Consider the following 144179-nt stretch of genomic DNA (forward strand, 5'->3'; position numbering starts at 1 on the left):
TTTAATCCTCACAATAACCTGCGAGATAGGTGCTATTATTATCCCCATTTGCAGTTGAGGAAACTGAGGCATACTGAGGTTAAGTGACTTGCCCAGGGTCACAAAGCTAGTGTCTGAGGGAGGTTTTGCACTCAGGTTTCCCTGACTCCAAGTCCAGGCTCTATTCAGTGTACTGCCTCACTTTGCTTTTATGTATTTATTTTTAATTTAGTATTTAAATTTTTTCCCAGTTACATGCAAAACCAATTTTCAACATTGGTTGAAAATTCTTCTCATCCTCCCTTCTCATCTCCCTCACTAGGAAGGCAAGCTATTTGATATAGGTTATACACGTGTAGTCATTACTGCTTATCTTTGGGAGAGTCTCAATAAGATATGGTCTCAGACAGTGACTTACCTATAATGCAATTTCCATCCTCAATCACCTACCTGGGCTAATTAGGTCCACTGGAGACAACATAGTAGGTGATATACCAATCTTGGTAGCAGGGACAGATGAGCTGGTTCCCTTGGGCATGAGTCCACAAGGGATACACATGAGACAGCTCTAGCTGGGACCCATAGCTAAATTTCCAAACTCCTTACCTTCTCCACCCCATTTTCCCTCCAATAAAAGCACATGAATGCACCCACATGGAAGAGGTGAGTCGGAACATCAGATGGTCACAAAGAGGAAGTCAATCTTATTCAGGGGTTCCATGAAAAGTCACTCTGTCATGATGGTCCAGTGTTCAGTGAACACAGGCGGCTGGATACTGAAGGAATGATAGGTGATACTTCTATCTCATCGGATCTTAGGGTCATAGATTCAGAGCTAGACAGGACCTTAGAGGGCATCTAGTCCAACCCACTTTACAGAGAAAACAGGGTTTTCTGTAAAAAAAGAAAACAGGGCTAGAGAGATGGAATGACTTGTAAATGGCTGTCAGAATTTGCACACAAGTCCTGTGACTTTAAATCTAGCACTCCTTCCATGGTACCACAATATGTGGGTTGGGGGGGGATGGAGGAAGCAAGGTGGCTCTATGAATAGACACAGTAGGCAGCTCCCTGAAGAACTCAGAAAGCCTCTCCTGCCTGGAAATTCACCTCTTTCCTCCCCTCTGAAATCTTGTTATTATTTATCCCTTTGAGCTTAAGACATTAGACTCCTATAGAGATCTAAGAATATTAATTAGAAGGAAAAATATACATTAATTTCTCATCATCCTCATATAACTTCCTAGTTTAAATACTTTTATCAGACTAGATTAAGAGTGGGAAAGGTACTTAGATAGCATCCAGCCTGTAGTCTTTAAGTAGGAATCCCTTCTGCAGAACCACTGAGAGATGGCCATCCAGTCCGATTTAAACATTTTCCAGTGACAGGGAACTCATTGCCCCAAAAAGTAGTAGATTTCATTGTTGAACATGTTAGGACTGAGTCAAAAGCTGTCTCAGTTTAATTTTCAACGACTTGTCCAATTCTGTCCCCTGGAGTTATGTGGAATAGATCAGTGAACTGACTGATGAAAATGAATGAATGAATAAAAGTGTTTATCATGTTCTGAGTACTCTGCTAAGCCCTATGGATATAAATACCAAAGTATTTATCCTCTCAAAGTACTTAACATTCACACTGAGATATTGTTGTCAATAGATGGAAATGGTAGCCAGGGAAGAGTGCTTTGGCACAGGGAGTCTTTTGCCAGAAGCAATGATAATGTTGTTAGGGAGTAGGGTGGGGAGTTTGTAACATTGGGAACATGGTAAAAAGATGGCCAGGATGAAACATAGTTTGGGCTGGCTTAATATAGTAGTAGGCTCACACCAATTAAGTGATATGGACCCAGGTGGGAGTTCCATAGCTGAATGGTTTAGCTTCCCCAGGGCATGGTCTTCAGGAGATCTGGTAGTTCAGACCTACAACAGAGAAGATGGCAAGAAGATAGAATAGGTGGCTAGGTGGATGGATAAAGCATCCTTCCTATACTGCAATCTTTCAAATCCTTGAACGCTGCTATCATGGTCCCTTCCTAAATTTTTTCTGTTTTACACTAACACATTGGTTCCTTCCATTGCTCCTCATAAAACATGGTTTTAGACTCTTCACCATTCTAGTTATTCCCCTGTGTTCATGCTCTTGAAATATGGTACCCAGAATTGGAAACAATGTCTCCTAGACTAACATAGACTTTAGTGGGACTATCAATCACTTCCTTTGATCTGAAAAACATGCTTCTATTAATGAAGCTTAAAAGTACCTTCATATTTGGGGGGCGGCAGGGATCTCAAACTATTGACTTACCAAAATTGACTTTTTTTTTTTTTTTTAGTGAGGCAATTGGGGTTAAGTGACTTGCCCAGGGTCACACAGCTAGTAAATGTTAAGTGTCTGAGGCCGGATTTGAACTCAGGTACTCCTGACTCCAGGGCCGGTGCTCTATCCACTGCGCCACCTAGCTGCCCCACCAAAATTGACTATTGAGGGATATGTCATCCAACTCAAGCCAATCCTAGGCAAAGTTAGTACTGAGGGCTCTCCCACCTTTCCTTGCAGAGTCCTTCTCTTTGCTCCTTGTACCCTTCCTCCCAGGTGTCTTCCCATTCTCTATGATTTCCTAGAAGCCTCCCACAGTGATGTCCTACCCCAACCTGCTCTTTCTGGTGGTGCCTCATGATCTGGACCATCCCTCTAGTTTCTTCTCTTAGGAAAATTTTTACCTTGTGACTGCAACCTTAGCTAGCTGTCCAATGTATCAATTAATTGGTCAACAAACTTTTGACAAGTAGGTGGCACAATGGATGGAATGTTGGAGTTGAAGTCAGAAAAACCCGAGTTCAAATTCTGTCTCAGACATTATCTGCGTGACCCTGGGGTAGTGACAATTTCTGTCTTCTCCAATTTCTTTATTTGTACAATGTTGTGATAATAATAATACCTACCTCACAAGATTGTTATGGAGATCAAATGAGATAACATGTGTAAAGCACTTTGTAAACTTTAAAGGGCATATAAATATTAGGTGGTGATACTTATATTTTATATAATTATATGTGAGATAATAATTTTATATAATAACAATAAGAATCAACTATGAAGAACAGTGCCTGGATCCATCTATCCCATGCTAGGCGCTATGCTTGGTACTAGGGACATAATTACAAAGAATGAAACAAGCCCTACTTGCAATGAGCTTACATGCTTTTTTTAAATTTTTAAGTGAGGAAGTTGGGGTTAAGTGACTTGCCCAGGGTCACACAGCTAGTAAGTGTTAAGTGTCTGAGGCCGGATTTGAACTCAGGTACTCCTGACTCCAGGGCCAGTGCTCTATCCACTGTGCCACCTAGCTGCCCCCAATGAGCTTACATTCTTTTTTTGTTTGTTTGTTTGTTTGTTTTTTGGTTTTGGTTTTAATTTTTTTGGTGAGGCAATTGGGGTTAAGTGACTTGCCCAGGGTCACACAGCTTACATTCTAATGGGAAAACAAATACATATAAAAAAGTTAGCATTAATATAATACTAATAAATCTATACATTGCAGACAAAGTAGTCAAATAAAAGATAATTTGGGTGGGAGGACCCTAGCAGTTGAGGACAATTAGGAAAGACTTCATGCAGAAGATGGTGCTGAATCGTGTTTTAAAGGAAGAGGGGGAATCTATGTGGTAAGGAAGGAGTGCATTCCAGGCATGGAGATGAAAGGTGGAATGTCACATGAGATGATCAGAGAGGAGGCTGCTTTGGTTGGATCACAGAATGAGGGAGGGAAAATAATGCCCAACAAAGCTGAAAAGATTGGGCCAGATTGTGAAGGGCTTTAAAAGCCAGGTGGCGCAGGGGATAGAACACAGACCCTAGAATCAGGAAGACCTGAGTTCAAATGTGACCTCAGACATTTGCTAGCTGTGTGACCTTGAGCAAGTCATTTAACTTCGAATGCCACCCCCCAAAAAAACCCATTAAGAGTTTGTTTTTCATCCTAACAGCAGTAGGGAATCACTGGAGTTGGTTGAGTAGGGTCAAAACATTGTTAGATCTGTGATTAAAGAAAATTGCTTTGATTACCTGTATAGAGTGGGTGGGAAGCAATGTGGTTTGAAAAATCCATTGGACAATAATAGAACTGAATACTAGTTAGTCCAGCTCTGCCACTAATTCAAGGTATAAACTTGGTCAGGTTACCTTGCCACTTTATCTCAGTTTCCTCCTTTGGAAAATGAAAGAGATTGAATTTGGAACAGTACCCCAAAATTAACTACGCCTCTTGACCTAATGATACCACTAAAAAGAAAAAGGAAAAGGATGCCCATGTACACATATGTTTATAGCAATGAACTAGCAACTAAGGGGATGCCCATCAAATGGAGAGTGACTAAACAAATTGTGAAATATGAATGTAACAAAATGTTATTGTGTAAGATCTGATACACGGTAAAGTGAGCAGGATCAAGAGAATGAATTACACAATAACAACATGATAAAGACAACCTCACCAGACCTAAGAACTTCAATCAATGCAATGACCAACTACAATTTCAGAGAACCAATGAAGAAGTCATGCTACTACCAACACCTGCACAGAGAATTGATCTACTCAAGATGCAGAATGAGATATATAGTTTTGGACACAGTCAACGTGGAAATTTATTTTTCTTGGCTATGCATATTTGTTACAGGTTTTGTGTTTTTTTTCTTTTCCAATGTGTGTGTATTGAAGGGGAATATGAAAAGGAAAGAAAAATGCTTGTTAATTGAAGATTTATAGGCAGATAGATGGTTCAGTAGATAGAGTTCTACCAGAACCAGAAAGACTCATCATCATCTGACATCAGACACTTATCAGCTGTGTGAGTCACTTAACCCTGTTTTCCTCAGTTTCCTCATCTCTAAAAAGAGCTGGAGAAGGAAATGGCAAACCGCTCCGGTGTCTTTGCCAAGAAAACCCCAAGTGGGATCGTGAAGAGTCAGACATTACTGCACAACAACAATTGAAAAAAATCAGTGTTGAAATAAGGTCCCCTTTAACTCAAAATTCTATGACTTTATAAAATTGGTAGTAGGAAATAGGACAGGTGAGAGTTTTTTTACGTGGTAGAGGGGAGGCAGGGAAAGGCTCAGAGAATGGGACATTGCTCAGTTGAGAACAGGAACTCCAGGTGGAATAAAATGGGGAGTAATAACGACAGAAAGGAAGGAGGCTGAAAGGGAGATGAAAGTTGGCTTAAGATAAACTCTGTCTGCTTCAAAAATTTGCCTAAAGTTCAACTTTTTAAGCAAGGGGAGGTGGGGTGGGAAGGTAGGGAAAGGGTTAACACAGTCCCTAGGTTTAGGTTTGGGAAGCGGGGAGGGAGAGGAAGACACTAGTGTTGTTCTCTATCCAAAGAAAAGGACTGGTTTGAAAGAAACATTGGTGTCCCTCCTTCAGTCCCCTTCCTCATACTTAAGGCAATAGGACCTAGTGTCATAGCTGAAGCTATGACTAGAGGAAGAGACAGAGCAGACACTTGATAACTGTAACTAGTTCTATAGACACTGACTCTCCGAGTCATTCCCAGTCCCTACCCAGCTATACACTCAGCACCTAGTCAACCTGTTCTATGTTCTGTGGCTTCACCCTCTTTCCAGGGAAAATTTGAGTCATACTCAGAAAGGTTCCTTTCCTGATAGTCAAGGAGTCCCTATGATCAAGTTTTGTTTTGTTTGCAGGGCAATGAGGGTTAAGTGACTTGCCCAGGGTCACACAGCTAGTGTCAAGTGTCTGAGGTTGGATTTGAATTCAGGTCCTCTTGAATCCAGGGCTGGTGCTTTATCCACTGCGCCACCTAGCTGCCCCCAAGGAGTCCCTATTATATGGGTCTGGTGGAAGAGGTCAGGAGAATTTGAATTTTAGTCTTACCACTAGTGAGATATATGATCTGGGGAAAGTCATCTAACTCCCTTGTGCCTTTGGCTCCCAATCTGTAAAATGTAGCTAATAATACTTTCCCTGGATAGAGTACCATCCCTGGATTCAGGAGGACTTGAGTTCAAATCTGGCCTCAGAAATTTGACACTTACTAGCTGTGTGATCTTGGGCAAGTCACTTAACCCTTATTGCCCCACCCCCCCCAACCAAAAACCTTTCCCATCTTACCTCAAAGTGATGTGTTGCTAAAATGATATGAGGTAGAATGGCTTATTTAATTAATAAACTACTTATTATAATTTAAGATGTATTTATTTATGTCTCCCTCCCTATAGTCCTTTGATGCCTCATTCTGTCCTGGAGGTGACCCTTTGTTTTTGAAGGTAATATCAGGGGAGCATAGCTCTGACAGGTGCTTTGTTTGTTGTTCATTTGTTTCATTTGTGTCCCACTCTTCATCACCCCATTTGGTGTTTTCTTGGCAAAGATACTGGAGTGGTTTGCCATTTCCTTCTCCAGCTCATTTTACCGATGAGGAAACCGAGGCAAACAGGGTTAAGTGACTTGCCTGGAATCACACAGTTAGTGAGTGTCTGAGGCCAGATTTGAACTCATGAAGATGAGTCTTTCTGATTCCAAGCCCAGTGTTCTATCTACTACACCACACAGCTACAGTCCTCTAGATGGACTGGATTTTTTGACTGGGGACCAGCTTATGGAAAGCCAGAGAAGTACTTCATTGGGTTTCTCATGAGATGATGACTTTTTTCAGCCATAGTAAGTTTCAGTGATTTTCCACTAAATTGGAGAGGTGTCATGATCTGCTTTTGTGGAGGAAATTCACACTTTGACAAGATCTTGGTTCTTGGAGGCATTGAAGTTAGTGGTAAAGGCTTCAAAGCATTCTAAATATTATTATCGCTATTTTTATTTTATAGGAATGAGTAAAAAAGGATTTATTAAGCACTTACTATTATTTATATTTGATGAAGTTCACATAGAAACTGTTCTGGAGCAGGTGGAGATCCTACAATTGTTCTTTAGTATTTAATGTTCAATAGGCTGTTGAGTAGGTGGGTTAAATGACTGCTTTTTAAAAATTCACTAAAATATTGCCCTTATAATTCCTATTATTTATGGTCCTGGAATTTTGCTTATCATTTATCCGGATATTATAGATTCCACTTTCCTAAAGTCTTGGAGGGGATGTGCTATGTACTTTATAGACAAAGATGACACTGGTGACCCATCATTAATGGGATACCCTAAATTAGTTTTTCCAATAGTAGTGGTGAATTTGTCCCTGTCCCAGGTAAATCAGTTTATCTAGCAAAAAAAGGAGTAACCCCTGATAGTTCCTGTGACCAGTGATAAATTGTTTACGAAGGGATATGGCTTATCCCCAAAGTCATCAGAATTAGTCAGATCTTAGAAAACTGGGTTCTAAAAACCAGTCTGCTGACTCACAGCTTTCTGAGTTTGCCTCTGGGGCATGGAAGATCAATGATTTCATAACCATCCTCTCCAAAAGAGACTTGGAAGGCTATGAGTTGGAGGGGAAATCGATGGGATGAACAATGAGTGACCTAGTTCACTGAAGCTAACTAATACTGACAAATCTGTTGACATAAGGGGTGTGGCTACATTAAATATAAATAAACTCAGGGTGTGGGGGGATAGGACTATAACCCCCAATTCTGCAATTTTATTATGGACATAATTCAACCTACCCTAAGTCAGGTTTAGGTGTACAACTCTTAACTCCCCCTCAAACACAGCACTTCTTAGTTATGATTTTGTTGTCCTGTCTTGGTTTATAGGACCTTCCTACAGCTTTTCAGAGAGTATAGCTTCCTCCTTCCCTCAAGGGGTCCCCAAAGAACATCCTAGGCCAGTGGTTCTCAAAATGTTTGGTCTTGGGATACTTTCACTCTTAAAAACCGTTGAGGATCTTCCCAAAGATTTTTTGGTTTTATGGGTTATATAGGTCTGTCAATATATATCACTCTATCAATATATATCATATTAGAAATTAAAATGTCTTACTCTTACTATGAAAATAGTTTTGACCTTGCAGATTCCCTGAAAGGGTTCCATGGACCACATTTCTTAGAATTGTTGTCCTAGCTCTTTAAATGGAGAGAGAGAGAGAGAGAGAGAGAGAGAGAGAGAGAGAGAGAGAGAGAGAGAGAGAGAGATCATTTGTTCCTTCCCCGCTGGAGACCCCTATCCCAGGGTGTGGAGATAATGGTTCAAAGCTCAAGACTCTTATTAATTTGGGTTTAGGAAGAGAGTAGAGGAAGCAGTGTGGTCTGATAGGGGAGACTAACGGAAATTGTGCCAGGAGTCCCCCTCCTGCCTCCCAGAAGGACTTTGGATAAGCTCTTTCCCTTTTGACTTCTAAGTCTTCTATTGATGAATTACTTGATGTTCATTCATTCAACAAACATTTATCAGATGCTTACTATGTGCAAAGCACCACATTAGAGGATAAGAATACAAAACCAAAGGGAGCTTAAATTCTAAGTATGTAACCCGTAGCCCAGGGTACCCTTTCCATCTCCATTTACATGGACAGGGTCTGATGTCAGGAGCTAACACAAACAAGATAATTTTCTCTTTGATTTGCTATATTTCCACACAGTTTAATTTGAGAAATCTCCAAATAGGCTCACGATTGCTTAACTTTCCAAAAATGTGGGTAACCATCTTCCTAGTTTCCACAGAAACATAAAGATAACTCATTTATGTTAGATAGAAGAAAGCCTTCGTTTCACTCCACAGAGAAAACATTTTTCTGTGCATTAATCAGGGTAAAATGAGTATTAAGAGCTACACTAAAGAGGAAAACAAGGGGAAGAAATATCACAAAAGAACAAAATACAGCTTTGTCACTAACTTCTGTGACAACTTGGACAAATTATTTTACCTTTGGGACTCAGTTTCCTTATCTATAAAATAAGGCAGCTGACCAAAGTGATCTCTAAAGTTTCTTCCTGAACATTGTACACAGTAACAGCAGCACAACTGTGGATGCCTTAGCTATTCTGAGTAATACAATGATTCAAGACAATTCTGAAGGATTTAGGATGAAAAATGCTATCCACCCTCAGAGAAAGGACTGATGGAGTCTGAATATAGATTGAAGCATACTTTTTTTTAACTTTATTTTTCTTAGGTTTTTATTTTAGTCTATATTTTCTTTTACAACATGATTAATGTGGAAATATGCTTCAAATTGTTTGTTTTTCTCAATGAGGGGGGTGGGGAGGGAGAGAATTTAGAATTCAAATTTAAAAACCAATGTTGAAAATTGTTTTTACATGTAATTGGGGGAAAATAAAATACTTTAAAAAATTCTCCCTGCTCTTGAATCTCAGGATCTGTGTGTTTGCTGGCCCCATGATTGTATCTTGTATCTTGGTGTAGTAGATAGAACACTGGGCTTGGAATATATATATGTTTTGTTTTTGGCAGGGCAGTGAGGGTTAAGTGACTTGCCCAGGGTCACACAGCTAGTATGTGTCAAGTGTCTGAGGTCGAATTTGAACTCAGGTCCTCCTAAATCCAGGGCCAGTGCTTTATCCACTGCGCCACCTAGCTGCCCCCACCTGGCATATATTTTTTAATAAACATTTATTGACTGACTGGTTAACTGATTCAGAAGAGGAAAGGGGCCAGGCAGACAACAAACAACACAATCCAAGGTAATTCTGTAGATTTAGGATTTAGGTCTTTTTTTTTTATTAAGCAGGAAGACAGACATGATGCATTTATTAAGGGGTTACTATGTGCCAGGTATTGTATTAAGCCTGGGGATAAAATTATAAGCAAAAAGAAAGAGATTTCTTGCCTCCAAGGACTTTATATTATAATGGGGGAAGACAATACATAACAGAGAGCTGAAAAACAGGGTTGGGTTGGGGAGATACTGGAACATGATGGTGAAAGTACAGAGAGTTTGAAGCAGAGTAGGGAAGGCAGTGCAAGATAGCAATCCTGGGCCCCTGCTCCCAGAGTGGAGGCCTTGGGAAGACTTTATTAATCGAGGGTTAGAGGGAACAGCAAGGTGGATAGAGTGCTGGGCTTCAGACTAGATGTGTGATCTTGGGCAAGTCCCTTAACCCTGTCTGTCTCAGTTTCCTCATCTATAAAATGAACTGGAGAAGGAAATGGCAACAACAGCAAAAATAGGGTTAGAGTGTATTCCAGGGTGAGAAGACCCCAACTGATAAAGGAAGCTCCTGGGTGAGTTGCTGTGAAACTTAGGAGCTATAAAGCAGAAGATTCTTTTTTTGTCAGGATGAAAACTATGCCCTGGGCCCCAGGCCTTGCTGATCCTCTTGGGGCATGAGCTCCTTCTCAATTAACTCAGGAGAATTCTGACTTTCCCCCCATTCTTGGCCCTAGAACTTTATGTTCACTGATTTCTTTCTTTCTTTTTTTTTAGTGAGGCAATTGGGGTTAAGTGACTTGCTCAGGGTCACACAGCTAGTAAGTGTTAGGTGTCTGAGGCCAGATTTGAACTCAGGTACTCCTGAATCCAGGGATGGTGCTTTATCCACTGCACCACCTAGCTGCCCCTGTTCACTGATTTCTAAACCTTATTCATCTCTTAAAATGTTTTTTAAAATTAAAATTTGCTTGTTAATTAATAAGCATTTATTTTCTTCTTCTTCTTCTTCTTCTTCTTCTTCTTCTTCTTCTTCTTCTTCTTCTTCTTCTTCTTCTTCTTCTGTGAGGCAATTGGGGTTAAGTGACTTGCCCAGGGTCACACAGCTAGTAAGTGTCAAGGGTCTGAGGCCAAATTTGAACTCAGGTCCTCCTGAATTCAGGGATGGTGCTTTATCTACTGTACCACCTAGCTACCCCGAGTCTTAGTGCTTTTGGTAGGGGCTTCTGTTCTCCCATCTCTCCACAAGGCTTTGGGGTGCTTAGACTCATAGAAACTGAGGATCCCAGACCTGGCTCTTTAACTAACTTTGACTTTTCAATCTTAAGGAAATAACTTACTTCTTAATAATAAAATAACAATAAGTTCCTCTCTTTGGGCTTCTGTTTCCCAAACTATAAAATTAAATAGTTTCACTAGAGGACTTTTGAGGTCCCTTTCAACTCTGATATTGTTGTGTTAAGAATAAAGAGCATAAGCCCAGTTAGAAGTAATGAACACTTACTGTGACCTAAAAGGAGGAATCAGTCAATCAACAAGTATTTATATAGGGTCTTCTACCTGAATAATACTTAGGCATTTGGGGACAATATTCAACAAGGGAATTACTCTGCAGAAGTTTATAATTTAGCTGGGGACACAAACCTAATTAGGATGTGTCAAGCACGGAACAAACCAGTACCAAGCTATCTGGTCCTAACTACGAATACAAGAGAATGGAGAGAACAATGAGGTCTGTATTAGTCCTGGAAGGCTTCTCCGGCAGACCGTGTAAAAGGAACAAATAAGAATGAAGCTAAATAGCTTTGTGAACCAGAAAAGATCTATGAATGCCAGTAACAATAACAACAACAACAACAAAATAAGCTCCTTGAGTGTGTGTGGACGGGGAGGGGATAGGAGTTGTGTGATGTTTTATTTTGGTTATTTCCTCCCCAACTCTTTAGAGCTTCCTTAGACAGTTGGAGGTCAACAAACATTTCTGAAATGGAATTGACTAACGGTCTCAATTCTCTGCTCTCCTTGGTTAGAGGAGTTCCAATTCTGCCTCCTAATCCTTTCCGCTCCCTCTTCACCCTCTTTCCCAAGAGCGTGAAGACCTGGTTCTCCTTGGGAGACTAGGAGATGGGGAAAGGGGGTGGAGGATGAAAGGGGACCACACGGAACTCCCCTCTCTGGGCTTCGGTTTCCTCCTCTCCAAAATGGGGAGGTTGGAATAGATGGGCTAAGTAAGGAAAGCCAGCATCAGCCCCAAGGTGAAAAGAACCAGCCCCTTATCCACACCCCCGCTCCAGCCCCCCAAAACCTCCTCCCCTTTTCGAGTTGGCATCTAAAGTAGGAAGGAGGGAGTCTGAGGCTTACTCCTCCCCCCGCCCGCGTGCGGTCCCACCCCCTCCATCCGTCTCCACCCTACTGGATGCCGGCGGTGGGGTGGGGTGGGGGATGGGGGGTTAGTGGGGCGGGAAAAAGACTGCAGGGCGTCCTGCGCTTTGCACCCAAAGGTAGGGGATCGCGAAGCAGAGCCCGGGTAGGAGAGAAGAGAATGGGACCGTGGGCGCTCGGCTTGGCTCTGCTGGCGCTGGGGGCGCTGGCGGGCGGAGTCCAGGGTAAGTGACACCAGATGGGCCAAGGATTCCGAGGCTATTCGGGGTTTGGACGACTCCAACTCCCTGCCCTTAAAGTTTGCACAGTCCGCGGGAGCGCAAAGAGTCCGGGCGGGACTTGTGCCCGTCCAGGTTCCAGAACTGAGTTATTCGCAGCGGTCCAGTCTTATCCCTTGTGTGTAGTTCCTGTCTCGCATCCCTGCCCTACATCGGGTCCGTTGGGTGCCCGTCCTCGGTGCAGGGATATTTGACTGCAGTTCACTGGGAATGCGTGGATCTTTGCGTGTTGTCTTCTTGTTTCGCGTTGCAGTGGGAGCAGTTCGTCTCTTGTGTGGTCCCCCTTTTCCCCCCTCCCGTATGTGCGGATGTCTGTTACTATGGTAATGAGTGTTGGTAAGGTTTTGGCTTGTTTGTTTACTCGGTGCAACCCCCTTCTTGCTGGAGTGATGCTCAGGCAGAAGGCTAGTTAGAGCTACAGAACAGGACTGAGGTTCTATTTTCTTTAATCGAAGTCTGGGTGGGAAGCAGTTATCCTAATACAGATACGAGACCAGGAAAGGTGGCGCAATCGGGAATGGGACTTTGGGACTCTTCTGTCCCGAAATCTTGCTGCTGTAGATCTCAGGCCACCCGTCCTTTGGGCGACAAGCAGACAGCTCCATTTATGTCCCCATCTGGAAGGCGGGCAGGGGCTACTCTTAGGACCTCTTACTTTCCTCCTCCTGATCCACCTGGATGAGACAGAGTCTGGCTGGTGAATCCACAGGGATAGACACATTTGAGCTCCTGAGAGGTCATGGGCATCTTGTGAGGGGAGTGGGAAGTGGGAGTGTTGCAGAGGGCTCCGGTTACTACTTTCTGGGATTTTCCTTGTTAGGAAGACTGGTGTGGGTCAAAATCCAGAGCTATCTGAATATTGTTCTCTGGGGATTTAATTTTTATTTAGTATAGGATTTACATGCTCAGGGGACTGCAAAGCTGAATAATTCCATCGTTCAACAAGAATCTACTGCGTGCAAAGTGTAGCAAATCACAAGACACTGTGGGGAGGGGTAAGATAAGGGATCTGACAGTCTAGTAGGGGGATAAGACAAAGGCAGATAACTGGAACACACAATATTAGAGCATGTATTTATTAGAGAGTTAATACACAAAGTGCTTGTGAGGACAGAGAGAGGATATTATTACCCAAGAAGGCGTTATTGCCCAAGAGGGAAGTTCTCCGGAAGGCTGTTTGGATGAGGCATTTGAGTTCTATTGCTGAGGCTATTAGTAATAATAGCTGACATTTACATAGATGTTTTAAGGTTTTCTAATCACTTTTTATTATTGTCAATTATAAATGTAAAATATAATATATAATTATTATGTAAATTTATTGATAAAATTAGAAGTTATTTATAATAATTTATAGATGCCATTCACTTTCCCAACTCTACTGCCCACCATAGCGTTGTCCTATAAAAATCAGGTAAGCAAAAGGTCTAAATGGAGAATCTCAAAATATAATTCATCTTCTTTCTCTTTAAGCTCAAACCCTCTTCCAAACTTTTCTGTTTTTATTGAAGATACCATCAATCTTCTGGTCATTCAGGTTTTCAAAATGTCTGGGCAATGGGGGTTAAGTGACTTGCCCAGGGTCACACAGCTAGTAAGTGTCAAGTGTCTGAGATCGGATTTGAACTCAGGTCCTCCTGAATCCAGGGCGGGTGCTTTATCCATCTAGCTGCCCCCTTGCAAAATGTCTTGAATAGGTCTCCTCTCCCTTTATACTGCCAGCAGCCTAGTTCATTATCTCTCCCCTGGACTATTGCAATAGTCATCTAATTGATCAGCCTGTCAATGAACTCCAGTTCATTGTCACTACAGCTGCTAAGGTGATCTTCCTAAGGTTTGGGCATGACCATGTCATTCCAGTGCTGAGTTAACTCCCCTGGCTTCCTATTACCTCTAGGATCAAATATAAAGTCCTTTGGCATTTTAAAATCCTTCCCAATCTGACACCCCCCACCCCTTCCATTCTTCTTACTCTCTACTCTGTTCTACACACTGTAAGATTAATCCAGTTATACTGTCCTATTTATTCTTTCTTACATTTAATATTTCATCTCCAGTCTCTGTATCTTGGCACTGACTGGTCCCCAAGCCTTGAACACTCTCCCTCCCTGGATCAGCTTCTCAGAATGCCCAGCTTCTTTCTCTTCTGGTCCCCTTGGAGGCTGGTGCCTCTGCTGCTAAGATTCTTTTTTTCTATTTACTCCGTGTGTATCTTGCACATACTTATTTATATATCTGTTGTCTCTCCCATTAGAATGTAAGTTCCTCAGGGGCAGAAACTGTTTTTGTCTTTCTTTGTTTTCTGTATTGCTTAGTTCAGTGTCTACCCCTGTTAAGTGCTTAATAAATTCTTGACTAGCTGACTTGAGTGCCTTGTCATTATGTTGCCACCTCGTTTTCCCTCACTCTACACTTCTAATCAGTCACCAAATCTTGTCATCTCTACTTTCACAATCTCTCAGTTCTGTTCATTTTTCTCTACTCCCATGGCCATTATCTTAGTTCATGATCCTGGGCCACTTGCTTGAGCTATTGCAATAGCCTCCTAGTTATTGCTCCTGTCTCCTCTCTTCCTCCTTTATTCTATCCTCTACACAACTGCCACAGTGATATTCCCAAAATATAAGACTGACCATATATCATTACCCTACTGAATAAATTCCAATGGTTTCCTATTGCCTCTAAGATCCAATATAAACTCCTTTGTTTAGTTTGGAAGCCCGTAACAATCTGTCCCTAATTTAACTTTTCAACCTTAGTATTCAATCCCACACACTACAGTCCAGTCAAATTTTCTGTTTCACACACTTGACACTTTATTTCCCATCTCCTGACCTCATTCCTGGAACATATTCCCACATCACCTCTACTTCTTAGAATCTCTTGATTCCTTCCGAAGTCTGTTTAAATGATATTACCACTTAAAGTCTTTCCTGATCTCCTCTTTGTTCCTAGTGCCTTTAGCCTGCGAAATTTACCTTGTATTTATTATACACATATCTTTCATATATACACACACATTTATATATATATATACACATACATGCATATATATACATGCACACATACATATGTATATGTATGTGTGTGTATATCTATATATATCTATATATCTATATAGACTGTCTTCCTTTCTCACTCAGACTAGAAGTGCAGGGGTTCCTCATGCACCTGGTCCTATTCCAATCAACATGAGAATTCTGATTCATTCTATTTCAGATCTGGGTCAGTGTGCCCTTCCTTAGTCAATCTGATGCCTCATTCCCCTCCCAGGAGCTCCCCATATTAATGCAGAGAACAGTGCAGACACTCAATTGGCTCAGTCTATTACAGCTCAGAAATGCCAGTCTCAAGAGATCCATCAGCTTTAGTCTCCCTAGTAATACAGCTTATAGGAGTGTGCTAGCACATACTTATGGACATCTTCTCCCTCAAGAGAGTATAAGCTCCTTGAGGGCAGGGACTATTTCATTTTTGTCTTCATACATCCATCACCTAGCGCGGTGCCTGGAACCTAGTCAGAACTTTTTTTTGTTTTTTTTTTTTTTTGCGGGGTAATAGGGGTTAAGTGACTTGCCCACAGTCACACAGCTAGTAAGTGTCAAGTGTCTGAGGTCAGATTTGAACTCAGGTCCTCCTGAATCCAGGGCTGATGCTTTATCCACTGCGCCACCTAGCTGCCCCGTCAGCACTTCTTAATGATTTTTAATTGTTTGATTTCCAGGTAAACCTAAATCTTGGGCATGTGGAGCTGTTAAGAGGTCTATTTGAGGTACAACTAGCTGTTGAAGGGTTCCTTTCCCATGAGCAGTGAGTTGAAAATTTCAAGGAGGCTTCTTTGGTGATCCCTTTTTATTTTTTATTTTTATTTATTTATTTTTGGTGAGGCAGTTGGGGTTAAGTGACTTGCTCAGGGTCACACAGCTAGTACGTGTCAAGTGTCTGAGGCCAGATTTGAACTCAGGTCCTCCTGAATTCAGGGATGGGGCTCTATCCACTGTGCTACCTAGCTGCCCCAGTGACCGCTTTTTATGAACTTTTGGAGGATCCCAGTAGAATACACACAGGCCTTGTGGAAGAAGTAGCAAAGAGTGTACTAAACAATTTGCATCCTGTTCCTGGATCCTTAGCCTGTCAGAAGCTTAGCTAAGTCAGGTACTGCCATACCACTGATTGGAAGGCACTGGATTGAAGTGTCTCCAGTTACAGAAAAGATTCTCTGTGCCCAATGTTGGGACCTGGTAATCTAATGTCGAATTGATTTTAGAATGAGGAGTAGCCATTTCCTCGCCTCCAGGGTAGATCTGGGCTGGGGAGAGCCAGAGGCTCCTTAGAATTATCTCCTGGCGGGGTAAGCTTAGGTCCAATGGTGTGCTAGTAAAGGTTTTAACAACCAACTCGGAAAAACAATGTACAATGAACTTTTAAATTATTTATTTATTTAGAGGCAATTGGGGTTAAGTGACTTGCCCAGAGTCACACAGCTAATAAGTGTTAAGTGTCTGAGGCTGGATTTGAACTCAGGTTCTCCTGAATCCAGGGCTGGTGCTCTATCCACTGCACCACCTAGCTGCCCCTACAATGAACTTTTAAGTATAATCTGTATTATTAACATTTTGTCCATTACTTTTTCATATTTCTTTTTTATTATCTCTATTTTTCCTAGACCTTTGTTTTTTCCAATTACATGTAAAGATAGTTTTCACCATCACTTTTGTAAAATTTTGAGTTTCAAATGTTTCTCCCACCCTTCCTTCCCTTCCCTCTCCTGAAGCCTTCAAGCAATTTGATATTAGTTATACATTACAGTCATGTTAAACATATTTCCACATTAGTCATACTGTGAGAAAAGAATCAGAACAAAAGGAGCTAAGTATCACAGTTGATCATCACACAATGTTGTTGATACTGTGTACAATGTTCTCTTGGTTCTACTCATTTTGCTCAGCATCAGTTCATGTAAGTCTTTCCAGGTTTTCCTGAAATCTGCCTGCTTATCATTTCTTACAGCACAATAGTATTCCATTACATTCACATACCGCAACTTATTTAGCTATTCCTCAATTAGTCCATCACTTTATTAGGTCTAAGACAATCGACAAAACAATAAATCAAGTCCTGATTTATAGCATTTGCTAATTTCCAAGGTATAAATAAATGTTCATCCTGAAAATATAACAATGACTCTTGCACACCACTACTTAGGTAGGCCCTGGTAGGCCACCCTAGGCCAGAGATCATTGGACTTGGAATTTGCTATGGTCCCTACTCAGGTCAACCTAAAAATAACTCAAACTGTACTAGTAAAACCTAGAACTGTCCTGATCTCTTTGGAATCCTGGGGACCAGAGGGGATTTAGATCTGGCTTTGGCCTTTAAGAGATTCTGTCACCATGTAGATCAAACAGATCTGATCATAGCTGGGAGTGGCGGAGGGGGGAGAGGGGAGAGAGGGAAAAGAGTAATAATCAGGGGGCAGGGGACAGCTAGATGGTGTAGTAGATAGAGCACCTGCCCTGGAGTCAGGAGGACCTGAGTTCAAATCCAGCCTCAGACACTTGATACTTACTAGCTGTGTGACCCTGGGCAAGTCACTTAACCCCAGTTGCCTCACCAAATTAATAATAATAATAATAATAATAGTAATAGTAATAACAATAATAATCAGGGGGCAGTTAGGTGGTTCAGTGGATAGAGTGATGAGCCTGATCTTAGGAAGACTCATCTTCCTGAGTTCAAATGTGCCTCTGACACTTCCTAGCTGTATGACCCTGGGCAAGTCACTTAACTCTGTTGGACTTGGTTTCCTCATCTACAAAATGAGCTGGAGAAGGAAATGGCAAACCACTCCAATATCTCTGCCAAGAAAACCCCAAATGGGGTCACAAAGGGTCAAACACGACTGAAATGACTGAATAACAACAGCAATAACCAGGGCTCACATTTCCATAGTGAGTTTTAAGTCTCTTGGAAATCATACATCCACTGAGAAATGGAAGAGAACATAGAAGCTGAGCTCAAGAGTAATTTATCCAACATCATAAAGCAGTAAATGGCAGGACTCATACCCCATTCCTCTGGCTTCACAACCATCATTATTTTTTTTTTTTTTTTTTTTTTTTTTAGTAAGGCAATTGGGGTTAAGTGACTTGCCCAGGGTCACACAGCTAGTAAGTGTTAAGTGTCTGAGGCCAGATTTGAACTCAGGTACTCCTGAATCCAGGGCTGGTGCTTTATCCACTGCGCCATCTAGCTGCCCCCACCATCATTCTTTAACATTTCTTTCTTTCTTTCTTTCTTTCTTTCTTTCTTTCTTTCTTTCTTTCTTTCTTTCTTTCTTTCTTTCTTTCTTTCTTTCTTTCTTTCTTTCTTTTTTTTTTGTGGGGCAATTGGGGTTAAGTGACTTGCCCAGGGTCACACAGCTAGTAAGTGTTCCTCCTGAATCCAGGGTCAGTGCTCTATCCACTGTACACAACCATCATTCTTTCCTCTATGCCACATGGATTCAGTGTTTGAAAATCCAGGTTCAAATCCTACCTCTGTCATTACTGTTCATGTGACCTTGGAGAAGTTATTTAACTTCTCTGGGTGTTGAATGCCTCATCTGTATAACAAGGGAGATGGACTGGATGGCCTCTAAGTTCCTTACCCAATGAAAGAGGTAGGGCAAGTGTTATACTTTTATTCTTGATTGTTGTTCAGTCATTTCAGTTATGTTTGTTCTTTCTTTTTTTTCTTTCTTTTTTTTTTTTTTTGGCAGGGCGATGAGGGCTAAGTGACTTGCTCAGGGTCACACAGCTAGTAAGTGTCAAGTGTCTGAGGCTGGATTTGAACTCAGGTCCTCCTGAATCCAGGGCCGGTGCTTTATCTGCTGCACCACCTAGCTGTCCCTTGTTATTTCTTATAGCACAGTAATATGACATTACATGTATGTGCCACAGTTTGTTTAGCCAATTTGGATGAAGCACATCTGCTTTGCTTCCAGTCTTTTGGGTACTACAAAAGGTGCTAATAGAAATATTTTGGTGTACATGAAGGCTCCCCCCCCCCTTTTTGAGGCTTTCTTTCTTTTTTTTTTTTTTTGGCAGGGCAATGAGGGTTAAGTGACTTGCCCGGGGTCACACAGCTAGTAAGTGTCAAGTGTCTGAGGCCAGATTTGAACTCAGGTCCTCCTGAAACCAGGGCCAGTGCTTTATCCACTGCGCCACCTAGATGCCCCCGAGGCTTTCTTTTTGTCAGTAACTTCCTTGGGGCATATGCCAGCAATGGAATCTCTGAGTCAAAAGGTGTGGACATTTTAGTTACTTTCATAATTCTAAATTGCTTTCCAGAACAGTTGTATTAATTCACAGCTCTACCAATGATGCTAATAATGCATTGTGCCTGTCTTTCCATTCACATCTTTAGTCATCTTTGCCAGTTGGCTGGATGGGAGTTAAAACCTCAGAGTTAGATAACATACTTCTTCAAGGATCTTGCAAAGCAATAAGAAAATAAGTTTGTTTTCACTATTACCTGATTTATGTGGAATTTTTTCATGAACGTTGCTTATTATGAAACTGAGGAGTGTCTCTGTTTGATTATTCAACTCGAGACATCCTAGGGAGAGACAACGAATCCTAAATATGTCAGAGAGTATTTCCCCAATGAAGATGCTGTCCAGACTAGAACCAAGCATTGGTATAATTCCTGAGGTCACTCATAGGTTACCACCTTTCCCTCCTGGGGATGTGACAAGCAGGGGTGGTAGTCTTTCTCTTCTCCAACCTGTGAGAAGGGAGGGTCCCTGGGGACAGATGTCAAAGAAAAGTATAAGGGAACAAGTAGAAGAAGAAGTCTGACCGTGCCTTTGGACTTTTCCAATTGAAATCCCCTCCTCACCCCACCGGGGGCCTCCAGTTATCACCCACTCTCAGCTGTACTTATCCTCCTGCACTCGTTTTCAGGAAAAGCCAGGAAGAGCACCCGCAAGAACCACAGCTCATGAATCAGCAGACAGATAATTATCCAGGGGAAAGAGAGTGGACAGTTTCAGATTAAGCCATTCAAACCTCCCTTTTGCCCACAGAGCTCATGTGGTTTTTCATCCTGTCTTCCTTCTTTTGAAACTTGGCCAGCTCCCTCACTGAGCAGATGGCTGCAGCCGAGGCTAAGACACCAGGGAACAGGGAGATACATTGGGGAATGACACAGTTGGACTCTCCTAGACTTACCATGCCAGCTAAATTTATGTTTCAGGTTCCCAAGTGAAATTTTGTAAAAAACTACCTCTTGGGGCAGCTAGATGGCACAGTGGTTAAAGCACTGGCCCTGGATTCAGGAGGACCTGAGTTCAATCCGGCCTCAGACACTTGACACTTACTAGCTGTGTGACCCTGGGCAAGTCACTTAACCCCCATTGCCTGCAAAAAACCCCAAAAATAAATAAACAAAAAACTACCTCTTCCCTCCATGTCCATAGAACTTCTAGAAATGTCCTCATCATTACCCCCCAGATCATGTGTGTTGTTTTTTTCTTTTGAGGGGAGGCAATTAGGGTTATGTGACTTGCCCAGGGTCACACAGCTAGTATCTGAGGTCTAAATTTGAACTCAGGAACTCCTGACTCCAGGGCCAGTACTCTATCCACTTTGCCATTTAGCTTCCTCCTTTAATGTGTCTTGGAGCATGTGGTCCTTGAGAAACAGTATGATATAGTGGGAAGAACACTGAAAGTCCTGGGTTTGAACTTGAATTTAGCTGCTTTAACACTTGTGTGCATTTGGCTAAAACACTTAACCCCTCTCAGTTTTCCCAACTGTAAAATGAAAGGGTTGAACTAAATAATCTTAAAAGTCTCTTCATTCTCTAAACCCTGTGATCTACTATTAGATATTAAATGTCATGAAGTCAGGAACCATGTCGGATGTAAAATTTGTCTCTCCTCAGCACCTGTCACAGCATCTGCACACAGTAGGCCCTTAACAAATATTGGTAGGTGAAATGTGACATCATGTAGAACAGAGGGGTCAAACCTGAGGAGGGCACTCCTAAGGCCAAACCATGTTAAAATATAATTGAGAAATGTTTCACAAAATAAATACAAATATAACATAACATATATAATGTTAATTTGTAGTTTATAAAGTAAATTATATATCCCTGAAGGATCCATTTCTATTTGATACATTTAGTAGAAATTGGTGGGGCAGCCAGGTAGTGCAGTGAATAGACTGCCAGCCCTGAAATCAGGAGGACCTCAGTTCATACTCAGCCTCAGATACTTACTGGCTGTGTGACCCTGAGCAAGTCACTTCACCCTATTTGTCTTGGTTTTCTCATCTGTAAAATGAGCTGGAGAAGGAAATGGCACACCACTGCAGTATCTTTGCCAAGGAAACATCTGTAACAACAAGAAGTAGAACATGATATAGAAGTTTCTATATAGCACTTTGGTTCTAATCCTTACTCTACCATTGTGTATCTGTGTGACTTTGGGTATTTAATCTTTTGACCTCTGTGGGCTTCAGTTACGTCATCTACAAAATGAGGAGGTTGGATCATGTCCTTTCCAACTTTAAATCTATGATCCATCCAATGCCATCCTGGTCACTCAAAATGAGGGATTTGCAACTCTACTACCCATGATTCAATGCATTTACCTTATTTTAAGATCAATTTTGTGTGTAGTAAGGAATATCTTGATCATCAAGGTGACCAATCCATTGGAATGTTCTGCCTGAAACCATCTGGCCTAGGTAGTTTGGACTTTTACTTGACTAAAGGCAAGTGACTGTCCTGTTAAGGTCCACCTTTGGGATCCTAAGATTTCCAAGTGGGCTTGATGTGTTTGATCTATTAACAAGCTGTTTAATAGGTTTTCAAGTGCTAAAAAACTAGAGATTTTTGTATATTGAAGATATACTCACATGCTCTTCTCTCCCTTTGGAACAATTAGGAGTTAACGGTGAAAGGCAGTGAGTCACACTCTTCTGGGCCAGATGCTTCTGAGAAAAAAATATGATATTTTGAGACTCTAAGTTTTCTAAAAAAAATAAATAAATTTGACTCTGAGAGCCTCATTTCTAGTGAATGCCTGGCAAAAGTGGAGGCAGAATGGCTTTGCTTTCTGACAACATTGCCGTCCACAACATGGATATGAAATGAGGTCAGGAGGTTAAATAACTACAGAAATGAAAAGCTGGGTTTGAAGGGAGGTCATCAGGAGGACAAAGCTAGGTTAGAGGAAACCCCTGGAAGAATGCCCATGGACTTGGTGCTGACATAGATGTTGTTTTATAGCAATATTAGTGGCATCTCCTTCACTGAAGACTTTCTCCTATGGATATCAAAATGGATCCAATCAAGGTGGAAAAGCTCTCTCAGTCTGTTCTTTGAGGATGTGTCTTATTAAATCTCTCAAAGGATGTCATCCATGCTAACTCACAATATATCCTTGGCAAAGGTGGGAGGGGATGTGATGTGCATAGTCAGAATGGAGGAAATGGTGGGTCTTTAGAAAAAGTTAAAGTATTTATTGGAACCTAACATGGCACAGTGGATAGAATGCCAGGCCTGGAGTCAGGGGAGACTGATCTTCCTGGGTTCAAATCTGGCCTCAGGACACTTCTAGCTGTGTGACCCTGGACAGGTCACTTAACACTGTTTGCCTTGGTTTCCTCATCTATAAAATGAGCTGGAGAAGGAAATGGCAAACCACTCCAGTGTCTCTGCCAAGAAAACCCCATATAGGGTCATGAAGAATAAAACACGATTAAACAACATCTGGATGGTCAGAATTCCTGAAAAACCAGTCACATTGAGCTATGCTGAAGCATGTAAATAACTCAGTTAGTAGGGTGGGACAAGTATTGATGACATTTCCCAGCACTTTAGGAAGATTCTAATTTACAGTATTCTAAGCCATTTAAGGAGAAGTAGCCATGATGCAACAGAACCATAATTAGGCCAGGTCAACACAGACTTTGCAACAAGAAGGTAAAATTTAGAGGGCAGGGACAGCACCGTCCCAGGGCTTGCTTGGACCCCCTCAAAACTGGACAAAGTTGTTCTCATTGTTAACTTTTCACAGTAACTTTCACCAGAGTGCATCTGGAAGAGATCTTAAAAACCATCTAATCCAAACCCCTCATTTTACAGAGGGAGAAACTGAAGCCCAGACAAGACTTGCTCAAACTCATATAGGTAGTAAGTGGAAGAGTCAGGATGCAAACCCGCTCCACCCACAACCCCATTGAACTTCTATAGCACTACATGACCTGTTTTTGTTATTTTTTTACATTTAATTTTTTATATTATTTTTTCTCAATTAACATGTAAACAAACATTTTTAACATTCTTTTTTTTTTCAATTTCCTTATTCTCTCCCTTCTTCCCCCTTCCCTTCCTTGAGAGGGAAAACAATTTAATATAGATTATACATGTGCAATCATGCAAAGCATTTCCCTATTAGCCATGTTTTTTGCCTTGTTTCTTTGTTGTTGTTGTTGTTTTTTTTTGTTTTGTTTTGTGGGGCAATGGGGGTTAAGTTACTTGTCCAGGGTCACACAGCTAGTAAGTGTCAAGTGTCTGAGGTCATATTTGAACTCAGGTCCTCCTGAATTCAGGGCCAGTGCTCTATCCACTGGGCCACCTAGCTGCCCTCTTTGCCTTGTTTCTTAAAAAAAAAGAATAGAAAGGAAAATGAAAGAAATTAAAGGTGATAAGGACCATGACAATTTCTGGCTGTACTGACCATAGTAGTGACTATATAGATACCCTTCCCCCAAAACTTTTTGAACTAAAGTGCCCTTCCCCTGGTTACAATACCTGTGCGTACTTGTTTTCTCCAATTAGAAAGTAAGCTCCCAGTGGGCAGGAATAGTCTTTGAGGTTTTTATTTGTAACCCTAGCACTTAGTATGTGCTTGTCTCATAGTAAGTGCTTAATGAATACTCATTCATTTATTTCCAATAAACCATCCCTTGGAACGATTTATTTAAAAGAAAAAAAATAGTTCAGTAAACCAACTAGCCCATCCACACTTTCTGACAATATATGCTCTATATTCCATGCCCCCCTTCTCCAAAGGGTGGAATTGGTTGCTTTTCTGTCAGGGTTAAGTATAGTTATTATCATTACTCAGCATTCAGTTTTATTTGTTATTCTTTCCATTTATGTTTTTATTTTTATTAATTTTTTTGTGAGGCAATTGGGGTTAAGTGACTTGCCCAGGGTCACACAGCTAGTAAGTGTCAAGTGTCTGAGGCCGGATTTGAACTCAGGTCCTCCTGAATCCAGGGCCGGTGCTTTATCCATTGCGCCACTTAGCTGCCCCAATCCATTTGTGTTTTTAAACATAATTGGTTACTCATGGTATTTGATGACATCCTGTTGTTCTCCACAAATTTAATTTATGCAAGGATATAGAGAGTTTTCTTGTTTCTACTTACTTTACTCTGTCAGTTCATAGAAATCTTCCCATGCTTCTTTGGATTCTTCACGTTCATCATTTCTTTTTGTTGTTGTTGTTTTTTGTTTTTTTGTTCGTTTTTTGGTGAGGCAATTGGGGTTAAGTGACTTGCCCAGGGTTACACAGCTAGTAAGTATCAAGTGTCTGAGGCTGGATTTGAACTCAGGTCCTCCTGACTCCAGGGCCAGTGCTCTATCCACTGCACCACCTAGCTGCCCCCGTCATTTCTTAAGAGAGTCATTTTTCATTACATTCATGTACCATGATATGTTTAGCCATTCTCCAGTCTTATTGGTATGTGTTTTGTTTCCAGTTCTTTGCTCAAAAGTGCTGATATGAATATTTTGGTGTTTATGGGGCAACTAGATAGCACAGTGGAGAGAGTTCCAGGCCTGGAGTCATGAAGACCTGAGTTCCAGTCCACCAGCTCAGTACTTACTAGCTGTGTGACCCTGGACAAGTCATTTAACCTGTTTGCCTCTAGTTTCCTCATCTGTAAAATGAGATGGAGAAGGAAATAGCAAACCAACTCCAGTATCTTTGCCAAGGAAAACCCCAAATGGGGTCATGAAGAGTCAGACACAACTGAACAACAGCAACAAGGTGTGTGAATGTGATAGAGTCTTGGGTCTGGAGTTAGAAAAGACCCTGAGTTCAAAATCCAGCCTCAAACACTAGCTGTTGGACCTTGGGAGATCATTTAACCTCTTCTTTGCCTGAGCTTCCTCAATTATAAAATGGAATAAAAGTAGCCACTACTTTTCAGGATTGTTTGTGAGGATCAAAAGAGGTGATATTTATAAAGTACTAGCACAGTATCTGGCATATATTAGGAACCGTATAGGCTAGCTATCATTTTTATTATTTATTTTTATTCTCGGACTCCCTAGGGGACATGCCTAGAGGTGGGAAGTCTGAATTAGAGTTTGAGCCTGCCTTTAATATCAGCTGTTCTCCTTTGAGGTGGGAAGGGGAGAAGTGTAATCAAGCTACCAATAGGTATCTAACCATTGTTATTGCTGTTGAGTTGTTTCAGTCATGTCTGACCAAATCTCTCAAAGGGGTCAAATTATTCCAATTCACACCACATATTTCCACTGGGCTGGAACCAATGATTGTATTTCACATAATTGTAACTCTGAATAGTATGTATTTGAACCCGTGTGACCATTTCAGGAGATGAACTCTCTTCCTTCAATATCAAGATTCTAAGTGACATATCCTTCCTGGAGGAATTAGGGTTTAAGCTTGAAGCCTTGCCATTTGCACTGCTGTGACATGATCTGAATCTCCAGACCTTATCGTTTACCCTCCTGCTGGGCCCCAAGGACTCTCCAAAGGGCCTTATCTATTCCTTGCATCTGTATCTGCATCCTAAGGATACCCAGGTCTTGCTATTCACCCTGCTGCACAATATTCCTATATGTGTTTTTCTTCCCCCGTAGAATGTGATATCAGTGAGAGCAGAAATTTCTTACTTTTCTATTTATAACCCCATTGCTTAGTCCAATGCTTAGCACATACATAGTGTGTGCTTCATTAATGCTTATTCATTCAACAAAGATTTACACCAGATGAGAAGGCACAGATGGGTTGATTAAAGAAGCACTCCCATCAAGAATCATGAGTTTTAGCCAAGTGCTACAATGAATAGAGTGTTGGTCCTAGAGTCAGGAAGACTGAGTTCAAATTCACCCTCAGATCCTTACTAGCTCTGTGACTTTAAGCAAATCACTTAACCTCTGTTTGCCTTGCTTTCCTCAATGTAAAATGGGTATAATAATAGCACCTACCTTCTAAGCTTATTATATTGTGTTTTTGTTTTTTTTTTGCAGGGCAATGAGGTTAAGTGACTTGCCTAGGGTCACACAGCTAGTAAATGTCAAGTGTCTGAGGCTGGATTTGAACTCAGGTCCTCCTGAATCCAGGGCCAGTGCTTTATCTATTGTGCCACCAACTGCCCCCCCCTCCAAGTTTATTATGAAAATCAAATGCCTGGCACATAGTAAGTGCTATATAAATGTTATTATCAGTTGGAAGTAAGTGCTATATAAATGTTATTATCAATTGGAAGTGACCTCAGAGACCAACCTTTATCTGACTTAGAATCTCCTCTGCCATACTCAGCTAGAGTTCATCCAGCTTTCCATGGAAATCTTTTTACAAGGGAAACCAACTACCTCCCAAGGTAACCTATTTCCCTTTTGAACATTCCTAATGATTATGAAGATTTTCTTTACTATAAGGTGGAACCTGCTTCTCTTCAATTACTCTCCTCTGTCCCTAATTCTACCCTTTGGGGACAAACATGGGAAACAAGAACAAGAATGATTCTGGTCATGTGGACAATCCCCAGTGGAAGTAGCATCATGTAGTTCAAATAACCCTGGACCAGGAGTCAGAAGACTGATGCTTTGGGTCTCTTCTTTACTACTTTGTAGTTTGTATGGTCATGGAAAGTTACCTAATCTCTCTGAGCCTCAGACTTCTCATCTATAAAATGGGGATAACCATATCTTTTCTATTGAGGAAAATGAGACCCCAAAGTCAGTTAATATCTGTTAGTCTGTGCTTAATCAGTTAGCCTGAGATAGCTCATTATCAGCACTGGCTCATTGGGCCGAGTGATCATAATGGAAAATCATTCATATCCTGTCCTATCACTCATCTCCACAGGAAGTGACCTGTCCAGGGTCAGTGGCTGAGCTGGGATCCAATCCAAGACTTCGGTCAGCTGCTTCCCTGGTCCCCTCTCTGGCAAATGACAACAAAGATTACTGTTGTATTGCAGTGTAATCACTCAAAAAAAAACCCCTTGCATCACTTCTCCTTAAATGACTTCCAGTCCCAAGTTGGCTCAACTATAGGGAGTACCCTGGAGATGATGGTGAGCATGCTCTGTTGCAGGAAGGCAGGCTTCTTACCTCCTGTTATGTTGGGATCTTCCAAAATGTCCTTCATTTTTGTCTCATGCTGGATCCCTTCCTCCTCCTCTCTTTCCTCTTTGTCTTATGTCTTTCTCACTCTGGCTGTTATTTTCCTCCCTTGGTAAGTCACTTATGTTTGATCAGCCACAGCCGTTATATGTGGAAATACTTTTCAGAAATCTTTTTTTTTTTTTGGATCACCAAGTCTGTCTCTGTCTCTGTCTCTCTGTTTTGTCTGGGGCAATGAGGGTAAATGACTTGCCCAATCCTGGAACTCAGGTCCTCCTGACTCTAGGACTACTGCTTTATCCACTGCGCCACCTACCTGCCCCCTATTCCCTCTCTTCTTATTGGTCCTCTCTTCCTTGCTAAAATCTATTTCCTCTCTGGCTTCACCCACTTTCCTAGGCTAGACTTTTTCATCCTATAATTTGTGATCCAGATGAGAAATCTGATCCCTCTACCTGGCAGCCAGTTAATAAACATTTATTAAATGCCCGCTATGTACCAGGTATTATGCTAAGCTCTGAGGACATAAGATAAAGACAATCACTGTATTCTAGGATGGGGGGACATAACACATAAACTATGTGTCAAAAAGCTATATACAGGATGAATCGGAAATAAACAGAGGGAAGGCACCAGAATTAAGGGGGTTTGGGAACAGCTTCCTATGGAAGTGGGATTTTAAGGAGGTGGGGATTTCCTCACTCTTTCTAGGGCCTATCTTGAAAACCTCCTCTATAGCCTCGTGGCAACGAAAAGGAAAACTTCTCTCCCAGCCTGTAGACTCAGAACAGCTCCTGGGATTTGGGACTCACCAGTAGAGAGTTTTATAGAAACACTCCATCTTGCTTCTTTTCCTGGGGCTGAGTTGTTCATTGGAGAGGGGACTATCAGAAAGAAAAAGGCTTTCAAGTTGTTCATTCAAATGAGGTCCCGGGGAAGAGTCACCAGGCTTTGCCAGGGGTGAGGCCAGGCCCTGGAGTGCAAGGAGGGATGTGAATGGGTGGAACTGGGAAACAAAGCCGTCCACACATTTTAGAGAAGGAAATCACAGAAGAGACGGCTTATTGAATCAGCATGGGCTCCAGCCCAGAGATTCTTCATGAATTAACAGTTCTCAGCTGAAAGAGAGAGCAAATCCTAGGCTTTAAAAAAAAATTCTCACTTCTGCCCCCTTGGAATCAGAGTAGTGTTTGGAGAGGCCTAGTTTAGACACTTAATAAAAATAATATATGACATTATTATAGTGATTTAAGATTTTCAAAGTGCTTTATGTAGATTTTCTTTCTTGATCCTCATAACAACTCAGTGAAATAAAAGCTATTGGTTTTATTTCCATGGGTAAACAGAAGCTGAGAGGTTAAATAATGAGCTAGTGAGTGTCAGAGATAGAATTTGAACTCAGGGCTCCTTAATTCACAGCTTCAAAGCGTGATACCCAACACCTTTCTCTCCTTTGTGTCAGAACTTGAAAGGTAAAACGAAGGGGAACATTTAGTTTTCTTTTAGTGACATAAAATAAATGGATTGATTTTAAGAGAATGGAGTGTCCTGAGAAACTGCTGGCATAACTCTGCAAAGACAGAATTCTATCAGACTAAGCCAGTCTCAAGAAATCTACCTGAAATCAATAAGCCTCAAAGATCATGGAAAACGGTTGCTCCTATTTTTTCCTTTTTTTTTTTTTTTTAAATCAGGGTGGTTTTTTTGTTTGTTTGGTTTTTTTTTTGTTTTGGTTTTTGCACAGGGCAATGAGGGTTAAGTCACTTGTCCAAGGTCACACAGCTAGTAAGTGTCAAGTGTCTGAGGTCGGATTTGAACTCAGGTCCTCCTGAATCCAGGGCTGATGCTTTATCCACTGTGCCACCTAGCTGCCCCGCTCCTGTTTTTCTTGAAATCAGTCAGTCCAAAAACAGAATAAGAACTTGGCAATAAAATAGAAATCTTGCCCCTACCCTCTATGCCTCTGTCCCCTCCTAACTATTGCCACATCCTCCTAATGTCTTCCTAGATACAGGTTCCCATGAAAACTTTCATCAGGGGAATACAAAAGGAGATAGGGGCCTCAACTACATTTAGCCCAACCCCGTCTTTCTTTTCCCTGTGCCTGGGGACAAGGGGTGGGTGGAGGTGTTTATTTTCACAGCTGGTTAAAGGTAGAGTAGGAGGAGAGTGGAGAAAGTGACCACATGAGTCAAAGTCAGTTGACCAGACACTGTTGGCTGGACAAGCCTGGTTTCAGACTCCTTGTCCTGTATGGACGTGCACCCTTATGTTTTTGGTTTCTGACTCTATTATGTATAATTATGTATTTGAGGGGAAGTGTAATTTCTGGGCTCGGTAGCTATGGTAGGTCTGGATCTGTGTGTAAGAATGTTTAGTTCTGGATTTCTTAAGAACTGTGCCACAGGCAGCTAAGTGATACAGTAGATAGAGCACTAGTCTTGGAGTCAGGAAGATGAGTTCAAAACCAGTTGTTTTTTTTTTTTTTACGTTGATCAAGATCTCTTAAATTTAATCTTCATTAGTAATAGTTCATCTATCACTTCTTAAGTCTGGACACCTAATAAAACAATAAATCAGTGATTCGAAGTTTGCTCATTTCCAGGTTATAAATGCTCACACTAAAATTTTAAGAATTGGCCCCAACCACACCTTGTATCCCTTTACGGAGAGTGAAAAATTGTTTGCTTGCTTTCTTCAATCAGAAGGGACAATGCTATTGACCAGATCAAAATTTGCCACGCCATTCCCCGATGTCCCTTAAAAAGAATCAAACCGTTTGAGAGAGTTTGATGGAGCAGAAGTCCATGTTCTCCCATCAGGCATGGATACAGTGAATCAGTGAGTAGTGACTAGATATAGGAAACAGCTTTTATTCATATGACCTCTGGCAACAGAGAACTGACTGTGGATTTAAGAGAGAATTAGCCCTAGAAGTTGAGAGGTAAACTTCAGAGAGGATCAGACCCTGGGCACGAGTAGCCTGCCTAGCAGAAGGGCTGTTGTTCATCCTTCATTACCAATGAGTGCGAACAAATAATGTCATAATGTCATGTTTATCTTGAAACTGACCAGTCCAAGCTACAGAATAGAACTTGGCAATAAATGCTTTTAGTAGAAATCTTGGTCCCCAAAGAGATCCAGTGATATCATGAGGGATGTCTTGACTCGTACATGGATTGGATTTGAGTGAGACAGAGCTGCACAAAATTGTTAGCCTTAGTTTCTCCTTTAGAGTAGGGAAAAGGCAAAGGTCAAGACAACTGGCGATGGTCCAGGATGGAGAGGGTGACCTTGGCCTTTCTAAATTAAGGTCTTTCCCAGGTCCCAGTTTATCTCAGATTATCCCCCATTCAGTGACTAAGGGCTAGGTAAGAATTGAAACAAAAGATAGGCCAACTCTGCTCCAGAGTCATCAGAGTCCAGTGGCAAAATCAGAAGGGTTGTACCCAAGGGGGAGCTGCATGAGGACTGCACAGTGGGAGAAAGGACATGGAGGCCCTGTGGTACTAGAGACCTGAGTTATCTTGACTCTCTGTTTTAATTACAAACAGGTCTCGTTATCATTATACTCTGTAGCCACTTTTCTCATGAGTATTTGTGGGACAGTATGCCCCAGGTTTATTGGGGAGGGATGTTTTGTAGATATTGTCTTACTATGCCATCTTTTTTTTTTTGGTGAGGCAGTTGGGGTTAAATGACCTACCCAGGGTCACACAGCTAGTAAGTATCAAGTGTCTGAGGCCGGATTTGAACTCAGGTCTTCCTGACTCCAAGGCTGGTACTCTATCCACTGTACCACCTAACTGTCCCTTACTATGCCATCTTAATAAATGTCTTTGCTTTGATCGAGTTGCATCTCCTGGATGACTGTTTAGGGGGATGATTGACAGTGAGGGATAATGAGCTATAGTAGACACACTGTAGCCCTTAGAACCTGAGTTAGCAGCTGCCTATTAGGGGACTCCACATGCCACACTGAGTGTCTTGTTGGGGTGGTGGTCTACAGGGAGTGTTACCCACAGAACTATTAATTTGACATACCATATGCTTTTCTCTGAGAAGTTTGACGCTAACTTATATGGTGCAATTTCCTGTATGGATAAGAAAATCATAGACTTTGATGCTGGGGGTCAGAGATAGGGACCTGGGCTCCAAAGATTAGAGTCTATAATTAATAGAGTTATAGAATATTACATCTGGGAGATTGTATGGTCATAATATGATCTAGCCCAAACTCTTCATCTTACTGATGAAGAAAGTAAGGCCCGGAGAACAGAAGGGACTTATTCTCTGTCTCTCTCTTTTTTTTTTTTGCGGGGCAATGAGGGTTAAGTGACTCTCCCAGGGTCACACAGCTAGTAAGTGTCAAGTGTCTGAGGCCAGATTTGAACTCAGGCCCTCCTGAATCCAGAGCTGGTGTTTTATCCACTGCGCCACCTAACTGCCTCTGACTTAGTCTAGGCCATTTAGCTAGTTAGTGGCACTTAATTCTCCTCCGTAAGTTTTGTATTCCGCCTTGCTGCTAATGTCCTGAAATGTACTCATGTGTGAGGAGAGGAATTTCATACTTTTCTAGTAAAATGGACAGAGAGACTGTATCTTTTCAGCCTAAGAATTATAGGAGACACTGGGAAAACAACATTGACATCTGGGAAAATTCTTCCAAAGTGGGAGGCTGCTTAAATAACCTGTCACAGAAACTTGGCCCTGAAAAGTGGTTGGCTCTGATAATTTTTCTCTCCATTGCTCAGAAGGGCTCTTCATTGGAACATAGGGAGAAGGGGTTAAATCTCCCTTAAAAAAGAAAAAGGAGGTTTGTTTGGAAGAAACCAGTCTGATTCAGTAAACCAATTAAACATCACCAAATGTAAGACACAGTGCTAGTCACTCTATATACTAATCTGGATACAACCCAGATCCTGCTTCTAAGGAACTTCCAATCTATATTGGAGATGGCAAGGGAAGATCGAGTACACAAATAACTTTGGTATGAGGGAGACTGAGATAAGTGTAGGGGAGAGATCCAGGCAAAGCACTAAGAATTTGAAGGTGGGAGGGAACAGCTGGGGAAGCTGATCTAAGTCGAGGGATTTTCCTGAATAAGCCAAGTGTCGGTCCTTTGCCTTCAGTTTAGTATTTCCAGGCCTAATTTGGCTGTCCCACTCCTTTCTCCTGCCATCAGTGTTTATCTGCTTTATGGAGAGCATTCCTGGGGCACCTAACCTTGGAACAGTATTGAGCCAAATCCTAGAATTTATTCCTTATTCCTTTGCCCTTAGGGAAAGGAAAAGGGAGGATGCTTGAGAGGGTTCCAGGAGGTCCTACTTCTTCCCAGCACAGCTTGGCCTCCTGCTATCCTCAGCCATAGGCTTTAGGGCCTGTTGGCAAGAGCAGGTTTTAGGCAGTGGTGTAACTAGGCAGGTGCAAAGAGTACAGCTGTATTGGGTGTGTCACCAACAGGAATGTAGAGGAGGTTAACAGTAAAAATAATAATTCTGACTTTTGATTTTTCATTTAAAAAGTGCTTTGTGACATGATATTATTTGATTCCCATAACAGTCCTGTATGGTAGGGAGGACAGGTTTGTTTGTTTGCCTATTTATTTATTCACTCACTTATTTACTCCATTCATTCATTCATCTATTTGTTTATTCATTCATTCATTTATATATTTATCCATTTACCTATTTGTTTATTCATTCATTCAATATTTATTCATTCATTCATTTATATATTTATCCATTTACCTATTTGTTTATTCATTCATTCATTATTTATTCATTCATTCATTCATTTGTTCATTTATTTATTTATTTTTGTTTCTGATTTTGTCTCCTTTGGGAATTCTGATCTGGAGGCCCCCTCCACCAACTGCTTGTCCGCAACTTAGAGCCAGCCTGGAATGGAGACATTAAGTCTCTTTTTTGGTCACAAAGCCAGTGAGGCAGGTCTTGAACTCAGATCCTCTTGACTTTAAAGGCAACCTTCTCTATACACTGTGCTCTGCTGACCCTTTGAGGTAGGTATTATCCCCATTTTTATGATAGAAGCTGAGACCCAATGAGGTAACAGGGTCTTGATCAAGATCATATAACTAGTAAATGATATATTAAGCCAAGACTTCCACCTAGGTATTCTGACTCCAAATCAGTTCACCTCTCTAGGCCTCAGTTTCTTCATTTGTAAAATGAGGGGGTTAGGCCAAATGGGCTTATAGGATTTAGCTCTAAGTCCTATGATCCTTGAAGGAGGCTTATTTCCTCTCTTTTTGTATTTCTGTTCCTTCATCACCCCACCCCCCCAACTCTTCTGCTTATTATAGGGCTTTGTTGTATGCAGTGTGTTGTTTTGTCATTTTTCAGTGTGTTCAGTCATGTCTGACTCTTTGTGGCCCGATTTGGGGTTTCCTTGGCAAAGATACTTTAGTATTTTGCCATTTCCTTCTCTAGCTCATTTTACAGATGAGGAAAGAAATGGAGACAAACAGGATTAAGTGACTTGTCCAGGGTCACACAGCGAGTGTCTGAGGCTGGTTTTGAACTCAGGAAGAGGAGTCTTCCTGACTCCAGACCTGGCACTCTATCCACTGAGTTACCTAACTGCCATTGTATACAGTGCTTAATAAACGACCGACTGACTGAAAGTCTAATCATGTTTATTTAATTAATTTTGGGTTAGGTGGGGAAGTACTTATGTAGAGGAAGACAGGGCAAAGGGTGTGCATGTGTGCATGCCTGTGTGCGTGTAGGGAAGGAGAGAATGGCCTACATGTCTGGGAAATCAAACAGAATGATGCAGGTCCTAATTATGTGTGTGGCCCCAACTAGTCTCTAATGCCTTTTTATCTTTTTTTCCAGGGGCCAATGTCTGTACCACCCGGGGGGTGAGTTCCTGCCAACAGTGCCTTGCTGTGAGCCCTTCTTGTGCCTGGTGTTCAGCTGAGGTAAGGAATACCCCACCACATCACTGTTCTACAGCAGATTAGGGAGAATCCTGCTCATTGCTGATCTGGAAGAAAATGGAGACTCTAATTAAGAAACCGACCTCAGTCCAACACAGCTACCTTTGGGGCAGAACCATAAACAGAACCTAGTAGTCAGATTCTAGACTCCCTACTTCTCCCCACCTGGATACTCTGGCATTGACTGCAAATGGGAAGTGGTCTCTTCCTCTCTTTGGTGACTTTTTTGGGGGAGTGGAAATCTGGAGAAAAATTAAGGAATGGCATGAGATCCCATAAGGAGGAGAAAGAGATAAGAGTCACATTTTGGAGGTGGATCTGTCTATAGAAATCTCAAGAATGAACAATGTAAACACAAGAAGAAATTTTCCACCAGTGTAGGGAAGATGTTTAGTACAAGAGAAACTCTGGGTCACAGCCTCCGACTATGATGTCTATGTCTGGGCATGGATCTGTAGTGTTCAGGGGCCCAGAATATGAATATGTTTGAGGGTTTGAATGTTTCTTTATGGCTAGGGCACAAAGACTTGTGGCAGCAAGAAGAGACTAACAATTCCCGATCACCCAGCAATACACAAGGTCTATGATGTAGAGTTGATAGGATTCTGACATATTTTCTTTGATGGTGAAATGCATCTAGCAGAAAACAAACTGGGTTTGGCATCAGAAGACCCAGGATCAAATCCTGATTCCAACACTTAGTACAATGCCTATCACATAGTAGGTGCTTAATGAATGCTTATTGATTGAAAAGTTTACTGATTGAATTTGGTACTCACTCTTTTGTGACCTTGGGTAAATCTTTTCCTGTCATCATCCTCATCTCGAAAACAAGGGCCAGGACTAACTGATCCTCCTCCGTCCAGCTTGTAATCTTTTGAACCTACCCCCAGAAGTACCCTGAGTTTTCTGCCTTCTCTCCAAGAACTGGAACTGTGCCTGTTCTAGTTACATCCTCAGGACAAGCCTTTCTAACCACTCAAACCAGACTTTTCACCCCCTTTTCTCTTCTTCACCCCTAAGCTACTTCCTGATGCCCAAGCGGTGACTGATCTCTTCTGAGAGTTTCCAAAAAAGGAAATCTTATTAGGTCTGACCAGGGAAACAGCAGAAGGGAGGTTGTATTTATCCCTGAGTGAGAAGACAGCTGGGTCAGTAGTACTTGGCTTTGCCTGTTGGATTGGCCTCAGTGTTTCTTTGCTCGAGTCCGGCTCTGAGATATAGTTCATCTGGGCCACATTGTCTTAGATGTTTCAACAAAACTCCCTGCTGGGAGCAGAGCTGTTCTCCCCATCCCTGCCCTGCCCTGCCCTGCCCAGCCCACTACTCCCCACCATTCCCTTCTGTTCCCCTGCATCTCTTTTCCATTTCCCATTTCAATCTCCCTCCTCCTCTCTGGCCTTCAACCTTTCTTGGGGTGTCTTGAGAATTTTACACTCTGTTTTGCAAGTGCCTCCCACGATGGGAAGGGAAGGAAGAGATAGGGAAGGGGAAGAGGAGGAGATTTCAACCTGGACAGTAATTTGAGAGGGCATGAGGTTCCTGTGGTACAAGCAACAATAATAGAAACCTAAGGTCACTCCTTCACAGCTGAAAGGTACAGGCAAAGTCTTGTTTCCTTCCCCCAAATTAGGAGAAAATAGAAACAGTTAAGTACCCAAAGGAGAGAGATATAGTGGAATTGGTCTCAAAGCCAGGAAGTTCTGAGACTGAGACCCACTCTGACAATATACTGGCTCTGTGACACTGGACAAATTCCTTAACCTCTCTGTGCTCTATGTAGTTTTCTAAAATAATAAGGTGCAGAGAAAGCAGGACCTTCATTAGTAGGGGGATATGGTCCTTAGGTATAGAAACTATTTTTCAGAGATACAAAGGTAGGACACCAGGGAGAGCCTGTTGAATTTTGTACTTGTGCCTAAGGAGTGTTGAGTATTCCGTGAGTGAAGGATGAGAAGATGAGTATGTTTGTGTGGAGGAGATAATCAGGAGGCCAGCCAAGAAATTCCCTTGAAAAGTGGAAATGGGAGAACTAGGAATTCTGTGGTTTAGCAAAAAACTCTATGATCATCGCTGAACAAGGAGAGGAGATGGATAAAGGGATAGAAGGAAATGGGGGAAAGAGAGGGGAAGGACAGATGGAGCTGGGTTTAGAGGGGGATAAAATGTATCAATGGGGAATATTGGTGGAGGATGGGGGTAAGCAGGGAGGAATACATTGTCTAGAGAGACAGGAAGTAGAAATCCAAAATTGTGTCCTGGTAATTTCCTAAGTAGGAGGGCATTCCTTAAGCATGGGCAAGAGTTCCACAGAAAACGTAGGTATGGATGGGTTGTGATTTGAAAAATCAAAGGTACTTTATTTTTTTTTAATTAGTTTATTTTTCATTTATGGAATAAAACAAGCATTTCTATAACATGGTATAATTTTTAAAAAGATTGCACATGAAATTGCAAGTCTGTAATGTACGACCTGCTATTCCTTTTAAATATATAATAAAGTTATCATGTAACTTTTTTTTCCTTTTTTTCTTCCCTCCCCACTCCCTAGAGATGAGTACCATTAGACACAAATAGACACACACACACACACACATATATATATGTAAAATTATTCTATACACACTTTTATTTATCAGGTTTTTTTCTGGATATAGATAGCATCTTTCTTCATGTGTCCTTTAGAGTTAATCTGGGTATTTATAATAGTCAAAATGACTTCATATGTCATACATGCCTATGTCCAGTCTAGAAGGCTTGTTCAATTTTAAGCATGGGGTTTTTCCACCCATTTATCTCATTGAGTGACCCCCTCCCCTTCCCTTAGGCACAAATTGCTTTTGATTGAGGAAAGTGTATAAACCGGAGGATAAGGGGTGAGTGGTCCTTAGTGTTTGTGCGTTGCTGGTGGAATGTTTGAATGTACACCAGATGATCTTTCAGCCTGCTCCTTTCCTTCCAATGCCATCCTATGGACTGGGTGAAGCCTAGAAAAAGGAACCTAAAATTGCCACATGCCTAGGAGGGGAGCACATGCTAGATTGCCTTTGGGAAATTGAAAAGTTTATTTAATGACTCCATGGAAACAAAGACCCATCTTTTTTTTTTTTTTTAAAGCGACAAACATTTATTTTATTTTTTCCAGTTACATGTAAGGGTAGTTTTCAGCATTCATTTTCATAGGATTTAGAGCTCCAGAGTTTCCTCCCTCCCTCCTTTTCCTCCCCCCTCCATAAGACAGCAATCAGGTTATATATGTACAATCCACAAGTGTTCTTTTTATCAGTTCTTTCTATGGGGGTGAATAGTAAGCTTCGTCATTAGTCCCTTGGGATTGTCTTGGATCATTGCACTGCTGAGAGTTGTTAAGTCATTCACAATTGCTCATTGAACAATACTGCTGTCACTATGCACAATGTCTTCCCGGCTCTGCTCACTTCACTATACATCAGTTCATGAGTCTTTCCAGGTTTTTCTGGGATCATCCTGTTTGTCATTTCCTATAGCACAAGACCATTCCACCACAAAAAGACCCATATTTTTAATACCGCCATTCTACTGGTATTGCTGTATGGCAGTAAGACATACAATAGCATCCAAAGAGGGGAAAGACCACACAGATGATAATATTTATAGGGACAACTAGGTGGCACAGTAGATAAAGCATTAGCCCTGGATTCAGGAGGACCTGAGTTCAAATTTGGCCTCAGACACTTGACATTTAGTAGCTGTGTGACCCTGGGCAAGTCACTTAACCCTCATTGCCCCACCAAAAAAAAATAGTCTCCAAAGAAAAGTAAGGAAGGGGTGCATGGTGGGCAGGAGCAGGCCATAGCATACAACCAAAGGAAACTTCAAAGAAAAGGAATAAAATATGCATGTTGGGAAAAGAAACAGGCTAGTCACAAGGCAATGATAAGGGATGATTCTGACTGTTTCCTATTCCAAAGAAAGCTATTGGCTGGGAGTCAGAAGACCTTATTGCAAGCTCAAGTTCTGCCACTTGGTTATTATATGAACTTAAATCAATCATTTGGGACAGCTAGGTATTTAGTGTATAGAGAGCTGAGCCTGGAGTCAAGAAGACCTGAGTTCAAATCCAACCTTAGACATGTACTGGCTGTGTGACCTAGCAAGTCACTTAATCCTGTTTGCCTCATTTTCCTCATCTGTAAAATGGGCTGGAGAAGGAAATTGGAAACCATTCTTTGCCACAAAAACCTCAAATAGGTTCACAAAGAGTCAGACATAACTGAGAAACAACTGAACAACAACAAAACTGGAGATAATGTTAGCTTTCCTCACTGGGTTGTCATGAGGATTTTGGGGTAACATATTGTTTTCTCTAATAGAATGTGAGTTCTTTTGAGTATAAAGGCTGCATTTTGCCTGACTTTGTATCCCTGTTACTTAGCAGAATGCTGGGCACATAGTAAATAAGCATTTAATAACCACTTGTTGACTGACTGAGTGACTACTGAAGTCGCTCGCTGCTTATCCTGTTTGGTCTAGGGGCTGATTGGCTGTTAATGGGAGCTGAGTTGAGGAACAGTCCGGTGTATTCCTGACTCCTGACGTCAGTGAACATGAAAAGAGCCACTCAGGAGTGGGAAAGAGTTTTTATTTTTCTATGTTTAGATCTCTGAAAAAATTTATAACAAACCACAAGGACTGGGAGCATGAGCCAAACACGGCTTCACTTCCTTGAAAGGCTATCACTTTTGGAAAGAGGGACTGCCCAATTCCTGGACAACTGGATCCTACCCTGTCCCCTCTAGCTTTCCAGCTCACAGGTTTATTGTGACTTGGTTGTTCCTCAGGGATTGCCCCAGTTTCTCCCTTCTCTTCCTCTAGTAGGCAGCTCTTGAGGGTCCTTCCCTTCTCTCCCCTGGTTGGCCTATTATTTTTGCCTTTTTTGGGATAAAGTTCTCCCTCTGGGGCTTTGTGGGCAGCTGGAGTCTGTGATAAGGTGAACATTTTCTTTAATAGAAACAGGGCTGGAAAGAGGTGGGGTGAACAGGGGAAATTAGCAAGCAGTTAGTCAGCAGGCATTTATTAAGTGCTTACTGTCTGGTAGGCACTGTGCTAAAGTTCTGAAGATACAAAGAAAGCGGAAAAAAAAACCCCAAACCAATCCTTACCCTGAAGGAGGTCACATTCTAATGGGGATGACTACATGTAAACACTTATATACATATAAGATAAATGAGAAGTAATATCAAAAGGGCTAAAAAAAAAAAAAGGGCAAGCAGTGAGGAGAACTGGGAAATGCCTCCTGAAGAAGGGAAGATTTGAGCTGAGTCTTAAAGAAATACAGGGAATTCAAGTAGGCAGAGGTGATGAGGGAGAACATTCCAGCCGTGAAAAGCAGGGTCATTGAAGGAAGAATGTGCACCCAGAGCTGAAATACCCTGTGAAGTTTTTCCTCATGAATGGGCCAGGGGTCAGAGGGAATGGAATTTAGCACAGGTTTTTCTTGCCTCATATATTAGACATTTTTGCTAATAGTCAGTGCTATTTGGATTTTTTAAAAACTCAATTATATTTTCAGTTCCAAATTCTTTCTCTCCTACCTCCCCCAAACCCCTCCCATTAAAAAAAAGCAAGAAAAAGACAAAACCCATTACAAAATGTATAGTTAAAAGGAAACAAATTCCTTCATTAGCTGCATGGGAAAGGTATTTGAATTGGGGCTATTTTTGTTGTTGTTCTCATACCTCAGTACTAACCATGATGCCCAGTTCTGTAGAGCTGATAGGGAGAGAGAAATGGAAATGGATTCTAGCTTCTGGGAATGCCTTTCATTTCCTATACAAGCTCAGTTCATTCATTCATTTAACTAAAAGTTTTAAAAAGAGATTATATCTATTGCATTTAAAGTCTTCCAGGACAGCTAGGTGGCACAGTGGATAGAGCACCGGCCCTGGATTCAGGAGGACCTGAGTTCAAATCCGGTCTCAGACACTTAACACTTATTGGCTGTGTGACCCCGGGCAAGTCACTTAACCCCAATTGCCTCAACAACAACAACAAAAATAAAATAAAATAGTCTTCCAAAGAACTTTCCTCACAGCATTCCTATGAAGCAGGTAGTTCAAATATGATCATCCCCATTTTGTATATGAGAAAGCTGAGGTTAAAAGATGCTAAGGGGGGGCAGCTAGATGGCGTAGTGGATAAAGCACTGGCCTTGGATTCAGGAGGACCTGAGTTCAAATCCAGCCTCAGACACTTGACACTTAACTAGCTGTGTGACCCTGGGCAAGTCACTTAACCCTCATTGCCCTGCAAAACAAAAAAAACAAAACAAACAAACAAAAAAAAGATGCTAAGTGACTTGCTACTGTGCTGGAAATGTTAGCTATAGTGATAAAAGAAGAGAAGGAAATTGAAAGAATGAGCATCAGCAAAGAATGATCTCTTAGTTGCCCAATCCAATGGCCAATCCTCATTCTTCTTGACCTCTCTGCAGCCTTTGACATAGTTGATCACTCTCTTGCTTCCTGGATACTCTCTTCTCTCTAGGTTTTTGGGACACTAGGCTTTCCTGGTTCTCCTCCTACCTCTCTGACTGCTCTTTCTCTGTCTCCTTTGCTGGAAGCTCATCCAGATCATGCCCTCCAACCAGAGGTGCCCCTCAGGGTTCTTTCCTGGGCCCTCTTCTGTTCTCCCTCTGTACTACTTTACTTGATGATCTCATCATCTCCCATGGATCTAATTATCATCTCTCTATTCTCAAATCTACCTATCATCCCCCAGTCACTCCTCTGACTTCCAGTTTTGCATCCCCATATGCCTTTCTGACACTTCGAAAGTAGTAGACATCTTTCATTCAATATGTTCAAAGCAGAACTCATCATTTCCCTAAGACCCTCCCTCCCCACCCCACCTTTACTGTTAACATCATCATCCCAGTCCCTCAGGCTCTCAATCTGGGAGTCATCCCGGATGCTTCACTATCTCTCACTTTCCATATCTAGTCTGTTGCTGAAGCCTTTTGAAACATCTCTCAAATGCATCCCCTTCTTTCCTCTGACAATGCCACCAGCCCAGTGAAGACTTTCATCATCTCACATCTGGATTACTGCCATAGGCTGCAGGTTGGTCTGCCAGCCTCAAGTCTCTCCTTATTCTAGTACATTCAATGCAGCCATCAAAATGATTTTCCTAAAGCACAGGCCCAATCATGTCACCCCTTACTCAGTAAACTCTAGTGGCTCCCTATTGTCTCCAGAATCAAATACAAATCCTTTGTTTGGCATTCAAAGTTCTTCATAATCCAACTCACTCCTACCATCACAGTCTTCTTCTTTTTTTTTTTTTTGGTGAGGCAACTGGGGTTAAGTGACTTGCCCAGGGTCACACAGCTAGTAAGTGTCAAGTGTCTGAGGTCAGATATGAACTCAGGTCCTCCTGAATCCAGGGCCAGTGCTCTATCTACTGTGCCACCTAGCTGCCCCCCCATCAGAGTCTTCTTATACCTTACTCCCCAAGACATACTCTTTGATCCAATGACACTGGCCTCCTGGCTGTTCCCCCAAAACAAAATACTACATCTCTCAATTCCAGGCATTTTTCTGGCTGCCCCTCATGCCTAGAATGCAAATGGTGGGGATGTATGTGTGTCAGGGACCATGAGCCATACCGTAAGGGCACAGGAAAGATTGCTATATTAGTGATTTGGAGCATTTTTCATTTTGTTGTGAATACTTTACAGTTATGAAGAGGTAAAATGATCTATTTGTAGATGATAAAATGATTTAGCGCACCCCCAGAGAATCACCAGAAAGGTTAAGCAATTTGCCTGTGGTAACACAGCCAGTAAATAGCATTTTTACAATTATATTATCCTTCTCCATTCTTGGAGCACTTACCATGTGCAAGACGTGCAAAGTCCACACGGTAGGTACAGAAAGCTGAATAAGACAATCTTTACTCTCAATGACTCAGAAGTCTAGAGATACTGACTTAGGTCAGAAGTACAATAATCAAAAATTTTGATTCTTCTACATTTTGGCTTTCAAGGTTCCATGGAGACAAAGCATACTCCCAGTGTTCTGCCATTGTTAACTAGAAGGATGGGCAAGAGAATGTGAATGGGGGTTCATTGGGATCCTACCCTTCATGGTGTAGGAATGAAACTGATTCTGGATTATGAGCACCTGAGGTGGAATCCTAGTAAATCTTGAATGATCTTGGGCAAGTCATTGAACCTGTCCACACTATAGTTTCCTCATCTGACAAATGTGGGTGAGTTGAACTGTATTAAGGGTTCTTAACCTGGGTATCCATGGACTTGGATTTTTAAAATATTTTGATAACTATTTCAATATAGGAATCTGTCCTATGCTCCTACAGTATGGCTGATGGTCCCTGACACCACCCCCCCAAACACCCTAACCCTTGGGGAAAGGCAGCCAAAGGAGAGGAGTAACATAGCAATTGAACCCTGGGGGGTTGGCCAGAGGGGTATGAGGTAGATCTCTGTGTAAAGAAAGCCCCCTGACTTATGTTTGTGCCCTGGGCCAAAGCCCTAGTTGTTCTGCTCTACTTATTTATAACTTTGGTCTTTTCGTCAAATATAATTAGTTTCCTTTGTAATTTTATGGCTTTTTTTTTCAATTACAAATATTATCGAGAGAAGGAATAGACTTCACTAGACTGCCAGAAGGTTAAGATGGACTAGACAGTCTTCAAGGCCTATGCCAACCTTGAACACTATGATCCTATGAATAACTATCAATGACTAATGAATGAATGGCCTTTGGTGAATCACCAGATATTTGTGGGTCTCAGTTCCCTTATCTGTAAAATGAGCAGGAGGAAGCTAGGTAGGTGATCTTTAAGGTTGTTTCTTGTTCTAACAATTTATGAATTTGTGTTGGGAGGCGACCTTTGCCCACTCCTCCCTAACAGATATCTTATAGCCTTGACCTTGCCTCTTGTTCTGGGCTGGCTTTCCTCAATGTAGCTTCTCCCAGTCATGTCTCTTCTTCACCTTCCTACTCTTTTCTTTCTTTCTTTCTTTTTTTTTTTGTGTAAATGTCTTTATTTTAAAAAAATACAAGAAAGAGTATATAGGGGTGGGGGTATCCACACAGTGCATAAGGAGTATTTAAAGAATAGGCACCCTCATTTGAACCATCCTGAAAATGCCCAGAGGGAATGAGAATACCCAGGAGCAAGGAACAAAGGGCATTGGTCTGGGAAGGAAGGCCCCCAACCCCACCTGTAACATCTGCCAAAATGAAATATACACCTATACTTAGCACCCACCCCCTCAGCTCATGGTTCAGGCTGGGAACATGCAAATGGCTTCTGCCTATGTGCAGAGCTCTGAACCTCGAATTGTGAGTCCCCTCCCCCAGCCCCCAACACACACACCATCTTAGACAAATTAATGCCTCTCTCTTGAGGTTCTTCTGCTCTCCCCGATTTCCCTTCCTCAAAGTCTAACGAGATCCTCTACTTTTGGGTCTCTCTCTTTTCTAGGGCACATTCATCTACATGTACCCTCCCCCTTACACACACATCTCAGTTGACACACATCTGCAGTGACTCACACCTGGACATACAAACACACACACACACACACACACACACACGCATTTGGGATTTCTTTACATTTGTACTGTCTCATACATTTACCATATCTCCATTTAGAATCCCTTTCATTTAAACCTCTCCCATATCAGGATTGAATGAATGAATGAATGAGGAACTTTCCCAAAACTAAAGTGCCCTTGTGTATCTGTAACTACCCTCACACCTATGTATCTCTCACATATCTTTCCTTTTTCACACATCTGCTGAGCTTCTAGCCATTGCCTTCCCTCTCCTTTTCCCTCTGGAGAACCTTCCAAGAACTCAAAAGTGATTTATTATTTCTGGCAAATATCCTGGCAAATATTCAGGTCTGGCAATTTCAGGGCAGGGCTTAGGTCCAACATCCATTGTAAACCCATACTGACCAGGATTCCCAAGGATTCATTGACTCCCTAGGGTGGGGAGAGAGCTTTGAGGGGGCTTTTTTTAGCATTATAACTAAACATAGCCCTCAGGAAAGGGTCTCACCTTCCTACTCTTTTGCACTGTCCTTTCTGCTACAGAGGAGCTAATGAGATTGATATCCTATGGAGGTAAAGATAATTAATAATGAATAGTGTTGTTGTTGTTTTTTTTTTTTATTTTAGTGAGGCAATTGGGGTTAAGTGACTTGCCCAGGGTCACACAGCTAGTAAGTGTTAAGTGTCTGAGGCCGGATTCGAACTCAGGTACTCCTGACTACAGGGCCGGTGCTCTATCCACTGTGCCACCTAGCTGCCCCATGAATAGTGTTTTAAGGATGCAAGGTGTTATACAGGCACTATCTCATTTGATGTTCACTACAACCCTGTGAGGTAGGTGGTGGTAGTGTTCAGTTGTTTCACACTCTTCAAACCCCATTTGGGTTTTTCTCGGCAAAGATACTGGAGTGGTTTGCTATTTCCTTCTCTAGCTCATTTAAACATGAGGAAACTGAGGCAAACAGGGTTAAATGACTTGCCCAGGGTCACACAGCTACTAAGTGTCTAAGGCCCGAATTGAACTCAGGAAGATTCATCTTCCTGAGTCCAAGCCTAGCGCTCTGTCCATTGCTCCACCTAGCTGCCCAGCTGCAGTTATCCCTTATTTACCACTAACAAACCTAGGCTCAGAAAGGTTATGTGCCTTGCTCAGAGTCAAACAGCCAATATGTGTCAAGGGCAAGACTCAAACCCAGGTCTTCTTGAATCCAAGGCCAGTTCTGTCCACTATTCCATTCTGCCTCTTATCCTCAGATAGAAGTCTATCTAGTCTGGAAAGAATAGAGGAGGGAGGGGCAGCTAGGTGGCACAGTGGATAAAGGATTTGAACTCAGGAGGACCTGAGTTCAAATCCAACCTCAGACACTTGACACTTACTAGCTGTGTGACCCTGGGCAAGTCACTTAACCTCCATTGCCCCCCCCCACACACACACAAAAAAGAATGGAGGAGGGGAGTTTGTACAGGAAAATAGGTCATAGAAGGGGTTTTCCAGGTTTTCAGTCAGTTACCCTCATGCTGACATTTGATCTACTTGAAGATGATCTCATGCAGATACAGGCTCACATTCAAGGAATGTGAGAGCTGGAAGGGATCTTAGAGATTTATTTCCTCATTTTACAGGGGGATTGACTGGCCTAACATCACACATCTAGTTGGTGCTAGAGCCTTTATTAGAATGGGGATCTTTTGCAGAGCTATAGCTAAAAGTTCTTGTTTCTATAACAAATTCAAAGGGGAAAACGACAGAGAGAGGACGGCTGTCCCTAGGGGAATGTATCAGGAGAAGAGGCAGCCATGTTCCAGAGGACCGGCATTATGCTCCTTTAGTGTGGTTGTTGGTTTCTAATCTCTAACCTCTAACCTCCCCCCACTTCCAGCCCCTAGGAGAAGGTGACCAAAGGATAGGGGTGGCATAGCAACTGAATCTTGGGATATGCCAGAAGGAAATGAGGTATAGTAGCTCACTATGTGAAGAAAGTCCCCTTACCTATGCTCCAAAGCTCTAGTTGTCTTGCCCTAGTTATAGCTTTGGTCTTTTGATTTCCATTGCAGCATGCTTTTTAGTAAGCCATGGTACCTGCACACACCTCTCCACCCCCTCTCCCCATCCCCCAACACATCCCACATGTTTACACATGTACCATTGAAGGGATTCCTTTAAGATTTAATGGGTGTGTGTCAGGGTGCCTAAAAGTGGGATAATTGTACTGTTTGTCTCTTTTTTAGAGGGAAGAAGGGAGCATTAGGGATCTCAGCCCCTTGGGTACTCAGATTATCCAGTTTCTGAGAGGGTACTCTACCCTGCAAACACACTTCCCAAAAGCACTGAATTTGAGTCTAAGAGTCTCAGCTCTGCTTCTATACACGTTTATGATCTTGGATAAATCACTGAATCTTTTTGCTTCTATTTCTCATCTGTAAGATAATAAGATCGGACGATATTAGAGGATCTTAGCCTTTTTTTTTTTTTTTGGTGAGGCAATTGGGGTTAAGTGACTTGCCCAGGGACACACAGCTAGTAAGTGTTAAATGTCTGAGGCTGGAATTGAACTCAGGTCCTCCTGAATCCAGGGCTGGTGCTCTATCCACTGCGCCACCTAGCTGCCCCAGATCTTAGCCTTTTTTTTGTATCATGGGTCTCTTTGGCAGTTGATGGATCCTTTCTCAGAATAATGTTTTAAAGTGCTTAAACATATATCCATAGGATCACAAGGGAAACAAAGTATATTGAAACAGTGATCAAAATATGATTTTTTTGAAAGTTCATGGAGTCGGGGATAGCTAGGTGGCACAGTAGATAAAGCACTGGCCCTGGATTCAGAAGGACCTGAGTTCAAATCTGGACTCAGACACTTGACACTTACTAGCTGTGTGACCTTGGGCAAGTCACTTAACTCTCATTTCCCCACCCAGCAAACAAACAAATAAACAAATGAATGAATGAATGAATATAGAAATAAATAAATAAATATGAATGAATAAATAAATAGATAAATAAATAAATGAAAAAGAAAGTTCATGGAGTCAAGGTTAAGAACTCCTCAGACTAGAAGATGCTTGAGGTCTCTTTTAGATAGAAATCTATTATCCTCAAATCCCATCCATGCACAGGCACCTCCTGTAGACTTTTTGGTTGCCTCAGTTTATCTGCTCTTTCACCGAGCTTTTTCCTCTATCCCAGTATCCTAGTGAGTCTTAGAGGACACTCAAAGCTCTTGGGTAATAATGATGGTTGCTGAAGAGCCATGAAGAAAGAAGGGCGTGAACATAGACTCTAGCCCAAGATTTGAGTTCTGGGGTCTCCTGTCTTCTAGGACCTGGCTCCAGGCTCTCCCCGCTGTGACCTGAAAGAGAACCTGCTGAAGGAGGGATGTGCACTTGAATCCATCGAATACCCAGTCAGTCAAATCACTGTCCTGGAAGCTAGACCTCTCAGTAATACTGGCTCTGGAGATAGTTCCAAGATTACCCAAGTCAGCCCCCAGAAGATTGAGCTTCGGCTGAGGCCAGGTAAGACATGCGAGGGACCCTTGTCCTCACCCCATTCAGGTAAACCCTGGGCAGCTAGGCACAGCACAGGCGGCTATGCATACTAGAAGCCAAAGAGTTCAGGACTTAGATTGGGTATGTGGGTTACAGGAATGTAGGTGACAGAAATTAGATGGATGGGTAGGGAGTGGTGGATGGTGGTGGGGAAGGAAAGAATTATGGAGGACTAGAGATTTAGGAATGGAAGGATAAGGAAAGAGAAAATGAGGGGCGGGGAGTGCAGCTAGATGGTGCAGTGGATAAAGCACTGGCCCTGGATTCAGGAGGACCTGAGTTCAAATCCAGCTTCAGACACTTGATACTTACTAGCTGTGTGACCCTGGGCAAGTCACTTAAGTCTCATTGTTCTGCGTGCGCACACACACACACACACACACACACCAAAAAAAAGAACAAAGAAAAAATAGAAAATGAGGAAATGGGACAAGAGATAGGGATATATCAGGATAGAGGGACAGGGGGTCAAGACAAAGGTTAAAACTGCCCATTTGGGGACACCAAGTTTCACTTTCTAGTCAAACAGATAATGTACCAAAGAACTATGTGCCAGACAATGAAGAATGTCCAAAGAAATAGAGGTAGAGGTAAAACAGGGATCCTGTTCTCAATCAGCTTTTAATCTAGTCTTGTTTGACTCAGGTTCTGGGTTCTGGCTGGTAATGGACAAGACAAAGAGGAGAGATGAGAGTCTCTGGCGTTTGGAAAGTGGGGAAAAAGAAGGAAAGAATGTAGAATGACTGGAGAAGAGAACAGAGGATGCTTAGGGATAAGCAAGAGGACAAAGCATATATAAAAGACTTGGTGACATCATACTTTATCAGGCATCTAATTGAAATGCTACATTGTACAGAATTATATTACCAGCCCTGCCAAAGTACAAAGAAAGAAAAGAAAGGGTCCCTGTCCCCAGGGAAGTTAGTTTCACCGAGGAAACAATGTACCCGTAACCAAAATCTTGAAGAAGCAGCCTGGTCTAGGGGAAAGAATAATGGCCTTAATTTCAGATAAATCTAGGTTTGAGCTCTTCCTCTACCTCTAACAGTGTAACTCTGGACAAGTTATGGCCTCCTTCTTCCAGCTGGCTGGTCACTTGTGTCCAACTCTTCATGACCCCATTTTGTTTTGTTTTGTTTTGTTTTGTTTTTGTTTTTGCAAAGACACTGGAGTGTGGGGCAGCTAGGTGGTGCAGTGGATAGAGCACCAGCCCTGGAGTCAGGAGTATCTGAGTTCAAATGTGGCCTCAGACATTTGACACTTACTAGCTGTGTGACCCTGGGCAAGTCACTTAACCCCAATTGCCTTACCCCCCCCCCAAAAAAAAGACACTGGAGTGGTTTTAGCCATTTCCTTCTCCAGCTGATTTTGTAGATGAGGAAACTGAGGTAAACAGGATTAAGTGACTTGCTCAGAGTTACACAGCTAGTAAGTGTCTTGAGGTCATATTTGAACTAATGTCTTCCTGATTTCAGGCCTGGCACTCTATCCACTGTGCCACTTAGCTGCTCTGACAGGAGAAACCTGGGTTCAAATCTTGTCACTTTGTAGTTTTTTGACCCCGGGGAAGCCAATCTTTCAGGATCTCAGTTACCTCCTCTGTGAAATGGGAATGTATGGCTTGCATTATCTATCTCACAAGATTATTAGGGGGAAAATTGCTTTATAAACTAAAAAACAAGGTAAAGGGAATATTGTCAAATGTGAATTGGAAAGTACATCAGAAGTCTGCTAGCCTGAGCCATACCCAATTCAGGAGTTCTCTCTCTAAAGTCCCTGACAGATGGTCATCATAAAATGTGGTGGATTATAACTGAGGAAATGATCCAAGCTCTATGATTTATTAGCAAAACAGGCTTAATAAATGGTTCCATGGATTTCCCAGTTGGTCCAAAGACCTTGAATACAGAATGAGACTGATTTTTATGTATAAAACAATTAGTCAAATAAGACCAATTAATTAAAAGAAAACAATTAGCCCGAATACAAAATTAGTTAATTTGACTTCTAATTGAAGGAAAGATTAGGGGCTTTCCAAGTTGGGAGGGGGATAGTGAATAGGTACATTTCCCTGACCTCAGAAAAAGAGTTGTCCTACTCCCCACCATAAAGAAGGAATTGGTTTACCACTCCATTGTCTTTGCCAAGAACATCCCAAATGGGGTCATGAAGAGCCAGTCATTACTGAAACAACTTAACAATTGCAACAATAACTTTTCCCCAAGAGTCTATGTTCAATCAAAGGAAAAAAAGGAAACCAGAACTAATTGACCAATATGGGACCAGTTTTCAGATAAGACACATGGATTTCTGGAGATGTATCACTGGGAGAAAATGCCTTGCATAGATCTCCTGCATGGGCTTCTGGTCAGCATAACCTAGGGCCTTAGTTAAGGGTCTCCAGACAGCAGGTTGAGGTGGTCCAGCTTCCCCACTAGATAGGGCTAGGTTTGAACAATGCAATAAAGTTCTCTCCCAAATCCCACAATGTAATAAAGTTTTCTCACAAGATAGAAGTTGGATAGAAAAGGAATTGAACTAGTTACAGAATTCAGTCAGAAGATGGAGTCAGGGCGGTCCATTCAGTTCCCACATAGGACAATCCTTACCATTGGCAGATAGCCCTCATGATTAGAAAGTTCTTCCTTATGATGAGCCAAAAACAAATAATTAACTAAAGATCAATGAGAAAACAATGTGCAAATGAGTCCAGCATAACCTGTCTGTGAATACCGAGAGTTAGCACAGTATGGGATGATCTGAAGGAGGGTGGGGCTAATCTGGGAAGACTTCCTGGAGGAGGCCAATTTTGAACAGGCTTTTGAAGGAATCAATTCAAGTTAATTTTTAAAAATATTTATTAAGGAACTGCAGTGTCTAAGATACTGTACTGGAGATACAAAGGCAAAACCAAAACAGTCTGCCCTCAAGGAGCTTACATGTTTGGTGAGTAATATATCTGGACAATGAGTTGAGTCTGAAATTAAATAATAGAAAAAGGACTTGGTCTGGACTATATTTGGGAAGCTGCACAGTGCCTTTTTCTCCATTGATGCAGTCACTGCCCTAGTTCAGTCTTATATCACCTCTACATTGTCCTATTTCTTCAGCCTCCTAATTGAGCTCTCTGTCTCACTTTCTCTACTCCATGTCTCTTCTCTACACAACTGCCACTTTTTCCTAACAAGTAGGTCTGATCATGACATTGCCCCCTACTCAATAAACTCCCATGGCTCCCTATTACCTCCAGGATCAATGGTGAACTCCTTTGTTGGACATTTAAAGCTCTTCACAATTCCCTCCAGCCTTTCCAGTCTTTTTACACATTGTCTCCCTGAAGCCTGCAACTCCCCAAGCTGCCTTTATTATTCTCATTCAGGTCTCTCCATCTCCTATCTCTGGGCTTTTGTTCCCCCAGGTCTGGAATACAATCTCTCTCACCTCACCTCACCTCACCTCACCTCACCTCACCTCACCTCTCCTCACCTCTCCTCACTTCACCTCACCTCTCCTCACCTCACCTCTCCTCACTTCACCTCACCTCTCCTCACCTCACCTCTCCTCACCTCACCTCACCTCTCTTCACTTTACCTCACCTCTCCCTCCTCACCTCACCTCACCTCACCTCTCTTCACTTCACCTCACCTCTCCCTCCTCACCCCACCTCACCTCACCTCTCCCTCCTCACCTCACCTCACCTCACCTCTCCTTGTCTCACCTCTTGGAATTCCTGCTTTCCTTCAGGACTCAGCTCAAGTACCACTTTCTGCAAGAAGTCTTTCCTAGTCCTCCCAGCTACTATTGCCTTGTCTCCTAGGGTTACCTTGTATTTTTTTTTTTGTGCATACTTATGTATGGAACCCTTTTTTAGAGCGTGTACCCAGGGAATTTTAGTTTTTAAGAAGAACTTTTATTGAGGAAGGCCATTATTTTTATTCATCAAACTCAAGAAACTGAAATGTATTTAAATTTGAAAAATCAACAATGAAACTTCATAAGACGCAAAATACCCTTTTTTTTTGAGGCATTAGGATACACGCACACATACACACATTTGTAAACTGAGCTGGAGAAAGAAACAGTAAACCACTTCAGTATATTTGCCAAGAAAACCACAAATGGGGTCACGAAGAGTCAGACATGACTGAAAAATGACTCAACAACAACAACCTATATGTGTGTGGGGGGGGGCGATGTTTTTATCCGTCCTCAAATTGTCGTTGTTCAGCCATGTGAAGTAGATGCTCTGTTTTACAGATTAGGAAACTGAGGCTAAGAGAAGTTAAAAGACCTGCCCAGAGTTGTATAGGTTGTAAGGGTCCTGAGACAGGAGTTGAATTCAGGTCTTCCTGTATCCATGTCTAACCCTGTACATAGTATGTTTCTTAGCTTTAATGATTCCCAAATGCCCATCACTATAAAAACCCATTTCTGTTATATCAATTATCTATCTCTTGGAATTCTCTGTGGCTCATGGAACACCATAATCTCAGAACTGAAAGACAACCCTAGTGTATTCTTCCACATTATACTGTGAGGTCTTTGAGAGCCTGGACTGTTTTTTGCCTTTGTATCCTCAGTGCTCAGCCAAATGCCTGGTATATAGTAGGTGCATAATTGTTGTCATTTGTTGTCCTGAGGTGCTTAATAATTGCTAGTTGACTGACTGACTGACTGACATAGATAAGCAAAATGAAGATCATGTGAGAGGAAGAGAATGTTAGTAATGGGGGCTGGGGAATGGGATGGCAGTCAGGGAAAGCTTTGGGAAGAGATGGCCCCTAAGCTGAAAGGGAAAGCCAATGGGAGATCAGAGCCATTCATCTTCCAGTTGCTATATATGCCTTGGAGTCTGTACTGAAACTTCTGCCTCCCTCCCTTCCAGATGATTCTCAGACCTTCTTGGTACAAGTGCGGCAGGTGGAAGATTACCCAGTGGACATCTATTATTTGATGGATCTGTCCAACTCTATGCGAGATGACCTGCAGAAAATTCAGTCTCTGGGGACTAAGCTGGCCTCTGAGATGCGCAAGCTTACCAGTAACCTACGTATAGGCTTTGGGGCCTTTGTGGACAAGCCCATGTCCCCATACATGTATATCTCTCCACCGGAGGCCCTCAAAAACCCTTGCTTTGAGTAAGTCTCTGCCACTGGGACTCTGGACAGACCACCGGATGGGATTGACTCCTGGGTCCTATGTTCAGTATTGTGGCTGCTTTGCTGCTTGGTCATAGGCAGATGTCTTTTACTCTGTCTCAGCTTCCCTGTGTGAGAAATCAGTCTCATCTAGTCAATTTAGGATGCTACATAAACCAATTATTGTCTCGGGTGCTTTTATCTGTCCTCAAATGCAAGGAGCCAAGATGGTATGGAACAATCAAAGGAGTAATGATGCTGCTGCTGATAATAATAGTAGCCACTAGCTAGAAGGATCCTTCTTTATTATCTAGTCTAACTTCCTCATTTTTTGGGGGAGGGCTGGGCAATGAGGGTTAAGTGACTTGCCCAAGGTCACACAGCTAGTAAGTGTCAAGTATCTGAGGCTGAATTTGAACTCAGGTCCTCCTGAATCCAGGGCTGGCGCTTTATCCACTTTTCCACCTAGCTGCCCCCTAACCTCCTCATTTTACAGGTGAGGAAACTGAGGAAGACAGACATAACATGACTTATCCAGGATCACACAGCTAGCATTTGAGGTGGGATTTGAATTCAGATCTTCCTGACTCCAGGTCCAGTACTTTATCCATAGTGCCAATTAACTACCTGGCAGAGCTGGAAGGATCCTTCTTTATTATCTAGTCTAACCTCCTCATTTTACAGATGAGGAAACTGAGGCACAGAAAGTTAAGCAACCTGACCTCGTTTCAGCATAAACAAATGTCCATCAACAATCAGCAATAATGACGATGACAACAACAACAATAATACATAGCAGACTCTTTAGGAAGTGCTTTATGTGTATTCGATCTGCGTCATTAAGTGTATTATCTCATTTAATCTGCAGTCAGTAAACCATGCCTGTTGTCGATGCTTTAATTCTCAACCGTAGTATAATATTTAACCGATGGCTGCTGTCCACTTTATAGACCGGTAGCACAACTAAATAATGCTTGTTGATTCGGACAATGGAAATGTAGGCTTGTATTTACTCATGTTTTTGTGACTTGATACATGCCTTCTATGGGCCTAGCCTCCCTTGTATAGATAGGAGCCATCAGTTAAATGAGCAAACTATTAAGAACAGAAGTGTTGACCAAGGCATAATGTATTCATTTACTGTTGTTTACTGTCTGTTAGTCAGTTGGCAGATGTTTTCTTTAAGGTTGTAGTTAGCACCATGGTCTGAGCACAGGTTTAATTCAATTTTGAATAATTTAGTTAAATATGAGGGTTTTGAGGACAGATTGACTTACCCAGGTATTTGTGGCCATATATCGACCTAGCCTTAGCATGCTGACATGTCATCCCCTTACCCCATTTGCCTTGTTCAGCCTTTCTTAGGAGGGCTGGTTTACCTGAAGGGTCCCCTGTCCTTCCCTAGAATGAAGACAAGCTGCTTACCCATGTTTGGCTACAAGCATGTGTTGACTTTGACGGATCAGGTAACGCGCTTCAACGAGGAAGTGCAAAAGCAGAATGTATCAAGGAACCGGGACGCCCCAGAAGGTGGATTTGATGCCATAATCCAAGCTACGGTCTGTGATGTGAGTGTGGGGGATGGGGGCCAAGGGCTGAGCAGGTGGCATTGCATATTGGGGAGGAAAGGTCTCTGGTGGAACACAGATCTCAAGATGGTTGATGTGGCCCAAGCTGTTATTGTTATTCAATCTACTATCCTGAACCCCTCTGAGTACCTCATGGGGTATTCCCCATCCTCTCAGGACCTGAACAATCTCAGTTGCTTTGGGAAAGGAATTTTCCAAATTCCACTGAACATAACCCAACATTATTGTTGGAACTGGCTTACTCCCAGAATAGGTGATGAGATTATTCTCCCCCCATCAAATTCTATAGGAAGAGACCTTTGAGGACTTGAGCATAACACCCATGCTTGGTAGGTATTTACTGAGCATCACAGACCAGCACAGATAGGTGCATCGTTTGGTTATTGGGACCTCTTAGCTCTTGGATAATTTTCCTGGGAGGGGAGAAGAAACATTGGAAGAAGGTGCTGGTGTGGGATAGGCTGGTGGGAAATAGAGAAAAAGGTTATTCTCTGGGTGGAGTTTTCCAGCCTTTCTTCATCTCTCTCTCTCTTTTCCTCCATCCAGGCCTGAGTCCTTGGACTCTGTTCTCTTCTTATAACATGGCTGAGACTTCGTTGGCTTTTTTTTTAATAGGAAAAGATTGGCTGGAGGAATGATGCATCCCATCTGCTGGTGTTCACCACTGATGCCAAGACCCACATCGCTCTGGACGGGAGGCTATCAGGAATCGTTCAGCCCAATGATGGGGAATGCCACATTGGCAGTGACAATCACTACTCTGCCTCCACCACTATGGTGAGTTCCCCCAAGACCCACTACCTTTCCACTGCCTGAATTTGGCACCTGGGACATACTAAAAGTCAAATAAAATACCGGAGTTAAGAGGCAATCCTTTCTTCTTTGCATCAGCTACTACCTAATTAGAACAATATGCCTAGCTGGGATAATACAACCGAGAAACTGGAGAGGATTTATTGGAGCAGGACCGAGATCAACAACGGGTGGAGAACAGGTCCTTTGGGTAAAAATTAAATAGATTGTTTAGCTTGGAGAAGGGAAGGTTCATGAGTGATTAATTGTCTTCAAGTCTATAAAGGTTTTAAAAATTAATTTCTTTCTCTCTTCTCTCCCTCTCTCTCTCTCTCTCCCTACCTTCCTTCCTTCCTTCCTTCCTTCCTTCCTTCCTTCCTTCCTTCCTTCCTTCCTTCCTTCCTTCCTTCCTTCCTTCCTTCCTTCCTTTTTTTCTTTCCTGTCCTCATTGTATTCCCTAGGTAGTACAGAGGATAGAGTGCTAAACTTGAAGTTGGAAAGATCTGAGTTTGAATCTTGCCTTAGACCCTTACTAGCTGTGTGGCCTGACCCTGTAACCTCTTCTAGCCTTAGTTTTCTCATCTATAAATAGGGGCTAATAATAATACCTAACCAGAAAGATAACGCATGTAAGATGCTTTGCAAACAATGTGCTATATAAATTGTTAGCTATTATTCATTCATTTATTTATTTTCAAAAAGTTTTATCAGTATCTGTGTTTCTACCCCTGTCATTTCGTGATATGTTACCATACCCCAATACCCAAAGCTCATAGGCTTTCCCTTTAAACCAAGAAAAACAGTTAAGGAAAATCAACTGACACCACCATGTCTGATAATGGTTACAACATTGCACACCCATAGTCCCTCACATCTCCAGTGAAAGGAGGGTAGTACATTTTCTTATCTCTAAAGAGGTTTTTATTTTAGAGGCAAAATAGAACCATCTTTTCCCATGTTCATTCAAATAAGATGAAAGGTACAGTGGAGTTTTCAGTTGGACATGAGTTTGTGACTTTTAGGGTGACAGTAGATGACTAAGTGAAGGTCTAGAGTCTCTGTTCTAAAGATTTTGAAGAAGAGATTAGGCAAGCACCACTTCTACTTGGCTTAATCATCTACTTCCTCAAAGATGGAAGGTGGGATCAGCTTCAGCACCAGCACTGACTATCACCAACACTTAATTCCCACTGTGTATAGGGTAATCCAATCAATTGATCAACAAGTATTGAGCAGGAAAGGAGTCGGGCTTAAGCTGAAGAGAGGTATGGGGAGGCTTCCAGGTGTGCGTGTGTGTGTGTGTGTGTGTGTGTGTGTGTGTGTATGTGAGTTAATATGAGCTGAGGCAAAATGATGGGAATAGGTAGATTAGGGTCAGATAGTGAAGAACCTTGAAAGCCAGGCTAAGAAGTCAGACATCGTGGTGGAGTAGATAATGGTGGACTTGGAGCCAGGAAGACCTAGATTCAAATTCCACCTATGATCCTTTTTACCTGTATGATCCTGGATAAGTCACTTAAACTTTCAGAGCCTCAGTTTCCTCAACTGTAAAGGGAAGGGGTTGGACTAGATGGCTTCTCTAAAGTCCCTTTCAGTTCTAAATCTGTGCTTCTATGAACTCATGAGAGAGATAACAGATAACAGAGGAAGGAGGTGCTCCCTTTTCCCATCATTCACCTGGCCCCTTTATGGCATCTGTTCTAGAATAATTCTTCTTTTACCTTGCCCTAGTCAAAGAATAAAATAGTTTTAGGACAATGGGATGAAAGCAACTCAGCCATCACCTGGGCGACAGGAATCTAAAAAGAGAGGATCCTCTTAACCTTCAGGGGACCTCTCCACTAACCCACAAATCCTCTTTTTCTTTCTTTCTTTTAAAAATAGGACTATCCTTCTCTGGCGCTGATGACTGAGAAGCTATCCCAGAAGAACATCAACTTAATCTTTGCAGTGACTCGAAATGTGGTCAGCCTCTATCAGGTGACACCCATTATCTTGTTTGATTCTCACAACAACCCTGTGAAAGAGGTAGAGGAAGGATAGGCAGGAAGGCCATTCCAGGGACAAAATGGTGCAGGGTTGCTGAACTGTGCAGGATTCTAGGGTTTGGCAGTCAGGAAAGAGGACAAGATATACCACTGAGACAACTGAGGTATACCTGAGGGACCTAGGTCTCGAGCGAGAGGACCTAACTTTGAATCCTGGCTCTGCTACGTTATTCTTTGGGTGACCTTGGGAAGGATGTTCACTCTTGCTCTCTTGTGATTCAGTCTCCTCCTCTGTAAGTTGGGAATGACTTTTGCTGCCTCCTATAGGAGAGGCAGTATGGTATAGTGGGCAAAGGACCACCTCGAAAATCAGAAAGGCCTGGGTTTAAGGCCTGTCTCTCACACATACTAACTTGGTTCTCGTAGGAAGGCCCTTAGCCTCTAAGTGCTCCAAGGCATTTCTCTAAGATGACAACTTATAGACAAGTTGTCAATCAGCATTGGTCCAGTGAATTTATCTCCATACTGGGAGTTCCCCATACTATTGAGATCACAGGTTTAGGTCAAAATCAAGAAGAGAAAAAAAGTCCAGCATACCTCAAAGCAGTGCTGTGGGGAAAACACATCGTCAACCATAAAATGCTTAATAAAGGTCCACTGTTATTATTGGGGGTGGAAGGACATGTTTATACATGTGACTGTGGACTGTGTTGAGGACTGTGATTAACACAGTTTTTACCCTACCTTGTTTCTCCTCCCACTACTCTCTGTAGACCCTCTGTCAGGTTTGGAGAGTATCTGGGAAGTTGCCCTGGATCAGAGGTTCTTAACCTTTTTTTTTTTTCTGTAATTTTTTGGCAGTCTGGTGAAGTCCTTTTCAGGATAACGTTTTTAGTACATAAAACAAAATATGTTGATGTTGTTGATCCTTTGTTCTCCAGAAGGACCATTGACATCATGAGGGTGATATCTTGACTGTTTTGATGGCTTAGAATAAAATAAAATACATGGCATTACAGAGAAAGACCAACTACATTGAAATAGAAACAAACCAAATTCCTGAACCCCAGTTTAAGAACTCTTGACCTGGAAGGTCTGTTTCACCTTGTTCATCTGCAGAGGGCTCTCAATGATTGTTGAATATTTTCCTCCTAGAACTATAGCGAGCTCATCCCAGGGACCACAGTGGGTATGCTGTCAGCAGATTCTGGCAATGTCCTCCAGCTCATTGTTGATGCCTATGGGGTGAGTGTGTCATGTCCTTGGGAAGCCAAAGTGTTCAAAGTAATTTTGGGGTGGGGGTGGGGAATGGAGCAGGAAAGGCCTCTTGGAGCTGGCATAGAGGCAGAGGTGAGAAGGGAGAACAGGTATAGTAGACAGAGAATAGTCAATCTGAAGATACAGGATATGCGTAATGGCAAATAGACCAATTTGTTTAGAATGTGGATTGTTTGTAAAGGATATTGTGCAATTGGTTTAGAAAGATGGAGCCAGATTGTGAAGGGTTCTAAATGCCAAACAGAAGACTTTGTATTTATTCCAGACACTATGGGAAACCAGTGTGTTTGGCAATAGTGCTCCACTGGTTTCTTCTTTCCCCAGAGCCTATATTAGAAGTCCCTGAGATAAGGATGCAAAGAGGGAGAAAGATGCTAGGAATGGAAGATATAATACTTCTCCCATTTCCCTCTGAAAACCTCAACCTCACCTCATGGCCAGACTGAAACCATTGGTCCTCTTGTGTGATCTGACATTTTTGGAGAACTGGAGGGGTATGGGTAGGTTACTACTTTTCAGTTGTTTCTTACTCTTTTCCCTTGTGAATTTTACTCAGAAAATCCGTTCTAAAGTAGAGCTGGAAGTCCGTGACCTTCCTGAGGAGCTGTCTTTGTCCTTTAATGCCACCTGCCTAAATAATGAGGTCATCCCAGGTCTCAAGTCCTGTGTTGGCCTCAAGATTGGAGATACGGTGAGAACCTTTGGCCACTGGCCACTTATTTCTGTGGATGCCATTCCCTCCTTACCACTCTAGTACTCTCCTCAATTCCTATTCTGTAGTTTTAGTTTACTTAGGTTATAATAATAATAATAATAATAATAATAATTATAGTTAACATTAATATAACTGTGTGCCAGACTCTGTGTTAAGCTTTACAATTATTGTCTCGTTTGAGCCTTACAACAACCCTGGGAAGTTTAGGGGCAATTACTATCCCCATTTTACAGTTGAGGAAGCTGAGGCAAAAAGAGGTTAAAGTGACTTGGCTAAGGTCATACAGCTAGCTAGTATCTGAGGCTGGATTTGAACTCAGGTCTCCTTGACTCCAGACCCAGAGAGCTCAATCTGCTGTACCACTGTTATCTCATTTGATGAGTATATAAAAGCAGAGTGACAAAATCATTAGCCTCACTCCCCCCTTTACTATCCCTTTTCCCCCTGCCTTGTTTGTTTCTTCTCTGTTGAGGTTCTAGATAATTTTTATGGTCATTTTGGAATTTAGAAAGATCATCTAGTATCTCTTTTCATTTTTATTTATTTTTTGTGGGGCAATGGGGGTTAAGTGACTTGCCCAGGGTCACACAGCTAGTGTCAAGTGTCTGAGGCCAGATTTGAACTCAGGTATTCCTGAATCCAGGGCCAGTGCTTTATCCACTGCTCCACCTAGCTTCCCCTCTTTTCATTTTTAAAGATGAAGAAACTGAGACCCAGAGAAGGAAATGACTTTTCTAAGGTCACACAGATAACATGAGAACTAAGATTTGAATTCAGGTCTTCTGACTTCAAATTCAGTGCTCCTTTCCTCCATATCATGCTATATTTCAGCATAAGAAAATGTGTATGAGAGAGAGAAGGAGGGAAGAGAGGAGGGAAGAGGAGAGGAAAGGAGAGGGGAAGAGAAGAGAGGAGTATTTGCTTGAAAACTTCCTTGCCTATAAGTGTGTTGGTAAATTTTGCTGAATTGAATTCGAATGTCTTGTTTGGTGATGCTGCGTTTAAGCAGCATGGCCTGGGTGGGGAGTTGTGGTGTCTGACACAGTATCAGATTGGTCTTCCATGATGAGTAGTGTCACAAGTTCTGCCTGTAGCCAATTAATTCAGTTAGAGTACAGTACTCATAAAAACAAGGTCCCAGATTCAGTCCCATTAAGGCCAGTTAGTGCCACACAGAGGAAATACTGTCCACAGCTGTTGATTTGACCCCTGACTTTACTGTCTCATCTCCTGTATGCAGCCATGTCTGTGTCCTTGCCCAGGATTTCCACACTTACGCTTTACTGCTTTAGGTCCTGTCTAGGCCAACAAGCTCAGGATGGAGGGAACAAGAGATGGGTAAAATACTGGGGACGGGCAGGTATAAGGTGAACAGTCCTGGGTTTGATTCCCACCTCTGTTCCCTTTGTGACCCTGGGCAAGTCACTTTCATTCTCCAGATCTCATACTCAATAAGATGGGGGTTGGGGGGGCAGAATTTGTAAATCCACAACTAGCTATAAATCATATGATCCTGTGCCTAGCTTGCACACTTTCTGGCAGGGTGGGGAGCTTCTAGGCCCAAGTGGTTGGCACTACTTACCAGGTAGAGCTGTAAGGCACAAGGCACCCTATGTCCCAATGAGACCATTTCCCCTCCAGGTGAGCTTCAGCATCGAGGCCAAAGTACGTGGCTGTCCCCAGGAAAAGAAGAAATCTTTTACCATTAAGCCTGTGGGGTTCAAGGACAGCCTCACCGTGTATGTCACTTTTGACTGTGATTGTGCCTGTCAGGCCCAGGCTGAACCGCAAAGCAGCCGCTGCAATCAGGGCAATGGGACATTTGAGTGTGGGGTGTGCCTCTGTAGCCCTGGCTGGCTGGGCACCCAGTGCGAGTGCTCCGAGGAGGATTACCACCCCTCCCAGCAGGATGAGTGCAGCCCCCAGGAGGGCCAGCCTGTCTGCAGCCAGAGAGGGGAATGCCTGTGTGGCCAGTGCGTCTGCCACAGCAGCGACTTTGGCAAGGTTACCGGCAAGTATTGTGAATGCGATGACTTCTCCTGCGTGCGATACAAAGGCGAGATGTGCTCCGGTAAGTCAGAAAGCCCCCCTCGGGTTTCTCCTGTGCCACTTCTTTCCCCCTTGAATGCAATTCAAACCAACAAGCATTTATCACCTGCCCATTATATAGACAAAGACAAAAATGGGGCGAAAAATCGCAACCATGCCTGCCTTCCAGGAACTTAGATTCTATTTGGAATGGATACAGCATCTAAATATAGGAGTGTGTATAGTAAAGAGGGAGGGTTAACACTGAAAGGGATCAAGAAAAGTATTTGATAAGGAGATAAAACATGAGAGGAGCCTTGAAGTCAGTGAGGGATTCTCCGAGGCAGAGGTGGGGAAGGATTGCTTTCCAGGAATGGAGTATAGTCTACGAAAACTTACAGAGATAGGATATTGGGTGGTGCACCTAAGGAACAACAAGAAAGCCAGCTTGGTTGGAACATTGAGTATGTGAATGGGAGTGATGTGTAGTAAGCCTGGCAAGGTAAACTGGAGCCAGAATGTGAAGATATCTGACTGGGAAGTTCTTTCCATCCCCCTCCTCTTCCCCCAGCTTTATTCCTTTCCCCCCTCCCTTACACATATACGCACATATGTATCTACTTATACACATACACTCTTCTACCCTTCTCAACCCATCAAGTGCTGTCGGATATTTCAGATCACGGACACTAGCTAGGGATAGAAGGGAGTCAGGCATCAAATGGAGGGCTGGGGAACCTTGAGGATCACCTAGGCGTCCTTTAGTGACTGTGTCCTCTGAAGATAAAGGTTTGAATCTAGACAGCCACTTTTTAGTTCTGTGATCTCGGGCAAGTTATAGCCTCTCTTTGGGCCTCAATATTTTTCGTCTGTAAAATGGAGAAGTTGAATTCTCTGATTGCTACGATTCTAACAAGCTCTTGAAATGATGTGATTCCATTAAGCTCCCAACTCTTTCTTTTCTGTTTTTGCTTGCACCCATGCATCTTGAGATCACGTGAATGTGCAAGAGCTCTCTCTCTCTCTCTCTCTCTCTCTCTCTCTCTCTCTCTCTCTCTCTCTCTCTCTCACACACACACACACACACACACCCTACCTCAGGAGTTGTCCCACAACACTCTCCAAGAGTAGAAAGGCTCTTCACCCTAATTCTACCTAATTCTATTAAGTTACTTAACCTCTCAGTGCCCAGGCAATTCTCTAAGACTCTTAAATGTCAGAATAATTGCATATATTTGTGTAGCAGGACTTTTCTCCCCAGGAGTTTCCTACCCTAATGCAATTACAGGTCTGGGCCAAAAGAAAATAGTTAATTATTCCTTTATGCTTAAGTCTTGTTTCCCTAGCTCAGCTAAAAATTCCTTGAGGAAAGGGTCCGTGTCATCTTAATTAAGGTAAAAAAAATTCTGTCCTTCAGATCGTAAATTGATTCTGCACTAACCCTGATTCCAAGGTATGCGTTTTGAGGTTTGGGGTTTTGTTTTGTTTTTATTTTTATTTTTGTTTTTGTTTTTGTTTTTGTTTAGCAGTGGGATGGGTTGCAATGAACCATTTTCATTGTGACCCCATTCCTCTTTTGAAGGCTGTCATGACTCTCACTGAAGGGGTGCTATACCTATGGCATGGTCTAGGGCCATAGAAAAAAAGGGAAGCTAACTGACCTACTGGGGCATTGAACCCACAACCTTGCTCTCTCCTTAGCACTGTGATCTAATGAATGGTGCTAATTGGTCATAGATGTTCATGTCAATATTAACGTCAGCCCGAGGGGAGGAAAACATAATCCAAAAGGTAAATCGGTGGCAAATAAATGTTAAAACACATCTTAGAAATGACTTTTGGATTATTTGTGCAATTACTTCCCCTATGGGTGCCTGCCAACCCTAATTAAAAAAAAAAAACAAAAAGATTAAAGGAGGGTAGGAATTTCTGTGTTTTGACATGACCGTGAACAGTGCCAATTATATGCAAAATGCTAATGCAAATCAGTGGTTATTTTTGAGAGAGGGAGAGAGGGAGTCCCAGGATGAAGAGAGAGTTGAGAAACACAAAGAGAGAGAGAGGGGATGGTTCTTCAGCTGAAACAGGCGGAGCCCCCCTGGGAGAACACCGCAGCAGAGGGAGCCCCTCAATTGATCCTACATGGGAGTCTGCCAAGGACAGAAGGGATCCCTGCCAGAACATTTTTTATTTTTTCCTTTGGCAGATGGCCCTTCTGAAGCTATGGAGTAGAGCTGCCTGAGTCAGCCACTCCTGGTTCCTGCTTCCCTCTGGAGTATCAACAGCTTGTTTTCATTGCACTCCAGTTGAATTAATCAGGGAACCCTGACCCAGTTCAACTGTATTTTAGCTTCTAGACCATTTCTGACCAGCGTCCCTGCCTACAGGACCGATACTCCCACCTCCCGATGACGGCAGACCTTCAGGGATGTCGGATCAATTTAGTGATATCGTTCCCCAAAACTCCTGGCCCCAGGTTGGGCGTGAGATGGTTTGACGCCCTGCACTGACCAGGGATGGGGTGGGGTTGCTGTGTGTTGACTGTTTCTATGACTTCCAATCCCTAAGCAAGAATGATGCAGGGATGTTGATGTCCTGGCTCCCTGTGCTGATGACTGAGGCAAGATGCTCTCTTTCACCCCTGCATAGAATCGTAGAGATAGTACTGGCTGTGACCACTACCCTTTTAATAGTCCTACGTCTTCTTCAGAACTGCCGGAGAGGGAGGGAGGGAGAGAGAGAAGGGGGGGGGGTGGCTTTTAACCGCAAGGGCCTGACTTATCTAATCAACTCACCCAGTCTGTGCATTTTTATTAAGTACCTCCTGTGGACAAAGTTTTAGACTGAATAATGTTGGGAATTCAGAGAAATATCTGACACACGCCCTATCTACTCGAAAAGAATCAAGTCTTTTCCGCTCATGACCTTGGGCTAGTAGCTATTTTCAAGACTGCCTTAATAATTAATCAGTGAGCTGGGGAGACTAAAGATAACTATGGTTGGTAGAATATAAGTACTATGAGAGGCAGTATAATACAGTACATAGAAAGATGGCCTCAGAGCCAGGAGGACTTGGGTTCAAGTTCTACTTCTGACACATACCAGCTGTGTGACCCTGGCCAAGTCACTTATCCTTTCTCTGCTCTAGATGAGTGGTGTCAAACTCAAATAAAAAGGAATCCCTGCCGGCAGCATATTGACTCAGAAAACCACAAATTAACAATATCTATATTGAATTGTGGGCAGCTAAGTGGCACAGTGATTGGAGTACCAGGCCTGGAGTCAAGAAGATTCATCTTCCTGAGTTCAAATCTAGCCTCAGACACTTACTAGCTAGGTGACCCTGGGCAAGTCACTTAACCCCATTTGCCTCAGTTTCCTCATCTGTAAAATGAGCTGGGGAAGGAAATGGCAAACCATTCCAGTATCTTTTCCAAGAAAACCCCATATAGTATCACAAAGAGTCAGAAATGTCTTGGAAAAAAGACTGACACTTGAATTGTATTTTTATTTGTTTTTGTTAAACATTTCCCATTACATTTTAATTTGGTTCATGCCTAGAGGATTTTCTGACTGCTTTCTGGCTGTGAGTTTGACACCTCTGCTCCAGAAAACTCTTTACGTTTCAGAGAAGTTGTATTGGTAGATGGAGTTCCCTATATCAATGAAATTACAGGTCCAGTCCCTATGCCCTGCATAGCAGATGCTAGAGGAGTGGTCCAGCTGACACAGTGCTATCTGATTGCAGAGGAGGAAGCAGTGTGGTTTGGGGGTTGCCCGGGAAGTCTTTGCAGAGACAGTGGGATTTAATCAGGTCCTTGAAGGAGTAGTAGGATTCAGAGAGGTCTCCAGAGAAAGCATGAGGATATCATAGACATATGTGAACAGGAAGAGAGAACACAAAGCAGGAATTTGGGTCATCATTCCCTCTAGTATTTTGGGATACCTTCCTTCCTTCCTTCCTTCCTTCCTTCCTTCCTTCCTTCCTTCCTTCCTTCCTTCCTTCCTTCCTTCCTTCCTCCCTCCCTCCCTTTCTCCCTCCCTTCCTTCCTCCTTTCCTTCCTCCCTTCCTCCTTCCCTCCCTCTTTCCTTCCTTCTTTCCCTCCTTCTTCCCTTCCCCTCTCCCTCTCTTCCTTTTTTCTTTCCCCCTCCCTCCCTTCCTCCTTTCCTTCCTTCATCCATTCATCCCTCCCTCCCTCCCTCCCTTCCTTCCTTCTTTCCTCCTTTCCTTCCTTCCTTCATCCATCCATCCCTCCCTCACTTCTTCCCTTCCTCCCTCCCTCTTTCCTTCTTTCCTTCCTTCCTTCCTTCTTTCCCTCCTTCTTCCCTTCCTCCCTCCCTCTCTTCCTTTTTTCTTTCCTACCTCCCTCCCTTCCTCCTTTCCTTCCTTCATCCATCCATTCCTCCCTCCCTCCCTCCCTCCTTCCTTCCTTCCTTCCTTCCTTCCTTCCTCCTTCCCTCCCTCCCTCCCTTCCTTCCTTCCTTCCTTCCTTCCTTCCTTCCTTCCTTCCTTCCTTCCTTCCTTCCTTCCTTCCTTCCTTCCTTCCTTCCTTCCTTCCTTCCTTCCTTCCTTCCTTCCTTCCTTCCTTCCTTCCTTCCTTCCAGAATACGGTAGAAAAAGGCAGGACAGACTAGACCAGGTGTTAATGACAGCTGAATCCTTTCTTCCCCATGCTCTGAACTTCTGTCCTCACCCCTTGCCTGGCAGAAAAGGAACTATCTCCATAGCATTTATACAAACTCTGATTTCCCTGCCAGGGCTTAGGGTTAGCCTGATGCTCACCATCACTGCCTACTCTCTCCTGGCAGACCAGATAATCAAAGACTGCTTTTTTTGGCTTTGCAAGAGAAATATCATGAAATAAGAGTTTTCCAGGACTGACTTGAAATTTGGGGGGAAAACTGAGAATCAAAGAACTTGCTTGGCTTCCTCTGACATAGGTATTGCTCCACCCTGGAGTCACATCCAAAAGGAACTCAAAGCAGGGCCTATCTTTCTGTTTGCCTTGATTTTACAGTCTAACACCTATTCCTCAGCTGGATTCCTGGGCTGACTCCTGTTTGAGAAGTGGAATTTCACTGAGTTGGATCTAGGGTAGGCAGTGTGGCTGAGCAATGCCTACTGAGAGCCATGTCCCATTGGCCCTTTGGGGTGGTAGGTTTCCTCAGTCTGTAAAATGGGGGTCATCATAGCACCCAGGGTTTTTGTGAGGATCAAATGAGATAATAATTGTAAAGTGCTTAGGACAGTGCCTGGCATGCAGTAAGTGTAATATGAATGTTAGCAATTATTGTTAGTAATAGTAACAGTAGGTGCCAAGTCAGTTCTCATCATAACCTTGCCAGTGTATTACCCTCTTCCCTTGACTCCCCAGGGCATGTCTACCCTGATAGGTTTTAGTGTCAGGGATTCAGTACATGGCTTCAGGCCATGATTTTCCTGTCTGGTTTCTTCTGATTAACTCCAAATTTTCCATTATTCACCAACTTCCTTCTGGTCTCAGAGGAATGATGCATGATACATTGCCTTGCTGCTAATCCCGAGGGGGCACTGGGGAAAGGGTGAGTCTTTTATAAAACAATTCCATGTAGTTCATGAACAGAACTTTACAGTAACATGACACTGCAGATATTTTTCAATATGTTACTAGCCTATGTTTTCTCAGTCTCTCTGATCGACCCTTGTTTCTCTTCCCCCACAGCATATATGTACACACTGGAGATTACAAAATCATAACAATCTATTTCTTGCTTCACTCATTTTTCTTTCCTTTATCAGTTTGTAGCCCGGTAGTCTGCCTTTGTCCTCTGTGCCACCAGTGAGAGTAAGCAACAGGGTCTACAAGCTAAGCGAATGAGGGTAGTGCTCCCACATATGTTAAAAATGAATGGAATCAAGTATTTTCTACTCAATCTGGAGCTAGTAGCTATTTGGGGGTGGGGTGGGACAATGGGGGTTAAGTGACTTGCCCAGGGTCACACAGCTAGTAAGCATCATTTGAACTCAGGTCCTCCTGAATCCAGGGCTGGTACTTTATCCACTGCGCCACCTAGCTGCCCCAACTAGTAACTATTTTTGAGGATCCTCTCATAAGTACTCGATTAATAAGTGTACTCTTCTGGGTAGATAAGTGTGGTTTTTGTTCAGTCCTGTTAGACTCTCAGGCCCATTTGAGGTTTACTGGAGTGGTTTGCCATTTCTTTCTCCAACTCATTTTACATATGGGGAAACTAAGGCAAACAGGGTTAAGAGGCTTGCCCAAGGTCACAAAGCTAGTTAGTGTCTGAGGCTAGATTTGAACTTGTAAAGATGAATCTTCCTGACTCCAGGCCCAGCACTCTGTCCACTGTGCCACCTTGCTGCCCCAGCTTATTGTAGGCTCTTGTGGAAATGTAAGGTGAAACTGGTCTTTGACCTACCCTCTTTTGAGGTCCAGTCCTCTATTACAAACAATTGATCTCAATTCAACAAAAATCAGCACCTCTTTATCTGGAAACAAAACCTATTATGAAAGTACAGACTGCAAATAAACAAGGTTTCAACAGAGGCTGCTCAAGGGTGCTGGTGTCGGATAGAGGGATAGAGTGTGGTACTTGGAGTCTGGAAGATCTGAGTGAAAATCTGGCCTCAGGAGTACCCGAAGTATCCTAGCTGTGTGATTCTGGGTAAGTTACTTAAACCTCTGCTGTCTCAGCTTCCTCAGCCATAAAATGGGATTAATAATAATACCTACCTCTAGGGTTGTTGTGAGGATCAAATGAGATGATATTTGCAAAGTGCTTAGCCTTGTGCCTGGCAGACAGTGGGTACTTAATAAATGCTTGTTTCTTTCCTTCCTAAACTGAACAGGAAACTCCTGAGGGTAACAGTGTCAATTGGCTAGGCAGTGAAGAGGGAATAATTTCACCATGTTCCACAGTGTCGGCAAAAAAGGGACATCCAGGAAAATAGCAAATTTTGTACAGTTAATTTATTCCTTAAGTGGGTCAGTGAGTCAGATGGATTTCCAACTGCTTATGATTATTTTCATCTTCGGATAGAAGCACTTCTTTATTTTCTCTGACAAGAACAAAAGTTCTCTGTTTTCCGTTGTCCTGGGAGGCTTCTGTTTCCTATGATATTTCAGAGAGGGGGGAAAAATAGATTTGGATAAATAGAATCATTGATTTAGAGTTGGAAGGAGGAATATGCTGGTGAATGTTTAACAACTGGGTCTCTCGGAAAAATGCAGGTAGGACACACTTTTTAGGGGGGAAGAAAGCAAAGTTCATGAATGAATGAATGAACATTTATTAAGCACTTTATACTTGTTAAACACTGGGGATAGAAAGTACACACACACACACACACACACACATACCCTTCATATATGTACACTTTCTAAATGCAGTGTCCCAAAAGACTTAGTGCAATTAGCTATTTAAGTTTAATTAGGCTAGAACACAATGTCCACAAATAGGAATTGTTTCTTTATATATATATATCCCCAGCGCCTAGCAAATAGTAGCTGTTTGATAAATAACTATTGATTGATCTCATTTGCTTCCACAACAACCCTATTAGGTATCTCTGGTATGATTATTCATATTTTGCTGAAAAGGAAACTGAGGCCCTGAGAGGTTAAATAAGTAGCTTATGGTCACACAACTATCAAGTGTCAGAGGCAGTATTCACAACTAAATCTTTATGCTAAGTGATTCTACTTTGTCCACTCAGCCATCTTGGTGCCTCTCTGCTTGATTCGGGATTTGGGAAATAGGGTACTGTTAACTAAGGGGTTCTCAAATGTCCAGCAGCCCTGATAAAGGGGTGTTATACATATTAGAGCAGCATTTTTAGATCTGGGAAGAGGGCTGGGACAAGAAGAAAAATATGTGTTAGTGAGGATGGGTGGGGGTTTAAGATTTTTTAAAAATTAATTTATTTTTAACATTCATTTAAAAAAATCTAGTTCCAGATTCTTTCTTCCTCCCTCTTGCCCCTCCCCCAACCATTGAGAAGGCAAGCAATATGATACTAATTATGCATATGAAGTCATGCAAAACGTGTTTCCGTATTAGCCATAGTTGCAAAAAAAAAAAAAAAGAAAAAAGAAAAAGCAAGAAAAATAAAGTGAAAAAAAGCATGCTTCAATCTGCACTCAAGTTCATTAGTTTTCTCTCTCTAAAGATGGATAGCATTTTTCATCATGGGTCCTTTGGAATTACCTTGGATCACTGTCTTGATCTGAGTAGCTAAATCTTTCACAGTTGATCATGGTTACAATATTGCTCTTACTGTGTACAGCATTCTCCTGGTTCTGTTTACTTGACTTAGCATCAGTTCATATAAGTCTTTCCAGGTTTTTGTAAAACCATCTAGCTCATAATTTCTTATAGCACAATAGTATTCCATCATTATTATATACCTTATCTTATCTAGCCATCTCCTAATTGATGGGCATTCCCTCAATTTCTAATTCTTTGTCAATGGATGGATGCCCCATCAGGATACAATGTGCCAGTAACATATTAAGATCTCGATTGTGTGTATGGGAGGCGGTGGAGAGGGAGTACAGGGGTCGGGCCAAGTGGTCAGATTCTATTCAATCCCATTAGGGGACTTAGGTAAAGGAGAAGCCCACATGTAGGTATGTAGCTTCTTATGCCTCGACCAGCCCTTACTCTAAAAAAGATAATTAATTACATTCTGGTCTGAGAGAACAGATTAGGTAGTTTTTAACTCTACTATGGGTAAGCCAGGCATTTCTTGTCTGTCTTCCCCTCACTGGCTGTATGCTCTCCCTCCTCTCCTCCTCCTCCTCCTCCTCCTCCTCCTTCTTCTTCTTCTTCTTCTTCTTCTTCTTCTTCTTCTTCTTCTTCTTCTTCTTCTTCTTCTTCTTCTTCTTCTTCTTCTTCTTCTTCTTCTTCTTCTTCTTCTTCTTCTTCTTCTTCTCTCTCTCTCTCTCTCTCTCTCTCTCTCTCTCTCTCTCTCTCTCTCTCTCTCTCTCTCTCTCTCTCTCTCTCTCTCTCTCTCTCTCTCGTTCTCCCCTTAGGCCATGGCCAGTGCAGCTGTGGGGACTGCCTCTGTGACTCCGACTGGACTGGGGACTACTGTAACTGCACGACCCGCAAAGACATGTGCATGTCAAGCAATGGGCTATTGTGCAGCGGCCGAGGTCAGTGTGTCTGTGGCAAATGTGTCTGCATCCAACCTGGATCTTATGGTGACACCTGTGAGAAGTGTCCCACCTGCCCTGATGCCTGCACTTTTAAGAAGTAAGTGGATGAGAGCGGACTAGGGGCTTGTGGAATTGGGCAGGCAGTAGGGCTGCGGGGTGGGGAGTGGGAGGCAGAGGCTTATTTCAGGGGGATCAGCTTGACCCTGCCCTGTAGGTCTAGTTTCTTATCGACATGTAGGGACACACTGATGGATAAACTGCTAGACTTGGAACCAGGGAGATTTGGATTCAAATCCAGTTTCAGATCCTACCTATTCCTCTGAGACCATTATTCTATTTGTCAAGTGGGGATGATGACAATAATAACACCTACTGCCCAGGGATGCTATGAGATTCAAGTGAGGCAATGCTTGTAAATTGCTTTGCGTATCTTAAAGCACCAAGTAAAAGTGAAGGATTAGTATTGTTCATGAAGGGAGGGAGGGAGGAAGGGAGGGAACTGGTTTTTCTCTAGCCAGGGTGATATAATAACAGAAAGGGAGAGGTTGATAACTGAGGTAAAGAGGTATCAATATGCTAAAATGAGGTACCAAGACAGTGTCTATTCCCTGTTACCCTTTTATAATATCCAACAGAATTCTCCCTGAGAAAATTAGGTCAAGGGGCTGCTGGCTGACCATGGATTGGCCGCATCCCTATTGGTCTTCAAAAAATAAAACCTAAGGCTTCTGGCCTGGGGAAGAAGTGGACCAAGGAACAGCTTTGTGGAATGTGACCCCTGTAACAGGAGGTTAGACGTGGCAATAGCTTCTTTTTTCTCCCAGGGCAGTGAGGTTAAGTGACTTGCCCAGGGTCACACAGCTAGTAAGTGTCAAGTGTCTGAGGTCAGATTTGAACTCAGGTCCTCCTAAATCCAGGGCCGGTGCTTTATCCACTGTGCCACCTACCTGCCCCCTGGCAATAGCTTCTTTACATTAGAGGTACTCACCTAGTGTTTTATAGTTCAATTATTTCAGTTGTGTCCTTCTTGGCAGAGATGCTGTAGTGGCTTCACATTTCCTTCTCCAGCTCACTTTACAGATGAGGAAACTGAAACCAATAGGGTTAAGTGACTTGCCAAGGGCCACACAGCTGCTAAGTATCTGAGGCCAGATTTGAACTCAGGAAGATAAGTCTTCCTGATTTCAGGTACAGCATTCCATCCACTGCACCACCTTAGCTGCCCTTACTCATCCAGTAGGAGATAGCATATGCATCAGGGAACAGAGAAAGGTAAGCATAAAGAGTTGGGAACTAGAAGTAATTTCAAGGAATGTGGCCCAATTTGGCATTAGAGAAGAGATGTAACCATGGATTTAATGATAATAATAACAACAATAATAGCAAATACTTTCATAGCTCTTTAACATTTGCAAAACACTATAAATGTTATCTTCACAAATGGTCATTGGCTCTCTTGGGTGCCCGTGACCCTCCCAAGATCCTGGATCACTGTCACTTTATTCACAATACCTTTAGGTGGGGTGTATGGGGTGTTTTAAGGGGGACTAGCACCTCTGGTATTAGGGCTTGCCAAGAGCTTTTCAGGATTGCTCATCTACCTTTGGTGTCCACCTAATTCTCACCTGTGGCTCCAAGAAGCTGTAGCATGTACAGTGACCACATTCCAGGAAAAACCATCCTGGGTAGATGGGCTAAACCAAGTTAAGGGTAACCAACAGGCTTCAAACTCCTCAGTGAGTTAGGAGGGTGTCGACTCCAAGCATGTGAAGACTTCCCCCAGGGGAATGAGCAGATGAGAACAATTTATCCCAATGGCTGAAGCAGGTGCTGTGGACCTTAGAGCTCGGCCAGGCATCAAAAACACCAAGGTCATCCACTGCATTGTCTTAACTTTGTCCTGCTCCTGGACTTTGCTGACTCCGGAAGAGAGAGTGAGGCTGATGACTTTGTGAAACTCTGCCTCATTTAGATCTAATTCACATTCAAGTCAAGACATTGCTTGGTTAAGTCATTGGTCCTCTTTGAAAAGAAAGGACCGACAAGTACCTTCAGGAGAAAACCTCTGTTCAGATCTAACCTTAGACATTTATTAGTTGTGTGATTCTGGGCAAGTCACTTGACCTCTGCCTGCCTCAGTTTCCTAATTTGTAAAATGGGGATGATAATAGCATCTACTTCCCAAGGTTGTTATGAGGAAATCTACGAGATGATATTTGTAAAAATGCTTAGCAGAGTGCCTCGTACATAGTAGGTGCTTAATAAATGCTTTTTCTTCTCTCTCCCCTACCTTCTCTTTTGGGTAGTGGGGAGTTCAAAAGCATCAGGAAACATGAGGAAACCCAAGTTCTGCCCTAGGATTAGAGAAGTAAAGAAAGAAAAGATTTGGATAATTTGTTGCTATTAAGGAAGTCTGACAGGAGGGTCCAGGGTAGCCTTATTTATTTATTTATCCATTAATTAATTAATTGATCTATCTATCTATTTATCTATCCATTCATTCATTTCTTTATTTCTTTATTAATGAATGAATCCATTTATTCATTCATTCCTTTATTCATTTATCTATCTATCTATCTATCTATCTATTTATCTATTTATTTATTTAACCTTACTCTTACAGAGTGTTTGTCTCTATGGGCCTAAATGTAGTGGGGGTGGAGTATTTTCCAGTTTCAATTCAACAACCATTTATTAGTGCCTTTGATGTGTAGAAATCTGTAAGGTGCTAAGGTTGATCAATAAAGACAGATCCTTGCTCTTATGAGAGGGGCAGATAGGTGGCACAGAGAACTGGTCTTGGAGTTAGGAATACTCATCTTCCTGAATTCAAATCTGGCCCCAGACACTTACTAGCTGGGTGACCTTGGGCAAGTCACTTAACCTGGATTGCCCCAGTTTCCTCATCTGTAAAATGAGCTGGAGAAGGAAATGGCAAACCACTCCAAATGGGGTAATGAAGAGTTGAATATGACTAAAAAAATGACTGAACAACAACAGAGAAGAAAGGGTTAGAATCCTTAATTCTAAATTCTCTTCTAGTCCCAAGTCTAGGATGCTTTGGACCTTCTATGGGTAAGACCCAGAGCTAGGTGCTGTTGAGACACACATCCATGAAATGAGACGGTCTTGGCTTTCAAAGAACTTATAGTTTACTCTTCTTCTCCAATCCAGAGAATGTGTGGAGTGCCAGAAATTCAGTCGGGGCACGTTGTTTGAGAAGAATACTTGTAGCCGCTACTGCCGGGATGAGATTGTGCCTGTGACAGAACTCAGTAAGTGCAATGATATATCTCTGTTCCCTTCCCTTTCCGTTTGACCTGAAGATGGTTATTAGGGAGGTGTGGAAGGGGACAAAGTACCATGGCTTTGGGGTTTCCCTAAGTGTGCTGCATTTCACACCGTTTCTTATATATATCTCAACTCTTGGTTTTCTTCCAGCTATCCTTCATCTGATTTTTTCATCCTTAATCTTATTAACCAGTTGCTAGTTTGGGAATGGGCAGGGAGGGGAATATAGTTCCCTGGCGGGCTCTGAGCAGAGTGTAAACCTTGAAGGGACTCCTTCCATAGGATTGTAGATTTAGAGCTGGCAGGGGCAAGAGAGTCCACTAGTCTAATAGTTTAACAGATGAGGAAACGAAGCCACAGAGATTAAGTATCTTCCCCAGTAGGTGTCTGAAGCAGGATTTAGTCAGCTAATCAGCCAACAAGCATTCATTGAGTGCCTACTCTATGCCAGGCACTGTGCTAAGAGTTAAAGGCACAAAGAAAAGTGAAAGCCCCTGCTGTCAAGGACTTCAGTCTAATAACAGGACAGACAACATTCAAATACAACTATTTGCAAACAAGATATACATGGGATAAATTGGGACTAATCTCAGAGGGAAGGCACTCAGATTAAAGAAGCTTGGGAAAGTCAGGGAAGCCAGGAGGCAGAGATGAGGATGGAGATAATTCCAGGTGTGGGAGAGATAGCCAATGAAAATTCCCAGAGTTGGAAGCATTGTATCTGAGGAGAAGCAAGGAAATCAATGTCATTGGATAACTCAGGTCACCCTGACTCCAGCTCCAAAGTGACTTGCCCAGTAAATGTCTGAGGCAGGATTTGAACTCATGCCAAGTTCAATGCTATATTCACTCACTATACCATCTACCTAGCTTAAATAGGTCCCTGATCCTAGAGGACTGTGTTCAGTGATACCTCCTGCCCAACTGGGGATGACATGGGGCTCTATAATACTCTAATTTCCTATTGGCTATCCTTTTATTGTCTGTAGCTGTACTTATTCCTTTAAAAAAAATCATGTTAAAAAAAAATCTTGTTTTTATACCAGCTAAATTTCCCAATACATATTCCCCCTTTCCTGCTAGACGGCCATCCTTAGTAACAAAGAATAAAACAGAAAGGGGAAAAGATTCATATAATGGGAAAAGGGACTGTGACCAGAGTCTTGAATTCCCTAGAGCTTGAGACATAAGTCTTGTTGCCCATATTAGCGGAATCTGGTCTATGGTGTTAGAGAGTATGGGTGAAGAAAAGTCATACTCATATTCATTTAATGATCCTGCTTGGAGGGTCACCAAGAACTGTGTCCACATTAAGGATGTTGTTTTTAATCTCAAACTCATCTCTATATAAAAAAAGATCTAGAATCCAATTCTGACACTGAACTCATTTCTTCAGAAAATATGATCCAGGGTCCAAAATATAAAATCCAGAATCAATCTCTTACTATGTATAACCCCCCCATCTCCCTACACATTATTGTTACTTTCTTTCTAAACTTTGTTTCAGAGACTTTTGAGAACTCTTCTACCCTCCGAATTTGTGGGGAGAGTGTTTTTTATTCTCTTGGCTCAGTATCCTCTGCCCCACTACCACCCTCCAGGAAATGCTTAAAATATATAGAATTTCGGGGGCAGCTAGGTGGCACAGTGGATAGAGCACCGGCTCTGGATTCAGGAGGACCTGAGTTCAAATCTGGCCTCAGACACTTGACACTTACTAGCTGTGTGACCCTGGGCAAGTCACTTAACCCCCAATTGCCTCACCAAAAAAAAAAAAAATATATATATATATATATATGTATATATATATATATATATATATAGTTTCCCCTAATGTTCTGAAACCATCCCCTTATTGTTAAATATACAGCTCATAGTACTGCAGAAGAAAGTTTGGCTAGACAGAGGGGAAAAAAGTAATTAAAATCCTAGGAATAACCACCATTAGTCCAGGGGTGTGCTGCTAAATGTTTAACAACCAGATTTCCAGAAGAAAAAATAAAATCCCCAGGACACACTTTTAAAAAAAATTTTTTTGTTTGGGGTGAGGCAATTGGGGTTAAGTGACTTGCCCAGGGTCACACAGCTAGTAAGTGTCAAGTATCTGAGGTCAGATCTGAACTCAGTCAGGTCCTCCTGACTCCAGGGCTGATGCTCTATCAGGACACACTTTTAAGTTTAATTTGCATTATTAACGCTTTCTTAAGTCTAGACCCTAGCTTCTTAAATCTGTGGTTGTGTAACTGAATGTGGGGGGTTATGAAAAATTTGGCAACAATAAAAGGTTCTGTATACCTGTTTTACATACCTGTATGCCTGGGGTCAGGTAAAAATTTCTTGGGTGAAAAGGGGTTGCAAGTGGAAAAAGTTTAAGACATTCCAATCTAGACAAATAAAAAATCAAGACTGGTTTTGTAGCATTTGCCAGTGGTTCAGGATACAATTTGAAAGGGCTTCTCTCCTGTATTATTCCCAAATTTCTGAAAATCCCAAGAAATACACATGGATATTGTGGTCAGGGCTACTCCCCACAAATCCTATCTTGACCACTTGATCCTTGTCATTCAAAAGTGGAGGGGGATTTTCCCCCCTTCTTTCTCTCCTCACTTCTCATAATTCTGTGGCATACCAACCTAGTCCACTTATTTGTCCCACCAGGGCAGGGCAAGTTTCTACAGTGTTTTCCAGACTTTTTATATCTCCTCTTCAGTCCTCTTTTCTCCTGGTTGCCAACGCTCTTCCTCAAGTCCTTCATCTTCTGTCTTCTTTATTATCTCCCAGTTACCAGCCCCACCCATCACCTTGCATGTCTCTAGGGGTGTACACACTTTATTTTCTCCAATTAGATAAATGAAGGGAAGGGGATCAAATATCTCAGCATCAGCTAGACTTTCCTAGGTGATTTCCCTCCTTATCCTATAGCTGCTAGATAGATAGGATGCCTCCATTTGACCCTCTTGCTCTTCCATACCATTTAAAGGGACTGAGACTGTAGAGTCTTTCATAGTCAAATGTGGAAATAGTCTGTGTATGTGATACTTTTTTTTTTGTTGTTCAGGGCAATGTGGGTTAAGTGACTTGCCCAGGGTCACACAGCTAGGGAATGTCAAGTGTCTGAGGTTGGATTTGAACTCAGGTCCTCCTGAATCCAGGACCAGTGCTTTATCCACTACGCCACCTCACTACCCTGAATGTGATACTTTTAATGCTGTGGAAGGCCAATACCTACTTCCTGTTGTTAGCAAGTTGACCCATTAACCTGAGAGCCCTCCCTATAGACATCCCAAGATGCTTCATTTTAAATATTGAAAAATTGTATAAATTGGGCAGCCTTATCCCATGATGGGGCAGCAAGGTGGTGCAGTGGATAGAGCACTGGGCATGGAATCATCATCTTCATTCTAGCTGTGTCATCCTGGGCAAGTCATTTAACCCTCATTGGCTGGGGCAGGAGGGGGGGGGCGGGGGAGAAGAAGAAGAAAGAAAAAGCTGGGCTCAGATTTCACCTTTGATGATTACTTGACATGGGCAAGTAACTTTAATCCCTCTCAGCCTCATTTTTCTCATTTGTAAAATGGGAGTAATAAAATATTTCACAGGGTGGACATGCTTGAAAACCTGATGCAATTGTCAGCTATTCTTAGATAAGAAAACTAAAGCACAAACTCAAAGTCATGTGCTTTCCTGATTCTGGACCTCCTTTCTTTTTTTTCTGGTTCTTCCCATGCATAAAATGCTTTCCTGCCTCCCAGAGGCCCACTGGCTTCCTCCAAGACTCAGTTCATATTTTACCTCCTGCAATAAGGCCTTTCTCTTCCCCTTGCTGACTTTTAGTGCCTTCTCTCTGACGTGACTTCCCATTTACAGTATGTAGAGTAAGAATCTAGTGTGTATATGGGTGTGTGTCTGTTTCTCTGTCATTAGAATGGGACTTGCATTTTCTCCTTTTCTTTGTATTCCCCAGGGGATTAGCACAGTGCCTGGCCATAGTCAGTGCTTAATGAACACTTGGTGAATGACTGACTTTCCCTCCCTCTTCCTGGGCCTCCACTGTTAGAGATCCTTATTCTGTCTCTTTTAATTGGGTCCATTGGGTCAGGGAAGAAGCATTTATGAAGAATCCTTTCAGTGCCAGACTTCAACATAGCTCAGGGTCAGGCCATTGGTCTGGAGAGCAGTTCTCCCATCCTACGCCCATCCCCAGACAAACACCCTTTGGGATACTTGCCAGCAAAAGTCCAGTCCTGAAACCCATCTAAGCTCGCCAGGGCTGTCCACAAGCCCATACACAGGCTTTCTGTGAGTCAGTCATGAGCAACACAAAGGTGAGGGCAAAACCTGGATAAAAAGAGAACAGATCGCGCCTCCCTCCTCTGTCCTGGTTCCCTTTCCATTCCGCACTTTATTTAAAAACTTGAGCCAGGAGAGCTTTCTTATAGTTGGCACACATTGATTGCCCAGTTAACCAGGCTGCTTATCAAGGCCATCTGCACTGCTTTTGAGGCAGGCCTGGAAGACTTCAGTCTAGTACCTGATAATGATCTCCCCTGTGGGCAGAAAGCTTATTTTCAAGAAGAATCTGGAAAGGCCAAAGTTGATCAAAACAGTCCTAGGTCTTGGGGGTGGGGCAGTTTCTTCCAAGTCCCTTGGCATTTCCTGTTGTAGAACACAAACTGACTGGCTGCAAGGAGACATTTTATTTTATTCACGAGAAAGGACCCACTGACATTAGCTTAGAGGAGAGAGACGTAATGTTCTATTTTAAAAATTGGCCCAGACTGAGTGTAAGGTCCAGTTAAATAATAACCTTGATGACGATGGTGATGATGACAGGAATGGTTAGGATTTATGTATGCTTTAAAGGTTTGTAGAGAGATTTACAAATATTATCTAATTTTATCCTCACAACAACTCTGGGAAGTAGGTGCTGTTCTTGTGCAGCTGCGTGGTATAGTGGATAGAGGGCTGAAACTGGAATCAGGATTGGTCAATTCAAAATTGGGTGATCCTGGGCAAGTCACTTAATTTCTGCCTCAGTTTCCTCATCTGTCTGGTGGGAACAATAATAGCACCTACCTCCTACTGTTGGTTTAAGGATAAAATGAAATTTGTAAATTGCTTTGCAAACCATAGAGTACCATATAAATGCTTGCTATAATTATTCTTGGGCAGCTAGGTGGCATACATAGAGTGCTAGACCTGAAGTCGGGAAGACTTATCTTCCTGAGTTCAAATCTGGTCTGACACTTACCAGCTGTGTGATCTTAGGAAGGTCACTTAACCTTGGTTCCCTCAATTCCTCATCTGTAAAATGAGCTGGAGAAGGAAATGGCAAACCACTTCAGTATCTTTACCAAGAAAACGCCAAATGAGGTCATAAAGACTGAATAACAACAACAAAGCATAATAATAATAATAATAATTTCCATTTTACAGATGGGGAAACTAAGGCAGATGGAAGCTATAAATGACTTACCCAGAGCCGTATAGCTAGTAAATATCTGAATCAGATTTGAACTCAGGTCTTCCTGATTCCAGATTCAGTGTTTGGGCCCTTGTGTATGGTACCTGTCTCAGTTGTGTCCGACTCTTTATGGCCCCATTTGGGGTTTTCTTGGCAAAGATATGGGAGTGGTTTGCCTTTTGTGTCTCCAGCTCATTTTATAGAGGAGGAAACTAAAGTAAACAAGGTTAAGTGACTTACCTTGGGCCACACAGCTAGTAAGTCTCTGGGGCAAGAGTTGAACTCAGGAAGACTCATCTTCCTGACTTCAGGCCCAGCACTCCATCCCCTATGCTGCCTAGCTATCCGTCCATTTTCTAGAACCTGATGATATCTTTTTTTTTTCTCTTCCTCCGTCTCCCCACAGCAGACACTGGCAAGGATGCAGTGAACTGTACCTATAAGGATGAGGATGATTGCGTAGTCAGGTTCCAGTACTATGAAGACTCCAGTGGAAAGTCCATTCTGTATGTGGTGAATGAACCAGGTAAGTCCTGGAGGCTTCCGTGATCCAGGATGGTAGGAGCTTTGCTTTTTTGTTTGTTTTTGGTGAGACAATTGGGGTTAAGTGACTTGCCCAGGGTCACACAGCTAGTAAGTGTCAAGTGTCTGAGGCTGGATTTGAACTCAGTTCCTCCTGAATCCAGGGCCAGTGCTCTATCCACTGTGCCACCTAGCTGCCCCAGGAGCTTTGCTTTTTAGCCAATTCCTGGAGCTGATATTCCTGTGATGAAGAAGATAAGTAACTTAAGAGCTAAGAGGGTTAGCCAATGGATGTGATTCTCTCTGAGATGAGAGAACATGACATAGAAAGGAAGAGAAAGATGGGTCAAAGCAATAGGAGGGATAAAAAAGGAATCTTTGGGGGCAGCTAGGTGGCGCAGTGGATAGAGCACCGGCCCTGGAGTCAGGAGTACCTGAGTTCAAATCCGGCCTCAGACACTTAACACTTACTAGCTGTGTGACCCTAGGCAAGTCACTTAACCCCAATTGCCTCACTAAAAAAAAAAAAAAAAAAAGGAATCTTTGGCACATTTTGAGGGCATATCAGAAAAGACAGGACTTTGATTTCTAGAACTATCTCACCAAATGCAGTATATCTGCTCACGTTAAGTCTGTTGGTTGGCAGTGACAGCCCAACTTGTATCTTCACCTGATGTAATGGCTGAGGTCAAGGTAATCTGAGTAGAGGTTGGCTTGAAATCTACTTACCTGGTCCATGACCAAGGTACTGGTGAGCAATGGTAAGCGCTGAAGAGCCCTGGATTCAGAATCATAGGTCCTAGGTTCAAATCCTAGCTCTGATGCTTAGTGTTTATGTGAACTTGCACAAGTCTCTTCCTATTTCTGTGCCTCAGTTTCCTCTTCTGTAAAATGAGGAGATTGGACTAGATTTCTAAGGTCCCTTCCCTTTCTGCTATTCTGTTATCCTAAGTATTATTCTTATTCTTTATCCTGTGTTATATACAACTTTTTTTCTTTTGAATTTGTTTTATTTTACATGTTGCCTCAAAGTTTGCAGAGAACACACGGAAGACACAACCTCTGTTTTCAGGGTACTCACAACTCAGTGGAAACTAGCAAGCCTTGGAATAGCTATGGGTATACTCTATTATCTAGGGAGCCCCAGTATTGTAGAAAAGGGAGCACACAGGGGATAGGGGTAGATACTCCTTCATTCATAGTTGATTCATTTAACAAATATTTATTGTGAGGATAAGAGGAAATATTTGTAAAGTGCTTTACAGTTTTAAGATGCTGTATAAATGCTAGTTGTCATTAATTAATTAATTAATCACTTACTATATGTAGCCTATCAAGAATACATATATATATATATGTGATAAAAGAAGATATGTATACCCACACATATATATACACACAAATATATGTACATATATACATATATATATATACACATGTATATATGTGTGTGTATATATATATAAAAATATAAAATCACTTCTACCTCAGTTTCCTCATCTATCAAATGAAGACAGATAGCACCTTCCTCCCAGAGTTGTGAAAATACAATAAGATAATTATAAATTGATTTGCAAAACTTAAAGTGCTATAGAAATGTTGTGGTTGTTATTGTTATTAAAATAATAGATACTAATGTCCTAAATTTCTAAAGGGAAGGGGTCTAGAACACATGATTCTTGAGATTCTGTTGGGTTCTAGGATCTCAGATGAACCATAGGGCATTGCCAACCTGTCAAAGAAGAATACAAGGTGTGCTTGGGGGAAAGGTTAGCCATATTTATTTTTCAGTTGGGTGCAGAACCATCCTGGTTGTATAGAGGGAGGTATCTGGTGTTGGAGAGAATCAAGAGGGGACAGAATACTCTTGAGTGAGCCCCCATAGGAAATGATGCTACCTAGGGGTGGGTTTTACTTCCCCTCCCCTGTGACCCAAGGTTGTTGGGTCTACACCATTACTTAGGGGCCCTTCCCAGGGCATTTTCCCCTTTCCTGGAGTCCCAGGAAGAGGGAAGGCAGAAGGAGGCAGCACATGATGTTTTTTGGTGAATCATGTCCTGTGGGGATATAGTCATAGGGAAGAAAAGGAGGAACATATTTGGTATTTGGGGAGAGAAGGGAGAGAACAGATTCATCTTATTTTGATTCCAGACACATACCCAGACACTCTGGGTCTCCAGATCTTTCAGCATCATTATAGGAAAACCACTTCACCCTCTTTAAGCCTCAGTGTTATCATTTTGTACAATAATAAGAATAATAGTGTAACTAAGGGATTATAATGCTTGTAATACTTTACCTCATGAGACAAAACCTTAAAGTACTATATGAAATCAGCTGCTGTTATTTCCACACATATAAATAAATAAACATATAGGAATTTCCAGGACATTTTCCATTTCCCCTCTTGCCTCTTTTTATTCTGGAGACATCACAGTATTTCTTCCCCTATGTGTAGATAAGTATGTGTATATGTGTATATGTATAGATATATTCATATATAAATATATAATATAATACTCTATGTTTATATTTGTATATATATGTGTATACACATATACATACCTATATGTACATATATACTATTTCTATATTTTATGTAGATATATGTGTGTATTTGTATACACATACATGTATACTAATATATGTATATGTGTGTGTGTGTGTGTGTGTGTGTGTGTTCAAAAACCCGCAGGATGAATAACCCTTCTGACACTGCTCAGGAGACACCTTGGATCCCTATGTGAGACTCCTGAGTGCACCTTCACTTCTGTCTGCTTTCTTTTCCCATCCTCCTCTTCTTCCCTCACCTTTGCACCATATCTAGGGGATCCAGACTCGGTGACTATGAGTGGAGATGAGCAGCTGGGGACCTCTGGGTGGGAAACACTTGATTCTTTTCATCTCTTCAGCTTCTTCAGTAGTATTGTCAATAGGATAGCTGAGTTCCAGTGTTGGGAGGGGGATGGAGGCAGGTTTTGAGCATGGAATTTTTAGATCCTCTCAGTCTTAAGGGTTATCCTCTCTTCTATATAGGGCTGCTAAGTGGCATAATGGATAGGGAGCTGGTCCTGGAGTCAGGAAGACTCATCTTTCTGAGTCCATATCTGGCCTCAGACACATATTAACTATGGGATCCTGGGCAAGTCACTTCACCTTGGTTGCCTCAGTTTCCTCATCTATAAAATGGGCGGGAAAAGGAAAATGGCAAACCACTCCAGTATCTTTGCCAAAAAAACCTCAAATGGGGTCACAAAGAGTCAGACATCACTGTGAAGCAATTGAAGGACAACAACAAACCTTCTAGACCACTTAACTCTGCCCTGTTCTCAAACTCTAGCCCCTTGAAGCTGGAGAGTTATCTCAAGAGATCATATGGTCCAGCTCCCTGCAGGTGAATGTTTAAACCATTCAGGACAACTTCTCAAGGTCAATCCCCATTCTGCCCCAATCTCAACCACCAGAGTAGCATGGGGTGAGGGGTGGGACTAACTATGGGGTCTGAGTTGCTGGCTCCTCCTTTCAGCAGAGAATTCAAAATAGTTTTTTTCCCAGAAAAAGAGGCTCTAAGCCCTAGAAACCAGACACCAGAACCTTAGAGCTTTTCCCAAGGGACTCTTTTAATTATAGTTAGAGGCTATAATCTGGCGGGACAGGAAATAGCCAGTCCAGGTTTGTTTTTCTTGCACAGTGTGGGGGGTAGGGAGGGGAAAGGTAGGAGGGAGGGGAGAACACAAGGAGAAAAAGTGAATATATTCCCCTCTCCAGCTATCACCAAATCCACATGTGCATATGTAGGTATGTGTATATACATAACTCTCTTTTTTATAGAGCTTTACAATTTTAAAGCATTTTACATATGTTATCTCATTTCATACACACACATGTATGTATGAATGTCTGTATGTCTGTATGTATAGATAATAGTGTAATGAACTATTAACTAGATCAGGGCTTATCAAGATGTCTCTGAGCTCAGCAGAGCTTCCCTTACATTCACTCATAAGGGTGGAGTACAGTTATTTGGGGTTAGAGGTTGGTTGGAAGTGGGCAGGAAGCTGATGTGCACAGAGATTTTAGGTTATGATTAAATGCTTAGAAAGAACCTGAGCATCACTGATGATCTCTGCTCAGCAGAGAACCAGCTTATCAATCAATCAGCAAGCATTACTTATGAGCCTTCTCTGTGTCAGGAGTCATGCAGGCACTGGAGAATGAGTAATGAAGCTTTTGCCCTCAGATCTTACATTTTCTTGAGGGGATACAGTGTTATAGATAAGTACACCCAGGCTAAATAGGAAGTGATAGGGGGACAGTGTGTCACTAATAATCAGGGAAATTAGGAAAGGTCTCTTGAAGGAGACAGCACTTGAGCTTAGGCCTTGAAGGGAGGAGTTCCAAGGGACTGAGGATGAGAAGGAAGAGCATTACAGGCGTGGGGACTGGTCTAGATAAAGGCATACAGGTGGGAGATATAACGACATGCAGAGGGGACATAAAATGGGTTGGTTTGGATTGAGTATACAGTGCTTGAGTAATAATTAATAACTTGTTGTTATTCAGTAATTTCAGTCATGTCTGACTCTTTGTAAGCCCATTTGGGGTTTTCTCAACAAAGATACTGGAGTAGTCTGCCATTTCCTTCTCCAGCTCATTTTATAGATGAGGAAACTGAGACAAACATGATTAAGTGACTTGCTCAGGGTCACACAGCTAGTCAGGGTCTGAGGCCTGATGAGTCTTCCTGACTCTAGGCTTGACACTCTATCCACTGCACTCACCTAGCTGCCCTAATAATAATAGCTAGCATGCATTTGTTGCCTGCTATGTGCCAGGTACAGCGCTAAGAACTTTACACATATTATCTTATTTGATCCTCACAATAATCCTGGGAGGTAGATGCTATTATCAGGCCCATTTTACAGTTGAGGAAGCTGAGGCACACAGAGGTTTAGTGATTTGCCCAAGTTCAAGCATCCAGTAATTATGTGTGGCTGGATTTGAACTCAGTTCTTCCTGACTCTAGGCCCAGAACCCTATCCCCTGTGCCACCTAGCTGCCCAATGATATGTTATCAGTCTGGAAAGGTAGGCTGGAGTCAGATTGTGAAGGGATTTGAATACCAAACATGGGAGTTTATATATTTTATTTTCAGGTCAATGGGGAGCTACTGAAGCTTCTTGAGTATGGATGTCATATAGTGTGACCTAAATGGCAGCTGGGTCATGCAGCAGATAGAGCACTGGGCTTGGAATCAGGAAGACTCATCTTCCTGAGTTCAAATCTGTCCTCAGACACTTACTACCTTTGTGACCCTGAGCAAGTCACTTCACCCTGTTTGTCTCAATTCCTTATCTGTAAAAAATGAACTGGAGAAGGAAATGACAAATCACTGCAGTATCCTTGCCAAGAAAGCCCCAGTAATGGGGTCACAGAAAGCCGGACATGATTAAAACAACTCAGCAACAACAAACTTTAGGAATATCACCTGGGCAGTCATGTGGACTTATAGATAGGGTACCATTAAAGGAGTTAGTACAGTCGTCCAGGGAAGCTGCAATGAGGACTTGGATTAAGGTGGCTATGGTGTGAGTAGGGAGAAGAGGACGCATGCATGAGATGTTGAGAAAACAGAATAAATTAGATTGGCAGTGGGTTTGATACAAAGATAGAAGGATGAAAGAGGATGAAGAGTCAAGAATAACTCCTCGGTTGTGAACCTGGTACCATTGAGGATGGTTATGGCATGATCAGAAACAGAGAAGTTGGAAGAAATGATGAGTTTTAGGAGAGAAAATAATGAGTTCTGTTTTGGACATGTTGGTGTCCATGACATCTACATGAACTGTAAACAAACAGTTGGGGATACAGCATTGGAGCTCCGGAGAGATAGGAGATTGGAAGACATTGTTTATCAGTGAGTCATTTGTTTATCCATAGGAGCTGATGTGTCCACTGTGAGAGAGTGCAGAGAGAGGAGAGGGTCTAGGATGGAGCCCTGGAATCCTAGCACTTAGAGCTGGGTGAAATTCAAGGAATCATTTGTTCTAGTCTCCTCCCTCTTTGGTCATGTGAATACCTTCAGGAGTTTATCTGTCTATCTCTCTACCTACCTGCCTCCTCCTCCTCCTCCTCCCCCTCCTCCTCCTCCTTCTTCTTCTCTCTCCCCCTCTCTCTTTCTCTCTGTCTCCCCCTTCCCTCTCTCTGTCCTCTCTTTTTGTTCTTAACTTAACAAACACCAAATAAAATGAGCATTTCTATATGCATAGTAGAACGGAGGGAAAAGTATTGTACATAAAACTAAATCTCTGTCACAAACAACTTGCTTTTCATTTTCAGTATATGTAATGGGGCTTCCTCCCAAGTTTTGGGCAGTTTTGTGTGCTGCTGCTGAGTATATGGAGGAGGGGGGGGGTGTTACTTCTGCTTGGCTGATAGAACAGTGAGCCCAAGGCATGTGGGAAAAGGCCCTTAGTGATGTGGTCTGCCTCTGAGCTGCAGACATGTGGGAAGCCAGCTCCTATGTCTGTGGCCTGGAGAGCTGTCAAAATCCTTCTTTCATGACATCCTTCCTGGAGGTTCTTTCTCCACATGTCTTTCCCAAAGAATAACTGGAACCAACTGAAGCAAGTCTCTTCTTCAGGTATGTAGCCTCAAGCTCTGGATTCTCTCAGCCAATCAGAAGTTGTATCTCCCTCCGTACACAGCAGTATGCAAAATTATCACAGGCTCAGATGGAGCATCCATATATATAATATAAAATAATACAACATAACATAACAATATAACATAGCATAACACAATATAATATTTATAATATATAATACTATACACATATAATAAATTCAACACATAGCTTTCAAAGCTGCCCTCCTTGTTGAAATTTCCTTCTGTCCTCTTCTTTGTATTTAAAAATGCCTCAATGACATTTTCTTTTTCTTTTTGTTTATTTCTCCTTGAAGACTTCTGTCCCTGGGTGGAAACTTCATAGCCTCTCTTGGGTGTTCACACCAGTGTTTTATTATTCTAATGACTAAGAAGTTTTTATTTCCAATTTAAGTCTCTCCTGTTTTAATTTCAGCTCTCTCTACTTGGTGTTCTTCTTCCCTGACAGATTGTCCCAAAGGCCCTGATATCCTGGTGGTCCTACTCTCGGTGATGGGAGCCATATTACTCATTGGCCTTGCCACACTGCTCATCTGGAAGCTTCTAATCACCATCCATGACCGAAGGGAGTTTGCCAAGTTTGAAGAGGAAAGAGCCAGAGCCAAATGGGACACAGTGAGTGGAGTGGACTGGTCTGGGCTGAGTTGGGCTGAGCAAGGGGAAGCTCTAGGATTCATTCCCTTAGAAATAGTAGCAGGCTGGTGGTGCACTATGTATACCTTTCCTTTCCTCTTTTTTTTTCTCCCAAATCAAACACTGATATGGAATTGAAGTAAGCCATAGATTAGAGAACTAGGAAAGTGGAGAGAAAGTTGTCTTCAACAAAATCCCCAGCTGTCCATAGTGTCACACTTGTAGGATAGAGAAGCATCAAGGGGGTTCATTGTGAGAAACTTTTTTCTGTTCTTTCTGCAGGCCAACAACCCACTGTATAAAGAAGCCACATCCACCTTCACCAATATCACCTACCGTGGGAACTCATAATGGGACCCTTGCCATCAGCAGAGCCAAGGATTTTGGGTGTTTCCTACACCATGTTTACAGAGGACTGTTGTAGGATCCAGGAGCAGGGAAGGGGGGTGGGGGGGGAATATGAACATGTGTGTGAGAGATGTGTATACCTCCCTCTGGACATGTCCTTATGTTTTAAGGTGTGTGTGTGTGTGTGTGTGTGTGTGTGTGTGTGTGTGTAACTTAACATTTCTGAGGGAAATACCTCAACCAGCTTCTTTTTTTGGGGGGGAGCACTTACTTCAGGGATCCTTTTTTTTTTCAATTAGCTCTCTGTAGCAGAGCATTTGGGCCTCATTACCTCAGTGAGAAGCCATCTCACCTCATACGAGCCAGACTCCCTGAGAAAAAAGGCAGGGATGTGGTTAAGACTGGGGTTGGGGTTGGGAGAAGGATAGAGCAAGCCAAGCCCAGGCTCTACTGTTATGAGCAGTCTATGACTCCTGGCACTGACTCAGTCATCTTTGATGGGACCTTTGGTAGAAATTCCTGGGCTTTATTCCCTGTCACCTCAGTATATGTGTGTGTGGCAACATGGTCCTGTTTCCATTCCTCTCTTCTCAGGAGAAGCCAGGGAATAGAGGCCCATTTGGGTTTTGTTTCTCTGGGATAACTTTGCAGGGCTGTCTGGCACTCTCAGCTAATGGAGCCGACAGCCTATACCCATCATTCTCTCTCTCCACCATTTTCCTTGGCCCTTCAGCTTACACAGAAGCTAGGGTAGCTGGGTGGCTGAGCTATTATCGGTGGAAAAAAATTTCTGAGCTGATTTAGGGTGCCCAGGTTCAAAACAAGGTCCTCTTGAAAATCTACTTAACTGAGGCCAACCCCCCTATCCTAGTACCATTTCACCTAATTCCAACTATGACTGCTATGGAAAATTTGGCTTGCTCTAGAGATTGAACCCATAGACAGCTCTGTTCAGCCTTGCTATTTCAGGGTAAGCAAAAACAATTCCTCTTTCAGAAAGGTGAGGGGGTGAGGGCCAGAAGACTGACCATGGCCCTCACACATCGGGTCTGATCACATTGACCTCATCTCATGGAGGTGTTGTGAGGGGTCATACCTATGAGCCTCTTAAGCTGATAAGCAAGAGGTACAGGAGTAGAGTGTTGAAACTGAGAAGACATATAATGGAAAGGGCATGAGACTGGTGTCAGGGCCTGGGTTTGAATCCTACTTCTGTTACTTTACACCTGTATGACCTTGGGCAGGTCTTTAAACTCTGTGTGCTTCAGTTTTGTCCTTTGCAAAATGAGAAGGTTGGACTGGATGACCTCTAAGGTCCCTTTCAGCTCTAAATCTATGAGCCTATTAACCTGCATGGCCTTTTTTGTGGCCTGTGAACCCCCATTTTAACTCAGTGACTAACCTAAGAGGCCACAAATATGTGACCGTGTCTCTTTGCCTTCCAGAGTACCCAGAGCCTAGAGGAAACACCTGTAACTCAAAGGAAGTTATGATGGTTTGAGTGGTTTTTAAAAAAATTTCTAATTTTACTTGGAGAGTAGGAATAAGGAGAAGAAACACCCACATTGTATTCTGCACTGGTCAGACCACAGCTAGTCTGTTTTTCTTGAAGCATTTTGCACCAGTCAGACTGAGTCTGGAGAGCTTCATGTAGTGAGTACGGGTTGATGTCTTAAGAAGAGTACTGACAAATTGTAGTCTATGTGGAGGGGGGTGATCAGGGTGGTGAAGAGCCAATACAAGCAATACTTGAAAGAACTAGGAAAGTTTAGACCCTAAAGAGAAGATTTAGGAGAGAGATAGAAACTGTCTTCAAGGGAAGGGAAGGGAAAGGAAAAGAAGAAGGCCTCTGGAGAAGAGGGATTTTTCTGGATGGCTCCAGAAGGGGAGAATGAGGAAAGGAGAAGGAGAAGGGAATAAGGATTTCTTAAGCACCTACTAGGTGCCACATACCGTGCTAAGCCCTTTACATTTAGTCACACAAACTAGTAGGTGTCAGGCCTTCCTGACTCTAGGCCTGTACATCTGTTCATCACTAGAACAAACGTAATAGAGAGATTCAGGAGAGCTGGGTTCTAATCTTAGGCCTTCCATTAATTTATCTCATGGCCTTTGACAAGTCACTTTTACTTCTCTTAGTTTATATCTTCTCATGTTTAATAAAAAAAGATGGACCAAGTGATCTCATCTGTCCCTCCCAGGAGAATGTCAGTTTCTTGAGGAGATGCATTTTTTTTTTTTTTACTTTGAATCCCCAGAATTCAAATTGTCCAACAAACTTTGCTTGTTCAATTGAATTTCCTGTTTTAACATTTTATCACCTCAGCTTCAGGAGGCTAGATGTTGTCTTGATGCAAAAAAAGAAATTTTTTCATAGTCAAAGATGTTTCTAAAACATCAAGTGGGCTTCCCCATAAGATAGTAAGTTCCCCATGGCTGAAAGTGTTAAAGTTCAACTCTATGAACACCTAAAAGGTATTTCTCCACAGGAACTACTGTTAGCCATTCCTGCACCGAGTGGAAAGATGAACTAGAAAGCTTCCATTGTACTTTCCAAGACTTGAAACCCTAAAATTTTTAAGAGGTGCTACCTGTTTGTGGGACGAGTACAGATACAGTCAACTTGGTGCCATTTGTCTGGAGCTGCCTGTTTGCCACCATTCCAGAGGCCCATGATGATAGAAAGTCCTGGATTTTTCCTGGAGTGTTATGGGTGCTGTCCTATTTGGTCCTAACAACCAAGAGATGTTGGGATTTGAGACACACTCAGGCCAAAACCCACTAAGTCTCTTGCTTCCTTCTTGGAAACGATTTCTCCAGAACTTAGGCTGGGGCCGAGTAAGGTGTGTTGGGACAGGAGATCCATCATCCCCATTCAAGGAATCCAATGGAAGATATTAGAAAGACCCCAGGATGAGGAGCTGAGACCTGGGTTTTAGTGACAATACTGCTACTAGGCTGACTCTTGCTGTGTGACCTTAAGCAAAATCCCTTGATTTGCCTGGATCTCAGTTTCATCATCTGTCAATTGAAGGAGTTGAATTAGGTACTTTCTAATTCTAAGGGAGCTTGGTAAAAAGTCTGAGTTAAAATATTGCTTCAGATATCCACCAGCTCCATTGCTCATGGCAACTGTTTTACCATCTCCTAGCCTCAGGCTCTTTATCTGTAAAATGGGGATAACCAGAATGCCTAGCTCTGAGGGTAGGTGTGAAGATCAGACAGATAAAGTGGAAAGCTCTATGCAAACCTTAAAGCACTAAGCAGATGTTAGCTATTATTACACTCTGTGATTTAAAGTGGTAACAAGGAAACACCATCTGGTTTCTACAGGATGTTGGTGTGGTCTTTGTTTTCTTGGTAGGGAGAACAGAGAGATTTGGCCCTCAATTCAATTCAGTTGAAGTCGGGGATTGAATTCAATTCACCCAATTCAAATCCCATCATGCTGTGGTTGATAGGACTAAACAGAATACCATTTTTGAAGTGCCTACTATGTGCCAGGCATTGTTCAATGCACCAAGGGTATAAAGACAAAAAATTAAAATGAAGTAGGCCTTGCCCTCAAGGATCTTACATTCTATTAGGATATTTTGTCAAGAGCAGATATGTTACACACCAGGTCTCATTTTTTGGAGAGAGAGAGAGAGATTGAGAGATTAGAATTTTAAGTTTTCCTCAAATCCTTTCTCTATCAGCAAATGGTAGCCCATGGTACATCAATGATTTATCCACTGAGCATTCATGACATTGTCTAGCCTGACTTATTCACATGCAGTTGATTTTTTTTAATCTTTTGCCAGAGGAGAAGAGCATACCACAGCTAGAGCATGTGTCTCTGTGCCCAGATGTTCATAGCTGGAATGAACTCAAGTTGGGAGTAGGGGGAAAGGACAGAACTCTGACTCCACCCTAGAACTGCTCTTTTCCTTCTCAAGACGTATGAAGATGATACATCCTACGTCCAGGGAATCTTCTCAGCACAGTATTGTAATCATCAGCTGTTAGGAACAAGAATGCCTTGCATAGGGAAGTGAGGGGCAGCATGCTATAGTGAACTAGCATGCTGGTCTTGGAGACAGGAAAGGCCTGAATTCATCTCTGACATTTACCAGCCGTGTAACACTGGGCAAAACACTTAAACTCTCTGTGCCTTAGTTTCCAAATCTGTAAAATGTGGGGGGTTGCACCTCTAAGATCACTTTCAGCTCTAAATCTATATCCTAATCAATTTCCATTAGATAAGATTGCTTAAAAGGAGAAATTGTGTCAAAGGATGAGAAATTGAAACCTGGGTTTTAGTAATAACACTGTTACTATGCTGTAGTATATTCTAGTGACGCTTGCTGTGTGACCTTGAGCAAAATCCTTTGACTTCCCTGGGTCTCAGTTTCATCATCTTGTCAAATAAGGGGATTGACTTAGGTGACCTTTTCAATTTTAAGAGGGAACTAGGTGGTGTTATGTTAGAGGACAGAGTGGTGGACTCGGGAAGGTCTAAGTGAAAATATTGCTTCAGACACTAACTACTAGCTCAGTTACCCTTGGTTGGTGGTAAAGAAGGGAGAGAGTGTTCAGGAAGAACAAACAAAAATTCCCTTGAGATTTGCTCAATGTCTCTTGGATAAACTGTTCAGTCAAAGGCCTGGGCCTACAAGACTGGCACCAGTTACTAATTGGTACATCCTGTCATATTTCGGGTTTTGTATATACAATGCTAAAACAGAGAGTTCCATTGAACTGGCTTTTTGGGTGTCACATAGGCTAAAAATCTGAATGATATTTTGGTATGAGATAAAAACAGGAGGGTCTGGGGAGGGGAAGGTGGACACTGTCTGCGTGTGAGTCATTCATGCCTTCTCAGAGCCTACAGATAGAAGGGGGAACTCTGAACATTCTTGGATCCCAGCTGACCTACGCAGCCACATATGGAATCAACTCTTTACTTTCCAGCTATTCATGGGGCATATGCATAGCTTCAAGAAATTCCTTTCCGTCAATGTTCTGGTATCTGTTACTCATGTGCTTTCCCCTTTTAGCCATCTCCTGTGTCTGAGTTGTGCAACATTGAATTAAAAGTGCCTTCCAAAAAGAGCTGGCCAAAAGCTGTTTTCTGACTTCGGGTGTTATTTTCCACCCTTTGGGCGAAGAGAATATGTCTTTGCTTCATACAGAATTAGAATGGTACAATAAGCATCATGGAGTGATTGCCTTTGGAGGCCTCTGGCAAGAGCTGGAGGATTCTGGACCGTGTTTTGAAGGTCACTCTTAATTGAGAAGGATACTTACACACACCCGTACCCACACCCACACAGGAAGAGAGATAGACACAGTGCCAGAATGCTGTAGCGTAGGCCAGGAAGATTTGGGTTCAAATCCCAGCTCTCACTGTGACTTTGGGAAAGTCATCTTATTTCTCAGTGCTCCAGGCCAGGGCTTCTTTTCCTACTCATGTCCCTTTTTCACCTGAGAAATTTTTACGGGACCCTGGGTATATAGGTATATAAAATAAGTATACATAAACTTTCACTGTTGCCAAATTTTTCCAGGTCCAAACTATATATGCATATATGAACTTAATCTAGTTGTACTTAGTAATTTATGTCATTTTTAATAGCACAGAATATTGATTTACTATTGTATTACCTAGTTACCTGACAAGCAAGTTTAAAAGAAAAGTTATAAGAATGCAGATAAATCTTAGGAGTGCTGGATATGGTTCTGCCACTTATTATTTGTGTAACCTTCGATCAGCCTCAGTTTTCTTATCTGAAATATGGGTGGTGAGATGGTTTAGATGACCACAGAAGTCTCTCTTCCAGGACTAAATCTATGATCCTAAGGGCTTTTTGAATACTCCTTCTGCCTAAGGACTCACTTGTGTCTCCTGCAACCCTAAAAAGTAATTTTCAGCAACTGTTGGCCCAGTTGTCTGAACATTCTGTATTATAGTCTGGCTGCTATCCACCTAAAATCAATATCCCCCTTCTTCTACCCCAGCCAAGTCTCCTATTTTAGGTTTCTCTTAAGCATGATTAAAAACACATACAACACAAGAGCAAAAAAAGAAATAAAGATTGGGGCCATGGGAAAGAAAAATCTACAAGATAAAATATAAGATAAGCAGTGGCTTAAGGAAGCCTTTATATTAAACTTCTATGCAGGAAAATGCTCCATTGGTTTTGATTAGATAACACATGGAGGCAGGGATTATCACTAGAACCACTGCCACCATCCCATACTAGGCCACAAGGACTTTTCTTTTTGTTTAACTTTTCCACTTCTACTAATTATTTGAAATGAATTAAACATGTGATTTAAAAAACTTTTTTTGTGATTATTTAAGATTGTTTTGGGGCAGCTAGGTGGCACAGTGGATAAAGCACCAGCCCTGGATTCAGGAGTACCTGAGTTCAAATCTGGCCTCATACAAGTGACACTTACTAGCTGTGCGACCCTGGGCAAGTCACTTAACCCCCATTGCCCCCCCAAAACAAACAAAAAAAGATTTTTTTTTACTTAATAGTATTTTTTCCAATTACATGTAAAGATAATTTTCAATATTCATTTTGTTTTTTTGTTTTGTTTTGTTTTTGGTGAGGCAATTGGGGTTAAGTGACTTGCCCGGGGTCACACAGCCAGTGAGGGTTAAGTGTCTGAGGCCGGATTTGAACTCAGGTCCTCCTGAATCCAGAGCCAATCCTTTATCCACTGTGCCACCTACCTGCCCCTTTTAATATTCATTTTTATAAGATTTTGAGTTCCACATTTTTCTCTCTCCCTCCCTCCGCTCCTCTGTCCCTAAGACAGCATGCAATCCAATGTAGGTTATATATGTACAATCAAAGCATGTGTTTTATTAGCTGGAGAGTTGTATAACAGGAAAATTTATTACAGACCTGTCTACTTCAGGGGCTGAAGCTGTGATTTACATTTTTTCACTGATGTTTTATGGGTGAATTTTGTTTCAGTGATTTCCAGTACGACTGCCCAAGATGACACTCCCTTGTAACAATTAAACAAAACACATTCATTGACCATGTCTGACAGTATATGCCACATTCTGCACCTGTAGTCCATCACCTCTCTGCTTAGAGGAGGGAAATTTATTTCATTATTATTCTGCTGAAATCAAGGTTTGATAGGGTAAATTTTTTCAGAAAAACTATAGTACCAATCTTAATATACAAATATCAATAACAAAATGAGTCTTATTTATGATGAGGTGTTTTTTTTTTTCTTCTTCAAGATTCAATGTACTTTGCCCATTAGGGTAAAGTGATTGGATTTGGTGGTGGGGGGGTTGGTGAAGAGGGTGGGTGAAAATGGCACCTCATCATACAAATATAATTGACTCATTAAATCACCTAAGTAATTCTTCCTCTTGGTATTTGCAGGCCAATATCACAACAGGGACATCTAATGAGCACAGTGGTCAATTATAAGTCCATTTTTCTTTGCCCTTGTCCTTCCTCTTCCCTTTCCCTAACTTGCCCAGCCTGGATGTAATGGGGCTTCTCATGGGTTTGACTCCATTACTCATTGCCATGAGAACTTTGACCTGTTCTATTTCCATCTTGGGTTGGTTTGCAACTTCCTTAAGGAACCCAGTGGGTCCTTCCCTTACCCTCTGGGAGGCTCACCATATTGGTGCCAAATAGGGCAGACACTAGGGCCTACTACATCTCAGAACTCCTGAGCTCCATCAATTCTCCCAGTCTCACTTGCCCAGGGTCACACAACTAATAAGTGTCAAGTGTCTGAGGATGGATTTGAACTCAGGTTTTCCTGAATCCAGGGCTAGTGCTTTATCCACTTTGCCACCTAGCTGCCCCTTTAATAGGGTTAATACTAAGTAAGGTTGCATTTTATGGAAGGAAGCAATGCTAGCTGCTAGGGGGATAGAAATAAGTGCTATTTGAGTATATAGTCTATTGCTGTATAATTCAGTTAGTCAATAAACATTCATTAAGTGCCTACTATGTGCCAGGCAATGTGCTAAACACTTGGGATACACAAAGAGGCGAAAAACCCTCAAGGAGCTCACCTTTTAAAAAACCCATACCAATAGACTTTATTTATCTTTAATTTTGTGGGTTTTCTATTGGCCTTTTTCTAAGTAATGCATATCATCATATACCTGAAATCAATACTCTTATAAAGACCCATAAATTCTTAGTACTCAATCTAGCCATAAAATATGGATAAATATACACATTTTTTATTCTTTATTATTCTGCTGAAATGCTTTGGGGAAATCTTTTTGGACTCTAATCCTCTAGGATAACCCAATGACTGCATCTCCTCAAGGTTCCCACAAATTAAACATCTCCAGGAAGTAATAGTAGTGGAAATGCAGCCTCCACCTATTCAAGAAAGATTTACCAAACACTCATTAATTGGAAGATATAATTTAGAGGCTAGGGATGCCAAGTTTAAAAAAAAAAGATGAAAAGAAAGTGACAACAACCCTTTCCTTAAGAACTTTACCTTCTAGTGGGGCTAGGGTTTGGGGGAATAATGTATTTACAAAGCTAAGTGTAACACAATGTAAATGTGATAGGGGAAAAAGGGAAACCAGGAAAAATTCTCTAGGAAAATTTATGATGCTTTTCTACTCCCTAAAATTTTTCTAAAGCCATGAAAATGTTATTTCACAAGTCACCCTAATGTATGTTCAACTCCCTTTAAATAAGAGGGTAATAACCTGAATTCTTTAGGCGAGGCCTACAGTTTTGTTTTGTTCTTTTAATCATAAAAATATTTTATTATTTCCCAGTTACATGTAAAGACAGTTTTTAACATTTGTTTTCATAGGATTTTTAGTTTCAAATTTTTCTCCCACCCTCCCTTCCCTCCCCCCTCCCCAAGACAGAAAACAATCTGATATAGGTTATATATTTACAATCACATTAAACATATTTCTGCATTAATCATACTGTGAAAGAAGCAGCAGAACACAAGGGGAAAACCTCAAAAAAGAAAAAAAAGCCAAAATGTAGAAACAGCATGGTTCAATATGCATTCAGAATCCACAGTTCTTTTTTCTGAATGTGGAGAACATTTTCTATCATGAGTTCTTTGAAATTGTTTTGGATCATTGAGGACTACAGTTTTAAAGATAATGTATTCCTAGACCTCTTAGAGTAAAGCCCTCCAAAATAATAGATCGTGAGTATCATTGCAACTGAAGAAGTTGTCCAGTAATAAAAGATAATAAGCATTTATTAGTGTGGCTTTAAAAAGACTCAAGAGACATAATTTCTGGGTAATTTAATAATTTTATTAATAATACCTGTATTTTAATAAAAGGATGGTCATTTGGCTGTCTGTTTCTTAGACATCTTAGCTCATGGCTTATATGCCATTGGAAGAGGGGTGTTCCTGAGGGTGGCAATCAACTCTTATTGGTTAACAATTATTGTTGTTGTCATTTGTCTTTCAATTTCAAAGAGGACCATGACATCAGGGTGATGTCATGACTTGCACTGAATTGGATTTAAGTGAAGGGGGGCTCTGCAAGGTCACCAACCTCACTCTCTCCTCCAGAGTTATCTGGATCCAGTGGCAAGATATAATGGCTGGAGATGGTGCCAGATGTTTAAGGCAATTGGAGTCACACAGCTAGTAAATGTCTGAAGTAAGATTTGAACTCATGTCCTCCCAGCTCCAGGGCCAGTGCTTTATCCACTGTACCACCTAATTTCCCCAAGTAGAGGGGTTAATAATTAATGAGAGAATGAATATTACAATGAGGTATGGACCTGAAATTTGATTACATCATTTATTTATTTTTTTGCGGGGGTGGTGGTGGTGGTGGTGGTGGTTTTTTGTTTGGTTTTTTGTTTGTTTGTTTTGCGGGGCAATGGGGGTTAAGTGACTTGCCCAGGGTCACACAGCTAGTAAGTGTCAAGTGTCTGAGGCCGGATTTGAACTCAGGTATTCCTGAATCCAGGGCTGGTGCTTTATCCACTACACCACCTAGCTGCCCCACATCATTTACTTCTAAGTTACCCCAGCCTAGGTCAATCTTTTCTTGTTTTTTTCTTTCTTTTTTTTATTGAATAGAATTTTATTTTCCAAAATATATGTAAAAACAAATTTTAACATCAATTTAAAAAAAAATTGTGTTCCAACTTCTCTTCTTCCTCCATTCCCACCCCCCACCCACTAGAACTCAAGCATTACAAAATAAGTTATACATGAGTAGTCATGGAAAACATTCCCACATTAGCTAGGTTTTGAGAGAAAACAGTCAAAATACTCCCAAAACTTCAGACTGAGGAATTGTCAAAGAGAAAAAACATTTTTTTAAAAAATGTATTTCCATGGGCAGCTAGGTGGCACAGTGGACAGAGCACCAGCCCTGGAACCAGGAGCACCCGAGCCCAAATCCGGCCCCAGACACCCAACACCCACCAGCTGCGTGACCCCGGGCAAGCCACCCAACCCCAATTGCCTCACCAAAAAAAAAAAAAAAAAAGAAAAGAAAAGAAAAAAGAAAAAAAATGTGTTTCCATCTATTTTCAGATAGTATCACTTCTTTCTCTGTCAATGGGTTGCCATTTTCATAAGTCCTTCAGGGTTATATTGGACCATTGTAGGGCAATCTTTTCAAAGAATTTATCTCCACCCAAAACCTGAGTAGAGCAGAATGGCTTACCCACCTGGGTGGGAGTCTACATAGAGGTTAGCTCAACCTTCAGAGACTGAGGTCTTGAAATGAGGATAAAAGAAAAAGGGAAAAACCTGAATCTCTTCAAATCATTGGTTATTAATAATCATTTCTCTCATTAGGCAATATCAAAGGTTGTTGAATTGAATTGAGTTTGGGGGTGAACATCTCTTTCCATTAATCCTGCTTAATATTCACTCTAATTTCCCAATGTCACCCAATCATAATCAATATCTTTAGGGTGACAAATATCCTCATGCAATTTGAAATCAAAACACTGAGGAACTTACAATCTTATGGGGGAGACAACAAACAAATTTGTACCAACAAGCTACATATAGGAGAAATAGGATATAATTAAAAGACAGAAGGCACTAGTATTTAGAGGGTTTGGGAAAGACATCCTATAAAATGTCTGCTCTTTATTAGGATTGGAAAGAAGCCAGGAAATCAGGGAGGTAGAAATGAAGAGGCAGAACACTCCACATATAGGGGACAGTCAGAGAAAATACCTTGAGCTGAGCATTGAGTTGGAGGCCAGTGTCACTAAAACAAAGAGTACAGGATGGGGAGGTATGTAAGGTGTGAGAAGATGGGAAAGGTTGGGGTGGGAAGAGGTAAGTTATGAAGGGCTTTGAAGGCCAAACAAAGAATTTTGTATTTGATCCTTCAGGCAATAGGGAACCACTAGAATATATTGAGTATGCGTGTGGGGATGTGTGGAAAGAGAATTGTTGGCATCAACTTCCTCTATAGAAGCTACAATCATCATAATAATAAGCCTATGTTTAGGTAGTTTCCAAATTCATCAACTATATTGTTCATTCCTTTTGTTGTTGTTTAGTCATTTCATGTCAGACTCTTTATGACCCCATTTGGGGTTTCCTTGGCAAAGATACTGGAGTGGTTTGCCATTTCCTTCTCCACCTCATTTTGTTTTTCAGTCATTTTCTGTTGTGTCTGACACTTTGTGACCCCATTTGGGGGTTTTCTTGGCAAAGATACAGGAGTGGTTTGCCATTTCCTTCTCTGCTCATTTTACAGATGAGGAAATTGAGGCAAATGGGGTGAAGTAATTTGCTCAGGGCCACACAGCCAGTAAGTGTGTGAGATCAAATCTGAACTAAGGTCTTCCTGACTCTAGACCCCGGCACTCTATTCACTTAGCCACCTACCTGCTTAAATTACCATGCATTTATTTTGTATATATTTTGTATTTATTTATCTGTGTACATCTGGTTTCCTCCTAGGATAAAGTAAGCTTCCTGAATACAAGGATCATTTCATTTTTGTCATTTTATTCTCAGTGACTAGTGCAGTGCCTGGCACATTGAAGACACTTAAATATTTGTTGAGTTTAAATGAATTTTGCAAATTAATCAACAAACATTTAAGTGACCACGCCATGCCAGGCACCATGCTAGGCACTGTGGGATGATGTGAAGATAAAAATTTAAGAGTCCTTGCTCATATACTGTACACATGAGATACACAAAATAAATGAGAGGTAATGTGGGGGGAGGAACTAGTAGTTGGGTGGATCAGGATGTGGTTATTCGAGTTGAATTTTGAAGGAAAGCAGGTATTCAGCGAGGTAGAAGTGAGAAGGGAGTGTATTCCAGGCAAAGGGAACAGCCTGAACCAAGGTATGAGGGTGGGAGAGAGAATGTCATTCAAGGAAGGGCAGTTTGGATGTGTCATGGAGTGTGTGAAGGGGAGCAATATAATAAGGTTGGAAAGGTAGGTTGGAGCTAGGTTATAAAAGTCTTCAAATATCAAATATTTTTTATTTTATCCTGAAGGCAGTGGAATTTATTGAACAACAGAATGATATGGTCAGACCTATGCTTTAAGAATATAATTTTTGTACCTGTTTAGAGGGTGGATTGGGGAGGTAGGTGGTGTAGTGGATAGAGAGCTGGGCCTGGAGTAAGAAAGACTTTAGTCCAAATCTGGTATTAGATACTTACTAGCTGTGTGACCTTCGGCAAGTCACTTAATCCTGTTTGCCTCAGTTTCCTCATCTGTAAAATGAGCTGGAAAAAGAAATTACAAACCACTCCAATATCTTTGCCAAGAAAACCCCAAATGGGGTCACAAAGGGTTGGATACAACTGAGATGACTGAACAACAACAAAGTGTGTGGATTGCAGAGGGGAGAGACTCGAGGCAGGGAGATAAATTATGAGGTTGTTGCAATCTCAGAGAGAGGTGATGAGGGTGTAAACTAGGGTGGTGATTGTCTGAATGGACAAAAGGGGATGGATGTGAGAAATATTGGTAAGGTAGACTTAATAAGACTTGGCAACTGAATATGAGGGGTAATGGTGAGGAGCAGAAGAAACTTAAGTTATTCGGAGAATGGTGGTGACCTTGACAGTAATAAGGAAGTTCAGAAGACAGTTGGGTTTTTGGGGAAAGATTGTGAATTCTGTTTTGGATATTTTGAGTTTGAGGTGCCTATGAGACATCCAGTTCAAAATGTCCAATAGGCAGTTAGTGGCATGCAAAAGAGAAAGATGAGGACTGGATATATAAGTAGAAGTCATCTGTGTAGATGATAACTGAACCCATGTAAGCTGATGAGATTGCCAAAAAAGAGTGGAGTAATGACAATTTTGTTATATATTTGAAAGGAAGAGCAAGTTGTACATAGTAGATTTGAAGTTTCATTGATAATCGTCTTTTTATTGTACTATTATGGAAATACTTGCTTTATTCCATAAATTAAAAAACTATTTTTTTTTTAAAGAAAGAGTAGAGGGTGCTGGATAAAACCCTGGGGAAGGGAGCAGCATATCAATGATGATCCAGTGAAGACTCAGAAAGATGGTTGAAAAGAGGGCCAAGAAAGAGCAGTATCATGAAAACCCAGGGAGGAGAGAATATTTAGGACAGGACAGTCAGCAGTATCAAATGGTGCAGAGAGGTCAAGGTAAGGAAGAGGTTAAGTGATTATTTTAAGAGAAAGGAGGTCAGGAATCAGGAAATCTGAGCCTGAATTCCTACTCTGTCACTAGTTATGAGACTATGAGCATCAATTTCTTTATCTGTTAGAAAAATGGGGGTAATAAGATTTGCACCACAGAGAATTATTTCAGGGAAAGTGTTATACAATCATTAAAGCCCTGTATAAATGTGAATCATTATTATATTGTTTTTATAATAGTATATATTATTATATCATATAAAATAACATGGAATATAATAATACATAAATATATTAAATGATAGAATATAATGTATAATGTGTTATGTTATATATTACATACAACAATATAACATTATTATATTGAGGTTACACAGTTTGTAAGGGGTAGAGCTGGGAATCTAATAGTCCTTGTTCAGTGTTTCAATTACATATCATGGTCACACTTACTCTCCTACCTCTTCGTTTAGGGAAGGGCATTTTTTTTCCCACATACTGAATGCTGTGGTATACTCCAAAATATGAACACAAAATGAAAAAATCTAGAAAAAATGAATCTACAGGCAATAAATTCCTTTTCAAGGGAGTCCCTGAAAAACAGTTTGTAAGGAAATGGTTTCATTAATTGGCCTGGGTCCTACCTAATCCATCATGTGTATTTCTTGGTGACTCATGCATTTGTGTATGACAGCATTACTAGGAGGGGTTGGGGTGATGGGAGTGTGAGAAATGTTTTGCTTGCCAGCTGGACTGCTTCCTTAAGAACAAAGAAGAATCTTGGTGGTCCAATGTTGGCCTCCACCCATTCTTTCTATAAAAATCAGTTCACTTCTGTTGAATTGAATGTAATATGGTCTAACTACTCTGCCAAAGGGTTAGATACTTCCTCAAGATTCCTAACCATTGTTTATTATTTTTAATTGTCTCCAACTTCCTACAGTGTGGTGAGTTTGGGATCAAAAGCCCCAGGTCAAATTTCATCTTTTCCACTCAATACCTGTGCAACCCTGGAAAAGTCATTTAACTTTTCTGGGTTTCTTTATCTGTCCAAAATGGGGTTGGACTGGATGAACACTAAGATCCCTTTCAACTCTAACATCCTATGAGCTATGATCTATGTGTAATCTCATCTGTAAAATGAGAGGGTTGAACTAGATGAACTTTCAAGTTCTCTTCAGCCCTAAATCAGTTATGCTGGGCATACTGAAGTTTGGCCATAACAATACAATTCTTGCTTTAAGGAGCTAATCGGGTCTGTAGCTAGGATCACTAAGTTTAACAATCATGATAGTCTTTTTCCTCAAGAAGCTTATAGTCTAGTTGGTGACAAATATACACACTTAAAAAAATTCCAAGAAAGCTTACAAAGTTGAATTTGGACACATTTGAATTCAGCAAAAATGCCGATGAAACCCATTAATAGGGAATTGTCTTTGTTTGAAGATTATGAAAGCATTCCTGTGTTGTCGATTAGTATCACAAATGTTTGCCTTATTTCACAAAGGAAAAAAAAGCCTATTTTGGCTCAGTGAAACTTTAATTTTTAATTAATTTATTAATTTACTTTTTTTTAGTGAGGCAGTTGGGGTTAACTGACTTGCCCAGGGTCACACAGCTAGTAAGTGTTAAGTGTCTGAGGTCGGATTTGAACTCAGGTACTCCTGACTCCAGGGCCGGTGCTCTATCCACTGAGCCATCTAGCTGCCCCCCTTTAAAAAAATTTTTTTTTTCAGTGAAACTTTAGAGAGATGAAAAACATTTAAGCTCATCTCAGCCAAAAGGCTAAGAAAAAAACTGAGTATTCACTAAGTGTAAATAAGAGCTGAGGGGACTCTTTAATGGAAGCATTGGTGTTGGGGGAACAGGTTGACAACTTTAAGGAAACCTAATATGAAAATCTTTTTTTTTTATGCAAAAGATTAGTTAGAGTATTATTTTGCTATGAAGGACTCTTCACAATTTTAAATTCAGCAAACTCTCAGAATGATCCAATTTACAAAAAATTTATTTACACAGTTTTAAAAGAACACATCAAACCTGTAACGTGAGAGACATTTGTAAGAGGTTTCTTGAACTTATTTATAACCAAGTTTTTTACTTTTTCTTTCTATTGAACCCTTTTCAATAAAGGGTACTTAAGAAGAAGTGACTTAAAATAATCTCCCACTCCCAAAATCCAAGAAAACGGAACCTGTCACAGGGAACTGAGAGATCCCCTAAGAGCAACTGAAAACAAACTTCAACCACATTGAAGCAATAGGGGCAACAGAGAAAGTGCTTCAGCAAGACCTTGACAATACCTTTGGGTTTGTAGCTTGAAGAGACCACCACCTGATGGGCAAATCATATATTACACATTATCACTGATCAATCAATCAATCAATCAATCAATCATCATTTATTAAGTGTCTGCTATGAGCCAACCAGAGACTAGAAGCTGGGGAAATAAGGACAAAAATGAAATACTCCCTAACCCCAAGGGGCTTAAATTCTATTCTTAAAACACATTTGTACATATACAAGTCAGGGTTATACTGGAGCTAGCTCAAATGGGCTTGGAAGAGCCAATTGTTAACTTTTCATCTTAAGCCTTTATACCTAAGAAATTGGCAAATGCTACAAAAAACTGTGGCTTGATTTATTGTTTTGTTGATTGTCTAGACTTAAGAAAGTAGTGGATAAAATATTAATAATGCAGGTTAAACTTAAATGTGTCCTGCATCCTTTTTTTTTTAACCCTGGAGAGCTGGTTGCTAAGTATTTACCAGCATAACTCTGCATATAAATATTGACAAACTATAAAGGGATATAGTTGTAGTCGTCAGCATTTATATAGCACCTACTATAAGTCAGACACCATGCTAAGCATTTTACAAATATCTCATTTGATCTTCATAAATGACCTATGAGGTAGGTGCTATTATTTAACAGTTGAGGAAACTGAGAAAAACAAGGATCAAATGACTTGCCCAAAGTCATGTAGCAAGTATGTGGACTGGTCCTGTGCTTTCATTGATATAGGGTACCCATGGATAAGAAAACTCCCCCTCTACAAATGCAAGTTGGCACCTTCTTTGCAACCTAGAGCCTTAGAGAGTTATCTAGGGCACTGGGAGGTTAATCAACTTGCCTAGGGTCACACAGTAAGTCATGACTTGAAACCAGGTCTTCCTGGTTTCAAAGTCAGCTCTCTACTTCACTATACAGCACTGCTTCTCACATACAAAATAAACACAAGGTAAATTTATAGGGAGGAATTAGCAATTGGATGGGTTGGGAAAGTCCTTTAGAAGGTGGCATTTGAATTACGCTTTAAATCAGGTGTGGGTAAGGGTAAAAGTAAAGAAATAGAGTTCAGGAAACATAGAATGTCACATCTTCTGCAGCAACAGGACCAACAGACAGAAGCTTAAATTGGGTGAACCAAAGAGTGTGGGCAGGGGAGGAAGATGTAATAAGACTGGAAAGGTAGATTAGAATCAGGTTGTAAAAGGCTTTAAATACCAAATGAATTTATATTTGATCTTAGAGATAATAGGAAGCCATTGGAATTTATTGAATGGCAGCTCTAACTTCTCTCCTAACTTCCAGTCTCAACTCTCCAAATGTCTATTGGACAGATCAACTTCAAATCCCATATACACTTTAAACTCCAGATATCCAAAACTGAGCTCATCTTCGCCCTCCCCAGCAAACCCTCCCTTCTTCTTAACTTTCCTATTACTGTTGAGGGTACCATTATACTCCCCATCATCGAAGACAGCAACCTGTTTTATCCACAACTCCTCACATCCTCTCTCACTGATCATATCCAAATAGTTGCCGAATCCTGTAAATTAAAATATCTGTTGTATGATCCCTTCTATCATCACACTTTCACCACTCTGATGTAGGATCTTAACACCTCACTCCTGGACTTTTACCTTCTGGTTGATCTCTCTGCCTCAAGTCTCTCCCCACTCCAGACCCTCCACTTGGTGTTTAAATTGATCTTCCTACAATGCAATCCATGTCACTCTTCTATTCAATAAACTCCAAACAGACGCGATCATTTTTGTTGTTGAGTCTTGTCTGATTCTCTGTGACCCTGTATTTCTTGGCAGAGATACAGGAGTGGTTTGCCATTTCCTTCTGCAGCTCATTTTACAGCTGAGGAACCTGAGGCAAACAGGATTAAGTGATTTGCCCAGGGTCACACAGCTAAGTGTCTGGGGCTGAATTTGAATTCAGGTCTTTTTGACTCCAGACCTGGCACTTTATCCACTGCACTACTTAGCTGCTCATCTGACCTTTAAAACCCTTCATAACCGGGCCCCTTTTTATCTTTCCAATCTTTTTACACTTTATTCCTCCTTTCTCCCCTATCCTGAAATCTGGTGACATTTGCTTCCTTGCTATTCCTCAATCAAGACAATCCATTTCCACAATATGTGTATTTTTTTTTTTTTTTTAGTGAGGCAATTGGGGTTAAGTGACTTGCCCAGGGTCACACAGCTAGTAAGTGTTAAGTGTCTGAGGCAGGATTTGAACTCAGGTACTCCTGACTCCAAGGCCAGTGCTCTATCCACTGCGCTAGCTAGCTGCCCCAATATGTGCATTTTTACAAGCTGTCCCCTATGCCTAGAACTCTCTCCCTCCTCATAACATCTCCTGGCTTTCTTCAAGTCTAATCTAAAATCCTACCTTCTACAAGAAGTTTTTCCTAACCCCTCTTACTGTCAGTGCCTTCTCTCTATTAATAACCTCTAATTTATTTTGAATGTTTTGTACATAGCTGTTGGAATATTGTCTCTCCCATTAAATGGTGAGCTCTTTGAGGGATGGGATTGTTTTTGCCCCCATTTTTTATCCCCACTACTTAGTATAGTGCCTGGCACATAGTAGGCACTTAATGCTTGTTGACAGACTGTTTAGCAGCTGTGTGGAGGACTAATTGGAGAAGGGTGAAATTTGAGGAAGAGAGAGAATTTAGGAAGCTCTTGTTAATAGTCCAAATGAGAAGTGATGAGGTCCTGAAACTAAAGTGATGACAACCCTATCCTCCTACAGGCTTAAGGATCATACCAACTGGTCACACACACACCTATTGCAGTGCTCCAAATGTTATATAAAATAAGCAAGAACATGCATAACTCAAATCCGTGTTACAGAGGGAATTAGGGCAGAGTGAGAGCGAATAGAAAGAGAGGAGGGTTAGTTTTATTAAGAAGAAAGATTGTAGGGGGCAGCTAAGTGGCACAGTGTTGATAAAACATCGGCCCTGGATTCAGGAGAACCTGATTCAAATCCGGCCTTAGACACTTGACACTTACTAGCTGTGTGACCCTGGGCAAGTCACTTAACTCTCATTGCCCTGCAAAAATAAATGAAGGAAAGAAGGAAGGAAGGAAAGAAGGAAGGAAGGAAGGAAGGAAGGAAGGAAGGAAGGAAGGAAGGAAGGAAGGAAGGAAGGAAGGAAGGAAGGAAGGAAGGAAGGAAGGAAGGAAGGAGATTGTAGGCAAAGAAGAGAATTGGTTTGTAAACTAACAGCAAGCAAGGCCTGTGACAAGCTTTATGTCCCCTACACAACGCAGGGTCTGACACATAGGAAGAACTGAATATGTTTGTTGAACTGAGCCCAGAGGAAGAGTACAGAGATTAGTTGGAGAAGACTTGTAAGAAAAGACCTTGTAGACAAAGTGGAGAGAGGGTCGTCTTGGACAGGGAGGAGAGAGGGATTGTTGTGAGAGGAGATCGAAAGCAATTAGACAAAAGTTAAGGGCGTCAGAGCGCCGCGGACGAGGAACCCCGAGAGAAGGGCGTCGGGGAGCGGCCACCGGACAGCAATCGTGGCCGGCCGCTCCGGATCGGGCAGGTCTTCATGAGGTCACTAGCCCTTGTGAGGTGGCGGTACAGGCTGCGCCAGGGCTCGGCTTTGAGAGGCAGCGGCCGCAGGCTGGGCTGCAGCTGCTCAGTCCCCGCGGGCTGTGCCCGGGCGCACAGAAAGAAGCAAGCGTGCGGGCTGGCGGAGCCCGGCAAGAGGCGGCGGATCCCGCACGGCCCCTGCCGAGCTCCACTTCGGCGCGCGCGCTAGCTGAGGTGATGGCCCTGGATGGGGGAGCTTGAGGGCATGAGCGTGGGTGTGCGCAGGCACACGAGAGTTATGGGTGGCCTGGGAGTGAGTGAGGGGTGTGTGTGTGTGTGTGTGTGTGTGTGTGTGTGTGTGTGTGTGTGTGTGTGTGTGTGTGTGTGTGTATGTGTGTGTGTATGTACTTGATTGGAGCAGAATTTTTTTTTAATGTCTTTTTTTCCCCTTTGGTGAGGCAATTGGGGTTAAGTGACTTGCCCAGGGTCACACAGCTAGTGAGTGTTAAGTGTCTGAGGTGAGGCCGGATTTGAACTCAGGTCCTCCTGAATCTAGGGTCAATGCTTTGTCCACTGCGCCACCTAGCTGCCCCGATCGGAGCAGAATTGAAAGGAGGGGGACAGGGCGAGTTAAACAGTGAGTGGGGGCAAAGGGGAAGGGAACAAAATAGAAATTAAAAAACAAACAAACCACTGAGGCACCATGAGGAGGTGAGCTCAAAGGCCAGGCGACAATGTGGGAGGGGACCGGATGGGGTGGCAGGAGGATGTCCATTGGGAATTGGAGTAATGATAAATTGAGGTAGAGTGAGTAGTTGGAGTGAGTGAGTGAGTATGAGGTGGGTGCAAGTGTAGAAGGAAGTATAAGATAAGTTTGCATAAACAAGAAGAGAAAGAACAGGTTGTAGTGTTTGGTTATGGTGTCATAGTGGGGATAATTTTGGTAATTTCCAGTAATTAGGAGGTAGTACTATTTTGTCAGCAGAAACGTCCCTAGTGTCTAGAGGACTACTGGCCCCAAAGACCTGAGTTCAAGTGTTGCCTCTAACGAATAAATGACTGGGTGACTGAACAAGTCCCATCACCTCTCTAAACTGGAGAATGATTGCCACGCTGTATTGGTAGAAGGGGAATTTTCTCACTAGGAAATTGCTATACAGATGAGATCCCAGGTCTGGGCAAAAGCAAATAATTTACTGTCTGTTTATTAGAAAGGGAAATTTTAGAGTTAGTTCTTTCACTCTGCTCAGGCGATTAAAAAAACAAAAAACAAAGCAAACAATGAGGTCCCTGGGGTACAAACAACATTGGACTGGAAATGAGGAGATCTGGGTTCTGTTTTAGTTCTAGCTTGTGCTATTAATTAACAAGCTCAGTGATATTCCTCAAGTTACTTTTCTAGTCAGACCTCATTTTCCTTATGAACATGAGGAAGGTGTTGCACCAGATAGAGACTAAAGCATTCATGGATTAAATGTTTCCCAAGGTCTCTTCTGGTTCTAAAATTACATGATTCCATTAGACATTGAACAGTTTCTCCCACTTTTATGTATTTATGCTAATTATAAAATATTGAAAATCTTGCTTGGTGTCAAAGATGGGCCTTTGGGATTAGAGAGGGCTTTGAAGTATTTAAGATCTCAACCAGTGCATCACAACTCTTTGGTGTGTTTTGAAGATGTCCTTTATGTGTCATAATATGCTGTGTTTCCTCATTTTTCCTTTGCCAGTTTTTGAACAATAGTATTGATTGGGGGAGGGGTGGGAAAGTGGTGATCATTATGGTGGAAAGAGATGTCACTGATGGAAACATGGAAAAATACTGGTGTAGTGGACTAAATAACAAAGACTGACCTACTGTTTTTCTTTTTTCTTTTTTTTTTTTAATTTTTGGTGAGACAATTGGGGTTAAGTGACTTGCCCAGGACCACACAGCTAGTAAGTGTTAAATGTCTGAGGTCGGATTTGAACTCAGGTCCTCCTGAATCCAGGGCTGGTGCTCTATCCACTTCGACACCTAGCTGCCCTGACCTACTGTTTTTCAAACTGATAACAATTCAAATGATTATGGTATCATTTGTTATCATCAAATGTTATCATTCAAAATGATAACAATTCTGAGAATATAAATGCCATGGAGTAAAGCTGGTTATTTAAGAAAAGGATCTGATTTTGGGTGCTTCTTGAAATTAAGCAGATTAAGTGATAACTGTTCAGTTGTTTCTGACTCTTTGTGGCCCATTTTGTTTTGTTTTGTTTTGGTAAAGATACTGCAGTGGTTTGCCATTTCCTTCTCCATCTCATTTTATTGCTGAGGAAACTGAGACAAACAGGATTAAGTGACTTGCCCAGGGTCTCCCAGCTAGTAAGTATCTGAAGCTGGATTTGAACTCAGGTCTTCCTGACTCCAGGCCCTGGCACTCTATCCATTGTTGTCAATATAAATATTTTCTTTATTTTCTCTTTTTATACTGCCCTTTACATTCAACAGAATTTTGTAGAGTTGTAGTTATATAAAGCCTCTCCAATCTACCCTTCATATCATCACACTCATTAATCAGCTTTATGGAGGGATCTGATCATTTTATACTCCATGCCTCAAAAATCTTCAGACTCTCTAAATAAAATTCAAATTTCTTGGCCAGAAATTGATAAGACCTCTATTACTTGTTTCCATTCACATTACGTTCCAGTCCAAACCTCACCTTGTCCTGAATTTCCCACCTCTGGGCCTTTAAGTATACTGTTTCCTGTGTTCTCCATTCCTACTTTACTGTTAAATTTCTGCTTACAATGTTACTGGGGCAGCTAAGTGGTGCAGTGGATGGATGGAGTGTCAGAGTCTAGAGTCAGGAAGACCCAAGTTCAAATCCAGACTCAGACACTTCCTAGCTGTGCTACCCTGGGCAAGTCACTTAACCCTATTTGCCTCAGTTTCCTCTTCTGTAAAATGAGCTGGAGGAGGAAATGGCAAAGTACTCCATTACTTTTGCCATGAAAACCCTAAAAGGGGTCACAGAGAGTTGGATGTGACTGAAAAATGACTAAACAACAACACAATGTTACTGCCACTGAAGCCTTTTCTGATCTCCTTGAACATCCTTTTCCTGTCAGACATAATACTTTGCTTTGGAGTAAGGTGGCTAGAGAATTGGCCTTGAAGCTAGACGACCTTGGGTCTTTTTCTTTTTTCTTTTTTTCTTTTTCTTCTTTTGGCAGGGAAATGAGGGTTAAGTGACTTGACCAGGGTCACACAGCTAGCGCCAAGTGTCTGATGCTGGATTTGAACTCAGGTCCTTCTGAATCCAGGGCCGGTGCTTTATCCACTGCGCTACCTAGCTGCCCATGGGTCTTTTTTTTTTTTAGCGAGGCAGTTGGGGTTAAGTGACTTGCCCAGGATCACACAGCTAGTAAGTGTTAAGTCTCTGAGGCCGGATTTGAACTCAGGTACTCCTGACTCCAGGGCCGGTGCTCTATCCACTGTGCCACCTAGCTGCCCCCATGGGTCTTTTTAAAAGGGATGTGACCCTTGGAAATGTATTTAACTTCTCAATGTCTCAGACAAAAGCTTCTTAAACTGTGGGTTGCCACCCTACATGGGGTAGAGTAACTGAATGTTGTGGGGGGGGGGTTGTGAAAAATTTGGAAGTAAATGTTTGATTTGTATACCTATTTTATTTATCTTTATACCTTGGGTCACATAAGGAGGGCTTGAACTAAATTAGAGGTTGACAGTGGGGAAGAGAGCAGTTAGGTGGAGAAGTAGATATTGAGTCAGGCCTTCAGTCCGGAGAACCTGAGTTCAAATCTGGCCTCAGACACTTCCTAGTTGTATAACCCTGAGCAAATCACTTAGCCCCGTTTGCCTCAGTTTCCTCATCTGTAAAATGACCTGGAGAAGCAAATGGCAAACCACTCTAGTATCTTTGCCAAGAAAATCCCAAATAGGGTCACAAAGAGTTGGACACAACTAAAACAACTGAACAAAAAGTGGGAATAGAAAGGGGATGATAGTTGCATAAGATATTTTAGAAGAAGAATTAACAAAGCATAGGGATGGATGGGATGTGGGGACAAGGCAGATCTAAATTTATGATCCTAAGGGATTCGTAGAAATCACACTGAATTTGGAGCTAGAATATTGAGTTCAATTGAGAATTAGGTTAAATAATTAAGAGTTGATTTAGTATATGATTCCCATACTTATTGAAAAAGAAATCAAAGCATATAAACACAAAATCTGGGGAATCAATAATGAGGTAAGCCTATCACTTCAAATACTGAGTGACCACATAGAGCAAAAATACACATCAAAACTAATGAGAAAGTTTTTGCAAGCATTTGCAAGTATTGCAAGTACTTTTTAGAAGCCCCTCTGCTAAGGACTTTATAAATAAATAACATCATATTTCTTTCCCATGTCAGCTGAAGATATATTTCTTATTCCCTCTCTCCTAATGCCTACATTTTATGAATGTATCTCTTTTGTTAGTTTCTGATTGAAATTCTACTGCTTCCTATTAACTTCTTCCTTTTTGTTGGGTGGTTAGATTGTAATACCTGGAGACAGAAAGACCCAGGTTCCTATCCTTCGTTAGATGCTTACTAACTCAGTGATCCTAGGGCCTTAAGTCACTTATCCTCTCTTTGCCTTGGTTTCTCACCTGTATAAAATGGTGATAATAGATAGCACCTACCTCATAGGATTGTGGTAAAGCCTCAGGGAGCTAACTTTAAAGTGATATCTAAATACTAGCTTTTATTATCGTTTACAATCTGTGTTAGTGTGTTTCAATGCAACCTGATGTAGGGGGATGTAGGGGAAAGCATACTGGCAACTCAGAATCAGAAGAGCTGAGTTTGGGCTTGACTTTTGCTACTTACTAGTGAATGATCTTGGGTAAGTCATTTGTCTGTATTTTAGTAAAGCAGAGATAAAACTTCATTTGTAAAGTGGAGATAAAACTTAACCATTTACCTCACTAGTTTATTTGGGGGATAACGTAATACATAAATGTAAGCCATTGTTATTGAGTATTAAGGAACTATGGACACATTAAAAGTAGGCAGAACCTCCATTTGGTAAGTATAGTCACCAGGGCTAAGGATGTTGTGCTTCTGATTTTATTTTATTATATTTTTGTGATAGGAAGTTCTTGCATTATTGCTCTTCTCTTACACCTGTTCATCAAGACCTTTGGGATTTCAAGTGGAGAGCTTGAAAAATACTGAACGCAAAGATGGAGACCAAACTGAATATCTTTTTTAAGGTAATGCTTTCATAACTGCTTTAAACATGATTAAGAGAAAAATTATGGGGCACATAGAACTCCTTTTTAGTAGGCATTAATCTTGGGAAATGGTGATTCTGGAGTTAGAGGACTTGGGTTCAAATCTTGCCTCTAATGCTTACTAACTATATGATTTAGGGCAAGATACTTCCCTGGATCAGAGTTTCATCATCTGTAAAATGGGATGTCCCCTTTAGCTCCAAATCTGAAAGAGACCCTTCCCAACACTTTCTCTGGGGAAACATAATTAACCAATGCCAGTGGCAGTGGATACAGGGGTTATAGATAGACATTTTTATAGTAACACTAAAGATGCCAAACCCTAGTGTCTCTGTTTGAGGGGATTTTCTCATTCCCTATGCCATGTAACCTGAAGTCCTGAGAGAGTGTTTGCTTTATTTAACTCCTGGTTATTATTTTTTCTGACTGCCATATGAGATATTTTCATATTATATAATCTAGAAATGATTTGAAGACTTGTTGGAAAGCATATATATATATGAATATATATGCTTTTCCTCTTCCTCCTTCTTAGCTTTGGAATTGATAGATATTTAACAGAGAGCCTTGGAAGACACACACACACACACACACACACACACACACACACACACATTTTTTCCTCCCAAAAGTAGAATATCTACCTGTCCTATTTTTTTTGCATTTCTTTTGTTGATTTAATTGAACAAACATGTACAAGGTACTGATACAAATCCTGGGGATATAAAGACAAAAGCAAGACATACTCTGCCTTTAAGGAGTTTATATTCTCAAGAAATAAAACACAAAGATAAATACAAAGTATATGCAAATTGATGCAAAATAATTTCAAGAGGGAGAAAACATCAAAAAAAAAAAAAGGATTCATGTTTTGGCCTTAATAGTAAAAAGGGGGAAAAATAATAAAAGTAGAAAAAATAATAAAAGTAGTAAAATAAAAATAATAATAGTTTAAAATGGTAAAAACCTTAACAATAGACCCTGCAGATGGATAATAAAACCCCCTATTACCCTGCGGGAAAAATTCATATTAGCTCATCCTCTTTAAGCAATGTATTCAGTATGTCCTAGGTAATAAACATATATAACCAACATTTCTAATAACTGATAACACTAAATTATTTCATGAGAGTCATCTTGATGTCTTGGTTAGAGAGCTATCCTTAGAGCCTGAATGGCCTGGAGTTCAAGTCTCATCTCCCAGAAATACTTGCTGTATGACCTTAGCAAAGTCAACCTCTCAGTTCCAACTCCGTGGCAACTCTGTCAGAAAATAAGTTTGCAAAGAATAGAAGATCTGTATTGGGAGAAGGAAGTTTCTTCACTAAGGAATTCCCTATAGGAATGAAATGAAATGAAATCTTAAGTCCAGTCTTCCCTGTCCCTATAAACTGGTGTAGTATGATGTGTAATGAAAAGGAAACTGGACATGAGTTTGCAAAGAAAAGATCTGGATTATTTTCCCTCCTAACACTAAGCTGTTTGACCTTGGATGAGTTACTCTGAATCTCGGTTTCCTCATCTGTAAAATGGGAATAATCATAATAACTGTAGCACTTATATCACAGGGCTGTTGTGATGATCACATGAGATAATAATAATAATAGCTAATATTTATATAGTGTTTATTATGTGTCCAGGCACTGTGCTAAGTGCTTTACAGTGATCTTATCCGACTCTCACAACAATCCTTGGAGGTAGGTACTATTATTATCTCTATGGGGATACTGAGGCAAAAAGAGGTGAAGTGACTTGTTCCAGGTCACACAACTACTAAGTATCTGAGGCTGCATTTGAACTCAGGTTTTTCTGACTCTGCCTTGACTCCTAGCTGCCTAGATAATGAATGTGAAGTACTTTTCAAATGTTAAAGTTCTATCACTTATCAGCATTATTGCTATCATTATATAGCACTCTACAATATGGAGTAAGAGATAGAACCCAGGTCTTGAGTTGGGAAGACTTGAATTCAGATCCTGCCTCAGACAACTTACTAGCTGGTCTTGCAAAAGTGATTTCCTCATTTCTAAAGTGCAGATAATAATAGCAATGACTTCACAGGAATGTTTTGAGGATCAAATGAGTTAACATATGTAAAAAAAAAAAGTCACAAACCATAAAGCCTAGAGCTATGTCCTGATTAGTAAAAACAATGAATCTCCTGAAGTGGTAACATGTATTGGAATTTGCACTATTCAAAGTTATAATTATGTAAAATATGGTAATTGTTTCCAATGGAAATGATTCCAGTGGTTTTCCACTGGGAATATGCAGTATTAATTTGAATAATTGTACTAAATACTTGAGGGTGCCTTATTTGCACTAATTGGGACCCAGCTAATATAAACTTGCTAAGCTGGTCCTCCTCCTCTTCCCCTTCTTCCTTCTCCTCTTCTTCTCCTCTTCTTCCTCCTCCTTTTCCTTTTCCTCTTCTTCCTCCTTCTCCTCTTCCTCTTCTTCTTCCACCTTTTCTTCCTTCTTAGCTTTGGAATTGATAGATATTTAACAGAGAGCCAGGGCATGGGACCAAGTCTATTTCTTACTGTACCTTCTGTATTCTCCAATCTCTTCAGAGGAAGCATCACAAGTCTCAACCTCTGAGTTATGGGGGATGTTCAGTTTTAAGATTACATGAATTTGAGGGGCAGCTAGATGGCGCAGTGGATAGAGCACCGGCCCTGGAGTCAGGAGTACCTGAGTTCAAATCCTGCCTCAGACACTTAACACTTACTAGCTGTGTGACCCTGGGCAAGTCACTTAACCCCAATTGCCTCACTAAAAAAAAAAAAAAAAAAGATTACATGAATTTGAAATTTTGACTGACGTGTACCCCCAATTAAAAATGATTCTAAGGACAACTAAAACACCTAAGACCATGGAGTGGCTTAAGAATAAGACTCTGAAGTGGCTTAAGTCTATAAGGATAGACTAAATTGCTTAATAGATGTTGATTGAATTTGTGGTCATTGAACTCCTGTTCCCACCTAATCACATTTGATGACACTGTTACGGAGAGAGAACAGAACTGAATAGGCCATTGGTCTGATCTAGGGTGGGAGGGATATCTGATGTTCCCATGTAAGGATTCATCTAACTGTGGGTCTTGGTTCTTTCCTAGTCTGAAAAGGAAGTAGAATCAAGAGATGCTTTTAGCACAACAACTACTACTTTTGCAAGTAGTATGACAACATCAGGAGTTGATACCCGGAAGTACATCAAGATCTCTAGAACACTAGAAAAGAGAGTTTCGCCAGGAGCCATGTCTGAAGTTAGGATGCTAACCCCTAAATCCAAGAAAGGGTAAGTGAAAAGGTTGTGTTGGATCTTCTAATCTGTAACAGATCATGCAAATGCCCTAAGTAAAATTTTTTTGGGAAGAGAGATTTATTATTTTTTATTATTTTAGGGGGCAGCAATCGGAATGGGACTAAGGGGACTCTCCCATCACCTATGTATACATACTCCTAGATGATCTTCTAAAGCACAGTTATCACTTTGGAAGAGTTACTTTGTGACACACCTTTTACAGTCACATGGGAAAGTGGGGAGTCAAGTGTAGCCTTCCAAGAATGAGAAAGTAATTCTTTTAATTTGGTTGTGGGAGAGGAGAGACTATAGGAGAGAAGTTTCCATTACCATCACACTTGGTGAATGTTCATTCTCTTATGCAATGGGTCAATTGCCTCGCGTCCTCTTATGTCACTTCCATATGTGTTACCTGTGTAGAGTCTGCTTCCGATAGGTCCAGCAGCTCCAGAATACCATACGTTGCTGGGAAGAGAATCTAGTGTGCATCTACTCTATCAAAGAATCAGGCCAACATGGAGAAGAAAACTTGTAGATAAAAGGCACATGACAATCTTGTTCCGTGTGTGTGTGTGTGTGTGTGTGTGTGTGTGTGTGTGTGTCCTGGGCTATCCAGGGTGACAATGAATTTGGAGCCAGAAAACTGGGTTTGAATTTCTAATTTATAACTTACTACTACCTGTGTGATCTCAGACAAGTCACTTCTGGACCTCAGTTTTACCATCTTTAAAATGGGAACGTTAAACTAAACAAGATCCCTTCTAGCTCTAAATCAATGAACCTATTACCCTCATGTGAAGGTGATAATTGAGGAGCAATGCATTCCCTGCCCTTCTTGAAATAGCTCCCCAATAAACTTGTCATACTATTACTCTCAGTGTGCTGTAGTGAAAAGAACATTCAGATCTAAATTCAGAGAACCTCTGTTAAAATTTTGCCTTCACTGTTTACTACTTCACTGTTTAACTTGGGTAAGTCACTTAATACTTAGCCCTCTTGCTCGGGTTTTTTGTTTCCTTATCTAGAAAGTAAGGGTGTTAGTCTAGTTCAAGGGTTTTTAACCTGGGGTCCATAGGCCTTGGAAGTCTGTTGATAGCTTTCAGGGGGTCTGTGAACTTGAACTGGGAAAACAAATAAACAAAATAAATAAACAAATAAACAAAATAAATAAACATATGTAAATATACATGCACACACACGTATGTATATATTCACTAACTAGCTGAAATTTAGTGTTTTTTTCAATTATGAATGTAGCAACAAAATGTTATTTTGAGAGGGAATTCATAGACATAATCAAATTGCCAAAAAAAAAAAGGTCCACAGCAGAAAAAAAAAGTTAAGACTCTTGTCTTTGAGGTCCTTTCAAGTTCTATTTCCATTATCCCAGTATTTTCGAGTATTTTCTTTGGATTAAACAACAAAATCTTTCAGTTCTAGAAGGCACCTTTTAAAAATGTAAATAGTATTTAATTTTTTCCAATTACATATAAAGATAGTTTTCAACATTCATTTTTATAAGATTTTGAATTCCACGTTTTTTTTCTGTCTCCTTGCCCCTCCCCAAGATGGCAAGCAGTCTGATATAGGTTATACATGTGCAATCATGTTAAGCATATTTCCACATTAATCATGTTGTGAAAGAAGAAAAAGAACAAAAGGAAAAACTCATGAAAAAACCCCCCAAATAAAAATAGTGTGATAGGAGGTAGTTTTTAAAAGTCAAGAGTAACTGGAAAAGGGCTTTCCTTTTTTATCTAAAATTCAAAGTAGTACTTACTGAAGGAGCAGTTATTAGATTATTATATATTAGAAATGTTCAAATTTCATGTGTAACTTGTGTAGGTGTTATCATAAAGGATACCTGGAGAATTCTAGGACAAAATACTCTTTGGTAAGTATTGTTACAGAGAATGCCAAATTATAGACCATCAGTCCATGACTAAGGATGCCATATCCTCCAACAATGGATGCATTGAAGTATCTACATCAACCAGGAGGTAGCTCTTCTTTCCCCTCAGATGGACATATTGGGAATTCTACTGTCTGGGTTAGCTTGTCTTCTATGGAAAATTATGTCAAAATTTGGTTGCCCAGAGAAGTTCATCAGTATTGTATGTCAATTTCATGATGGCATGCTTGCCTGGGTTCTGGATAATGGACAATGCTCTCACGCTTTCTCAGTCACTGATGGAGTGAAACAAGGCTGGGTGCTTGCTCCCATGCTTTTTAGTATGATGTTTTCAGCCATATTGCCTAATGTCTTCAATGAAGACAAACACGGCATCAAGGTCAGCTACTGCACTGATAGTAAATTCTTCAACTTAAAAAGGCTACAAGCCAAGACTAAAGTAGGAGTGTTTGTGCATGATTTTTTGTTTGCAGATGATTGTGCACTCAGTGCAGCCTCTGAAGCTGAGATGCAATAAAGCATGGACTGATTCTCTACTGCTTGTGATAATTTTGGCCCAACGATGAATACCAAGAAAACACAGGTGCTCCAGCATCACACCATCCATGGAGAAGTTTTGAATACTGTGGATAAATTCACTTACCTTGGCAGTATACTTTCCAGGAATATACACACTGATGAGATTGATGGATGCATTGCCAGAGCTAGCTCAGCTTTTGGGAGGTTCCAAAGGAAAGTGTGGGAGAGAAAAGGTATTAGACTGACTATTAAACTGAAGGTCTGCGGAGCAGTTGTACTGACCTCACTGTTGTATGCCTGGGAAACCTGGACACTATGCTAGTGCAATGCTAGGAAACTGAATCATTTCCATTTGAATTGCCTTAGGAAGATTCTAAATATCACCTGGCAGTATAAGGTACCAAACACTGAGGTCTTCTCTTGAGCTAAACTGCTAAACATTCAAACTCTACTGCAGAGAGCACAACTGATTGGCTGGCCATGTTGTTTGAATGCCAAATGTATCCTTGTCTAAAAGACTTTTATGGAGAACTCACAGAAGGCAAGTGCTCACTTGGGGGCCAGAAAAGTGATACAAAGACACTCTCAAAGCCTTTCTTAAGAACTTTGGAATTGATTGCATGAAATGGGAGACACTGGCACAGGACTGTCCAGATAGCATGCCCTCATCAGAAAGGATGTTGTGCTCTATAAGCAAAGTAGAATTGAAGTAGCTGAAAAGAAACATGAGATGTGCAAATTTAGAGAATCCAACCCAAATGTTCACATGGATTATTTATGCCTGACCTATGGTAGAGCATTCTGAGCTTGTATTGGTTAGATCAGCAACAGTTGGGCACACTGTAACTTGACTCTAACATAGTGATGTCATTTTGGTCCTCTTTGAGAACGGACAACCACCAACCAGGTGATCTTCTCCAACCTTCTCTCACTCTGTCAGGCCTAGGCTCTCAGAGAAGGACCACAGCCATGAGCTTACACTGAAATTCTCTCGCATCATGTAGTATGTGCTTCCCATTTACTACGGTAGGTCTTGAGACCCTGATGGTGTGTTTCCATTTACACAAACTAGCCAATCATAATAATGGCATCTTTAGGCCTTAAATATAACTATTTTAGCAATAAATCAAAAGAAATTATAATACTATTATAAGTTCTTATATTTTAAATTAAATGTAAGAACTTATAATAGTATTACAATAAATAATAAACCTAGGTTATACTTTCCCATCTATATGCTCAGTATCTTTAGGGAAGATTAGGAACTCACTTAAAGAAATCTGTCAGAGAACCACAAAAGGGAGAAAAATGCATGTGCTCAGGGTAACTCACAACTCTGGACTACAGGCTTTGGTCTATTCAGTCCTGTCTGCATCACACACAAACTGTTTGTCTGCTGTATTATAGCATTTATGAGTTCTTTCAACATATAATCAAAAGAACTATTGAATTGGTTAGCAGTTCCTTTTAAGCCAAAGAGAATTAAAATGTTCATCAGACATACTGTCTCTGGGTAATAAATAGCAGCCCAACCAGCTACTTACTCACAGGATTCTGTGTGGTCCAGTCAGAACAGAGCACACAGCAACACAACTCAGGTTGACTCTTTGGGAAAGGCAGACAAACCTCATCAGTATTCACATGTTGTTGTTTGTCTTTTTTTTTTTTTCAAAGAGGACCAATGACATCATGGGATGCTGCCTTGACTTGCTTGTGAACCGAATTTAAGTGAAGCAGAGTAGTACAAAAATGTCAGCCTCACTCTCTCTCCCTCAGTCATTGAAGTCCAGAAGTAGGACAAAAGTCAAGATGACTGGCGATGGTCCAGGGTACAGTGGATGACCTTGTGTCCTTGATGCCTGACCAAGCTCTAAGCACTCCACAGTGCTCGCTATGGCTGCTTTCATGGACATTGTTAACAAATTGTTCTCATCTGCCCATTCTGCATGTTTTCACATGCTTGGGGTAGATACTCGCTTAACTCACCAACAGGTTTGAGGCCTGTCAATTATCCTCAACCGGGTTTAGCCCATCTGCTGAGGCAGTTTTCTTGGGGTGTGGTCAGTGTACATGGTATAGCTTCTTGGAGTCATAGTCATCTTTAGGTGAAGGTGGACACCAAAGGTAGATGAGCAACTCTGAGAAGAGCTAAGCAAATCCTCCCTAAACACCCCATAAGCTGTTCACTTATTAGATCCAAACATCTTTTCCCTAGTGAGCAGGGCTTAAAAATCACACTCCCGTTTCTAATTTTTACTGTGAGACCAGAAGTGGGGCAGCAAAGAGGAATAGGCACTTAGACAACCTCAAGAACTGACTCCTTCCTAATGAAGTTGAGCCTCTCCTCAGGAATCATACAGTTAAGCCCTTCTGTCAGCTCAGTAATAGTATTAGCTGCCTCTTCTTCACACCCAACTTTGACAGAGATACTTTTGACCCTCAGCTGTCTGTTTCTTTAATATTCATTTGCCAGATTTTTTTCTGACTCCAGTACCCAGCACTCTCTCCACTGCACCACCTAGCTAGCTGCCAACTAAATGTTAAGCATTATTATTATAATTATCATTGATCCATAAGGTTATTTTTTTTTAAATCTCTGGTGGTGATGACCTGATCCTGAATCACCGACATAAACTTCTCTGTTTTTGTGAACCAATTTGCATGATTTAACCATTTATCCGACGTTGCTTTTGTGACATATTATTACTTGACTTCAGGGACCTGTTGCCCATGCAGGGCCTTTTGACTCCACTCATGGTGAAATCTTAGTTATTTCATGGACTCCATCCAGAGATTAATCAATCAGTATTTCTAAATGCCTGTTATATGCTACACATTGTGCTAAGTTCAGGAGATACAAGAAGAGGCAAAAAGATAATTCTTATGCCCAAGGAACGTACAGTGTAATGGGAGATCTACATCATTTCCAGTTACATTGGACAAATTCAATGGCATGTAGCTATTGTTGCCTTTCACTATGGTGTGGAGAAGGGATGGTTCTAAAAGTATTTCTCTTAGATTTTAATTTCTTCAAAATGTGCTGAGACCAACTTTCCCAGCAAGAAGATTGTGTCCTTCCAGCACATCTCCTAAACAGAGGTATCATACACACTGCAGGCTGGCAACACTTCCGAATGTGGACTGAACCAGATTAAAATGTATTTGGGAAATATTGAACAAAATAAATAGAAATACATAAGAATATAGATGATAGGGGCAGCTAGGTGGCGCAGTGGATAAAGCATTGGCCCTGGATTCAGGAGAACCTGAGTTCAAATCCAGTCTCAGACACTTAACATTTACTAGTTGTGTCACCCTGCTCGAGTCACCAAAAAACAAAACAAAACAAAACAAAACAACAAAACAAAAACAAACAAAAAAGAATGTAGATAATGTTAAATTGTTGATTTCTAAGTCAACATGTAGCCAGATTTGATCCTTATGAAAGGTTTTAATGTTCACTGTTTTTATTTGAGTTTGACACAACTGTTCTAACATAGCACTTCTCAGTTCTTTTTTGTGTATTATGGACCCCTTTAGCAGTCTGGTGAAAACTACGTATCCCTTTTCAGAAAAATGTCTTTAAATTTTTTAATGTTTTAAAATGCATAAAATAAAATATATAAGATTGCAAAGGAAACAAATCACTGAAATACCATTATCAATTTTTTTTTTTTAGTGAGGCAGTTAGGGTTAAGTGACTTGCCCAGGGTCACACAGCTAGTAAGTGTTAAGTGTCTGAGGCTGGATTTGAACTCAGGTACTCCTGAATCCACAGCTGGTGCTCTATCCACTGTGCCGCCTAGCCGCCCCCACCATTATCAAATTTAAAAAATAGTTTTATTTTTATTTTCAGTTACAAATTCTCTCCCTCCCTCCACCCCCACCCATTGTTATGGTAAGAAATATGATACTTATTATACATATGAAGTCACACAAAGCAGATTTCTACACTAGCCATATTCAGGGTAGGGGTGGAGGGGAAGGAAGCAAGAAAAATAAAGCAAGGAAAAAATAGTTTAATCTGCATTCTGAATTAATCAGTTCTGTATCTGGAGGTGAATAGCATTTTTTGGGGGGGGGGCCGAGCAATGAGGGTTAAGTGACTTGCCCAGGGTCACATAACTAGTGTCAAGTGTTTGAGGCTGGATTTGAACTCAGGTCCTTCTGAATCCAGGGCTGGTGCTTTATCCACTGTGCCACCTAGCTGCCCCCATGAATAGCATTTCTAATCAAGAGTCCTTTGGAGTTCTGGTATCAATATATATATTTTTTAAAGTTCATGAACCCCAGGTTAAGAATCCTTGTTCTAAGGGGCTTACACAGATGAGGTTTTTTTTTTTTTTTACTTCTGACAAACAAGTTCATCTATATCTTTTTTACTCTCTCATCAAATAATTTAGGGGGAAGAATAACATTCCTTTCTTAAAAATGGGGTTGGAATATGGACAAAATACTTAATAAGAGTTATTGATTTAGAGCTGGAAGGAACCCTCTAAGGTTATCTAGGTCAAAGCCCTTTTGGGAAACTAAGGCTTAAGGCAAATCACTTTAGAGGTTAAGTGATTTGCCTATAATCACAAAGGTAATAAATGACACACAGTACCTTCCACATAGTAGGTGCTTAATAAATATTGATTAAAACCAGCACTCCCCCCCCCCCCGCATTTTCTCTTTCTTTTACTATAAAAGGGAAGTCATAATGTGCTCAAAAACCTGGTTCTAGATAAGCACAGAGAAGCACACTAGCAAAGGGAAAAGAATCCCTTAAGGCTTTAAATCTGTGGTTATTCCAGGTGGTAACTTGTCCTTAACTTGCATCTGGCTTATAGGTTAATCCCTGCTTGCCCACTTCATCCATTTCCCTGTGGGGTCATATCAACATTCATCTGATGTACTAGATGGGCTAGTAAAGATGTACTAGACCAGACTTGCTCTTCCCATCTCTAGTTCAGGATAATATTTTACCCTACTGTATGTGATGATTGCCACCTAGTATCTGGGATATCTATGTCAGTGGTTTTCCTGACAGCAAATCAAGAGAAAGGGGAAAAATAAAAAGAGGAGGACAAAAAATAAAAAGTAAGACAGTGGGGAAAGTAAATCCATTGACTAATGACACCAAATTATTATGTAATTTAGGTTTGACACAACAGTGTTTGTCTGCGAAGAGGAAAAATTAATTCAAAAGACACCAAGCAAAATCAAGAAAAAGAGAGAGGTATTAATGGAAGATAAAGGAACGGAGGTAAGGATGGCAAACCCTGCTTCCCAGTCCACTAAATACTGATTTTTGCTTTGGTTTAAGATAGTTTTGAAAGAAGGCATTCAGATATTCCATATTTCTTTATTTTAATAGCCTGGAGGAAACCTTCCAGAAGGGGGTGATACTTTTTAAAAAAATCTTTTCCTTATGGAATTCAAGTTCTTGTTTGTTAACCAGAATTCTTTTGGACAGAATACTCACTCTGATGACACTTATACACATTGGATAGAATTTAACTTTTTTATGGCATTATTTGAAGGTATTTGGAGGGGTTTGGGGGCCACTTTAAAAAAAAAGATTTAGAAGGACCCTTAGAGATCAGCCAGACCCTCTTCTGCCCAGATAGATGAAATGATTTGCCAAGGGCACACAGCTACTGAGAGACAGAGCTGAGTGAGACTTGCTTGATCCTTTGTTGTTTCCACTAGCCACACTATCTCTCCTCTGTAATCCAATGTTAATTCTTGTTAATAAGGACAAAGTCTGGAATTGCCTTTTTAAAAAAATCTTAATTAATTAATTTTAGTTTTAAACATTTGTTAAGATAAGATTTCAAATTTCAAATTTTTCTCCCTCCCTCCCCTAGAAAGCAGGTAATCTGATATAGTTTATATATATATAATAACATTAAACATATTTCTGCGTTAGTCATGTTATAAGAGAAGAATCAGAGTAAAAAGGAAAAACCTCAAAAAAGAAAAACAGCACCAAAAAGAAAAGAAATAGTACGGTCCACTCAGTATCCATATTCCACAGTTCCTTTTTTTTTTTTTTCTGGATTTGGAGAGCCTTTTCCATCCTGAGTCCTTTGGAACTTTCTTGTACCATTGGTTTGGTGAGAAGAATCTAGTCTATCACAGTTGATCAACACATAATGTTGATGATACTGTGTATAATGTTCTTCTGGTTCTGCTCATCTCACTCATCATCAGTTCATGCAAGTCCTTCCAGGTTTCTCTGAACTCCTCCTGCTCATCGTTTCTTACAGCACAATAGAATTACATTACATTCATATACCATAACTTGTTTCAGCCATTCCTCAATTGATGGCCATCCCCTCAATTTCCAATTCCTTGCCACCACATAAAGAGCAGCTATAAATATTTTTGTACTCATGGGTCCTTTTCCCTTTTTTACGATCTCTTTGGGAAAAAGACCCAAAAGTGCTAGGTCAAAGGGTATGCACAACTTTATAGCCCTTTGGGCATAATTCCAAATTGCTCTCCAGAATGGTTGGATCAGTTCACAGCTCCACCAACAATGCATTAGTGTTCCAATTTTTCCACAGTTTCTCCAACATTTGGAATTTCCTTTTGAATCATGAAAGGAAGACCAAATTTTATTCAATATGGTTTTAGGATCAAATATATTTTATTATGTGCCAATTCAGGAAAGGTACACATGATTTTTCACTCAGATAACACTTATCTTTTCATCTTTCTCTCTAGTTTCAGAAAAAGAATTATAATAGTAATACTAATAATAGCCATCATTTATATATTAGGGCTTATAAATATCACATTTTATCCTTATAATGACACTGGGGTATTATTACTATCTCCATTATTACAGATGAGGAAATTTAAGGCAGACAGAAGTTAAGTGACTTACCCAGGGTCACACAGCTGCTAAGTTTCTGAGACCAGATTTGAACTCAAGTCTTCCTGACTCTAGGTCCATTGGTCTATATCTATTGAATCACCACCACCACCACAATGTTGCCTCAGCTAGTAGGAGAGAACTGATGGCCTGTATGAAGGTGGTCAAAGTGATTTTCCTTAAATACCTTTTTAAAAATCTTAATAGTATTTTATTTTTTCCAATTGCATGTAAATATAGTTTTTAACATTCATTTTTTAAGACTTGAAGTTCCAAATTTTCCTCCTTTGCTCCCCACTGCCTAAGACAGCAAGCAGTTTGATATAGGTTGTACAACATAATCATGTTAAACATTAAATACTTTTTCAACATGTCATTTTCCTGCTCAGAAATCTTCAGTGGCTTTCTATATCCTACGAAAACCTACATAGTTTTTTAAGGTTCTTCATAATTGGGTTCCATTTCTTTAACTTTCCCATTACCCACACAGATGGCTACTCTGCTTAGACCTGTCTTCTCATCTGAAAGACTCACGTCTGCCTATGAGTCTTTACTTACATTCCTTTACCTGGAATGGTCTTTTTTTTTCTCCCTTTATTCAAATCCTCCTTTGGTGTCTTTCTCAAGTCCTGACTCTGTGATCTTCATTACTTTTATTTGCCTCTGAACCCCTGTAGCATTTATATTCTATGCTATGGGCTTCCAAATTGGGGATCAGGACCCCCGGGAGTCTGTAGTCTAACCTCTCCTCTCCCTCCCCACCCCCATCCCAGCCAAGAACATGGCATGATCCCAAGATGGTCAGAGGGTAGAAAGATGGATCACATCCTATTCTCCCAACATAGCCAATTATTGTGAAACTTGTCTCCAACAAAACTACATAGATTTTTATCCTTTAAATTCCCCCATTCTCTAGGTGGTGAAGTTCATACAGTGCCAGCCCTGGAGTCAGGATGACTCATCTTCCTGAGTTCAGATCTGGCTTCAGACAGTTTTTAACTTTGTGACCCTGGGCTAGTCACTTAACCCTATTTGCCTAGTTTTTTCATCTGCAAAATGAACCGGAGAAGGAAATGACAAACTAGTCCAGTATCTCTGCCAAGAAAACCCCAAATGGGATTACAAAGAGTTGGACGTGACTGAAGTAACTGAACAAAACAACAATTCCCTTCCTCTCTTGTGCATGTGACCAGCCTCCCTGTTCTGGGCAGGGCTTTAGTCCCTCAGGGATGTTAGAACCTCCCCACTCTTGGGCACCCACAACACAGGTGAAAAACTCACCCTCTACGCCCTAAATCACTTTGTGGCTTTGGAGGACACCCCTTGAAGGATGAGCTCTGCAGCCTATAGCAGTGACCAGGGACTTACCTTCCCCTCCTTTTGTTTTGGGTGGGACAAAGAAAATCTCACAGAATGAACATAGTTCACAGATCTTGTTAATTATCTTTCCCAAACACACTCCTCTTTGAACACCCCAATCTCTGATGACGGTACCACCTTCTAATCACTGAGGTTGCAACCTCTGCACTATCTTCTGGCTCCCATTCTCCCTCACCCCACATAGCTAATCAATCACCAAATCTTGTTTTTAACCTCTGCTCTCTCTCATCTGTCTCCTATCCACCCTAGTTGGATCAACTCTAGTGGCTTCCCATTACCTCTAGGAAAAAATGTAAATTCCTCTGTTTAGCTCTTAATAGCTATATAGTCTGCCCCTAATTTACAACTCAGTTCTTCCGTTTTGTATACTTCACTAACCTTTTATGTGTTTTAGTCTTCTCTTCCTCAGATAGATTATAAGTTATTTGGTTTTTTGTTTGTTTTTGGTGGAGCAATGAGGGTTAAGTGACTTGCCCAAGGTCACACAACTAGGAAGTGTCAAGTGTCTGAGTCTAGATTTGAACTCAGGTCCTCCTGAATCCAGGGCCAATGCTTTATCCACTGCGCCACCTAGCTGCCCCTAATTATAAGTTCTTTGAAGATAGGAAGCACATCTAGAAAGAAAGGAAGAAAAAGAAAAATTTATTAAGTGCTTACTATGTACCGGGCACTGTGCTAAGAAATATTTATAAATATTAACTCATTTGATCCTCATAACCATAGGAAGTAGGTGCTATTATTTTTACAGTTGAGGAAAACTGAGGCATTTAGAGACTTGCTAGAAAGTGCATGAGTCTAGATTTGAACTCAGTTCTTCCTGATTCCAGGCTGAGTGCTCTATGCACTGCACCACCTTGATGCCTCACCTTAGGCTTCAATATTATCTTTTATAGCACTTAGCAAGATGATGAACCCATAGTAGATTATAAGTAATTACTTTTTGATTGCTAAGTTTACTGAGAAGCTGCAGAATTTAAGGAAAAAGGGAACTTCAGTTTCAGCTTCTGAAACATACTGACTGTACAGCCATGGGAAAGTCACTTAACCTTTCTGTGATCCAGGTTACTCTGTAAGGGTGTAAGTGCTAGAGAAATTGCAATCTGCCTTAGTGGAGGGAAGTTCTCCACTGATGAACAAGTCTGGTGCAACAAAACCCCAAACAAACTGGAGTTTGCTGTGGAATTTTTTTTTATAAAGTACCCATCAGGGAGCAGCTAGGTGGCATAGTAGATAAAGCACTGGACCTGGATTGATGAGGACCTGAGTTCAAATCCATCCTCAGACACTTGACACTTACTGTGTGACTCTGGGCAAGTCACTTAACCTTCATTGCCCCAAAAGAAAAAAAAAAGTACCCATTAAATTTTTCTGACTTCACGTGCAGAATTAAATAATGGTACAGTTATACAATCTTGTTAAGTGAATCTTTTCCAGTATTCACTTGCTTGGCTTTATTGGGCCTGAGCCATCCTGATTCATGGGTGAATGAGCATAAATACACTTAACCCACTGTATCTTGCTGGTACCTTCACATTCTATCCATCTATTGGAAACTGGAGCGTACTTAGGCATATTGATATCTGCCCTGTTTGCCCCCTTCCCCATCTCACTTTTCACTCTAGTCATCCAATCAATAATACCATTGATACTAGAAAAGGAATGGCAGTTGACAGTGCTATGGTACCATTCACAATCCTTTTGACCCTCTACACCCAAACTCCCTTCCCTGGCGGTCACTCCCCAACATGTTTTGTCTCCCTTTATTAGAAAGAGAATTCCTTGAGCACAGGCAAGTTTTAGCCAATGAGTATTTAAGCATCTCCTATATGTCAGGCACTCTGCTAAGTGCTGGAGGTACAAAGAAAGGAAAAGATGATCCTTGCTCTTAAGGAACTCACAATATAATAGGGGAGTTAACATATAAACAAGATAAATAGGAAATATCCAACAGAAGGAAGGCACTAGTATCAAGAAGGATTGGGAAAGGGCAGGGGCTATAGTACTTTTTTTGTGTGTGTGGGGGGCAATGAGGATAAAGTGACTTGCCCAGGGTCACACAGCTAGTAGGTGTCAAGTGTCTGAGGCTAGATTTGAATTCAGGTCCTCCTGAATTCAGGGTCGGTGCTTTCTCCACTGCGCCACCTAGCTGCCTCCAAGCTATAGTACTTTTGTATTTGTATTTCTACCACCTAGTACCTGGCAAATAGTAGGCACTTAATTAATTCTTATTCTTTCATCCATTTATTCTTGAGTTATACTTATAAATGCAGAGGAAGAGGAAGAGATTGGGGCACTTATTTGGATTATTTGATGCCAAATGAATTTCCTATATTATTCTCCATGTCAACACATATATATGCACATATATGTACACACATATAATACACACACACATAGAGGCATGAGATTTATCCTTGGAGTTGGTTTCTAAGCTAGATTTCTTGAGATGTACATTTTCCTGCCCCCATGTCAAGTGCCCTGGTCAAAAATCCTTTCCACCCCTATCCCAAGTTATGACTCTTATCTCTGGCACTCCCTAAAAGCAAATAATGAAACTAGATGATCTCTAAGGTCCCTTCAGACTCTAAAATCCTGTGAACTTATGATCATGAGTTGTTTTGTTTTTATCCAGATAACACCTTCCTTAATGAGGTTGGCAATGAAGGAAAGGGAAAAAGAGAAGATGAAGGAAAAAGAAAAAGAAAGGGAGAGAGAGAAGGAAAAGGAAGAAAGAGAGAAGGAGAAGGAAAGAGAAAAAGAAAGAGAAAGAGAAAAGGAAAGAGAAAGAGAAAAAGAAAGAGAAAAGGAGAGGGAGAAGAGGAGGAGCAGGGAAGAGACTATTTCTTTTTCCAAGTACCAGCAGCACCAATTTAGCACTTGCAGCATTCCATCCATAAGATCACCTGTTTCTACACCTCCCCGGTATATCTCTGATGCTTTTCTACTTTCTTTAATAATAGTGGGTTCAAGAAGAGAGTCGTCGTCTGCTAGTTCCGGCTTCTCTCCTTCCAAAAGAAGGCCAGTCAGTTCGAGGGGGCTTCCTGAGTGGGTTCTGGTTTACATTCAAGTTACCACGATATCTCTTTGGGTTGTTTGCTGATCAGCCAAGAATGGGACTTAAGTTTCTTTAACTATTACAGGAAGTTTCTGGTCTTGACAACTTCCTTAAAAAGTCAGCATATGTAAATTTAAACCCAGGAAAATTTGGGATCCCAGCTGTGGTTGGTTGTTGTCCTTCATTCTCAAAGAGGACCAAAATGACACCATTATGTTCAAAGTACACTGTGACCTACTGTGGCTGATCAGACCAATACAAGCTTGGATGGCGCTACCACAGATTGGGCACGGGTGGTCCTGTGCCAGTGTCTCCCATATCTCACTTTCCAAAGTGCTTCATATCCCAGGCCTAGAGTTGTCTTAAAGGTGGTGGCACTGGGGCGATTCATTATGAGAGCTCTTCAAAGAGGGAGAGGGGAGGCTTAGACAAAGAAGAGCTCGGTTTTGACTTTTGCCAAAAACTTAGCATGAAACGCTGGCCTTTTGATCTTACCCTTTCTAAAGTTTGTTCTTCTTTTGTAGGAAAAGTAGCCTTCTTTCCAACCTTTACCTGACTTTATACGATGAGGTGCAGCATGGAGAGTTTTTCTTACCAGATTTGGAAGGTAATATAAGTGGTTCCCTACCCAGAGGCAGATGTCCTGGAGTAGATGTGTACTCTGGCAAAGGCCTTTTTTGAAGTGGGATGTCTTTTCCATTTGTCATTTGTTGTTGAGTTGTTTCAATTGTGTCCGACTCTTTATGACCCCACTTGGGGTTTTTCTTGGCAATGATACTGGAGTGGTTTGCTATTTCCTTCTTCAGCTCATACAATTGAGGAAACTGAGGCAAATAGGGTTAAGTGACTTGCCTAGGGTCACACAGCTAGTAAGTATCAGAGACTGGATTTGAACTCAGGTCCTCTTGACTCCTGGGCTGGCGCTCTATCCTATTCATTGCACCATCTATCTTCCCTTCTATTTGTCATACTGGATTCTATATGATGTATTAGTAACGTGGGGCCGCTAGGTGGCGCTGTAGATAGAGTATTGGGCTTAAAGTCCAGAAGACTCATCTTTTTTGAGTTCAAATCTGGCCTCAGATGCTAGCTGTGTGACCCTGGGCAAATCACTTAACCCTTTTTGCCTCAGTTTCCTCATCTGTAAACTTAACTGGAGAAGGAAATGACAAACCACTCCAGTATCTCTGCCAAGAAAATCCCAAATGGGGTCATAAAGAAGACATTACTGAAAAACAGCTTAACCATAACAAAAATTAGTAATGTATTAGTATCAGTAAGTACTCCCCATGATGGCAAAAAATGCAAGTTATATGTAAGAACAACCAATCAGTTTTATCTTTGAGTTGCCTTATTGTCATGATAAGACACAATATGGCTGTTTTATATTTACTGTTAGAAATTAGGGCCATGGATCACAGCGGGATGAGCTTCTGTATGAGTTTGCCCATAAAAAATCATAAAGGACTGCATGGAAAGGCAATATTTCCCAAAGTGTACTGCACAGAACCCTGAAATACCTTGAGAGTTTATTGATTTTTCAAAAAAAACCGAACTGTATATAGTTTGTTAATAAACATAGAGACAGCAATTGTAGAGCATTTTACTACAATTTTTACTTTTAAAAGTTTTGTTTAAACCAAAGGACTCTATCATTGTGGAGAAGTTCAAGAACCATGGTTAAAAAAATTAAAGCACAGGAGAAGGAGATTTAAAGCCTTAGGTTCTAAGCTCATGTCTCAGTTCTTTGTGTATTCTAGAATTTAGTTGACCATGGCCAGGTGACTTGAATTCTCTCTCTCTCTCTCTCTCTCTCTCTCTCTCTCTCTCTCTCACTCTTTTCTTTTCTTTCTCTTCTTTCTTTCTTTTTTGGTGAGGCAGTTGGGGTTAAGTGACTTGCCCAGAGCCACACAGCTAGTAAGTGTCAAGTGTCTGCAGTCAGATTTGAACTCAGGTCCTCCTGAATCCAAGGCCGGTGCTTTATCCACTGCGCCACCTAGCTGCCTCAAATTCTCTCTTTTATAAAAAAACCAACCAACCAACCAACCAAACAAACAAACAAAAAACCTCCCCTAGATTTAGGCTTCATGTAAAGAAGAACTTCCTAATGATTATAACTATCCCAAAGTGCTACACCATCATGGGAATGGGAGTTGGAGGCAGTTTTGTAGTATAAATAGTATGATAAATAGATGAAGTTGTAGGTAGATAGATGAGGTCAAATCCACTCCTTATTCCCTCCCCCAATGGAGGTCTTCCAGCAAGAACTAGGTGACCATTTGTTGAATGTGTAGAAATAATTTTTAAAAATTATTATTTTTATTTTTCAATTAATGAGCGTTTTAAAATTGAATCCCTCCCTTTCACTATTCCCCCAAAGAAAGAATTCTTGGACTATGTGGCTTTTGAGATTCCTTTCAACCTTGAGATTCTCTGATTCTTGTACATCACTGTTCATTCAGGCTTTTATATTAATCAAAACTCACATATAATTGGAGATTCTTTTTTTTTAAATAAAGTATTTTATTTATTTTTTTCCCATTACATGTAAAGATAGTTCTCAACTTTTGTTCATACAGGCTTTCCAATTTCAGATTTTTCTCTCTCCCTCCCCTCCTTCCCCCCTCCCCTAGACAGCAGGTAATCTGATATAGGTTATATATATATAACATTAAACATATTTCTGCATTAGTCATGTTATGAGAGAAAAATCAGAGCAATGAGGAAAAACCTCAAAATAGAAAAACAACAACAACAGCACAGTTCTTTTTTTTTTTTCCTGAATTTGGAGATCCTCTTCCATCATGAGTTTCCTGGAACTCTTCTGTACCATTGCATTGGTGAGAAGAATATAGTCCATCACAGTAGATCAACACACAATGTTGATGATACTGTGTACAATGTTCTTCTGGTTCTGCTCATCTCACTCATCATCAGCCAATGCAAGACCCTCCAGGTTTCTCTGAACTCCTCCTGCTCATCGTTTCTTACAGCACAATAGTATTCCATTGTATTCATATACCACAACTTGTCCAGCCATTCCCCAATTGATGGGCATCCCCTCAACTTCCAATTCCTTGACACCACATAAAGAGCAGCTATAAATATTTTTGTACATGTGGGTCCTTTTCCCCTTTATAATTGGAGATTCTTAATGAAGAATAATCTGCTTCAATGACCCCCCCCTTTCCTAGAGGAATTTTAAAAAATTAATATTTCACAGGATATTATAGATTTTGCCACTACAAACTTTAAGGATAGGAGAGGGGGCAGGGAAGGGAAGGATGCCAAAATTTTTCCTTTATAACTGGAAAATAAGTATTGTTTGGAAAAAGGCACACTGGCTTCCACAAGCAATGCTAATCTTATTCCTGCCTCTGGATCTCAGATAAGATCCTTTGCCCTAAATAGGAATTCCTATTTCTAAGTCTTCCTTTTTCCGTGAAGCCTTACTTTACTTTCCCCCTTCCTATTCCCCTCCCAGGTTACACCTTTTCAGCTCAATTCATAAAGTATATGTTAAGTACCTCCTATGTGGAGTGCCCTGGTAGGTACTAGGGACATATAGGCGGAGATGAAAAAGTCCCTGCCCTCAGAGTGCTTGTATTCTTTTTTTTTTTTTTTTTTTGCGGGGTAATGAAGGTTAAGTAACTTGCCCAAGGTCACACAGCTAGTAAGTTTCAAGTGTCTGAGGCGAAATTTGAACTCAGGTCCTCCTGAATGAGAGAGTTTATATTCTACTAGGAGATACAACCTGCAAACAGATGAGTAAACATAAGACAATTTTTGGGAGGGACAGGAACATTAAAGCAGGAAATGCTTCTTTCCAAAGTCCAAGAGGCTACCCCACAATTTACCACTTAATGATATAATATCTTGTTTTAACTAAATGTTAGGCTCCAAGGACCATATGCACTCCTTCTGTATCCCTAATAACAATAGGTCTAGTACCTGGCATGTAGTGGGGATAATAGGCAACAAAACCTTGTTGAATTGAATAGCAGGTGTTTAAAAAAATTTATGATTGATTAGTAAATAGGACATTTGGTTATAAAAATGACTTCTTATATGTGGTGCCTATCATAATTTCACTATTCCTTCATCATTCACGAATTGCTTTCTGTTACAGAAAGAGAAGCAGTCTTGTATAATGAATAGACAGCCAGCCTCAGAACCAAGAAAACCTAGGTTCAGATACTGCTTCTGATAAGTACTGTCTGTAACCTTGGATACTATTCTAGACAATTCTTCATTCAAATTGTGTTTGTTTTTTTGTTTTGTTTTTGCGAAGGCAATTCTTTATGACAGAGGTTCTTACCCTGGGGTCCATGAATTTGTCTTTTAATATTTTGGTAATTGTATTTCAATATAATTGGTTTCCTTTGGGAAAAATGTTATTAAAGGCTTCCATATACACTCCTTTAATAACAGTTTCCCCTAGAAACTTGGTTTGGTGAGCTGGGCTGTGGTATTGAAAGTTCTCATGATAGCTCATTTTTAGGTTATACAATTTTGACTTGAAAGAAGTTGAGTGACTTGCCCAAGATCAAACACCAACTAAGTGTCTGAGATAAAATTTGAATTCAGATCTTCTTGACTCCTATCTATTACACCACCTAGCTGTCTCCAAGTCCTATTCCCACTATGAGGGTTATCTATAACCTACATGTAACATGTAATATACATTATATTATTTAATATAATATATAATATAATAATATAACAGTTTGAAACCCAAATAGGTGAATACACAAAGGATCTGTGATTTTGTCAGGGTAAGGAATTCCCTCCAGCAACATAGATCATGAAATGTCTGAGACTTTGTAGAAAAGTTATGGGCAGTTGTCTAAAGCACCTTGAGAACAAATGCAAAATGGGTGAATAGTCTTAATTTGGAGGCAGTTGGTGGTGCAGTGGATAAAGCATGGGCCCTGGATTCAGGAGGACCTGAGTTCAAATCCAACCTCAGACTCTTGACACTTACTAGCTGTGTGACCCTGGGCAAGTCACTTAACCCTCATTGCCCCATAAAAAAGGTCTTAATTTGGATGGGTGGTCAGGGACTAGTAAAGGGCTCAATTGAATTTTGCAGATGCCTAAATAGTTGCAGAATAGTGTTCAGCCTCATCTGCCTTCTCCTAAGGAATTGTGACAATCCTTTAGGAATCCCATATCCTGTAACCCTACAGTGTATATGTGGGTCACTGCCTCTAGATGAACATCCTTCCCCTTGCGTTGATCATGAGCAGATGAGTTGGGAGGGAATTTTTTTTTTCTCCACTCAGATCTATAGGCTGTGTGTAGTTGTTCTCTCTAGAGCTAGAGGAGGAGAATCAGGATTTTTGTTATACTGACTTTTTGTTAAAAGTGGTGCTGATGGGGCAGCTAGGTGGCGCAGTGGATAAAGCACAGGCCCTGGATTCAGGAGGACCTGAGTTCAAATCCGGCCTCAGACACTTGACACTTACTAGCTGTATGACCGTGGGCAAGTCACTTAACTCCCATTGCCCCACAATGCAAAACAAAACAAAACAAAAGTGATGCTGATTCTAATAAGATTTGTCTATTCTCTGACTATTCAGGAATTGCTTCTAATCACATAGTTTTGGATGTGTGTTGAACTACATGTATATTTCAAGGAGGGCTCTTTTATTATGCCCTGCCTGACCTTATTAATTCAGTATTTTGCCATATGTTTCCTTGTATTTCTTCAGGACTCCAGAAAGCTTGTAAAATTTTCAGTAACATCCGAAGTGGTAAGATTTATGTGAATGATGTGCAAACAACCCTACGTGTCTTAAAGATTTCCATAAGCGATGGAGAACTCCGTACGGCATTAAAATGTGTTTATATTGATGGTGAGTACTGTTGTGTACTTCTGTTACTAGTCATTAGGAGTCAAGGAGTTAGAAGGACTTCTAAGCATGGATCCAAGTTTTAGAGTGATTTTTCTCATTCATTTTTTTTTTTTTTTAGTGAGGCAATGGGGGCCAAGTGACTTGCCCAGGGTCACACAGCTAGTAAGTGTTAAGTGTCTGAGGCCAGATTTGAACTCAGGTACTCCTGACTCCAGGGCCTGTGCTGTATCTACTGCGCCACCTAGCTGCCCCTTTTCTCATTCATTTAAGAAATAAACCAGGTCTTTAAAACAAAATATTATTTTAAAAATCTCATTCTTTCCTATGAAGATGAAAAGCATACTGTAGTTCTAAATTCCATGGACAATTATGGTGTCTCAGAAGAACAAAGGCTAGTAGTAGGATTATGTTTAGACATGGAACAGTCATAGAGATGACCTAATAATAATAATAACAGCTAACATTTACATAGCCCTTTAGGGTTTGCAAAGAGTACAGATATTACTGCATTTTATCCTCACAACCACCCTGGGAGGTATGTGTTAACTGACTACTTTGGAATAAACAAGACTGGCATAAGTACTCAGAACTACCTTTGTCAATTCATTCCAGTCTTATTTATTATCCTTTTCCAAAGCAGTCCCTTAACAAACATTTATTAAGCATCTACAATGTAGCAGCCGCTGTGGTAATCATTGGTGATATAAAGAAAAGCAGAAACAAGTCCCTGCTTTCAGGGAGCTCAATATTTAATGGGGGAGACAACATACAAACAACAATATACAAATCATATATGTATATGTGTATGTGTGTGTATTTGTTGTTGAGTCATTTCTGACTCTTTGTGACCCCATGGAGTTTTCTTGGCAAAGATACTGAAGTGGTTTGCCATTTCTTTCTCCAGTTCATTTTACAGATGAGGAAACTGAGGCAAACAGGGTGAAGTGATTTGCACAGGGTCATACAGTTTAGTAAATGTCTGAGGCTGGATTTGAATTCCCCACCTGGTGCTCTATCCATAGTGCTCCCCCCACACACACACACAGATATAGAGGTAAATATATTGAGCTATATAGAAATCTCTATAGATATATAGACATAGTATGTATGCATATATATACACATATAGAGAGAAATATATTCAGCTATATAGAAATCTCTATATGTATGCATATATATATGTATATATATACACACACATGTATGTTTATACATATATAGACCGGATTGTATGTAACTGGGGGTAATGAACAGAGGGAAAGCACTAGGATTAAAAAGGACTGGCAAAGGCTTCTTGTAGAAGGTGGGACTTTAGCTGAGGAATCCAGGAAGAAGAGATGGGGAGGGAGAACAGTCTAGGAACAGGGGACAGCCAGTACAAATGTACTAAATCAGGCAAGGGAATGTTGTGTTTGAGGAAAAGAGACCTGTGTTAGTGGATCACAGAGGACATGGTGGGGAGTAAGGTGTAAGAAGATTAGACATGGGGCAGCTGGGTGGCACAGTGGATAGAGCACTGGCCCTGGAGTCAGGAGGACCTGAGTTCAAATCTGGCCTCAGACATTTAACACTTACTAGCTGTGTGACCCTGGGCAAGTCACTTAACCCCAATTACCTCACCAAAAAAAAAAGAAAAGAAAAGAAAAGAAAAGAAGATTGGACATGTAGGAAGGGACCAAGTTATGAAGGGCTTTAAAAGCCAGAGGATTCCATATTTGATTCTGGAAGTAATAAGGAGTACCTGGAGTTCATTGAATTGGGGAGTTTGTGATATGGTCAGACCTGTACTTAAGGAGGATAAATTTAGGATAAGGAGGAGGCCAACCAGCTGGCTGTTGCAGTAGTCTAGTAGGAAGTTAGGATGGCTTACACCAAGGTGGAGGCAGTGTCAGTGGAGAGAAGAGTAGAGCAGAGATGTGACAGTTAGAAATGAGAGATTAGCTAGTTCATTGTTCAGGCCATCAAGCCACATTTCTCTATCATCTCCCCATTTCCTAAAATCATATGTGCTGTGCCTGCCTCATAAAGTTGCTGTGAGGGTCAAATGAAAAAATAAAGTAGTATGGAAATTGTAGAGCAGATAATTTGATGTTCTTGATTATATAGGGCCTTAACTGTGTGTGCCATTGAGATATGGGTATTATATCTCCAAAGAACTTTATAAGCCTGACCCCTTGTCTTCTGGAAGCCAACAATATAAGAAAAATACACTGATGTAGAAACATGATAGATTAACTGAATAACACAATAGATAACTGAATAAAAAACATTAAGATGAGGCATGAAAGCATAATAAGTGGTAAAGGGAAAGTATATTTTTAAATTGGACATGTTATTGTTTCCTTTGATATTCACTCATCTAAATTTATTACCAAATCCGGATCTTAGTGACAATTATTTGTCAGCTTTTTGGTAATAGAATCACAGATTTAGAGGACATGGAATTTAATCTCAAGGGAGCTCAGTTACCTGTCTCACAAATTTTCTTTCCGCTCCAGTTCTTGTCTTGAAACTAGGGGCCTTCAATATATTTGTTATTTTCTCATATCCCCCAGCCCCCCAGTGCTTTAATTTCATCTCTATTATGAACTACCTTTGTACATTTAAAATCAGATATCCCTGCTCATCTCAAAAATCAACATGGGTAAAATAGAACTTTTGACTTCTCACCTTATACCCTCCTCTTTTCTGAATTTCCCTATTTTTTTGTCAAGGGGTAGCATGATCCTTTTAGCCACCCAGCCTTGCAACTTCTGTGTGGCCTTTGACTATTCATTCTTTTTTTTAAATTGTGGTAAAAATCTTAATTTTTTTTCATAGAACCTGAGCCAATGTTCAGTCAATGTATGTGGTTTTTCTCACATTTTGGAATTTTAAGATCCTCAAACTATTCCCCCCTTTCCCCACCTTCCAAAAAAAAAAGACTCTAAAATGCATGGCAGTCACTGAGAAAGGAGGCTTTTGCAAATTCTTTGCAAGAGAAGATCTTTAAAAAAATATTGAATGCCATGGCACATCTGATTAAGTAGCATCCAAAGAATCAATAGATTCCCATGATCTATGTTATTTATCTTGATCTGAGAAAGGACTGCTGCATCAACTTTAAAGGGCAAATTTGTTTTTGTTTTGTTTTGTTTTGTTTTGTTTTTGTTTTATACTTCAATCTGTATTCAGATACCATCAGTTCTTTCTCTGTAGATGAATTGCATTTTTCATAAGTCCTTCAGAGTCCTTCAATTGCCAGATCTTGTTTCTACTTCTGCAACACCTCTCTCATGCCCTTCTCTCCACTCGCATGGTTACTACTTTTGTTTAGTCTAACCTATTTTAATAGCCTGCTAATTGGTCTCTCTACCTTGTCCCCCTTTTCACTCTCATTTTTCTTTCCATTTTTTCCCTTTACCTCTGTTACTTTTCCCTCTACCTCTCTTACTTTATCTTCAAAGTCCTTTTTGAGTGCTTCTATGGCCTGAGACCAATTCATATTTTTCTTGGATGCTTTGGATATAGGAGCCCCGATGTTGCTATACTCTTCTGAGGTTGTACCTCAATCTTCCTTGTCACTAAAGAAACTTTCTATGGGCCTCATCTTTCTCTGTCTGCTCATCTTGACAGTCTTTTACTTGTCTTTTAACTCCTTCTTAAAGTGGGGCACTGCTTCCAGGATGTACTGTCCCAAGCTTCGGGGAGTCTAAGGCAGTATTTAAGGAGGGGCAGGTTCTTTACTCACCTGGCCTGTTCTCTGGTCCGTAGATAATGCTAGGCCAATTTTCTGATTAACCAGGCAGCAAAACTTTCTGCGCAATGGCTATTAGCTCTGACAAGCCTGCTCCCCTCCCCCACCTGGGCTACTGCCACTCAAGCCTACTTCCTGGTTCCCAGCAGGGGTGAAACACCCAAGTTCTGCCTCAGCGCCAGTAGAGACCCCTGTAATCTCCCCCCAGCCAACTGCTCAGCCCTCTCACCAGACCGTGAGCTTAGTTCCAGACAACACTGGTACTGCAGCTGATTCAGAGGCTCTGGGGGGTCTCTTCCTCTGGCGAGGCCTGCCTGGGGCTGGATCTGTGTCAGCGTAACCTCAGGGTTGGGCTCCATTCCTGCCTCGGCATAGCAACCTCCTCCTGCTGACCTTCTAAGCTGTCTTTGGCTAGAAAATGATCTCAGCATTTTCTTTTGTGGGTTCTGCTACTCCAGGAATTGTCCTATGGCATTATTTGGAGATTTTTTGGAGTGATTGTGTTGTGGGTTCTGAGAGCTTACTCTTATTCCCCCTTTCTCTAGTTTATTCCCCATGCAGTTGTTAAAGTGATTTTCTTTAGTACAGGTCTGATGATGTTGCTCCCCTAAACTCTGGAGGTTCCTTCTTGCTTTTAGACTAAAATAGAGACACTTCTCTATTTAAAGCCCATCACAATTTGGTCTGAATATTTGTAGCTCTAGCCCTGGCCTGCTTTTCCAACTTGATAAACTGTGCAATCCTGTCAGATTAGCTTTTTTACTATTCCTCATACACGACCTCCTAACTTCTGAATCTGTTCATTTATACTTGCTTTTGACCCCTATGGCTAGAATGCATTTCCTCATCTCTCCTTAGAATCCCTAGCTTCGGGGGCAGCTAGGTGGCACAGTAGATAAAGCACCGGCCCTGGATTCAGAAGGACCTGAGTTCAAATCCAGCCTCAGACACTTGACACTTACTAGCTGTGTGACCCTGGGCAAGTCACATAACCCTCATTGCCCTGCCAATAAAAAAGAATTCCTAGCTTCCTTTAAAGCTCAAGTACCCCTCTCTACATGAAGCCCTTCCTAATGTCTCCTAGTGACTAGTACCTTTCTCCCACCCCACCCTCTGCCCTAATCACCTTGTATTTATTTTTCCTACATATTGTCTTACCTGCTAGAACATAAGCTTCTTTTTTTTTTTAGTGAGGCAATTGGGGTTAAGTGACTTGCCCAGGGTCACACAGCTAGTAAGTGTGTGTTAAGTCTGAGGCCGGATTTGAACTCAGGTACTCCTGACTCCAGGGCCAGTGCTCTATCCACTGCGCCACCTAGCTGCCCCAGAACATAAGCTTCTTGAGGGCAGGGACTGTTTAATTTCTGTCTTTTCATCTTCAGCATCTAGCACTGCACCTAACTCATAGGTCCTTAACATGCTCGTTTATTGATTGATTGATTTTTGTGTGTGAGATAATTGAAGTTAAGTGACTTGCCCAGGGTCACACAGCTAGTAAGTGTCAAGTGTCTGAGGTTGGATTTGGACTCAGGTCCTCCGGAATCCAGGGATAGTGCTCTATCCACTGTGCCACCTAGCTGCCCCTATTGATTGATTTTTTACTCTTTTTTTTTTTTTTTGGCTACATAGTGATCAGGGGCAGCTAGGTGGTACAGTGGATAGAGCACTGGCCCTGAAGTTGGAAGGACCTGAGTTCATACTTACTACCTATGTGACCCTAGGCAAGTCACTTAAATCCAATTGTTTCAATCATCTGGGGCCATCTCCAGTTCTCCTGATCTATATCTTGCCACTGGACCCAGATGGCTCTAGAGGAGAGAGTGAGGTTGGTGACTTTGCACAGCCCTCCCTCACTGAAATCCAATTCACTGCAAGTCATGACATTACTCTTGATGTCATGGTCCTCTTCGAGAATGAAGGACAAACAACAAGTACAAAATAGTGAACAGTTGATAGAACATGCACTTGTTTATAGAGTAGGATGTTTTAATTTTTATTTTATCAGTTGTTTTGTTGAATTTTTAAATTGCCTTAGATCATATACAGACCAAATGACTCAGTGATTTTGCTGACAGCTCTATTTCTCTCTGCTTCTAAACTATTCTTTTCAGTAAATGGCATGCTGGATTTTTCAGACTTAGTGGAGATTTTGAATGACAGGGGTTCCTTCTCTCAAGACCCAGGTAAATAAGAACCTTTTTCAAAATCATAAAACAAAAAGAGAATTAATGCTTACTGTGACTGATTTTTGGCTAGGCTTAAGAATTTAGATTTCTTCCATGTCTCCTAACTACTTATTCAGATAGTCTAGATTAAATAAAATTTAAAATGTGTGCCACTTCTATTTCCAGTCCACCTAGTGTTCTGCTGACAGATTAGTTTTACTTAAAAATAATTTTTTTTTGTTTGTCCAAAGCACCAGTTTTGGCTCCCTAGTGCTGAATATGTCAAATCCAAACTCCCATGCCTGGATTTCAAATCCCTCACCCTATTCAGTATGGTCTCATTTTATCTATAATGCCAGCTCAACAAACATTAGGTACTTAATATGTGCATGTCACTGTACATCTTTGCTTATAGTCTGCCTACCTGGTTTCTTACATACCACTTGTCCAGAACTTCAGGTGTCATATCTGTAGGTTTCTGTTTGCCTGTTTGAGTTTCTGATTGACCCCTTCACACTTTACCTTTGTCACCTGTGTGAGTTCAATAGTCTCTGAGTTACCTGGCTGGTTGCTGACTCAAGCCAATGCTCCTGATCATGGTGCACACACCCTGTGTGCACCGATAACAGCTTTATGGCATCCCTATTCTCTTCTGCTTTCCATAGTATTCCAGTTATCATGCCCTAAACAGGAGACAGTGTAAATCCTTAGCTCCTTGGGACATGGCCTGGATCTCCCTTTGTTGAAGGTTTCCAACCCTACCCTGGGTAGTGTGGTATTTGACATATTTTTTATTACTTTTAATCAGTTTGCTGAGATGATATCCTGATTGCTTTTGATAAATATTATATAAAATATTGTATTATATAGGTCATCCAATCTCTCAGTTTCTCTAATACAACCTCTACATAAAGTTAGAAAAATTCACTTTTGATGTGGAAGAAATTGAATTCTTTGGGTGCCAGAACTGGTAAGGCAGCTGCCATTATCAATTATATACTATCCATAGATTACTGAGAGGTGCAGCCATTCCTGGGGTTCACTAACTTCTATCAAATATTCTTTGAGTTTCTCTTATGCATTTTTCTTTTTTAAAAAATAATAATCAGTTTTATTTATAATTTTGAGTTCCAATCTTTATCCCACCTTCCCTCCCCTCCCCTTCCCCTTCCCTGAGGTGGCAAGCAGATATGGGTTATACGTGTGCAATTATGTAAAACATTACCATATTAGTTATTTTGTATCAGAAAACTCGAATAAAAGAAAAAAATGAAAGTGAAAAATAGCATGCTTCAGTCCGTGTTCCATCAATATCAGTTATTTCTTTGGAGGTGGATAGTATATTTCATCAATAGTCCTCTGGGATTGTCCTGGATTATTGTATTGCTGAGAACAGTCAAGTCATTCACAGTTCTTCATCAAACAATTTGTCTGTGCACAATGTTCTCTTGGTTCTGCTCACTTCACTATACATCAGTTCACACAAGTCTTTCCAGGCTTTTTGGAAATCATCCTGCTTGTCATTTCTTATAGCATGATAATATTCCATCATCATCATATACCACAGCTTGTTTAGCCATTCCCCAATTGATGGGCATTCCTTTGCTTTCCAATTTTTAGCCACCACAAAGAGTTGCTATAAATATTTTTGTACAAATAGGTTTTTGGGATATAAACCTAGCAGTGATATTGCTGGATCAAAGGGTATGCACAATTCTATAGCCCTTTGGGCATAGTTCCAAATTGCTCTCTAGAATGGTTGGATCTTTTCACAACTCCACCAAGAGTGGATTGGCATCTCCTATGTATTTTTGCCGGTCACTGTACTCTTACAGAACTAGGTTCATTAGAAATATTGATCATTTTTAGGATCTCACCTCACCTGTGCCTGACACATAGTAGGCACTTAATAAATGTTAGTTGCCTGACTGACCCAGCCCTCGCCCACTGCATTATAGTAATTTTCCTCCTTTTGGATTAACTCACTGTCAGATTCCATACAGAGGTGGCCTCCTTTCCCTAAGCCACTGTCCATACAGTAGTCCCTTTCCCCTAAGCCTTCACCTTCATGTCTGCCCTCTTTTTTTTTCTTTTTCTTTTCTTTGTGAGGTAAGTGGGGTTAAGTGACTTGCCCAGGGTCACACAGCTAGTAAGTGTCAAGTGTCTGAGGTCAGATTTGAACTCAGGTCCTCCTGACTCCAGGGCCGGTGCTCTACCCACTGCGCCACCTAGCCGCCCCTTGCCCTCTTTCTTAGAAGATGACCTAACCTCCTACCTTACTGAGGCTATTGAGTTTTGTATGTCCTAAATTCCTGTTCCTTGTGTATAACATATCGCCTTCTGCCCCTTTCCTTTGCCCAGTTGGTCCTCCTTCATGGCATAGATGCTTCTCTGCCTCTTTCCCATTTTGCCTTGTCCCCCAATCCTTCAATCACTCTCATTTACCTTACTTTCAAATCCCTTAAACGAGTTTGAGACTCAGGCTTTTCAACTGTTAGGCTGCCTTACTGTTATTACAGATTTTGCAATTAACTGCAGGCAGTATCAAAGTTGGACAGTATTTGAATAAAAGAGTAAAAAAAAAAAGTCTAGTTGGATACAGCATTAGAGATAGGGACATAATTTGGTCAAATGTCTATTTGCAGGTGAATTTCTTGAAAAAATCTCTATGTGGGATTTTTTTAACTGAAAGTTTCTTGACACAAAACCAGCCATTTCACCAAGAAAAGGTGTTGATTCTCAGAGGGTGATAACCTGCCTTTCCTTGATTTGTGATTTTGTAGCATTCCAGGAAGCATACCAGGTTTTCAGTAAGATAAAAGGAGGCCGGGTTGAAGTTGATGATGTACTTCCTCTTCTGAATATCTTGGGAATCTCTGTAAGTTTTAACACTTACCAGGAAGTGATGAATTACTTGTATCATGATGGTGAGTATTTGAATTCTCAGTGTGTTTTTAGAATTAAATCTCGATTATATTTAATCTATATATTTATCCTTTGCTTCTGTAACTGGGCTTCTAGAAACTCTGAGAACTCTGACTCTGGAGCCCCTTGCTACTTTTCCCAGGTTTAGTGTGGTTATATGTATATAGTGACCCAAGTCCTCATCCACTGCAACACTTAACTGTGGTGCTCAATAGCAAAATCATCTAATTAAGACATAAAAAAATCCCAAAGTAAATAATGAGAGAGAATCCTGAGTATCACAGTCTGACCTCATGCCCAAATGGATGTAGTCACCTATACTTTCCTAGATGGGAAATAATATAGAAAATGCATTAGGGGGGCGGCTAGGTGGCACAGTGGATAAAGCACCGGCCCTGGATTCAGGAGTTCCTGAGTTCAAA

The 144179-nt window shown here is 41.2% G+C and overlaps 1 protein-coding gene across 1 annotated transcript; it reads left to right on the forward strand.

Annotated features, from left to right (window-relative positions):
• The first annotated feature begins 12068 nt into the window (after nt 1-12068).
• ITGB3 (integrin subunit beta 3) lies at nt 12069-87419 on the forward strand. Its single transcript, XM_043999530.1, has 15 exons — nt 12069-12167; nt 34469-34554; nt 47456-47651; nt 52570-52822; nt 54228-54390; nt 55027-55188; nt 57088-57183; nt 58347-58436; nt 59026-59160; nt 60826-61255; nt 70248-70470; nt 73548-73648; nt 79535-79654; nt 86765-86931; nt 87232-87419. The coding sequence occupies exons 1-15, from the start codon at nt 12104-12106 to the stop codon at nt 87298-87300; spliced, it is 2355 nt and encodes a 784-aa protein (XP_043855465.1). The 5' UTR covers nt 12069-12103; the 3' UTR covers nt 87301-87419.
• Nucleotides 87420-144179: the final 56760 nt, after the last annotated feature.

The sequence above is a fragment of the Dromiciops gliroides genome, chromosome 4 (assembly GCF_019393635.1).
Source record: "Dromiciops gliroides isolate mDroGli1 chromosome 4, mDroGli1.pri, whole genome shotgun sequence".
Lineage (NCBI taxonomy): Eukaryota > Metazoa > Chordata > Mammalia > Microbiotheria > Microbiotheriidae > Dromiciops > Dromiciops gliroides.

Excerpts from the sequence above, each read along its gene's own strand:
- ITGB3 (XM_043999530.1), top strand. The coding sequence starts at position 12,104 with ATGGGACCGTGGGCGCTCGGCTTGGCTCTGCTGGCGCTGGGGGCGCTG. Across the intron at positions 57,184-58,346 it reads ATGTGGTCAGCCTCTATCAG|AACTATAGCGAGCTCATCCC; the intron begins GTGACACCCATT and ends TTTTCCTCCTAG. Across the intron at positions 86,932-87,231 it reads CCAGAGCCAAATGGGACACA|GCCAACAACCCACTGTATAA; the intron begins GTGAGTGGAGTG and ends TTCTTTCTGCAG.